The following is a 144,179-nucleotide window of genomic DNA, read 5'->3' as shown; positions in this document are numbered from 1 at the left end:
ATCAGAGTTGGTCAAAGAAAAAAATAATTGAATTTGTTTTAGAGAAAATTTCTCCCGCCTCATTAAAAACAGGGGAGAGGAAAAGGGAAAAGAAAAGGAATAAGGGAAGGAAGGGGAAAGACTAAAGGGGGAGGGAAGGATTATAAAGAGGAAAGTACGGATACAAGAGGGGAATAAGTTTAAAAGGGGGAAAGAGGGTTGGGGAGGCAAGAATAAGTAAAGACAATTGGGGTTATTAGGATCAGGAAAACTTTAGTAATTGTAACCGTAAATGTAAATGGGATGAACTTCCCCCATAAAGAGGGAGGGATAGCAGACTGATCAAAAGTCAGAACCCTACAATATGTTGTTTACAAGAAACAATTTAAAGAGGGGGATGAAAGAGTAAAAAAAAGGCTGGAGCAAAATCTGTTATGCTTCAGGTGAAGTCAAAAAAAGGGAGCACCATCTCGATCAAGCAAAAGTAAAAATTGACAATTAAAAGAGATAAGGAAAAACTACATCCCGGGAGCATAAACAACAAAGCAATATCATTTAAACATATATGCACCAAGTGGTTGGCATAACTTCCTAAAGGAGAAGAAGAGAGGCAAGAAGAAATAGAAAAAAAACTGTAATAGTAGGAGATCTCAACCTTGCACCTCAGAATTAGACAAATCAAACCACAAAACAAATAAGAAAAAATTAAAGAAGTAAATAGAATATTAGAAAAATTAGGTATGTTGGATCTTAGAAAATTGAATGGAGATAGAAGGGGTATACTTTTCTTCTCAGCAGTTCATGGAACCTATTCAAAAATTGACCATATATTAGACAAAAGACCTAAATTAAAAAGAAAGCAGAAATAGTAAATGCTTTTTCAGATCATGATGCAATAAAAAACCATTCAAAAAAAGGGGGAAAAGACCAAAAAGTAATTGAAACTAAACAACTATCTTAAAAATATTGGTAAGAGAAATTATAGATACAATTAATAATTTACCAAGATAATGACAATGATGAGACATCATACCAAAATTTGGGATGACAAAGGGTAATAAGAGGGAATTTTTATATCCTTAGAGGCTTACTTGAATAAAACAGAGAAAGAAAAGATTAATGAATTGGGCTTAAAAAAAAAACTAAAAAGACCAAATTAAAAAACCCCCAATCAAATACAAATTGGAAATTTAAAATTAAAAGGAGAAATTAAAATATTGAAAGTAAAAAACTATTGAACTAATTAATAAAACTAAGAGTTGGTTCTTTGAAAAAAGCCAATAAAATAGATGCCTTGAAATCTGATTAGAAAAAGGAGGGAGGAAATTAAATTAGTAGTCTTAAAATGAAAAGGAGAACTTTCCACCAATGAAGAGGAAATTAGAGAAATAATAAAGAGTTATTTTCTCAATTTATGCCAATAAATTTGATAACCTAAGGAAATGGAATACCTCCAAAAAATAAGATTCCCCAGACAAAGAGGAAGAAGTAATTGTTTTGAATAGTCCCATTTCAGAAAAAGAAATAGAACAGGAATTAAAAATCCCAAGAAAAATCCCCAGGACCGGGATTTAATATGAATTTTTACCAAACATTTAAAGAACAATTGGCCAATGTATATAAATTATTTAAAAAAGGGAATGAAGGAGTCCTACCAAAGTCCTTCTATGCAAGACATGGTATTATCCAAACCAGGTAGGTTTGAAAACAGAGAAAGAAAATTATAGACCAATATCCCAATGAATATTGATGTTCTTAAAAAGATATTAGCAAAAGACACAGAAAATCATCTCCAAGATAATAATATGATCAAGTAGGATTTATACCAGGAATGGAGGGTGGTTCAATATTAGAAAACTATCAATTAAATTGGCCAGTTAAAACAAATTAACAAAACCATAGATCATCTCAATAGATGCAGAAAAAGCATTTGATAAACCAACATCCATTCCTATTAAAAACACTTAAATAGGAATAAATGGATTTTCCTTAAAAAATCAGCAGCATCTATTTAAAACCATCAGTAAGATCATATGTTGGAGACAAACCAAAACCATTCCAATAAGATCTGGAGTGAAACAAGGTTGCCCACTATCAGTTATATTTAATATTGTATTAGAAACGTAGCATAGAAAAGAGCTGAGAAAGAGATTAAAGGAATAAGAATAGGCAATGAGGGCCAAATTATCACTCTTGCGATGACATGATGGATACTTAGAGAACCCCAGAGTTCTTAAAAAGTTATTAGAAATAATGAAACTTTCAAAGTTGTGGTTATAAAATAAACCCCATGTCATCAATTTTATATATCACCAAAAAAATCCAAAGCGAGTTACAAAGAAACCCATTTAAAGTAACACGATAATATAAAATATTTTAGGAATCATTCAAGGGAAAATCAGAAACTTTATGAGTAAAATTTAAACCAATTTTCAAAAATTAAGTCTGATATAACCAATTGAAAAATATTAAATGCCTTTTAAGGGAGAGAAATAAAAAAGATGAAATATTACCTAAACTAATCTATTTATTTAGCCCATACCAATCAGATTTAAAAACTATTTTAAAGACCTAGAAAAAAAAAAAAAAGTTCATATGGAAAAACAAAAGGTCAAGAATTTCAAGGGAATTAATGAAAAAAAATCAAATGATGGTGGCTTATGTACCAGATCTAAATTATAATAGAGCAGCAGCCAAAAATTTTGGTATTGGTAAGGAAAGATTAGGATAGGAATAGATTAGGGTTCAAGGAAAAAAATCAAATATAAATATTTTGACAAACCCAAAGATCCTAGCTTTTGGGAAAGAACTTAATGTTTGAAAAAATTTGGAAAATTGGAAACAATATAGAAACTAGGCATTGATCCATACTTAACCCGAACCAAGATAAGGTCAAAATGGGTTCAGACCTAGGCATAAAGAATGAAATTATTAATAAATTAGAGGAACATAGGATAGTTTACCCCTCAGACCGGGGGGAAGGTCTTTATGACCAAAAAGAACTAGAGATATTATGATCACAAAATAGAAAATTTTTGATTTACCAAACTGAAAAAGTTTTTGACAAACAAACTAATGCAGACAAGATTAGAAGGGAAGCAAAAACTGGGAAAAATATTTTTACAGTCAAAGGTTCTGATAAAGGCCCATTTCCAAAAATATATAGAGAATTAACCTTAATTTATAAAAATCAAGCCCTCCAATTGAAAAATGGTCAAAGGATATGAAAACAATTTCAGATGAAGAAATTGAAATATTTCTGTCATATGAAAAGATGCTCCAAGTCATTATTAATCAGAGAAATGCAAATTAAGACAACTCTAAGATACACCACACCGTGACTAAGAAAGGAAAAATAAGATGATTGTTGAGGGGATTGGGAAAACTGGGACATTGATGCATTGTTGGTGGAGTTTGAACAATCCAACCATTTTGGAGAGAGTTTGGAACTATGCTCAAAAAGTTATCAAACGGATACCCTTTGATTAGAGTGTTATACTGGGATTTATATCCCAAAGAGATTTAAAAGAAGGGAAAGGACCTGTATTAGAATGTTTGTGGCAGCCCTTTTGTAGTGGTAGAAACTGGAAAACTGAATGGATGTCCACGTTGGAGAATGGCTGAATAAATTTGGTATATGAAAATTATGGAAATTACTGTTCGTAAGAAATGACCAACAGGAGATTTCAGAAAGGCCTGGAAGGACTTAATAACTGATGCTGAGGAAATGAGAGACCAGGAGATCATTATATACTTCCAATATAGATGATGACCAGTTCTGATGGATCAGGCCATCCTCAGCAAGAAGATCAACCAAATCATTTTAATGGGAAGTAATGAACTGAACTAGCTATACCCAAAAAAGAACTCTGGGAGATGACTAAAACCATTACATTGAATTTAACCCTATATTTTACATGCATTTTTTGATTTCCTTCAAAGCTAATAGTACAATTTAGAGTCTGATTCTTTTTGTACAGCAAAATAATGTTTTGGTCATGTATACTTATTGAGTACTGTTTATTTTAAATATTTAAATCATGGTCATCCTGCCATTTAGGGTGGAGATGGGGGGGGTAAAGAGGTGAAAATTGGAACAAGATGTTTGGCAATTGTTAATGCTGTAAAGTTACCCATGTATATATCCTGTAAATAAAAGGCTATTAAATAAAAAAAAAATAAAACTAACGGGACCTATCTACTGAGTCTGACAGCATGTGCAATGTTCTACACCCACAGTGATTTACTTTCCAATGAATGAGATGTTTCCCATAAATAGGATGAATGCATACTAATTACTGTGATGGGCTTGTCCATCTATATTTATCCTTCTTATTATTCTTTTCCTATTCTACCTTCCTTTCTCCATAACAAGGATTGTGTTGTTTCAAACATGTAAAGCTCTTCAGGACCCTTTTTTGGGGTTTTCTTTGCAGAGACACTGGAGTGTTTTGCCATTTGCTTTTCCAGATCATTTTACAGATGAGGAAACTAAGGAAAACTGGGTTAAGTGACTTGTCCAAAGTCACATAATTAATAAGTGTCTGAGATTAGATTTGAACTTGGGTCCTCTTGATTCCAAACCTGGTGTTCTATGCATTGTGCCACTTAGCTATCCCAGAAAGGATTATAACACCTCACAAAAGCTTCTGAGAAGCCACAAGCCTTTTCATCTAATGGGAAGTGTCTTTGATCTGGGAGACAGATGGCTGCCCCACCCTCGATCCCATAACTATAAGATTAGGAGCTTTTTTTTTTTTTTTTTTTTTTTGTCAAAGCAAATCCCTTCATCAGTGTGAATACCAAAGCACATGATGTGACCAAAAACATACATAATTCTTATCACCAACCTGCAGCTTGGTTTAGTTTTCTAAACTTTCTGCAAATTGTTATAATGACCATTAATTATTTTCTTTAAGGATATATAAATTATGGATTTAATACAATCTGATCATTCAAAGGAGGTAGACCAATCTATCTCATGCTGAAATTTTACTGAGTCAAATCCACCCCTTTGCAGGTGGAACTTTAAACTTAGAACTGAAATATTCAATCGAAGAATAATGTTCAGAATTGACAAGGAATTGAAAAACTTGGATATTCTACATGGATATTTTTCACTTCCCTACTTACATTTTTAAGGCAAAAAATAATCTACTACACAGTGGCTGACTTAAAAGAATAGTTGGGGAAAGTTTCTATGATTTAGGTCTAGGAGACCAAACTTCTGTTTATAGTATAAACAGAACCCACTCTGCCAGTTTCTTATTCTGTGGGGCAGGGAAACTGTTGTTCTTGTACTCCTTCATTAGAGTTTAGGATAACCCAGCTCATGAAGGAAAATGCCAAACAGGATCTGGGTGGAAATGGATTTCTCTGTCCAGATTGCTGGAGGTGGTTGAGTCTCATGACCAAGCCATTTTCTCAACTGAAGGTGGTAAAGACTTCTAGTCCACCTCCTCGTTAAACATCCACCAATCAAGTTTGACATTCACTTGACAGGTGCATTCTTTTTACCAAAGTTTTTAAGCCTTTTAGACTCTCCAAGAAACCACTATCAATTTATTGATTGCTGGCCAGTCTAATTAACAAATTGATTATTAATTACCTAGAAACTGTCTCTCAGGGTTTTGCATTTGACACACCTCAGTGAATCCATAGAGATCATCAAGCCCATCCTCTTCATCTCACAAATGAGGAAACTGAAGCACAAAAAAGAAATGAACTTGCCTCAGGATGAGGGTAATAGCTAATAAGTGTCTGAGAAAGGATATTATTCTTGGTCTTTCCAATTGCAAGCCCAATGTCCTATGCTTTAAAGGCAGCTGTGGGATTCACTTGCTGCATAGCCAAGGCTTTAAATCATTAACATTCGGTGAACCTAAATTTCCTCATTAAAATATACACATTGGGTATACTAGAGGTTCTCTTGGACTCATTAAATATTCCTTCACACAGTGGATATTCATGCCTTGTTGGTCTGATGATCTGTTATATTTAGAGATTCCTTTAAATCTAGTTTGGTTTAATTTTTAGAGTAATTTCCAAATTAAAAAAAAAAAAGACTTTGATCCTGAAAAACTTTCATCTAACTGTTACTGGCTATATTCTCTTCAAGTTACAAAATTTCAAGATTTCAGTAGATATTTAGCCCAATATACACTCCTCCACTATTTTGAACTGAGTTTAAATCCAATCTTGTAAAGTAACTGGCCATGTAGGCCTACTATGCTTAAACTGACTCACCTGTTCCCTAATCTGTAGAATGTGAAGCTTGGGTTCTTTGGTCTATGAAGTCCTTTCCAGCTCTAAGTATGTGCTCTACAATTTTAAATGTGACCCAGAAGAAGCATGCACTTTATATCTTATTCTACAGACTCAATTCACTTTTCCAGCAAAGCCCTCATACTGGCTTCTAAAAACCATTTTACTTATTTAGGAAACTTAAACTTGGGTTGTTATTATAATTGATCATTTGAAGTGAATTCTAATTTAATATCTTCTTTCCTTTCTTGGTTTTCTCATGTGAATCTACCAATGGATAAAGCTAAATGGCTCCAATATCCTTCTTAGGTGTCAATTGTTTAATTTCTGTAACACAACTCTAACATATTGATGTCATTTTGGTCCTCTTCAAAAAAGGAGAACAACCAATTCTCAAGATCAGAGAACTACTTATCCCACCTTTCAAACACCTACCTTCAGTTTTAAACTAAAGGAAAATGAGTTCATTTGTCAAAAGAGTCAGGCCAGAGAAGGAAAAAGCTATAGATACATAAAGATGTAGAAATACAAAACTTCAATCTGCTATATTTTAGACGAGATGGAGAATTCAGAGTAGTAGAATTTTTCCATTCACAAAAGGCAAAAATTTTCTTTTATTTCAAAATTTTTTGGAAAAACTCTCAAAATGAAGGATTTCTATTTCTAAAAGAAAGCTTCCACTTTTTTGTCTCTGTAAGTATAGTATGTTGAATATAAATGACTCTCATTAAACATTCATTTATTTAGTCAACAAATTTTTGAGTCTTCATTCTTCCTCTGTGAAATAGAAGATAACACCTAAGATTCTTTCTAGTTCTAATGCTTCAGAATTTAGAAAATACCCACTGTGAACAAGGTACATAGTTCCTGTAATTACTGGGAGGTGGGGGTCAGTGCCTGACTTGCAGATAAAAATAAAGATAAGGAGAAGGTAATATAGGAAAAGGGGGTAGGAGATAGTAGAGTTGTCCATTTGAAATGAACCTCCATTTCTAACATCTAGCTAGTGGATTGATTCTGACTGTAGAGTTTATTTGCTATCATGCTTTATGTGTGATAGAGTAGAAGGTATTCTATGATATGAGGCACAAAAATTAACAAGCTATAGACTCAAGAAACATGAACTGTAGTAGGAAAAATAAAATTATGATATGCACATATAACTATAGTATTAAGATGTAAAAGAGTGAGAAAAGGGGCTCTCAACTGATACTATTTGAGGTTCTCAGGAGAGAGATTAATCTTTGTTAAATCAGATTCTTGAAGGCTTCAGGGCAGAGCTAGAAGTAGTACAAAAAGTATTACTTTTTGTACCTGAGGAAACATCAGTGAAAATATTCTTGAATCAACCAGAGAGAGAAAGACCCTGAGATGATGACCCAAAGGAGTAGAAACCCTCAAACAAGAGCAGAGTTATACTGCAGAGAGGGAAAGAGCAAGTCAGAATCAGGGAGAAAGTCATCTAACATGTGGATGTTGGGACAGAAAACTGTCATCTTATTTTAATTATTCTGTTATCTTATTTTAATTATTCTTGTTAACTAGCCTCTATCCTGGTGAAGGAGTAAAAGTACTGTCAAAATATTTTTTTAAAAAGCTAAATTTTAAATTGTTTAATTAAAAAATAATTTTTTTAAATGTCCACACCCTCTAAATATTGGTTCCTTCATAAAAAGCTTTGGTTAGCCTGGCCTAGTTATGTCAGTGACTCAGGGTTATCATTCCTAGTATCAGTCCCAGTTGTACAGGTCTGAAAATAAATATGTAAAAGATGTGGAAATACATAGAGGCTGCATCATACCTTTAGAATATTTTTCTCAGTTCTTAATATAAATGTGCTTACTCATTATTTTCTTCTTTTTTCTAAGAGCAAAATATAGTAAAAAAATTCAGTTAATCAGAGTTTCTGGATAAATAAGCTTTTTAATTTATTTAATTTAATTTGGGTCATCTCAATGTGTCTTACACAGGCGCTTCTGATGACTGCAAATGTTACAAATGAAACCATGAGAAGAATAGCTCTGGAGTCTCACTCTGACTGTCATATCTCACTTGTTCCCTATTTCACGTGTTTACAGAGTCATTTTTATTTTATTTTATCTAAATTTGCTTTATATTTATAAAGCTTTCTTTCTACAGGCCTTATTAATATCCCTCAGCAGGGCCCTTACACAACCAGGAGAGATTAGCCCCGGTGAAATCTAGAAAATCAGACTATCAATCATACCACAAGCCCCAAAAGCCTAAGCCTCAGAAATGGAACTAGATTATTCTATTCACTATAAATCAGTCACCCTGAGGCACTGCCTTTGTTAGGAATGAAAGCCAACTGTGTTGCTGGAACTGTATCACCAAGAGAAAGTAGCACCCAGAGACCAATCTTAATAATATTGAAAGGGATAAATAATTTGTTGCCCAGGATCATGATTGCGTCTCAATGTATTGCTTTGTCTGTATCATAAGCTTTGTACAGTTATTGGAGTCATTTTACAGAATCATTCTTTAAGTATCTGCTTAAGTATAAGTTCAATAAAGATATGAGGAGGGGGACGTGGGAAGGAGAGTTTATGACAAATGAACCTTCATTTTTAAAATGTCTCATTCTTATTGCAGAGTCTTGGGAGGCAGTGTGGTACAATAGAAAGGATTCTGGATTTAGTGTCTGAAGACCTGAATTTCAATCCCACCTTTGCCTTTTACTACTTGTGTGACCTTAGGCAAGTTACTCAGCTTCAGTTTCCTCACTGGTAAAATTAAAGGTATGAACTAGTCTCTGTGTACTGGTCCTGGAGTCAAGAGATCCCAAGTTCAAATCCAAATTCAGGCACTTGATGCTTGCCAGCTATATGAGCCTGGGAAAATCACATAACCCCAATTACTTAGCACACATGTACACACACACACACACACACACGTTAATATGATTAAAAAGGAAGAAAACAAAATTACCAATAACAAAAATAAAAAAGGTAAATTCTTTCTAGTTCTAAATTTATAATTCTATAATTCCACTACCCACTGTGCTAGGCTGCAGAAAAAATACAAAGTTTAGATAAGATGTAGCCCATGTTCTCATGATAGCTAAAGTCAAGATGGTGGAATGAGAAACAACATTTTTGCCTAGTTATTCCAACACACCTGTTCTATGACATCCTAGAACATGTGCCAGATCAAATTCTGATTTGGAAAACCTAGAAAATATCACAATAGGTCATTTTCCCAGTCCTAGACAATTTAGAAAGACAAAGAGGTCTGTGCACATTTCAGTAGAGGTTGTTACAGCAAATAATCAACAATAACAATCAGAAAGGAAACCAAGATAAGAGTATCAAGGCAAAAAACAAAGGGGTAGAAAGAGATATTAAGGGACCCATGAACTAGATCTCGATTAAGAACAGGTGTTATCTAGCAGCTTCGGGGCAGAGACCTTAGCCTTAGTCAAATATTAAGTACAAAACAAGCTCCAGAAACTTAGCTTTGTGGCTCTGAGTATAGGAGCAGAGTAGTCGCTGAGTTTTAACCTTCACCCTGGAACATAAAGCCTATAGTGGAAAAACCAGGACAGTAGACCAAGACCAAAGTGGAGTCAGCAGTTCAGTCACTCTAAATTTACAGAACCTCCCAGGAAGCTAACAAGAAACAGTCTACTGAAACTCAATTACATACAAACCCACAGACTCAAACGTGGGTCAGGGTTTGTAGATCAGACCAGGATGGCAATGAATAGATAACCTCTCCCAGCTGAAGCCACGTTGGAAGCACTAAAAACCTGCAAGTGCCCTGACTGAATTATGAAGCAGCAGCAATTCAGGCAAAACATCTCTCCCCCCACACCCAGAAATAAGCAGAGCACTGTACTAACAAGGTCCAAAGTCAGAATTAGACTGGAAGAATGAGCAAGCATGAAACAACCCAATTATGAAGAACTACTATGGCGATAGTAATTTTATGTTTCTACTAATGATAGTAGTTAACATAGGAAACTCAAGACAAAGACAAAAAAAAGACGATTGGAAAATAACTTTATAAAAAACCTCAAAGAAAAATATAGCTTGGACAAACCCACGAATTCCTAAAAGATTTAAAGCTAAAATTAAAGAGAGATAAAAAAGAGCAAAAATGATTTTTAAAAATTATTGGTTAGGAGCAGCTAATTGGTACAATGGATAGAGCATTGGCTCCAGAATCAGGAGGACCTGCATTCAAATCTGACATTCAACACAAATGTATGATCCTGGACAAGTCATTTAACTCCAATTACGTTGACAAAAACATACATATGCATGCTGGCTAATATTATTAAAAGAGAAGAAAACAAAATTACCAATATAAAAAAAGATGAATTCATAATCAAATAGGATGAACTAAAAGCAATTATTAGGAGTTTTTTTTGCCTAACTATGCAAAAAAAAATGACATTTTTTAATGAAACTGATGAATGTTTACAAAAATATAAATTGCCTAGAGTCATAGAGCAGGAAATACAATGTATTAAAAACCTTATCTTAGAAAAATAAATTGAACAAACCATAAGTGAATTCCTTAAGGAAAAAAAAAACCCAAACCAGATGGATTTACAAATGCATTCAACAAAACATTAAAAAAACAATTAATTTTAATATAACATAATGTATGTGTGGAAAAATAGGTAAACAAAGAATACTTTCAAATTCCTTCTATAACAAATAAGAACATTTATAGAGAAATAAATATAAAAAAGAAACTATAGAGCAATTTTGCCAATGAATACTGCAGCAATTTTTAATAATAAAATACTACCAAGGAGATTAAAGCAATATAGTACCAAGTTCATATGCTATGACCAGATTGAATTAAAGGAAGGATAAAAGATTGGTTCAATATTAGGAAAATTGTGAATATAAATGACCATATTAACAACTGAAAAACAACAAAAATAATATGAATATTTCAATATATGTAAAGCATTTTTAAAAACAAAATATGACACCCATCTCTGTTAATAACATTAGAAAGTACAGGAATAAATGGAGATGTCCTTAAAATTATATGTAATATATATCTAAAACCAAGAGCAAACGTTATTTGTAATGGAGATAAATTAGAAATTTTTCCAATGAAATCTGTGATGAACCAATAATGTTCATTCTCACTATTACTATTCAGCAATGCACTAGAAATTTAACTATAACGATAAAATAGGAAAAAATATTGAAAAATAAGCATAGATAATCAGGAAACAAAATTGTCATTTTTTGCAGATATGGAACAGATGATTTAGAAAAATTTAGAGAAGTCAATAAAAAATAATCAAAACAATGTACAACTTCAGCAAAGTTGCAGGATATAGAACAAATCACACAAATCATTGAAGTCTCTGTATATTAAAAACAAAACCCAAGCAGAAGAACTAAAAAGACGAATTCCTTTTAGAACCACTACAACATTACAAAATATTTGAGAATTTACCTGCCAACATACACACCTTGGGACTATGTGAATACAATTACAAGAATGCTCCACATAAAAGGATGTGTGTAAATAATTAGAGAAAGATTAATTACTCATTAATAGGCTGAACAATATAATAAAAATGGCAATATTACCTAAATTAATTTACTAATTCATTGACATACCAAAAATATTACCAAAGTGTAATTTGCAAAACTAGAAAAATCTCAATGAAATTTATTTGGAGGGAGAAAAGTTCAAGAAGATCAAAGGAATTGATTTTTTTTTTAAAGAAAAGAAAGAGATTAACATTATATTACAATACAACACTGCCAAAACAATTTGGTACTGGATAAGAAACAATGAACTTTACAAGTGGAACAGATTAGGTACAGGATATACAGAAGCAGATATAACCTTACTATTTAATAAAACCAAAGATTCCAGTATTGAGGCAAGTATTCACTATTTGACAAAAAGCTATTAGGGAAATTAGAAATCAGTCTGGTAGAAAGTAGGCACAGATAAACATTTTATATCCATATACCAAAATAAGGTCAAAATGGGTATGCAATTTAGACATAAAGGATAATATAAGTAAATTAGTGAAATACAGAAGAAGAAATTATCTGTTAGATATATGGAGAAGAGAAGAGTTTATGATCACATCAAATAGAAGAGTTGATGGAAGGTAAAATGGATAATTTTGATTATATATATATATATATATATATATATATATACACATATAAAAACTTCTACATAAACAAAACTAATGCCATTAAAGTTAGAAGAAAAGCAGAAAACTGCAGAGGGTAGATCTTTGAGACAAGTTTCTCTGATGAAAGTGAGTCAAATTTACAAGAATAAAAGTCATTCCCCAAAGATATGAATAGTTTTCAGAGCAAGAAATAAAACCTAACTATAACTGTATAAAAATGCTCCAAATTACTAAGAATGAGAAAAATTCAAATTAAAACAATTCTTAGATGCCACCTCAGGGATATCATATTGACTAAGATGACAAGAATTTATAAATGCTGGAGGACATATGAAAATTAGTTGTATTAATGCTCTCTTGGTGGAGCTGTTGTCTAGTCTAATCATTCTGGAAAAATAATTTGGTACTATGCCCCCAAAGTTGTTAAATAATTCTTTGATAGTAGGTCTATACCTCAAAGAAGTCAAAGAAAGAGAAAAAGAGTCCATATATAAACACACACACACACACACAGAATATTGATGTGTGTATATCTATATATACATGTAAAGATAGATATGTGTATATATATATATATATATACATATATGTATATATGCTTGTATATGTGTGTATTCTTTTTGTATAACAAAGAATTGGAAACTATGGGGATGCTCATCAATTAAAGAATGAACTGAACAAATTATGGTATATGAATAGGATTAGGAAACTATTGTGTTGAATGAAATGATGAGGGCCAAAGTTTCAGAAAATCTAAAAAGACTTGTATGAGTTGATGTAAAATGAGGTAAACAGAACCAGGAAAACAATTTATGTAGTAACAGCAATATTACAGAAATAATTAACTTAAAAAGATGTAATAATTCTCTACAATCCAGTGATGAAATACAATTCCCAAAGGAATCATGATGAATTATGTTATCAATCTCTAGAAAGAGAACTGATGGATGCAGAATAAAGACTTCAGCACATTTTCTTGTTTCTTTATTTTTTTGGGGGGAAGGACTCAATAGGAGGGGAAGGAAAGGGGGGAAGAAAAGAATTTGGAATTAGAAAAAAAAAATTGAATTTAAAAAATAATATATTCTAGTAGGTGATACTGTACAAACACAAAATTTTATATATGGAATATCATGTGACTATGGGCAGATCAGTATGGTAAAGAACAAAGATGACTTCATTACTATTACTTTCTCTCACAGAGTTTTTCTCTGTGTCTGGGAAGGATTAAAGAGGGTTTAGATTAAAATTAAAGGGTTAATTAGATTAAAGGAGAGATTTTAGGCAGATTTAAAGGAAGGGCATCTTGAATAGAAGAGTAAGAAGTTATTGGTAGGGGCTTGTAAGGAAAGTTTTTGTAGTTCTTTAGGAAGAGAAGAGACAATAATTATTCCTAGGTGGTTTAGACAATTGTTGTTTTTTTGTCCTTGATTCTAGAATAGGACCATGACATCAGAAAGGATGCCATGACATGTAAACGATCTGCACTTAAGTGAGGGAGAACTGTGCAAGGTCACCTGCCTCACTTTTCCCTCCAAAGCCATCTGATTCCAATGACAAGATAATAAATCAAAATGACTGGAAGTGGCCCTGGATTATTGGGAGACTTTGACTTTTTTAAATTTAGATATTCAACAGGTCTCAGTTTGACTGAGGCAGCACCCATTCAGAGATTAAGGCTAAGTAGAATCTCCTCTTTAGCCTAGTACAAAAAAAAATCTAAACTAAATAAATAAATCACCTGGGTAAGAACTCAAAGCCAAGTGTTCTTTTCAAGTCACCATCTCCTCTAAAATGCTAAAATTCTGTGAAGAAGAAAAAAAGGGGAAAGGGCTAAGCATTTATTTATCACCTATTATGTGCCAGGTACTATGATAAACACTTTATAAATATTACCTCATTTGATCCTCACAAGAGCCCTGCAAAGTGGGCTTTTTATTATTCCTCATTTTACATTTGGGATTTTGCATTTCACAGTTGAGAAAATTAAAACAGAACAGAACAAGATTAGTGACACATCTAATAAGTATCTGAGGTCAGATTTGAATTTAGGATTTCCTGACTACAGGCCTAAAGTCAGGCCTATGGCAACACATAGCTATATTCCTGGCCCATAATTTTTCAATTTTTCAATTGCTTCTGACTCTTCAAAGATCCTGAATTTGCTTGCTATCTTCTTCTTTAATATATTAAAGCAAACAGAAATTAAGTCATTTGCTCAGTGAATTTACTTATTAAAGGTAAGGCCACATTTCAATTCAGGTCTTTCTGACTACTTTCTGACTACTCAGCCTTCTAACTCCTTCAGGAACACTTAATAAATGCTTGTTGTCTTGCCTTGCTTTACTAGCCTGGGTGAGGTTGCATTTCTATGACAACTATTTAATCCAAGTTCATAGGTCAGAATCCAGTTTGGTCTAATAACGTCTCCTTGAGGCATAATAAAACTTAGCAATGACATTCCAGGCCCTATTCAATCTCATTATATCTTACTTATCTAGCTTTATCACATAATGAAGCCCATTTAGCTCTAAATATGTGATTTGGGCTTAATTATGTGGAAAAGAATATATTTTTATTTGAAGGAATAATTCCTATTTACATAATTCATGTTTCTACCAAGCTGGAATACTTGCAATTCTTTAAATCAATTCCTTTCACTATTTGGCCTTTGCTCATGCTCCTCCCTATGCTTGGATTATTGTGTCATTCCTTCATTATTTCATTTATTGAATTCTTAGAATCGAATCCAAACAAAAGTCACATCCCCTATGAAGCTTGTTCTGATTCCCCTATTTTCTCCACTCCCACCCTCACATGCTATATCTTCAAGAATAGATATATTTTAAACAGATATGTGTAAACTATTCATGAATTTATGATCCTGATCATTTATTTTATAACTACAATATAGGTAAGACAGGTCAAGCTCTGAGCAAGTGGGTAGTGGAAAGGAAAGAAGATGACAGATGCTCAATACTCAATGTGTTCTGTAAAAACAAAGCAATAGATCTAGTTATTTTTTTGAGTTTCATTTTTGGCTTTGATTAGCCATTTCATCAGTTGCTAGCTTGTAGCTATGCTATTACCCGGGTACACTGGGGTGATATGGCAAGTGATTTACTGTAAGCTTTTGTAATGTCAAATTAATCAAATGCACTTCCAAAAATCAAATAGCGTGTGGAATAGCAATATTGATCTAATGCATTCTGATGGGGAAACTGTAATTAAAATACATGTCATATAATTTAACCAAAAACATCACTAGTAGAATATAAAATAGCTTTGAAAAATACCCAATTCAATTAAAATGATTAAAATACATCCAGTATTTATTAAATAACTATAAATTTCAGAGTGCTGTGCTAAGTATTGAGGTGTGTGGGGGGGGAGAATATGAAGTTTAGAAATGACATGGTCCTTGTCCTCATGAAGATTACAATCTAGTAATGGGATTTCATATATTAACACAGCTAACACAAAATTGTACATGAGAGGTCCAAGGGAGAGAATGGAAAGATTAAGAAAAGATTTCATGGATGGAGTGACAATAGAAAAGGGCTTTCAATGCATCTCTATAGAGGTAGTAACTGAAACTGTAAAAGTGAATGATATATATTCCAGTAAGAGAGTGTGGAAAAATAAATGAAAAAGGTTGGGTAGAAAAAACTTATGGAACATGCACCACCTTAACTGGTTAGACAAATGACAAGGAGTTAATAATAATAATAGCAACAACAACAATAATAATAATAATGGTAATGATAAAAAGCATTTTAGAGAAAAAAATTAAGATTTGCAAATAAATATAGATATTTAAATATTAATTTTATTTAAAATTAAATTAATATTACATCATCAACCCTGGCATTGGGAAATATCAAATAACTAGAAAAACGGATGCATATACACTTTTAGGTTTAATATGTATTTTTAACACTTTTTGATTCCAGAAATCAATCAAACAGTATTTATTAATCACTCACTATGTGCAAGCACAATACTAATTACCAAATAGTGAATCAAAACCTAGATTGTTGATCTCTGAAGTAAAAATATTTACACTGGAAATTTAGAACTCGCTCCAGCACACCCTTGATTAAGGTTCTCCAACTTAATGAAATGAATATTAGTAAGGAGAAAAGCAGGAACCAGATGCTCATGCTCTAGAGGTCAGAAAGCAAGAAAAAGGAGAAGATAATAAATTTAAATTTCAAATTGTCCAAAAGAGAGTAAAGTCATTATTTTTCCCTTCATACCAGCCCCATTTCCTAACTACTCTATTTCTGCTAAGAATACCAGTGTCCTTTCTGTAATCTGGGCTCAGAATCTTGAAGTTCCATCAACTGGGGAATTGTTGAATAAGTTATGGTATGTTCAGGTAATGGAATATTACTTTCCTATAAGAAAAGATGAACAAATGTTTAAGAAAAGCACGGAAAGACTTACATCAACTGATATTGAATGAAGTGAGCAGAATCAGGTGAATATTATACATAATAATAGCAACATTATATGATGATTTACTATGATAGACTTAGCTTTTCTCAGCAATACAGTGATCCAAGACAATTCCAATAGACTTTTGATGGAAAGAGCCATCTATATCTAGAGGGAGAACTATGGAGACTAAATGCAGATCAAAAAATACTATTTGCACTTCCCCCTCCTTTTATACTTTTTTTCTCATTTTTTCCTTTGTTCTGATTTTTCTTTCACAAAATGATTAACATGGAAATATGTTTAAAATAATTGTATGTTTGTAACCTATATCAGATTACTATCCTGGGGAAGGAGGAGATAAGGAAAAGAAGTAGAAAAAAATTGGAACTCAAAATATTACAAAAATTAATGTTAAAAACTATCTTTAGATGTAATCATAAAAATAAAATACTATTGAAATAAAAATATATATTTTGCATCCATTTTTGATACCTCAATTTCCCTTGCTCCAGATTTGCAATCGTTTGACAAATCTTGACAATTATATTCACCCAAATTCTTTTGCTGTCTATCCAGAGAGAACTGTCCTCAATTAATGTATCATTGCCTCTTGCATTGACTGTTGTAATAATTTCCTGATGGGTCTCCCCACCTCAAGTTTGTTCCACTCTCTAGTTCATCCTACACAGCAGATAAAATAATAAATGTAAAGAATATGTCTAACTCTACCACTCATTTACTCAAAAAACTCTTGTTCCTTTCTTGGAGAGGAATAAGAATTGTATATTAAGACAGTAATGAACTGGAAATTAAGGTCTTACTATGTGCTGGGTATTGTGCTTGACATTTAACCCCTTCAAACTTGGGCTCATGGTTCACTTTATAGACTTATTGAACATGATTCATTCTTATGCATTTTATTACCAGCCAAAGTGGCCTATTTGTCTTGTATGTTATAGTCTATCTCCCACCTCTTTGCTTTTGCAATTGTTTAGTACCCAAGATTTTTTTCACACTTGTCCTCATCTTCAGCCTTTAGAATCTTTAGTTTTCTTTAAGCAAAGTGCTGCCTTGTAAGTGAATTATTTTGCTTTCTTAGATACTAATCCCTATCTCCATCTCTCTACTTTTACCCGCCACATACACAATTTCATTGTGTACATTAAGTTTCCAACCCATGGAATGCAGGCTCCTTAAAAGCAGGGACTTTTTTTGTTCCTATCTCACTAATATCTAGAATAATGCCTGGTACATAGAAGGTACTTGATAAATGCTTACAGATTGACTGGTTATTGAAGAATACTGTCAGAGTAACATTAAAAGATGACAGTATTCTGTCAGAATAATATTAGAAGATCTAACTGGGTCTCATCCATTCCTCTCAAATTTACTGAATGAACTAAATAGTTTTTTAAGTCATAATAAATACACTTTTTTGTTGTCCAGCCATATCAGTCATGTCTGACTTGCCGTGACCCCATTTGGCATTTTCTGAAGTAAATTGCCATTTTTTTCTATAGCTCATTTTCCAGAAGAGAAACTGAGGCAAACCGAGTTAATTGACTTGTTTGGGATCACATATCTAGTGTATAAGATTGTGGCACCTACTCGACCAATAAATTTACTGAGCTCAATTTATAAATGCCTATAGATGGGAAGAACCCCTAAAGTGTTTGTTGAGATTAATTTCACTCTAATAACCACTGATTCATTTTACAAAGCAATTATTCTAAGTTCCCTGAAGAAAGAATGGTATTAAAGTTAAGATTCTATGGATTGTTTGTAAAAAGAATAAATCAAGGACACTTGGACTTGATTTCTATTTCTGCTATTTTTCTAGCTAGATGATATTCAGCAAAACTCTTATTTATCTGAGCCTCCATGAAAGTCTCCCTTATCAGGCTTAAAGAGTTGTTGCCAGGATCAAATTCAATAGCGCATATGAAAATACTTTGTAATAATCTTATCTCAATGTTTCTTTGCAGCTCAGATGGAATTCCTCTGTTCTCTTAGACTACAGAGTGTAGGATATGTGCTTTGCTAGATTCAAACAAGTTTTAAGAAGAATTTAGAGGATCATTTGGTGATGGGCTTCATTTATTACTTAGCAGTCTAGCTAAATTCTTAGAAGTTCATCATTGAAAGTTAACCTTATTCTCAAAACTCATTTATTAACTGAGGCATGTAAGAGATGCTATTGAGTAGAGAAAGAGCATGGAATTTGGAGAAAGAGGACCTGAAGGTAGTAAGGTAAAATGGCAAGAACACTGAATTTTGGAGTTAGAAGTCCCAGGATTCCGTGATACACTGAACAAGTCCCCAAACCACTCTGGGCTCCTGTTTCCTAATTTATAAACTATTGCAGTTGAATTAGATCAAAGGTCCTCTACTTTTTTTCTCATGTACCCCTTTGTCAGACTGAAGAAACCTCAGGACCTCTTTTCTGAATAACATTTAAATGTAAAATAAAATAAATAAAATTATAAAGGAAAAAAATCATAGCTATCAAATCCAACCTCAGACACTCACTACTTGTGAGATCCTGGGCAAATCACTTAGTCCTATTTGCCTCAGTTTCCTCATCTATAAAATGAGCTGATGAGGGAAATGGCAAGCCACTCCAGTATCTCTGCCAAGAAAACCCCAATTGGGGACATGAAGAGTTGGACATGCCCAAAATGACTGAACAACAATAAAGAAAATTTTAAACAAATTTATAGATAAGAACCTTTTGATTAGATGATCTTTAAGAGACCTATGATTTGTGATCCATGAGTCTAAGTCATCTCACCTTCCTTAGGCTTAGGTTCCTCAAATGTAAGATGGGGATAATAATACATACACCACAAATCTTACAAAATTGTTATAAGAATTATTTGAGATAATAGCTCTGTAAACCATAAAATGCTATATAAATATGAGCTATTATTATGTGATTGTCATGTGTATTGGTAGATGGAGTACCTACAGTGATTAAATCATAGATTTTTTTCTTAAGTCCAAAAGTAATCATTACGATAATCTGAATTCAGTCCAAGTACAAACTGCCATCAAGCAAGCTTTATTGGGGAGAAGAAAGCAGCATGAGGAGAATGGGGATTGTTACTAGGATCAAATGCAATGTTGTACATGAAAACACTTTGTAATTATAAAGTACTATATAATGTAATAACCCCACCCCCCCACCATATCTCTTCTCAACAAATGAAGGAAATGTTGGGAAGAATGTGGACTGCCAGGTGAGCCTGCAGCTAAGCAGATGACTTGGTGACCTTAGAGTGGTAAGGAAATGTGGAGTTAGGGTGTTTCCTCCTGAGAAAAGAAATCTAAGATGTTTCTCTAGAGACTTCTTTGGATTTGTTTTATAAAATAAAATCTAATAATTTCTGTGATTCAAATCCTAGTTTGAATGTAGAAAATGACATAGAAAACATACTTGGTATACATTTTAATATTGTATTTTAAAAATATCTCATGCAACCTATTTTTTCGTGATTCCATCATTTTTTGAATAATAATATCATGCCATTTGATAAATTCCTTAGTACAGTGCCTGCTATGCATTAGGTACTATATAAATATTTATTCCCTTCTTTTCCTTTCCCTTTTCCATGTGATGGTGTGTAACAGGGCTATTGGGATCATTGTCTCCTAGAATGCTCTGAGAAAATACCAATCTCATGTTTAATAAGATTAGAGAAAGAGTGATTTTGTATAATACTTATTTGTATTTGTATGATACATGTCCACAGTGAATCTGTTCTAAGAAGTATATAAGACAGGACCTTCAGATCAAGCATGGGTATTTGAAAAAGTTTCCCATGTACTTGCAAGTTCAGTTGATTTTTGGACAGAAATGTCCCTTGTAGGGAAGGACTTTTTAATAGCCTAAATCACCTTTGTGGAAATGTCTTTTAAGAACATTCAACTCTAAATGGTCATATGAACAGACAATTTTCAGATGAAGAAATTGAAGCCATTTCTAGCCATATGAAAAGGTGCTCTAAAATCACTATTCCTCAGAGAAATGCAAATTAAGACAACTCTGAGATACCACTACATACCTTTAAGATTGACTGACAGGAAAAGATAATGACAAATGTTGGAGGGGATGTGGGAAAACTGGGACACTGATACATTGTTGGTGGAACTGTGAACAAATCCAACCATTCTGGAGAGCAATTTGGAACTATGCACAAAGTTTTATCAAAATGTGCATACCTTTTGATCCAACAATGCTTCTACTGGACTATATCCCAAAGAGATATTAAAGAAGGGAAAGGGTCTCAAACATGCAAAAATGTTTGCAGCGGCCCTTTTTGTAGTAGCAAGAAATTGGAAACTGAGTGGATGCCCATCAGTTACAGAATGGCTGAATAAATTATGGTATATGAATGTTATGGAATATTATTGTTCTATGAGGAATGATCAGCAGGATGATTTCAGAGAGACCTAGAGAGATTTATATGAACAGATGCTAAGTGAAATGAGCAGAATCAGGAGATCATTGTATACGGCTATTAACAAGATCATACCATGTTCAGTTCTGATGGATGTGGCTCTTTTCAACAATGAGATAATTGAGGCCAGTTCCAATGATCTTGATAAAGAAAGTTATCTATACCCAGAGAGAGAGGACTGTGGGAACTGAGAGTGAATCACAAAATAGTATTTTCACTCTTTTTGTTATTGTTTGCTTGCGTTTTGTTTTCTTTCTCATTTTTTTCCTTTTTGATCTGATTTTTCTTGTGCAGCAAGATAATTATTTAAATATGTATGCATATATTGGATTTAACATATATTTTAACATGTTTAACATATAATGGATTGCTTGCCATCTGGGGGAGGGAATGGGGAGAAGGGGGGAATTCATACACAAAGTTTTGCAAGGGTCAGTATTGAAAAATTGTTCATACATGTGTTTTGAAAATAAAAAGCTTTAATTAAAAAAAAAAAAGAACATTCAAAAAATCCCTTTTCCCAGATGCTATATTCCTTGTATTAATATGGCCTCATGAAAAGATCTGTCCCTCATAAAAGAATACTCTGTGCAAATAAGGAAGATTTGTTATTTTGTCACATATGTGTCACCTAAGAAATTAATAAATTGGCATTTTGATTTGTTATATACCATTTCTCATGAGTTGGAATAAGCTAAGATCTTCTGGAGTCTGGAAACCTCAAGAAGTCTTAAAAAATTTAGGTTGTGATCCTGCAGATATGAAGTTCAGATATTGGGGTCCCACAAAGATGTTCAATCCTTTTTTCATTATTCAATGCTCTCTATGATTGAGATTATAGATGAAAAGTTAGAAGGAAATTTAGACATCTAATCTACTTTCTTACTTCACAGAGGGAGATAAAAAGTAAATAGCCCACAGTTATATATGCAAAAAGTAATTTATCTCCAAATCCTTAAATCCCAGTACCACCATTTTTCTCTCTGTATTTCTTATTGTCTGTCTTCCAGAGTCAGCTGGCTTCTTCTTTTCTTCTCTCTCTTTTTTTAAACTTCAGTAACTAGTTTCACAGAGCTTGAGGGCTGATGAAAGAATATAAAGCATCTTTTCTTCAATGGCTCTAATTATTAGAATCCACAATTCTTTCTGGAGGCAAAATCTTTGGAAGACCCTGGTTAAAATGTAAATACATTCTTAAACTGGATGTCACCAGTTAGTACCTATTGTCATAAATTTAGTGCAACTGATTCAGTGATTATTTGTATTAATAAGAGTTATCAGAGGAGAAAGAGGACTAACAATAGCTAATATTTATATAGCACTTACTATGTAGCTGTCTGTAGTGTTCTTTAAAATATAATTTTCTTGGGGAGCAAGTTTCTTGGGGGCTTCTGGAGGCAGCCTTCCTTTCAGTTCAATATAATCACCCCGAATGTAGCCAGGAGTTAAAGGTCCAAATCCTTTATTGTCTCTTCCAAAATCTTACTTCCTTCACTTGGGGTTTGGCTAGTTTTCTGGAGGCCTTCCGCATCTTGGTTTCAGTGTTCTTCACAGGACAGCCTTCCACCACTTCTCTGTCTTCCTTCATTCTGCCAGATTGCATTTGTGAATCTCCTCGACTGAATCCTGCCTTGTTAATCTCCTGAAGTGCATCCTGGTTGAGGCTCCTAGCTTATATATGCTCTCTTAAAGGTGTGAACTCTAATAAGTACTAAGTCTATCTAGAGAACTGTTAAGCACCCTGCTAAACAACCATTGTCTCTATCAATTCCACTGTAAGAATTCTAACACCTGACTAATTCTGTCACCACACAAATGTTTTATATTATAATTATTATGATAATTTGCTAAATTATTATAGCAGTTCTTTTTTCCAGGGGAAAAGAACTTAAAACTAAGGAGATATCCATAAGTTATGGAATGGCTGAATAGTTTATGGTCTACGAACAAAATGGAATAACATTAGTGGCAAGAAATTAGAAAGCTCATGGTTTCACTAAAGCCTAGGAAGATTTATATGAACAGACATGAATTAAATGATTAAGAATCAGAAAAATGTTTGTATAGTAATCCCAATGATAGAAAATATCATTTTCAAATAGCCATTGGACTCATGAGAAAATACATTAGCAATCTCCTGAGAGAACAATGATAAACTTATGGTGAAGAATAAGATATAATTTTGGACATGATCAATATGGCAGTTTATTTTGATTGACTGTGAATATGTTACAAGTATTTTTCTTTTATTTTCTTTCAATCTGGGGGAAATGGAAGGAAAAATTATTAATTGAAAACATTTTTTTAAAATAAGAAAGCTTGACTGGGAGAAGCAGAATGTGTAATCAAGTCAGCCTTGAAAGATGATGCAGCACTAGAGAAGGAATAGATTTGAATGAAATACTACCAATAATTCACTAAGAAAGCCAATGAGATCATGGGGGAAAGATAAATAAGAAGTGGGGAAATGGAGAAGCTTTATTAAGGATAAATTTCCTCTATTTGATTATTTCAATTTCTTGATCACTAAGACTTGGAAGGTCCTTCTCTGCCAATCCTACATCTAATAAATGTGGAGAAGACTTTGAGATCTGCCATCTTCCTCATCCTAGCCAACCCAGGAATTTAGGAAACTATGCTTGCAGCTAATAAACACCATGATTTAGAAAGGAGGCAGGGAAAAATCATTTGAATAAAAATGGAAAAAAAATGAAGAGTTTTTCTTAGGTTAGCATTGCGAATAACCCCAAGAATCCATTAGCTCCAGTCTTGCTGAACATCTGAATGCATTTTACAAGCTATAATAATATCTCTCTAGTTAGCAAATGTTTACATCTCACTATAATTTTCTTTTCCATATGAAAATAGACTTGTCATACTAATGCAGTGGGCCAGCCAACTTGGTAATGCTACTAATAAGCATGGGGCAATATTATATCCTACAAACTAATGTTCTTGGTACAAAATATTATTTCAGGAATGGGTTGGTACAAGGTGAGACTGCATACCTTTAAACTGTGGTGCCTCTCCTACTCTTGATTTAGGAAATAATATGGAGAAAACTAAGAATTGGGGAAGAAAAGCATGTGATGAGACAGTGGTTGCCTCCTTCTGGCATGAAAACATTGACAATACTGATTAGAGGTTTGTGGTGATTGGATTTAATCATGTGTTGAGCACAAACCTCTAATCCTTTTCCATCCTTGTATCATGCTGGGCTTCATTTACATGTGACTATTAAGTAATGAGAGTGATTTCCACACCGCACTCCAAATAAAGGTCATTATTTTAGATCATACTCTGTACCTACCCCAAAAATCCCTCATGCCACAAGCACCATTCTCAGTTCATTTCCCTCCCCGCCACTCTGGTCTCCCTTTCTGTTCTTCATGAACAACTAATTGCTTTGGCCCAAACTCTGAGGTTAGAGTAACCTAGAATTTACTAGATATGGTGTGGGTATCTACCTCTGTCTTCAAAGACAAAGTGCCCTCAGGGGGCTTCCACAGGTCAGGGACTACCTCCTGAAGGAGGCCTTCCTGGATTCTCCCAGTTGTTAGGTTTTATTTTCTTTTGAACTTGCTTTCCCCCTCCATTCTTCATGTATTTTTTTATTTCCTTTTACCAATATGTATTCCTGTAGAATATATTCTCATCTAAGGCAGATAAGTGATTTATCTCTGTATCCTCTGGTCTCAAGCACAGTGCTTTGCACATTTAACTAACAGATATAGAATTGTCATTTCCTAAGTTCGGGGAAAACTTATGGAAACTACCTTCATACATGTAGACACTCAGTTCACCTGCATCTTCTAATCCCAAAGTTTCTTAGAGCATGTGACTGACAAGTTTGTTATTATCATTATCATTGCTATTATTTAGCTACTGTATAGTGCTTTAAGATTTGCAAATCACTATATTTATTTATTTAATTTCCTCATTTGATCCTCATAATCAGCCTGTGAGGAAGATGTCATTATTATCCTCATTGCCAGATAGGCAAATTGAGTCTAAGAGATTAAAAAAAAAAAACACAAAAAAACCCCAAACTTGTCCAGTCAAAAAGTGTCAGAGGCAGGATTTGAACTCAGGTATTCTTGACTTCAAGACTCAGTCCTCTATACCTTGTGTCAAGCTGTCTCAAATTTCATGTACTTCAATGTTGTTTATTCAGTCCAGTAAAAAAAAGACAAACTTTTCCTAATCCTGTGTAATTGTGATTAATTAAGGTACTAATTACCTTAATTGCTTATTAAGTTTTAAACACTCTATTTTCTTTTCTTTTCTTTAATTTTTAATAGCTTTTTATTTACAAGTTATATGCATGGGTCATTTTACAGCATTGACAATTGCCAACCTTTTGTTCCAATTTTTTTCCCTCCTCCCTACCCCCTCCCTTAGATGATAGGATGACCAATACATATTAAATATATTAAAGCATAAATTAAATACAAAATAAGTATACATGTCCAAACCATTATTTTGCTGTATAAAAAGAATCGGACTTTAAAATATTGTACAATTAGCCTGTGAAGGAAATCAAAAAAATGCTGGCGGGCAAAAATATAGGGATTGATATTTCAGTGTAATGGTCTTGGTCATCTCCCAGAGTTCTTTTGCTGGGCATAGCTGGTTTAATTCATTATTGCTCCATTAGAACTGAGTTGGTTCATCTCATAACTAAAGATGGCCATGTCCATCAAAATTGATCATCATATAGTATTGTTATTGAAGTATATGATGATCTCCTGGTCCTGCTCATTTCACTCAGCATCAGTTTGTGTAAGTCTCTCCAGGCCTTTCTGAAATCATCCTGTTGGTCATTTCTTACCAAACAATAATATTCCATAATATTCATATACCACAATTTATTCAGCCATTCTACAATTAATGGGCATCCACTCAGTTTCCAGTTTCTGGCCACTACAAAGAGGGCTGCCACAAACATTCTTGCACATACAGGTCCTTTCCCTTCAAGATCTCTTTGGGATATAAGTAAACACTCTATTTTGACATTGTTTCTACAAAAGGGAAAATGAAAACATTTCCTATCTTCACATAGTAAGACCAGCTAAGTGGCAAAATGGATCGAATGCTGAACTGAAACCTGCTTCAGTCACTTGTCAGTTGTTTGATCTTGGCCAAGTAACTTACCTTTCTAGGTCTCAGTTTTTCTGTGTAAAATGAGGTTGTTGGACTAGGTGGCTTCTAAAGACATTTCCAGCTTTGAAAAAATGTTATTAAATGTAACTCATCTTCTCTTGGATTCAGTTTTCTCTTTTATAAGGAAAAAAAATTTATACTAGGCGATTACCCAGTTTTTCCAGCTCTAATACATTACAATAATAAGATGATAGGGAGTGTGGTAATATCCTCAAAATATCAGGAATGGCTGAGTTTTTCCAGTGCTTCTCTACAATAATCTCAAAGGAGATGCTTCTATCTAATAACACTGGGACAAACCAGTCTCCTCCCTGTTGCAAAGATGACTGTGATAGAAGACATCTACTGAATCCGAGAAAATTTCCATTTCCTTCACCTGTATTGAGAACTATATATATAGTTCTCTAGCTTCACTTACTTTATCAGGACTTCTGCAGAGAAAGAGAAGCAGCTTCTCCAACTCCCTCTGCAGCTCCCTTCTTCCATCCTTAGCTTCCCAACCTTGAGACTCTTTGTGCAGGTGGTCAGTGTAACATTGCCAATGGACTAAATCCCAGTAACTCACACACAGATTTCTTTGATAGCCAAAGGCTATTTTTAAATATCACAGAACTATACCAAATATGGAATCTGGAGGAAACTTTCCAATCAATAGCAGCATGTTAATTTTTTCCTTTAAAAATAACTTTTATTAGTTGAAGCTATATTTAAATACACATACATACATATATACATACATATACACGCAAACCCATACCCTGAATGGAGGAGGATAAAAATGGATTTTAACTTATCAGAATACCAATGCCTAGGAAATCTGAGTCATAAGGGGTGGAAATTCCACACCCGTTTGCTTATATACTCCCATTTGCATTAAAAGATTTCAATGTTAGAGATATATGGACTTTGAGTCATATGACTCTTGGCATTTGATTGCCTCTAGAGAAGCAGAGGACCAAGAGATTTTGATTCCTTCCATCTCTGGGCAGTAACAAAGGAATGTCTTCAGTCTAGGAATAATGTCCTGCATATCTATCCTGACTTGACAGTGTTATCCAGGCTCCAAAACTAACAATGATGTGGTTGCAAAATGCAAATCAGTTAATAATACTAACATTTATATAACACCCAATATATTCCAGGCACTCTTCTGAGCACTTTACTATTATGATCTTGTTTGACCTTCACAATGACATTGGGTATGCTATTTTTATTTCTGTAACATGGTTAAGTCAACAAAGGCTAAGTGACTTGTCCAGGTCATACAGCAGTAAGTGATTGAAACCAGATTTTAACTCAGATTTTCCTAATTCCAGGCCCATTGCTCCATTCATTGTGCCTCTTAACTGCCTTATAAGAGTCAATAAGCATTAGTTAAGCAGTATGTGCCAAATATTGAAGAAAGGGAAAAATGGATTCCCTGCCTGAAAGCTTACATTCTAATAGCTAAGAAAACTTGCAAATGACTATATACATACAGTGGGAAAAAAGGATATATAAATAAGTATACACACAGACACACACACACATACATACACACACACACACTGTAAAAGGAAGGTAGTTCAGAGAGATGTGGCTTGGGATGGATATGAGAGAAGATCAGGAGGGGGTTGCTGAAGAAAAAAGGGGATTTGAGTTAAGTTTGGTGATATAAGAAGTAGGAGAGGAGGAAGAAGATAGGAAACAGGAGGATAGCCAGTGCAGATACAGTCAGAAGCTAGACTATTATTTGTATGAGGTACAGTAATTAAATCAGTCTAATTGGATCATAGAATATGTATAGAAAAAGGGGTATTTCTGAGGCAGGAAGTGTTGAAATTTATTAAGCTACTTAACACCTAACTTTGATAGGAGTGACCTCCTGCCAAAATCTTCTCCTTTTACCTTCTAGTACCAGGTGCTGAATTTCAGGCCTGGGGCTCAGCAAAGCTCATTTCCAATGGGAAGAAAAGCTTCCTGTTTCCTTCAGCTATTGAAATGGTACCTAAACTCAGGCTATTGAAGGCTTGTTGACCATCACTTAGAGAAGGCATTGGCAAGTTGCCTGTGTTACTTTGTCCTTGAAGTCACTATGAAAAATGATCATCCACTTACTGTTCACATTGTGGGAACTCTAATTAAATTAGTCATTTCCCTTAACTGAGACACATCCCAAGAAAACCATCCCAGGTTAAGAGGAGTTGGTTATAGAGAGATCCTTTCTCCTTGCCAAAGGGTCATGCTGTGAAGTAGGTCCATGTTATGTATTTTTAATCAACTCTGATGGCCTGAACTGCTGACAGGAACCCTTTTTATGATGGAGCCAGGTTATTTGATTACCTGTGATTTTCACTTTTGATATTGCCATCCTGTAGAGAGGATAGAGCTAGAGCTTATTCTTACAGAGGTGGGTTATGGTAGCAAATGCTAAAGTGACGGAAGAAAGTTATAGCCCACAATTCTTTGCTTCTCTCTTAGAGGACAGAAAACACATTGACTTATGTTTGGCCAGTTTTCCATTTAGATAGCAGTAGAAACCAGTAGCTATATCTGTAGCTTGTCATCAGATCCTCAGATACAGAGAGAGGAGTGGGAATAAAATAGAATGTATAAATAACAACTAATGTTTATATAGTACATTAATATTCACAAAGGGTTTTACCTAAATTTATAGTCTTTTAGAAAAATTAAACTTTTTACTGATGCTACTTTTTTTTCCCATTGATGTAACCTCCTTATTATTCCCCCTCCTTTGTAACAAAGAATTACAGTTAAGCAAAACCAATCAATAGATTGGAAATTTTTAATACAATATGATTCATTCTGCCTATAGAGTTGATTCCCTCTGTGTCAGAATAGAGAAATAGAATTCACATCCAACATGTTATATAGATAAGAGTACTAATGAATTTAGATATTGCTTTTGCTTTCAATATTGTGGTTATTGAGAAATGAATGTCATTGTTCTATATTTATTTTGCATATATTTACTAATTTACTAATGATATATTTATGTTGCATATATATTTATATGTACCTGTTGTCTTCCCCATCTAAATGTAGGGATTGATTCTTTTTGGTACTTCTATTCCCAATACCTAACACAGTGCCTAAAAACAGAGTAAATGCTTAATATTTTTTGTTTGACTGGTCACTTTACTTTAAATTAGTACACCAGTTTCTCTGATTCTGATATTTTTTAAAACACAATTATATTCCATTATAATGATATACAAAATTTTAATGAACTATGACTAGCCATCCACTAGTTATTTCCTAGTAAAAAAAAGTATACCTATAAATATTTTAGGTAACTTGGTACAGTGGGTAGAGTTCTGACTAGATAGAGCCAGAGAACCTGACTTGAAATTCTGCCTCTGATATTTATTTCTTGTGTAATCTTGGGTAAGTCTTTTAACCTGGAACTCAGATTCTCCATCTACAGAAATTAGGGGGTTGGACTGGAGCTTTGATCCTTTCCTGCTCTATACTGTTATTCTTCTGTCTTTTACTTCCTTAGAACATATATTTAGTACTAGATATCTCTGGATCAAAGTGGTATAATTGGAACAATCCTATAATAATAGTTTAAAGAGGACTAAAGGTCAGAATAAGCTCAAATTGGTGAAAAAACTAAAGGGGTTTTAGAAAAAATTTGGACAAGGTTATTTCTTTTCTGTTTTTATTTTATCTATGTTCAAGAAAAGAATAAAGCTGCTGCCTGCTATGGATGGGACAATGAAAAAAAGACAACACACAGATAGGGTAGTCTCTCAATTCATTTTTTTTCCTACCAAGGATTATGAGTTTTGCATTGGGAAGGAAAAAAATGAATATAGCTAATAAAGAGTATCCAAAGTAAATGAAGAGATAGCAATCAACGAATAAGAATGTATTAAGTACCTGCAAAGTTCTAAACACTATGCTAAATGGTGGTGAAGCAAAAGTTTGAGTTCTTGCCTTGTAATGTTCTGCTCTAAAGTGTAATCTTCTCTGGGAGCAGGTTTCTTGGGGGGGGAGGGGCTTCTGGAAGCAGCCTTTGTTTCAGTGCAGTGTAATCACCCCAAATGCAGCCAGGAGTTAGAGTCCAAATCCTTTATTTTCTCCTTCAAAGTCTTGAATTTTTTCCTGGGGCCTGGTTAGCTTTAATGGAGGCCTATCTCTCTCCTTGGTTCCAAGAGCTTAAGCTGCCTTATCTGGCTTGTGAATGTCCTCGACTAAATCCTGGCTGAGGCTCCCAGAGCTTCTAGTGGGCTTGTGTTCTAGTGGCCTTATCCTTCTGGCCCTGACAGCTCCTCCTTATATACCCCACACTGAGTATATCCCAATCATTATATCACTAGGAAACCATTATTTGTTGTAGGATTAAATCAAGGCTAACCTAGATTTAAACATTGTCTCCTCAATTCCACTTAGTACCTTTTTCAAGTTCTGGCCCATAACATCACCTTGTAGGATCAGATCAATCATACTGAACCATGCTAAATTAGATAATTATTGTCTCTATCAATTCCAGTGACTTATGCACTGTGCATACCCTTTGATCCAGCAGTGTTACTACTGGGATTATATCCCAAAGAGATTATAAAGAAGGGAAAGGGACCTGTATGTGCGCGAATGTTTGTGGCAGCCCTTTTTGTAGTGGCTAAAAACTGGAAACTGAATGGATATCCATCAGTTGGAGAATGGCTGAATAAATTTTGGTATATGAATATTATGGAATATTACTGTTCTGTAAGAAATGACCAACAGGATGATTTCAGAAAGGCCTGGAGAGACTTACATGAACTGATGCTGAGTGAAATGAGCAGGACCAGGAGATCATTATATACTTCAACAACAATACTATATGATGACCAGTTCTGATGAACCTGGCCATCCTCGGCAACGAGATCAACCAAATCATTTCCAATGGAGCAGTAATGAACTGAACCAACTATGCCCAGAGAAAGAACTTTGGGAGATAACTAAAAACCATTATATTGAATTCCCAATCCTTATATTTATGCCCACCTGCATTTTTGATTTCCTTCACAAGCTAATTGTACAATATTTCAGAGTCTGATTCTTTTTATACAGCAAAATAATGTTTTGGTCATGTATACTTATTATGTATCTAATTTATATTTTAATGTATTTAACATCTACTGGTCATCCTGCCATCTAGGGGAGGGGATGGGGGGTAAGAGGTGAAAAATTGGAACAAGAGGTTTGGCAATTGTTAACGCTATAAAGTTATCCATGCATATAACCTGTAAATAAAAGGCTATTAAATTAAAAAAAAAAAAAGAATCCTAGCACTTTCCTTCAAGGAGTTTAGCCTTTAGTGGGAGAAAAAATATGTACATGTAGAGAAGAAATATAAAATCAATGTAAGATAGTTTTACTAAGGTATATACTAGACTTTTTGGAGATGGCGTTAGGAAAAACTTCAAGCAGAATATTTAAATAGAAATTTGAGATGAGTTTTGAACTAAATTAGAAATCAAAAAAGGCATAGGTAAGACAAAGCACTGAAACAGGAGTAAGAAACCACAAGCAAGATTGTATGACTGAACAATACAATTGTGGGGTTGGGGGAGAAATCAATTAATTAATAAATATATATTAAACATATTCATAAGAAGACCATAAAAGTGAAAAGGGACATGGTTGTGAAGATGCCACTTGATCCTAGAAGTAATGAAGAACGAATGGAGTTTTTACTGAGTAGGGAGTTGATCAGACCTGTGCTTTAGAAAAATCACTTGGGCAGAATGGATAGTAGTGGATGGATTACAGTGAAGAGAAACCTGAGTGAATAAAAATAGCAATATTCCATAGGTGAAATGATAAGGGATAAAATTTATATTGTTTTCTGTGTGATTGATTAGAGAGAAGGGGACATATAATTGATCTGTGAAATTATGTAAATATACCTATAAAAATGTAAAATATCTCATGCTATTTTTATGGAAAATATGTAGATAAGTGCGTTAGACTAGACTATAACAAAAATTAGTAGGATTTTGAACTTCTAGAAAGTCTGGATCTAATAAGTAGTCATTAATTATTTTAAGTCAGCTTGGAAGGTGGTTTCCAGTGGAGTGTTGTAGGAATGTAGCCTTGATGCCATGTTGTTTAATATTTTTATCAATAATTTAAATAAAGATAAAAATGGCATGTTTATTCATTTCATATTTAACACAAAGCTGGGAGTGATGGTTGAGAAACTGAAAAACTGAAATGTTACCTTTTGCAAGTTTTGCCCACTTCCCTCCAGCTGTGAGAAACTTCTGCTATAAGATCACTTTTTATCTACTTGTCTATATCTTGTCAATATCTATTTATTTATGTGCTGATCCTCCGTATTGGAACATGATCTTCTTAAACAGTTACTGATTTTATCTTTTATGTATCTATAAACAAATACATATATACACATATACATATATATATATATACATTCATATATGTGGGCATATAAATATGTATATATGTTTGTATAAACACTATCTATCTATCTATCTATCTTCTCTCCCCTAAAGCCCCAATATTTACCATAAAAGCTAACATACAAATGCTTGTTGACTGACTGAAGAAAATTAAAATTAAAATCTCTAAGGCTTCTTCCAGATCTAATAATTTTTGATTCTGTGGGTCCTTCTAGCCTCTCAATATTGTAATATATTTTCAGGATAAAGAGAATCAATTTTTTCCCACTGCAAATTTTACCTATTTCTTCATCAGAGGATCCAGAGGCAGGGGATATGAGAGAGCCATGCCAGAGGATTGCTTCTACTTGTAGGATAAAATCAGAAATAGGCATAATGGAAAGTTAAGTTGTGTGGAGCAATTAACATTGTCCTGAAACAAAATTCTTTATGATTTTTATACTTAATAATTGATAATAGAGTTATATTTCTGCCAAGTTAAACTGCTTTTAAAAGTCAAAAGAGATTCATGAATTTAAATGATTTTTATATAATATATTGAATGTATATTACATAGTGGTGAGAAATAGGGATGTTCAATTATGATGTTTCATAAAGCAAAGGAGAAAATGGGAAATCAAATGGAGCACAGGAGCTTCTGCTCATGCCCCATGGTACTAATTAAAGAGTAAACCAATAGCTCTAGGATTCACTTTTATCCAAAATAGCAAATATACGCATTTCCTTATTTAGAATTGACTGTTGAATAGGGAAGCTTTAAAGGGATCTCCTGGGAAAGTTCCCTGGTTACTTCAAAGGATACTTTATAAAGTTTATAAAGATAATGGTAGGTATCTACACACATATATCCAAGACTGACAACTTTAAAACAAATAAATACATACAACAAATAAACCTATATGTCCTTTTTCCCCCCAAAAAACTATAAAAACCTTTTGTGGACCTATGCCAAAATTGAAAGAAATAAATTTTTATCATTGTCCTCTTCCCATAGCCTACCTGGAGACTGGGAGCAGGTGCTTGGAAATGAAATTGAAATTGAAATAAGGTGAGGAAGAAGGTAATGGGAGAGCACAGTTCAGAGAGCAATAACTAAAAATGATGAAGCAAAATGCAAGAAGCATTAGAATTGGTTAGAAATGTGTTCAGGCAAAGTCATTAGAATGCATGACATCTAAAGCAACAAGAAAGGCATTGTGTTAAAGTTGAGCATGCACTGACCCTAAAAGTAAAAGATTTGAGTTCAAGTTCTACCAGTAATATTTAGTAACTCTATAATCTTGAGTCAGTCATAACCATTTAATTAGTTCACACTAAAAGGCTCAAAAGACTTATAAAGGGAGGAAAGGAAGGGCATGATCATTATCTGAAGCTTGATCTCACCAGTTTGGGCTTTAAGAGGTAATAATTTAATCATTCATTTGAGTATAGAAATTTATTTAACCCTATAAAGAAGTGGGAGAAGAAAGAGGAAAAGAAAATGGAGGATCAGGATAAAAAGGAGTATAGAAACACTAGGGGAAAAGGTAAGAGAAGCAATGAGAGGAGATAAAAGATAAAATAGTGGGTGGGGTGGTTTTAAAAAAACACTAGTAAAAGAAGGGGGAAAGATGATAGGAAAAAAGGTAGTGGGTGGGTGAGTAAAAAAAACAAAACAAAACAAAACCACTGAGGACAGGGTGGAAAGAGAGAACAAAAATTTATGCAGGGAAGAAAATAAGATGGAGGGGAATACAGAGCTGGTAATCATAATTGTGAATGTCAATGGGTTGAACTTTCCATGAAAAGGAAGTGAATAGCAGAGTGTATTAAAAAACAGACTCCTACAATATATTTTTTTACAGGAAATACATTTGACATAGAGAGACACATATAGAGTAAAGGTAAAAGGCTGAAACAGAATTTTTTATGCTTCAGCTGAAGTTAAAAAAAAAAAAGCAGGGAGTAGCATTTCTGATCTCAGATAAAACACAAGTAAAAGTAGATCTTATTAAAAGAAATAAGGAGGAAAATTACATCTTGATAAAGGGTACAGTAAATAATGAAGTAGTGATGATACTAAATATGTAGCACCAAGTAGAGAGCAACAAATAGAATTCTAGAAAACCTAGATATGATAGACTTTGGAGAAAATTGAATAAGGACAAAAAGGAACACACCTTTTTCTTGGCAGTACATGGCACCTATATGAAAATTGACCATGCATTAGGGCACAAAGACCTAACAATCAAATGCAAAAAGGCAGAAATAGTAAATACTTCTTTTTTCAGACTACAATGCAATCAAAGTTATATTCAATAAAAGGCCTGGGAAAGAGACTAAAAACCAACTGGAAATTAAATAATCTAGTTCTAAAAGATGAGTAGGTCAAACAACAAATCACAGAAATAATTCATAATTCCATCCAAGAGAATGACAATAATGAGGCAACATACCACAACCTATGGGGTACATTGTTGGTGGAATTATGAAATTATCTGAGCAATCTGGAACTGTGCCTAAAAAGCTATAAAATTGAGCATAAACTTTGACCCAGCAGTGCCATTAGTGGCTCTGTATCATTCCTACTTTGCCTTGGCAGTCAGACTCCAAAATATTTTATATTGTCAACAGTTATTTTGAATGCAATTTCTCTTTGTATCTCTTGCTACTGGACTTTGTTGGTAATACATAAAAATCCTGATGATTTATATGGGTTTATTTTGAAACCTGTAACTTTGCTGAAGTTGTGGATTGTTTCTGGTAGTTTTTTAGTTGATTCTTTAGGGTTCTCTAAGTATACCATTATATCATCTGCAAAGAATGATAATTTGGTTTCCTCATTATTTGCTCTAATTCCTTTCATTTATTTTTCTTCTATTATTGGCAAAGCTGACATTTTTCATATAATATTGAATAGTTATGATGATAATGTGCAACCTTGTTTCACCCCTGATCTTTTTGGGAATGGTTCCAGTTTTTCCCCATTACATATGATGTTTCCTAATGGTTTTAAATAGATGCTACTGATCCTTTTAGGAATCTATTTATTCCTATACTCTTTTGTGGTTTTAATGGGAATGGGTGTTGGATTTTATCAAATGCTTTTTCTAAATCTATTGAGATAATCATATGGTTTTGTTAGTTTGGTTATTGATATAGTTTATTATGCTAATAGTTTCCCTAATATTGAACCAGCCCTGCATGCATTCCTGATATAAATCCTACTTGGCCATGTTATATGATCCTGTAGATATCTAGTCTCCCTCTTAAATTCATCTTGAGTCTCCAACTGCCTGTTGGACATTTCAAACTGCTTGTTAAGTAGAAATCTCAAACTTACTTACAAAGGAACTAACAACAACAACAATAACAACAACAACAAAAAAAAAAAAAACAACAAGAAATCCAAGTATATTAATTCCTCCAATCACCTAGGCTCAAAACCTCAACTACTCATTCTCATTTACCCCACATATAACACTTACACCACCACATATAATAAATTTGCAAATAGTATAACTTATTTCTTAATGTCTTTTTCCTACATCTTTTTCTCATTCCCACAATTATCCCCTTACTTCATGTCTTTATTACCTCTGCCTTGACTCTCAAAATACCCTCTTTAAGACATAAATATCTTATCCTTATAATCCATCTGGGCATACCTGCTAAAGTGATTTTCAGAAACACTATTTCTGATTACGTCACTTTCCAGTTCCATAAAATTGCAAAGTTTCCCTCTCATCTCTAATAAACTGCAAACTTTTCATTAAAATCAACATTTCAAAACAATCTGATTCCTTCTTTTCTTTCAATTGCTGCTACTTTTTATTCCGCATTATAAATACATGAAAGTGTAGCCATAGATTTCAGCCATGCAGATTAACTTACTATTCTTCACACATGGCATTCCATCTCACATATCTGTGCCTTTGTACTTGTTATCTTTTGAGTTCATAATGGTATTCTTCATAATCTCCACCTTTTGGAATCCCTGCATTCCTTTGGAATTCAATTCAATTACCATATCTTACATAAAGCCTGTCTCAATCTACTCCCCCAACCTCACCTTCTAGTGTCTTCCCCTCAAAAGTTTCTTTCAATCTACTCTGTAAGTATCTTCTTGTATTTGTAAATATATATATATACACATACACACATACATGCATACATACATAGACATGTATAAACACACACTTTTGTATGTTTATCCTATTTCCACTTACTATTATGTGAATTTCTTGATGGTAGGGATTTCTTGCTTTTTATTTGTATTCTAAACATGAGGCACAGGATCACTGTTTAATACAGTATTGTCAAACTTACATACACTAGATATATTTAAGTATTTTGCACCCTTCCCTTTTCTAGCTATTAGATTCTTGAAGAAATGTTACATATGCATTATTTTTGTTACTGCTGCTTTTGAAATTTGAGCATGATGATAACTGTGGAAACATGTATAGAAGAATTATACAAGTTTAACATATATTGAATTACTTGCTGTTTAGGGGAGGGTGTAGAGGAAAGAAAGGAAGAAAAAGAAATTTGGAACACACGGTTTTGAAGGGGTGAATGTTGACTATGCATGTTTTTCTATTATTAGAGTTTTTTATTTACAAGATATATGCATGGATAATTTTTCAGCATTGACCCTTGCTTTTCCCCTCCTTCCCTCCACCCCTCCCCCAAATGGCAGATAGACCAATACATGTTAAATATGTTAACGTATATGTTAAATATATATATGTATACATATCCATACAATTATTTTGCTGCACAAGAAGAATCAGACTTTGAAATAAGGTAAAATTAACCTGAGAAGGAAATCAAAAATGCAAGTGCACAAAAACAGAGGGATTGAAATGCTTTGTAGTAGTTCACACTTATTTCCCAGAGTTCTTTTGCTGGGTGTAGCTGGTTCTATTCATTACTGAACAAATGGATCTGATTTGGTTCATCTCATTGCTGAAGAGGGCCACATCCACCAGAATTGATCATCATAATATTGTTGTTGAAGTATATAATGATCACCTGGTCCTGCTCATTTCACTCAGGATCAGTCTCCAGGCCTTTCTGAAATCTTCCTGCTGGTAATTTCTTAAAGAACAATAATGTTCCATAACATTCATATATCACAATTTATTCAGCTATTCTCTAATTGATGGGCATCCACTTAATTTCCAGTTTCTGGCCACTACAAAGAGGACTGCCACAAACATTTTTGCACATACAGGTACCTTTCCCTTCTTTAAGATCTCTTTGGGATATAAGCCCAGTAGTAACATTGCTGGATCAAAGGGTATGCACAGTTTGATAACTTTTTGAGCATAGTTCCAAATTGCTCTCCAGAATGACTGAATATATTCACAATTCCACCAAAAATGTATCAGTGTCCCAGTTTTCCCACATCCCCTCCAACATTCAGTATTATCTTTTCTTGTCATCCTAGCCAATCTGAGAGGTGTGTAGTAGTACCTCAGAGATGTCTTAATTTGCATTTCTCTGATTAATAATGACTTGGAGCATCTTTTGATATGGCTAGAAATAGTTTCAATTTCTTCATCTGAGAGCTGTCTGTTCATATCCTTTGACTATTTATCAGTTGGAGAATGGCTTGATTTCTTATAAATTAGAGTCAATTCTCTATATATTTTGGAAATGAGGCCTTTATCAGAAGCTTTGACTATGAAAATGTTTTCCCAGTTTATTGCTTCCCTTCTAATCTTGTCTGCATCAGTTTTGTTTGTACAAAAACTTTTCAATTTGATATAACCAACATTTTCTACTTTGTGATCAGTAATGATTTCTAGTTCTTCTTTGGTCATACATTCCTTCCCCTTCCACAGTCTGAGAGGTGAACTATCCTATGTTCTTCTAATTTATTTATAATCTCATTCTTTATGCCTAGGTCATGAACTCATTTTGACCTTATCTTGGTGTACATTGTTAAGTGTGGGTTAATGCCTATTTTCTGCAATACTAATTTCCAATTTTCTCAGCAGTTTTTGTCAAACAGTGAATTCTTATACTGAAAGCTGGGGTCTTTGAGTTTGTCAAACACTAGATTGCTATAGTTATTGACTATTTTGTCCCCTGAACCTACTTATTCCACTGATCAACTAGTCTATTTCTTAGCGAATACCAAATAGTTTTGGTGACCTCTGCTTTATAATATATTTTTAGATCAGGTACTGCTAGACCACCTTAATTTGTTTTGTTTTGTTTTGTTTTTTTCATTAGTTCCCTTGAAAATCTTGACCTTTTGTTCTTCCAGATGAATTTTGTTGTTATTTTTTCTAGGTCATTAAAATAGTTTTTTGGGAGTCTGATTGGTATAGCACTAATAAATAGATTAGTTTAGGTAGTATTGTCATCTTTAATTATATTCACTCAACCTATCAAAGAGCACTTAATGTATTTCCAACTGGTTAGATCTGACTTTATTTGTGTGAAAAGTGTTTTGTAGTTTTGCTCATAGAGTTCCTGACTTTCCCTTGGCAGATAGATTTCCAAATATTTTATACTATTTTGTTAGTGATATATAAGAATGCTGATGAATTTATGTGGGTTTATTTTGTATCCTGCAACTTTGCCAAAATTGTGAATTATTTCTAATATCTTTTTAGTAGAATCTTTGGGGTTCTCTAAGTATACCATCATATCATCTGCAAAGAGTGATAATTTGGTTTCTTCATTACCTACTCTTATTCCTTTAATCTCTTTCTCAACTCTTATTATCAAAGTCAGCATTTCTAATACAATATTGAATAGTAATGGTGATAGTGGGCAACCTTGTTACACTCCTGATCTTATTGGGAATAGTTCTAGTGTATCCCCATTACATATGATGCTTATTGATGATTTTAAATAGATGCTCCTGACTATTTTAAGGAAAAGTCCACTTATTCCTATACTTTCAAGTGTTTTTTAATAGGAATGAATGTTAGATTTTATCAAATTATACATGTGTTTTAAAAATAAAAAGCTTTATAAAAAAAGAAATAAATTTGAACATATGTACTCCTCATAGGAAAAGTTCACAACCATTCCTTTTGCCTTTCCTCCCTATTTTAGATGTGTTATTTGAACAAATGGCAAGATGACTTATAGTGTGACATTTTGTGTATGGTTTTATGTATGTGTATATGTGTGTGTTTTATTAATGTCTTTCTTTTTTACAACACACTTTTTTCTAGAAATACAGATATGTTCACCCTCTCATGCCTAGTGAGCCTTTCTTTATAACCAAAAAAATAAAACCCAAAACAACAAAACAATAACCCAATTCATTCATGCTAACCATTACACCATTTAGTTACTATAACATGTAAAATACTAAACATCAAAATCCCACTTTCCATAGTTACTGAATTCTTTCTTAACCATTATCTTAATTGAGCCTTATAATGAAGGTGGGAGATCAACAGATCAATTATCCTCACTTCACCAATAGGGAAAGTGAAGTACAAACTGAAAGAGTGACATTCAAAAGCACAGAGTTAGTAAATTTCAAAGCCTGGACTAAGGTAAAAGTCTCCTAGGTGAGAGCTCACTGAGCTTTTTGAGAATGGCATTTTGTTGCCCTGTTCTAATATATATATATGTCCAAATGACCATAATAAGGCTATTTCTATTCCTGAAAGGCAACCCATATGCACAGCTTTGCTAATGTACAGATACCACATCAGTTTGAATAAAAAAGCCAATAAAAGATAGGCTTTAATTGATCCCTCTTCATAGAGTAGACATATTAAGGAGTAGATATGCTGCCCTGGTAAGAGGCATTGTTAACTGTTTTGTAAGAGAATTTTAAAAAATAACACCATTTTAATGAGATTCTCAAAATCTCAAAATTTCTGCTTTTTTTATTCACATTTTCAAATAGAAGCCAATGAATATAATAGATACTTTCCTATTCATTGTTGTTTGTTTACATATAGCAGATTTTTATTTTTCAACAGATTGAATACTTATTATGGGCAAGACACTGAGCCAGGTGCTATGGATGTTTATTTACAAGCAGAAAATGAGGGAAGAAACAAAAGAGAGAGAATGTGGAAGGGGGTCTTAGACTGTTACTACATTTTAAAAAAAGAATGGTTTTTTTGTGTGTGTGATTTTGCTATACTGATGCTACTTGAAAGAATAAATATTTTGTTACCTTTCTGTATTAGCTTTATTCTAATTCACAAAGGGAAAGTAGAGAAATTTGAATCCGGTTATGGACCTCATTTATTTTGATAAAAGTCCTTCCTTCAGAAATGATTAGGCTTATTGATAGCTTATTTACAAATATAGCTTCCATGACTTTACATTGCTAAAAGTGCAGACCAATACTATAAAAGAAACAGAAATCATAGCCAAGAGGTATAGCTAGGTGGTACAGTTCATAGAGTGTTGGACTTGGGGTCAAGAAGAATTGAATTCAAATCCTACATCATATATTTACTTAACTGTGTGACTCTGGGTAGGTCTCTTAACCTATTTCTGCCTCAGTTTCTTCATCTATTAAAATTAGAAATAAAAATAGCACCTACTTTTACAGAGTTGAGACTTCTGTAAGGTAATGTATATAGAAAGCTCAGTAAGACATAAAAGAGTATATAAATACTAGATATTTTTATTTTCATTATTATCACCTCACGTGATGAGGAGAGTTTTGAAATAGGGTTGAGGGTGGTGGTGTATGTTTTCTTGTGGTGTTGTTTGCTAATGCATAAATATAATAGGGAAAGACCATGAAAGACTCAGTAAAAAGTACATATAAGTAGGCACCATTTTAACAGTTTCTCTACCTTAGCAAACACCTTCTCAGTTTAGATTTCCTCCCCTTAAATTTCTTGTATTTGCTACCTAAATATTTTAGTATATTCTGCAATTTGGGAAGGAAAGGAGGAGAGAAACCGGAAGGCGAGACATAGAAGGGTAGAAATATCAAGGTGTTGTGGAAATATTGTTGTACGAGAAGTCATTTAGAGCCACAACTAGGGCAATGCAACAACTCTTTGAAATTTAAGGAATACAGCAGATAGACATAACTGACAGTTTAGTTGGGTAATGCCCAGCAAATGCAGTCTTATGCTTCTCCACGAGCATCACACCATGAAATCCTGCATTACTGCCCTGAATTCTCCCATACTCCCCTGCCCCCTGATATTGGTCCCATCCTTGTTGCTCCCATTTCTTCAAGCCTGTTCAAAATATCTGCTACTTCCCCCTTGCCTGCCATATATAGCATTCTTCTGGGATTAGAAAGTGGAGACATCTGGGATTAGTTGGCTAAACTGTAGGGGATTAGACTAGAGTATCTGGTGGATGGATTATCCCTCATGTAAAACAATTGCACTGAACTAAGGCAGACTATCTTCCCTATATATCAACTGAAAAAAAATCACTGTATATGGGAACCTCAGCTATTCCTTCACTATCAGTGGATAGGTCAGTTACCTAATCAACACATCTTGAAACATGAATCAAATATTCAGAAGCTTATATGCATGTTATATATAGTGTAATGAACTACTAAAGAGTAATTCCAATACTTTCTAATATTCAGGTCCCTTGGTCCAGTTCTGCCTTTTTTCCAACAATAGCTTCCCGACTACAGCACCACAAAAATGCTCCCATATAATGATGTTTTAAAATTAAAAATCTTGATTTTATGTTATTGTGATCAGCAAGAAATTTGATCTCTGAACATAGTCTCATGATTTATGCTATCTTTCCCAATTAGAATATGAATTCTTTGAGAGCAAGGACGATCTTGTTTTATTTTTTGTGTCCTCAGATACAAACTTGGAATAGTGCTTAGCAATTAGAAAGAGATTGAAGTCAAAGAAAGAGCAACACCTTCGAACAGTGAGTTTTTATGATTTACTTAAGGTCTCTTACCCAGTATGTATCAAAAGTGGAATTTGGTCTTCTTGGTCTTCTTGGCTCTGAGGCCAGCTCTCTTTTCACCAAATCATGCTGCCCCATGTTTTAAAAGTCATAACTTTCTTATTCATTCATATATCAAAGAGGGAATAATAATCACTTTGTCTACTTCATTGAACTGTTGCAAAAACAAAATGAGACCACAGTGTCCTCGAATAAATTGTGAAATAAATGTGAGATATTAGCATTGAAATAATATAAGCATATTGATATGAAAATTACAAAGCTGCTCTACTAACACCTTCCAATTTTTCTTTATTAAGGTGTGTAGATGACTCATGGTCTCTGGAAACAATGCAATCAAAATGGAAGGTCCTTCCAAGTCAGAAAGGCTTTGGATTCAGAACAAGCAAAGGATAAATCACATGGGGACCAGATTAAATAATCTGGGGGAAGCTCCCCCACCAGCTACAACAAATCATTGGACTTTGAGTGAAGAAGATTCCATTTTGAATCTTACCTCAGCCACTAACTACTCATCCCTGGACAAGTCATCTAATCTTTCCCAGCTTTAGTGTCATCATCTGTAAAATGGGAATAAAAATAGCTTCTACTCAAAGGGATTTTCTGAGAACAAAATTAGATAGTATATGTAAAGTGTTTTATAAGCCCTAAATTGTTCTATAAATATTGGAAATTGCTGGCATCATCATTATGATCATCATCAGACTGACCACAGGGTGATAGATATTCAGGATAGAGAAACTGCTAAATTTGGAGTCTGGAAATTGAATTTCAATTTCTGTCACTGATACTTATTTAGCCAGGTTATCATGGATAATACTTTTCTTTGAGACTCAGTTTCTTCATCTATTATTAAAAACACTTTCATCAGTGCAGTGGTGCAGTGAATAGAGTGCCAGGTCTGAAGTTAAGAGGATTTGTCTACATGAATTCGAATTCTAGTAATACTTACTAGATGTATCATCCTGGGCAACTCAATTAACTCTGCCTAAGTTTCTCACTTATAAAATGAATTCAAGGAAATTGCAAGCCATTCCAGCATCTTTGCCAAGTAAACCTCAAATGGGGTTATGATTAGTTGGACATAACTGAAAAATGTCTGAATAACTGTCCCTTCATCACAGATATTAATGATTCAAATTATGAATGTATATAAATGTTTTTAAATCTTAAAGATTTATATGATACAAATGACTGATATTGTTTTTATCCTCTCTGTGTGTCTGTCTCTGTTTCTGTCTCTCTCCCTGTGTTTGTCTCTATCTCTGTATGTCTGTCTGTCTTTCTGTCTATCTCTGTCTCTGTCTCCCTGTCTCTGTTTCTGTCTTTCTTTCTGTATGTCTCTCTTTTTCTTTCTCTCTCTCTGTCTTTCTCTCCCTCTTACTCTTTTCTTCCTTCCCCCTCCCTTTCCCTTTCCTCCTTCTCCTCCCTCCCCCCTCTTACTGTCCTTCTCTCTCCCATCAATAGGAGCTAGATTTGTTTTGGGATGGCACAGAGTAGTCACTTCACAAAGCAATTAATTTATTAATTACTTATATTGGTGAGACCAAGATCTTTGAAGTATTTAGGACTTAAATTAATGGTTCTCAAAATGTGATCCACAGAATTCTGGGGTTCTTTGAAACTATTTCAGAGGATCTACAAAGTCAAATTTTGTTTTTATTTCTAATATGGTAAATATTTATAAATATAATTCCCAAAAACAAAAACTCCGGAGAGATTTTCAATAATTTTAATAGTATAAACATACTGAGAAGAAAAGTTTGAGGACCACTGCCTTATATAATTATATTTTTAAAGCAAAATCTTACATATTCTATGTTACATGTTACATGGGACAGATCTCATTCCATCATCCTATGAAATAGGGCAGAAAGCAAGTTGTCTATGAGTTAGGATATGTGTCCTTAGGAATGACCACAAACACAGAGAGGCTTCCCTATCATCCCAAAGAAAGTATGTTTCAGGCTTAGAATTGGAACTCATTCTTGTTGAGATAAACTCCAGCACCCCATCAACTATCTCCTTGTTCCCTCTCTATATATTTTACATTCCTGATATATAGACAAAATTTTCAAAAGGTTTTTGCTTGTTGTACCAATTTATGCTTCATCAAACTTTGTTTATATAATTATTTATTGTAGTAGTATGTTTCAGCTGCTAATGAAGAGCTAAAAGCTTCTATGGAAATTTTGGAGGAGAACCAAGTACCGATTACAAGTGTCTCATTGATTCATTTCCTCACACTCTCTGACCCATTCACTCATCAATAAACACTGTACACGATGAAATGTTTCACAAAGAAATAAATGAAATAGTCTGTCAAAGGCAGAAAGATCATCATTAGGACCCTTGCTATTTTGATACAGTACAGGGAATGTCTATAAGTAGAAGATTCTTTGTCTTAATGGAAAATCAAGCATGGTGCCCCAGATGAGACAGATAATCCTCAGTGTTGAGGAGCTGAATAAACCATTAATCCTGGAGGCCCATGATATGCCTTCACTGAGAGTAGCTAGGGTTTCTGGCCAAATCAGCTAGTTACTCATTAATCCAAAACATCAAGGCATAAATAAGAAGACAAGTACTCTGTTTATTTCCAATTATTTCATTTATGTTTAAGGAGAAAAGAGTTTTCAGGAACCCAGTTTTGGGAATTCAGACTTCAATGAATTCCACTGTCTGACTCTTGGACTACAATGACAGAATGAGTGGCCATTTGGTGCCAATTTGGACTGAGACTCAGCTGTCATCTGTGAAACTCCCTTTCCTTAAATGACCTTCATTGTGACTGTTCTCAGCCATCTTGCAAGGATTCTATGGACTTGGGAAGCAAACAGGAACTTTGACAAAGTTCAACCAAGAGGGAGAATTTTAATAAAAATTAAGTAAAGGAAAATTATTTTTTCTACAAGTGGGTGTCATCCCATCTGTAACTATTGAACAATGTCTTCAAATTTAAATAATCCAAAACTTTTATTTCAGATTGGTCTAGAAACTAGGCCAGTTATGAACTTTTAAAATTGCCATACTGACTCATTATGCTCAATATCTGACCTGTCAGTAAACAGCTAGTATGATTAAAGGCACTGAGGTTAGGTAGGCATAGGGGGTATAAAGAGTTCATACTTTCATTTATTAAAAAATGCACACACACACACACACACATTTCTTGAATAACTTTTACAAGGGAGCTGGATCATTATGTTTTCTTCTTTATTTTTCACCTTCTTTCTTTTATATAACTAAAGTCAATGATGTGACTCCCAACCCATGGGTACTATTAAATTTTGCTTGCAAAATCCTGCTTGTTCTCTTTTCCTACCTTCATCACAATGCTCTTGATGTAGATGTAGATTATCTTCATTAAAAGATTCTGTGGAGATTGGAAAGTAGGCATATGGGTCAGACAATATTAATATTCACATTAATATTCATTCAGTGATCTTTTTTGTAATCATTACATCTGAGAGTTATTTTCCAAGCTTTTGGTATTTTTCTTCTTTTTCAAATACCTTTCCAATGCCTAAAAGACACCATGAGTTTTATATAGAGGACTGAAGTTGGAATCATGAACATATGGGTGTGAATCCTGCCCCTGATACAAATTAGTTCTGCAATCTTTGGCAAATCACTTAATCTCTTGGAGCCTTGTCTGTAAAATAGGAATAATTTTAGCCCCTACACCTGATATCTGCAAGCATTTTGCAAACCACCACATAAATGCTAGCAATTGTAATACTTTCAAAATTGATCTCCCAACATTCTCAAAATTGTGTTATCTCCACCTCAGACTTCAAAGTATACTTAGTTGGGATGAATCCATTTATTTATTTTCTTTACTGATATTTTTACTAACATAAAGCACACAGTGTTCTGTGATATTAGAATCTAAGTGTGGTATCTGATCATTGTCAAGAATCATAGGGAGATCTCCAGTATGTTTGATTAAAACAAGGCAGAGGATTTATGAAGGTATATGGATGACTCACACAGGAAGAAGAAGCCTGAATACTTTTTAATCTGTATTATTGGATACAGTACCCACATGGATGACCTCAGAATTCCATTTTAAAAATTTTTGTAAGATCACTGATTGTTCTAATTAGAGCAACATCTTAATGGAATGTAGAGATGCTTACATTTTAAAAATATAACACGGTATGATTTTTGAATAGATGGAAATTAACATTAGTAATTTTCATATGCATAACTCATTTGGGTTCTACTATTTAAAATATGGTTCTGCTGGTACCCAGGAATTCAAAATCATATCACCTTAGAATTTGATTATTCTCTGGCAAAACTCTTCTGAGATCAAATCAAAGACCCTGAAGTATCCACTCTATAGATTTCCTCAATTAATTCACTATGCAGCTTAACTGACAGAATAATGGACTTTTATCCTCTAAAGGTACCTCAGTGTTGTCAGGGCTCATCCCTTGCCTTTAAAAGGAAAGATAAGAGAGTTCATATTTTATTGATAATGTCTTGAGAAACAAAATGGTATAACACTGCTATGCTATGGGACTCTGCCAAGAGGGAGTACAGAGGCCACCTCAACCTTTGGTGCACAATAAGTTTTCTGTCACATTGCAGAAATGCCCTTGTTGAGCAAGGAGCAGTGATGTGTGCCATGGGAAAAGGTTTGGTCGGAGAATCACAGCACAGTTGCTCGTAAGCAGGGCTGCAGTGACAGGGCCCCTTGCCTGTGAACAGGTTGCTGGAGTAGCTGGATTGTCTCTCCTTCTCTTGGCAGATACCATGCCTACGTAAAGCCCACAAGCTGCTTCTCTGAATGATGACTGGGGATTGTCTACTGTTCATGAGTTGATCATGCTTGCAAAAATATATATCAATAAGGCTGTTCGGCATAATAAACTGGAGCTCTTTTCACACTCTATGAGTCTCTTGCCTCATTCATCTCACCTCTGAGATCAAAGGGTTCATATACTTAGAGTTCTCAATTGAGACAGGCACAACATAACTTTTTTCTTCTCTTTCATTTCAGCTGTACAAAAGAATAGTGATACACTTGATTTGGCCGTTATTAAACTGTTCTAATTTCATGTTCAAAATCTATAAAAAAGAAAAAAAATTCTTAATTTGATCATTCCGTCACTGTTTATGGCTTACTACTTACTCTGTGTCATTGAATAGAGCTAGGGAAAAAAAAATCACAAAGCTCTACTGACTGAGTTCACTACAAATTTACATTATCTGATTTTAATTGTGCTCTTCTTTGTAGCAAATCAATTCTCCTCCTCCTCTATAATTGATTGTAATTTTTGCAAACCTTTTCTTCTTTCCCAAAGCCCATGCTATTTCTTCCCTCACTTTGAGGGAATGATCATCTCTGTTGAGGATCTCATCTCATACTTCACCAAAATAATTAAAGTCATTTACTGAGAGCGCTTTTTTCCCTACCTTTTTTCATCTCACATCTACTATCACATCTTTCTTCTCTCCCCTCTCTGATGAAGAGGTAGCCCTTCTTATTGCCAAGGTCAGCTAGTGAGAAAATGTCATGCCTGAAGTTAGGAAGAATCCTCTTTCTGAGTTTCAATCTGGTCTCAGACAGTACCTGTATGACCCTTGGGCAAATTACTTAACTCTCAGTTTCCTCTCCTGTAAAATGAGCTGGAGAAGGAAGTGGCAAACAGTCCAGTACCTTTGTCAAGAAAACCCTAGATTGGTCATAAAGAGCCAGACATGACTGAAATAATTGAACAAGCACTCTTGGTTTAATCCCTAATTTTCATTCTTTCCCAGTCCACTAGTTACTTCCATGCTTCCTTCAGATATGTCTTTGTTTTTTTCTCACTAAATCTTAACATGTCCACTTTTCCACTAAATTCCTTGGCAAGGTCATCTGTACCGAGGACCTACTCTACTCCTCTCAATATCATCTAATGTTTCTTCCAACCTCATCATTCAAATGATGTCATCCTAAAAGTTACTGTTGATCTCTTTATTGTCAAATCTAATGGTCTTTTCTCAATCATCTTTCTTGACTTCCTTGTCAATTTTCTCTCTTTGGATGCTCTCCCTTATGCTCCTTCTGTGAATATTCTCTCCCTCCAGAAATCTGTATAAATACTTTTGTTTTTAATATCTTCTATGTTTATTTGAATCCTAAAGAAAATTGCCCTTTCTTTTGTCTTTTTTCTCCAAAATCTGGAGCAAGGTAGATAATTACTAATCATTTTTTAAATGAATTAACTTGAAAACAAAGCACCTAGGGAAAAGTTCTGAGCCAGAAAGAAAATGGATGTTGGCATGAAGAAATAAGTTATTGATGCTTAAAACTTTCCTCCTATTTTAGATAAAGTTGGGTAACATACCTGTTATGTTAATGCCTTTTAAAATTGCCTATATATGTAAATTAGATATAAATATAGGTATAGATATATGGCATTCTGTAAAATCATAATTCCTGTTCTATGATTTCTTAGGCAGTGTGTATCTGCTGATGACTTAAATATGAGGAGAGGGTACACTGGTTTTGAGATCCCCAAGACAAGAAAGATCCCCAAGTCCTCTCCTTTTTGGTGGGGACTTAATGTTTTATCACACACTAACTAAACTGCCAGCCTTGGGGCCTTGAAGACAAAATGAAATGAAGCATTCCAATCAGGTCCAGGACTACCTTTGACCAAGACAGCTGCAGACCGATTATAATGAAAAAGAAAAAAGGAGGTAACAGACTGACAAAAGGCTATTTATTTGCTACTGGATTTTCCAGTGAAATTTCTTATGAGATTTCTTTCAGGGGATTAAGTAGTTTAACCTCCACATACAGGAAACTGTATGTAGGATAATTCTACTTTATAATCCTTTCTCCTGGCTTTTGAAAAATGAAAAATATATAAAGTGACATTAAAGCTAAAAACACTTATAGACAAATCTGTAATATAGGTAAATCAGGTTATGCTGAGTATTAAATTGGATAGTCAGTAATTGAATGAATGAATGAAATTTAGGTTTATATTTTTGCCAAATAATGTGCTAACAAGTGGAGATAAAAATACAAAAGAGAGATAGTTTCTGTTCTTCAGAATCTGAGATTTGATAAGGGAAAACAGCAAATATGAGAAAGCGATGACAAGAGATGGACATTTTGGTCTAGGGAGAAATAATGAGTTGATTCATAAGGCATCTAAGTATCATGTTCTTTCCTGAAGTAATTATAGTATTGAGTTGATTACTTTACCTGGATCCAGAGGAGGAAAATGGAAGGTGAGGTAGGAGTGGTACATGTAGAGTGACATGTCAGGCAAAAAATATTAGATGGCTGGAGCTAGCAAACTCTGGTTACCAAAGGGGCTTTACCTGTAGGCACGTTTAACATGAGTGAGTACTTAAAAAAAATGGTATTACCCATAGATAAGAAGCTAGATCACAGATAGTGATCTAAGTAGCACATGGACTCAGCTCTGGGCAAGAAGCAAGTATAGCTTTGAAGAAAGTTATTCACATTGATAAGTAACTGAAATGAATGTAATCCTATATCAGGAAATGGCTCCAATTTATCCCAACAGCCTTAATATAACTGCAGATTCTACTCTGTCTTAATAAACGACAGTCTATAAAAACAACAATTCCTTGGTGCTATATTCTATGTCTCTATCCATGACGATTCTACAAATGCTTCTTCCTCTGGGCACATCTGAGTATCCTTTGTTGTCTTTTCCCCCCAACCCCAATTAACTTTAGTGAAGACTGCCTCTTCAAAGTAATCAAGTCCCCTTTTATAGCAGGTTTTTTTTTTCCTTCAATGTCCTCTGTCTACCACTTTTAATCCTCTGGATTTGGGACTATTCTGATAGAATAGTTATGAGTCAGGCTTTGACATCTGTTTCTTTGAGAAGTCTAAATGATCTTCAGAGGTTCTTAATTTTTTGGCATGTTTTGTAAAACTAATGAAATCCTTCTTATAATAATATATTCACATGAATAAAATAAAATATTCAAAATTTCAAAGAAAACCAATTATATTGAAACACAGATGCAATTTTTGAAAGTTCTCAGACCCTAGGGTAATTGGTCCTGCCATATTGTTTCTCTGTTCTAACTAAACTTTTTCTGAGGATATTCTAAGTTTTGTTAAGTTCCAAATTATTATTCTCACTATCATCCCAGAAAGAATTAACCTTTGATTGTCCAAAAATTATAAAAAATGAAGAAGCCATAATAACTGACACATTTGGCAGGCTATGAACTATTTTGTGTTAGGAAAATGTCTGGCATCTACTTGATTGGATATGAGGAATAATTTCAAAGCTTCTTCTCAATGTAGAAATGTAGATACATTGTCATAGACCTGGATTTATCTAGGCAGATTTAGGAACTAGAAATTTTGAACCTAGGCAAGTATCAAAAAAAAATGATTCTTATATAAAGTGTTAATACAAAGTCTCTATATAAAGTGGTACTCACCAAAACAATCTCAATAAGAACTATGAGAAAAGAAGTAGATACTAGATAAACAATAGCAGTGGAAAAAAAATAACAGTGGAATAGATGTGTACACCATACCCAGAAGTAAATGACCATAGTAATCTTGCATTTCTTAAACCCAAAGATCCAAGCTTTTGGAGAAAGACTACTTTTGGACAAAAAACTTGGGAAAACAAGAAAGCAACCAGGCAAAAACTAGGTATATACCAATATAACAAAATGTATAATAAGATAAATTCAAAATGGGTAAATAATTTATATATACAAGGTAATGCCATAAGCAATTTAGGGAGCAGAGGGAAATTATCTGTCATATCTATGGATGAGGGAAGAGTTTATGTACACATGCACATATCATGTATGCATACATATATGTGTGCATATGTGTATGTGCATATGCATGTATATTATATATATATATACAAATTACATGTATGTATATATAGTGTGTGTGTATGTGTTTGTGTATGTGCAAGTTATGTGTACGACATGTGGGAGGGATAGAAACAAAATGCAGAAAAAAAGTAGGGACTCAATTGAGCTCTCCCAAAGTCCCCTCCAAACAACAAGAAAATAATGTTTCAAAATGAATTCTAAAGTGGCAGTATCCACAAAAAGATGGAGCAAACAATTTTCCAGTTTAAAAAAATGAAGTGAGCAGGAAAGAATGGGTACACCGGGTGGAGCAGAGTTCAGTTTAGTATATTTCTCTGACAAGAACACATCAGTCCTTGATGGAAATCGAATTGGCAGTAGCAACTTCTGGAGCTCTCAAACCACTGACAGTAAGAAGAACAGAGGGTCAGAAAATTGTTCAGAAGAAGATTACAGAGGATCTTTTGCTGGCATGGCTGCATTGCCTATACATGGATTTAAAGTGATGTTCTGGACTACAGACCAAGAGTAAAGAGAAGTGTTATTATACCAGAGCTTGAGGCTTCAAAAGAGTGGAGACCTTAGTCACAGTACAAGGAAAGAAAAAGTGTTTATAGCCTCTTGCAGGTCACAGTATAAACTAAGAGAACAGTAAACACATCACTTCTTAGATCATACTACCTTTGAAGGACTGAAAAGATATAGATCCCCTAGCACTAGCTCTGAAAACAGCTTCACCAAAAAAACAAATCAAATCAAAAAACCTCAGACCAGAAACTGAAGCTCCGAACAATATTCCTTCTATTCCAGGAGTAGAGCCCAATTTAACATAAAATTAAAAGTCAAAAAATAGTCTAGAAAAATTAACAAATAAACAAACAAACAACAACAACAACAAAACCCTAACCGTAGAAAATTACTGTCGTGAAAGGGAAGATAAAAATACAAAATGAGTAGAAGTCAACAGTCAAAACTGCTATATCCAAAGCCTAAAATAAAACCTACTCTAACAACAAAGAAAAGAAAGAAAGAAAGTCCTGGTAGAGCTAAAAGGAAAAAAAAGTTTTTTTTTGTTTGTTTTTTGTTTTTGCTGAGGCACTTGGGGTTAAGTGACTTGCCCAGCATCACATAGCTAGTGTGACATAGTTAAGTGTCTGAGGTCAGATTTGAACTCGGGTCCTCCTGACTTCAGGGATGGTACTCTATCCACTGCACTAACTAGCTGCCCCTAAAAATATTAAAAAAAGAAATGGGAATAATGCAAGAAAATCATTAAAAAAGAGTTAACAACTTGGTTAAGGAGACACAAAAAATACTGAAGGAAAAATACCTTAAAAAACAGCCTGGGCCAAGTAGTAAAAATCTACTGCAGAGAACACCTTTAAAAGTGTAATTGACCCCATGGAAAAGGAGGTACAAATGCTACCTAAAGAAAATAATTCCTTAAAAATTAGAATTATGTAATTGGAAGCTAATGATTCTATAAGAAAGAATAAAACACCTTCCTTCTTTTTTATTTTATATTTTGATTATTTTAATTGCAAGCCATTCATATTGTTATTTTTTCATCTTGTAACCACACCTTTACTGTCTGAAATAGAAATTTTTCTTTGACTAATAATAGCTGCTGTCAAGAATGGCATATCTATTCTGTGTCCCAATTGACTGTGATACTTTGAACAATTCACCTTACCCCTCTGTGATGATTTCTTCAGCCATGAAATGTGAGATCTGAATTATATAAACTCAGTATTGAGCATAATACCATAGGAAAAGCACTGGTTCTGATTTCTAATCCCTTCTCTGACATTTATTAATTGTGTGATCAGTCTTTAATTTCTTCATTTTTAGAATGAGGAGATTGGATTAGATAGCTATGGTTGTCTTTTGCATCCTTAGTCTAAAATTTCCTATCTAATGTTATAACAACTAATAAAATCTATGTTAGTCTTTTAAAAAATATCTATTAATTATTGTCTCTGCTCTATAGATGCCACCTGCTTCTGCCTAGGACCCTTCTGACATTTTCCTAGAGTCTCTATACATAGACTCTCCCCAAAATGAAAATTTTCAATTTACTGGATAACAGATCTATTCTTACATATGATATAAGACAAGGGGGGGGAACTAAATAACTGAGCAAGAACCACCCCTCTAAACAAAACACTTAATTCTTTTATAAATTAACAATAAGTCCTATTGAGTGGATAAAGTGAATACAAACTGACAAGAGTCTGGCATACTCTGGGCATCAGACTTAAGATAATCCCCATCTTTCTCTTAGTATTACATAATACCTTAAAATAATTTCATCCAAGATCTGGCCTCCTCCCCTTCCCCAGATATACCTTGCCCCTTCAGAAACCTAATTTTATCTTTATGGCTGATATTGATTCTGGTATATCCTTGTCCACTCTTTGCTTGTCCTCATCCTGGATTAAATCTAAGTACTATATTTTCCATGTGCCTATAATAAAAAAAAATCTATTTTTTTTTTGGTAATTGATATTGACTAACTTGTTTCTGTAGATATTTTTAGACCCAAATGGCAGCTACAGTAGACTGAAATGGGGATGAAAAATGAGAAGTAGGATTCAAATCCAGATTTCCTGATTCAAAGCATAATGCCCCTTTTTGCTTTCCTATCATTGTACCATGTAAGAAGACCAAACTTTTTTGCTCAAGGTCATTCCATGAATAGAGTATTCAAATGGAAATTACCCAAAAATCCAAGTTATAGGTGCAATGTGTCCAACATTTTAGCCTAGACTGTCTCCTATTTACTACTTTTAAATTATTACCAGGAAAATTAAACAGTGTTTTTTTTTTTCTTCCCACTGGTCCTAAAATTTCAAACCTAACGGGTCTTGGACTGACTTAATTCTATTTAGTTGCATGGAGTATGTTTGATTTGGTTGCAAACTAACCAAAAATTGATTCATCTAGATGTACTCTGTATATCAATTAGCTATTTAATTCATGTCAGCATCTGGAAATTTCATTTAAAGGCAAATTTCCTCCTTTTTTCCACAAATGGAAGAGTTGTTGACATTTGGACCAGGATAACCTCCATTGAGGCTAAATGAAACTTAAAAGTGTCTGAGAGGAATTTTTCAGAACTAACCAGCTAAGGAACAAAATTGAGAGAATGGTGATATTCATTAGCAGAAAAGCAGATTTTCTGAAAGGACTGTTCTTGTTGGCACTGACTGCTTCTTGAGATTTAGTGAAAGCTCAGGTTATAAAAGTCAAAGTATATATAACCAGGGAATCCAATAAAGGAAAACAACCTGAGGAAATGATATTTAAGAATACAAGGATATCTAAAAGCATGCCACAGGGAGGGTATGAACAGCAGCTGATCTTAGGAAAAATGGTGAAATTTGTCTTTGTATAACATTTCTTCTTTAAACAACAGACCATCCATTTTACTACAAATTTACAAGCACATTGATATAAACATATGCATATATATAATAACACATTTATTATTTTCCAGTTGTAATTGATTCTTCATGACCTCATTTGGGGTTTTCTTGGCAAAGATATTGAAGTGATTTGGCATTTCTTTCTCCAGCTCATTTTATAGAAAAAGAAACTGAGTTAAATGATTTACCTAGGGTCACACAGCTTGCATCTGAGCCCAGATTTGAACTCAGGTTTTTCTGACTCCAAACTCTAGTACTCTCTCTACTGCACTTAGCTGCATATGTGTGGGTATACATATGTGTGTGTGTGTGTGTGTGTGTGTTTACTTTAAAAATACAAGGTAGCTTATGAGGAGTCACTAGCTGCTGTGAAAATCATGGAAAGTCTTCATGAAAATAGTGTATGGTATGTGTGTGTATGTGTGTGTGTATGTGAAAGACAGATAAACAATTAGAAATGGACACACACATACACTATTCACTCAGACATACCATTGTAGATGCCTATTCTTACCTTCATAGCTCATGAGGGCTTTTCATCAGTTGTTCTTTCCTTAGCAAAGATATCAAAATGGTACAGGGAATAGAGTCTTGAACTTGTAGTCTGGAAGCCATGAGTATGAATCATTTCTTGACTATTTACTACTATATGATTCTGGGCAAATCACACAATTTTGATCTGCTTCAATTTCCTCATCTATAAAATGAGGATAATAATACTACCTACTTTATGGTATTATTATATGCATCATATGAAATATTTGTATTTTTTTTTTGCTAACCTTGCAGCATTATATAAATTCTAGTGGCTATTGTTATTATTAGCAAAGCCATTTATTTAAGATAGCATCATAAAAAACACTTGCCATCAAGTAACCCTGAATTCTCCCCCTCCAAAATAATAATAACAATAATAAACAATGCCTAAGGGTTAAGTGTACAATGATACTAAGGTGAACACATAGGATCCATGAGTGTCAAAGAATAATTCCAAATGCTAGCAAGCATAATCTGCATTTCTTAAGAGCTCTGTTCTCCTGATGCTGAGTGAAATGAGCAGGACCAGGAGATCATTATATACTTCAACAACAATGCTATATGATGACCAGTTCTGATGGACCTGGCCATCCTCAGCAATGAGATCAACCAAATCATTTCCAATGGAGCAGTAATGAACTGAACCAGCTACGCCCAGAGAGAACTCTGGGAGATGACTAAAAACCATTACATTGAATTCCCAATCCCTATATTTATGCCCACCTGCATTTTTGATTTCCTTCACAAGCTAATTGTACAATATTTCAGAGTCTGATTCTTTTTGTACAGCAAAATAACGTTTTGGTCATGTATACTTATTGTGTATCTAATTTATATTTTAATGTACTTAATATCTACTGGTCATCCTGCCATCTGGGGGAGGGGGTGGGGGGTAAGAGGTGAAAAATTGGAACAAGAGGTTTGGCAATTGTTAATGCTGTAAAGTTACCCATACATATAACCTGTAAATAAAAGGCTATTAAATTTAAAAAAAAAAAAAGAGCTCTGTTCTCACTTCATGAAGTCATACTTCTAGAAGCTGATTTACATCTGACTCTACTTATTCATTTCAGTTCTTGGATATGACAAGATTCTGATCCTTGTGGCCTGATCTAGTAGCTCCAAAGACATGGTCTATAGAGAGGAGGGAGGAGGTAGCAGAGTCAATTTAAACAAAAAGCACTTCTTGGGGCAGAATGTTACTGATAATATATAATAAGATTAATGCTTTTGTTCAAATAGAAGATGTTTCCTGCATTATGTCAATAGCCTTAGCTCAGTGCTCAATATTCTCCTTAGTTGATTAAAAAATTATTCATACAATGGTTGTGAAATTATAGGAACATTCTTTGCCATCTAATTTGTGCTTTGAGATTTTGCATTTTATTATTTGTGCATATTTATATTTCCTCCATTCCACACTGTTCCCAATCAAATGCAAACTTATTGAGGGCAGGAACTGGTTTTTTTTTTTTTTTTTGGTCTCTGTATATCTAGTACTATGAAGATTATCTGGCATAGAGTGGGTGCTTAATAAATGTGTTAACTAAATGAATCAACTATATCAAAGCCTAGGAGGAAATAATTTAAATTGGAAGTATGTATGTATTTGTGTGTGTGTGTGTGTGTGTGTGTGTGTGTGTGCATGTGTATGGTGGGAAGGAGAGGGAAGTTGAAATCTCTCAAATCCCCCTCAATAGTTAGGTGACTTACTTTATATGTGAAGTTAATACCATGTTGATTCATTTGCCCCTCCCCAAGAGTCAATATCTGATATCCATCACAACTATAATATGGCTAAATAAATTTACAAACATTCCTATCCTAGGAACAACAAGGAGGAAAAGAAAATTCTCCAGTTCCTAGTCATTTCTCTATCTCCTTTAGGTTTTATAAACAACACATTCATATAGAATTAAAAAAGCATCCTGACAGAAAAGTACTTTCTTCTGTGTATAGCCATTCACTCAGGGTTAATTATTATTGCCCTTGTAGAAGAATTTGATTCAAAATGTTCTTGTGAGTGCCTTGGACACAGTTGGTAGAATCAGAGACTAAGTTGAAAATAAGAAAACTGAAAAAGGGTGGAAGTCAACATTTGAAACCAGTCACATAAACACTCATTCATGCAGAGGTAAGAACTGCATCAGTCATGATTTCTTTCCTCTCAGTACCTACCTAGAAGAGCAGTTGTCCCCTAGAACTTTCCACACCCACTCTCTCAGCATGCTGGTAAACATTCACAGAAGTTTCTGAATAAACCATTTATCTCTTCCCTTCCAGCTGTCATCTGTCTACACCCCCCAAGGACTTCAGAAGCAACAGTAACCAGAGATTATATTTCTATTGTTTTTCAGGGCACCTGGCATGTATAATTCTGCTGAAGGGGAAGAAACCTTTGCTTTCCTGGACCGTTGTTCTCAATTTTTTTCTTTCTTTTACAAGATGAAACATATAGGCGTTGGGGATAGAGGTACAATAATGATGATAGTAATAAAGTAATTAAGTGATATTTATTACTTTAAGGCTTGCAAAGCACATTACACACATCATTTCATTTGATCTTTACAAAAACTGTTAGCTGTTAGGTATTGAGTTAGCTGTAGGTATTATCCCTCTCTTTACAGATTAAAAACCTGGTTCTCAGAGAGGCTTTGTGATTTGCCTAAACTTGCAGAGACAGTATCTGAATGAGTATTGGAACTTAGTTCTTTCTTACTTCAAGTGTAGTACCATATGCACTGTTATTCTCCCTTTGAATTCTAACTTGATACATGGGAGACTCTTCTATTGAGGAATTGAGGAAAATTAACAGTATATAAAGATTCAGCCATTTTTTCAGGGTCTGAGGTCACTCATACATGTGAGAAAGGGAAGTAAACTGGTTCAAAAGGTTTAATCACTCATCTATGCCTATATGTTAAAATCCTCACCTTGCAGGATCTAAGACCTTCTATAATCTGATCCTACCCATTTCTACCGCATTAGACTAATATGTTTCAAAAGTTCCTCCTACAAAGTCTACATTTACTCTTCCTGCAGTTTTGAGGATCAAATGGAGGGTTATAAAAGCAATCATCTTTCAGTTTGAAGGACTACTCAAAGCAATGATTTGATAGAAAATAAAGAGATTAATTTCCTAACATGAGTGAGAAAAAATGAAGACAGAAATTATGGGAAGATTTTCGTTCTTTTGTGAATGTGTGTCTTTTGTTTTTGTTTGTTTTGCAAGGCAATTGGGGTTAAATGACTTGCCCAAGGACATACAGCTAAGTAGGATTAGGCCTCTGAGGCCATATTTGAACTTAAGTCCTTCCGACTCCAGGACCTAAGCTGGAATGCTCTATCCAATTAGCCATCTACCTTCCCTAAAGTTTTCCTTCTTGATTCCTATTATAACTTTTATCTTAAAAAGAATCCTTGTTTGCTATCCTGAATGAATTGAATCATAGAACTGAGAAGTCATCCCTTTCTCTCAACTAAGATATTACAAATACTTATGCCTTTGTATTACTGTTGATTACAAGGTTAACAAAGTATATAATGTTGAATCATTCAATGAGAGAGTGACTGAAATTTTATTATTTAAAAATAGGCTGATGAAAATGCATATAAACTAAGTGGCAGATTAATGATTGAACTATAAGTGAATATGTTCCTAACTCTGGACCTATTAAACCTGATAGGTTTCTACTTCTACTTCCTAACTCAAATCCTTTATTACAAAAATATTTGTATGTCTTCATGTGTTTCATGTCTTTTCTTACCTCATTCTGTTAGCAGTAATCATAGTTCCTTTTATATTACTTTTACTATTTAACCCTTATTATTTACTATTCTTACTATTACTATTAAACCTAATTATAGTTTTATAATAAAATAATATGATACATCAAATAGAATTGCATCTCTGACATACATTTTAGCTATGTGATTTTGGGAAAGTTATTCCAGATTATTCCCCAAGATTATATGTTATAGAGCAAAATCTAATAGCATTTAAACTACATTAGTAAAATGTTTCCTTACTGGGAGTTTCCAGTGAAATCAGAGACCTAAAAAGTTTTGTGTGTTGTTGGTTTTTTTTTTTTGTCATTAAAATTCTAGATTCTTTGAGTTCAGGGGACATTTAGGGGGTGTATTTCCTGTATTATATTTGGTGTCTCTCATAGAATTGATATAGAATAGATACTCAGTAGTAATTAATTAAAATGGTCAGAATTAAAATAGACTACTCATCTTTAACAAGTAAAGGTGAACAACCATGCTATCATGGACAAACAATGAATTAAACAACAAATTTTATTAACTACTTAATATGTACAAATTACTGTGCCAAGTGCTGGGGATACAAATAGAAAAGCAAGACAGTCCCTTCTCTCAAGCATCTCGTAAGTGACATATACATGAAGTTTTACCTGTAAACCAAATGGGAAGGCACAGTAATCCTCTGGGTTCAGCAGCAAATTTTCTTCAATGTAATTTCTAATGATAAAACCATATGGGTTTTTTTGTTTTGTTTTGTTTTGTTTTTTAATGTGGAATTATTTAACAGTGCCAAGGACTTTGGTGTCAAGAAATTTCTTTTCCTACTCTTCAATAGAAAAGGCTTCAATAAGTCTATAAAAGTAGAGACTGCAACACCTGCAGATTAAATTTTCTGTTCATATATCCACAGGAGCTGAGTGGACTAGCTTAGAGCCTTGGAGAACACTGTTCTTGGGTTCAGTTGCTTGAAATTGGCTGTGGTGGTAGTAATGGCATAAGTGCTGCTGGATCCTTTTCCAAAAGGTTGATCTGTCTCAAAGATGGCTGCAATAGTCTGGGAATAGGGCTGGTGGTCTTATGTAATTATATTACAGTCTTATACACAGGTGCCTGTGCTGAATCCATCTGGATTTAAGGGGAAGAGGTATATGACCTGCCTGGACATATGCCACTGACATGACTTTCATCTCATGATGCCTTTCTATTCCAGCCAAGTTGCAAGTCACACTGATGGAAGTTGGTTGGCAGATAGCAACATCATTTTAAGTCATCAGATGAAAGGAGTTGATATTACATTCAGATTAAGTCATAGTTGAAAAAGATTTTTTTTTTTCAGAAAAATGGCGAGGGGCTTAGAATCTTTGCCTTCCTCTTTCACATGCCTTCATTTCTTCACTATGACCAATTACTCACCAATTTTTTGACTTGTTTTTTTTCTGACTGAATTATCTTGGGAGGAAGCAGGAGAATCCAGTTTTCACTTGTGACTTTTCATTGACTATACCACCAAGGGTACTGGTTAAATGCAGGCAGACTCATGGTCAGATCCCAAACTGGAAATATGCTACATTTCAAATCCAAATGTGTTGACACAAATTTCCTCTGCCCAATCTTGGCTCAAGATTCAATGAATGCAATGGATTATATTCTAATAGAGACTTAATTTATGGGTTTTTTATTTTATTTTTCCTCCAATTATATGTAAACACAATTTTAACATTTGACTTTTTTAAAATTTTGAATTTTAAATTCTCTCTTATTCATGCCCTTTCTTCTTTCCCCAATGAGAAGCAAACAATTTCACACAATTATACATTTACAGTCAAGCAAAAACAAATCCACATTAGTCATGTTGGGAAAGAAAATCCCTAACCATGGCCCCAAAAATATAGTAGAAAAATTTATGCTTCTATCTGCATTCAGACTCTATCAGTTCTGTCTCTGGAGATGGATAGCATTTTTTCATTATACATCCTTTGGAATAATCTTTGATAATTGTGTTGTTGAGAATAGCTAAATTATTCACAGATGATCATTCCACAATACTGTCATTACTGTGTACAATATTGTCCTGGTTCTGCTTATTTCATTTTGTATCAGTTCTTTTTTTTTTTTTTTTTTTTTAATTTAATAGCCTTTTATTTACAGGATATATACATGGGTAACTTTACAGCATTAACAATTGCCAAACCTCTTGTTCCAATTTTTCACCTCTTACCCCCCCACCCCCTCCCCTAAATGGCAGGATGACCAGTAGATGTTAAATATATTAAAATATAACTTAGATACACAATAAGTATACATGACCCAAAAATTATTTTGCTGTACAAAAAGAATCAGACTCTGAATTATTGTACAATTAGCTTGTGAAGGAAATCAAAAATGCAGGTGTGCATAAATATAGGGATTGGGAATTCAATGTAATGGTTTTTAGTCATCTCCCAGAGTTCTTTTTCTGGGCATAGCTAGTTCAGTTCATTACTGCTCCATTAGAAATGATTTGGTTGATCTCGTTGCTGAGGATGGCCTGATCCATCAGAACTGGTCATCATCTAGTATTGTTGTTGAAGTATATAATGATCTCCTGGTCCTGCTCATTTCACTCAGCATCAGTTCGTGTAAGTCTCTCCAGGCCTTTCTGAAATCATCCTGTTGGTCATTTCTTACAGAACAGTAATATTCCATAATTTTCATATACCACAATTTATTCAGCCATTCTCCAACTGATGGACATCCATTCAGTTTCCAGTTTCTAGCCACTACAAAAAGGGCTGCCACAAACATTCGTGCACATACAGGTCCCTTTCCCTTCTTTATAATCTCTTTGGGATATAATCCCAGTAGTAACACTGCTGGATCAAAGGGTATGCACAGTTTGATAACTTTTTGAGCATAGTTCCAAACTACTCTCAAAATGGTTGGATTCGTTCACAACTCCACCAACAATGAATCAATGTCCCAGTTTTTCCCACATCCCTCTCAACAATCATCATTATTTTTCCTGTCATCTTAGCCAATCTGCAGGTGTGTGGTGGTATCTTAGAGTTGTCTTAATTTGCATTTCTCTGATTAATAATGACTTGGAGCATCTTTTCATATGACTAGAAATAGTTTCAATTTCTTCATCTGAGAATTGTCTGTTCATATCCTTTGACCATTTTTCAATTGGAGAATGGTTTGATTTTTTATAAATTAGAGTTAATTCTCTATATATTTTGGAAATGAGGCCTTTATCAGAACCTTTGACTGTAAAAATATTTTCCCAGTTTATTGCTTCCTTCTAATCTTGTCTGCATTAGTTTTGTTTGTACAAAACTTTTCAGTTTGGTATAATCAAAATTTTCTATTTTGTGATCAGTAATGATCTCTAGTTCTGCTTTGGTCATAAAGACCTTCCCTTCCACAGGTCTGGAGATGTAAACTATCCTATGTTCCTCTAATTTATTAATGATTTCTATTCTTTATGCCTAGGTCATGAACCCATTTTGACCTTATCTTGGTGTACGAGTTAAGTATGGATCAATGCCTAGTTTCTGCCATATTAGTTTCCAATTTTCAGCAATTTTTATCAAACAGTAAGTTCTTATCCAAGCTGGGATCTTTGGGTTTTCAAAGACTAGGTTGCTATTTGTTGACTGTTTTATCCTTGAACTTACTCTATTCCACTGATCAACTAATCTATTCCTTAGCCAATACAAATAGTTTTGGTAACTGCTGCTCTATAATATAATTTTAGATCTGGTACAGCTAAGCCACCATCATTTGATTTTTTTTTCATTAATTCCTTGAAATTCTTGACCTTTTGTTTTTCCATATGAACTTTTTGTTATTTTTCTAGGTCATTAAAATAGTTTTTGGGAGTCTGATTGGTATGAGTGCTAAATAAATAGATTAGTTTAGGTAATATTGTCATCTTTATTATATTTGCTCGCCCTATCCAAGAGCATTTAATATTTTTCCAATTGGTTAGATCAGACTTAATTTGTGTGAAAAGTGGTCTGTAATTTTGCTCATAAAGTTTCTGATTTTCCCTTGGCAGATAGATTCCTAAATATTTTATATTATCAGTAGTTACTTTAAATGGAATTTCTCTTTGTAACTCTGACTGTTGGATTTTGTTAGTGATATATAAGAATGCTGATGACTTATGTGAGTTTATTTTATAACCAGCAACTTTGCTAAAGTTGTGGATTATTTCTAATAACTTTTTAGCAGAATCTCTGGGGTTCTCTAAGTATACCATCATGTCATCGTCAAAGAGTGATAATTTGGCTTCCTCATTGCCTATTCTTATTCCTTTAATCTCTTTCTCAGCTCTTATTGCTATAGCTATGCGTTTCTAATACAATGATTAAATGTAACGGTGATAGTGGGCAACCTTGTTTCACTCAGATCTTTTGGGAATGGTTGCAGTGTTTGTCTCATTACATATGATGCTTATGATGGTTTTAAATAGATGCTGCTGATTATTTTAGGAAAGTCCATTTATTCCTATACTCTCAAGTGTTTTTAATAGGAATGGAGTTTGGATTTTATCAAATGCTTTTTCTGCATCTATTGAGATGATCATATGGTTTTGTATGTTGGTTATTAACATGGCCAATTATATTGATAGTTTTCCTAATATTGAACCAGTCCTGCATTCCTGGTATAAATCCTACTTGATCATGTGTATTATCTTGGAGATGATTTTTCTGAGTCTTTTTGCTAATATCTTATTTAAGTTTTGCATCAATATTCATTAGGGAGATTGGTCTTAAATTTTCTTTCTCTGTTTTCAGCCTACCTGGTTTGGTATCAGTACCATGTCTGTGTCATAGAAGGAATTTGGTAGACTCTTCTTCCCTATTTTATCAAATAATTTATATAGCATTGGGGCCAATTGTTCTTTAAATGTTTGGAAAATTCAATGTAAATTCCATCTGGTCCTGGGATTTTTCTTAGGGAGTTGTTTTAATTGCCTTTTCTATTTCTTTTCTGAAATGGGGACTATTCAAAATTTACTTCCTCCTCTTGTAATCTGGGAAGTCTATATTTTGGGTGAGTCATCCATTTCACTTAGGTTATCAAATTGTATTGGCATAAAGTTGAGCAAATAACTCTATTATTTCTCTAATTTCCTCTTCTGGTGGAAAGTTCTCCTTTTCATTTTTAAGACTACTAATTTCTTTTCCTCCCTCCTTTTCTAATCAGATTTACCAAAGGCTATTATTTTTTTGGCTTTTTTCATAGAACCAACTCTTAGTTTTATTAATTAGTTCTAATGGATTTTTTTACTTTCAATATTTTTAATTTCTCGCTTTTAATTTTAGGATTTTCAATTTAGTATTTGATTAGGTGTTTAATTTGGTCTTTTTTGTTTTTTTTAGTTGCAAGCAAATTATTAATCTATTTCTTTCTCTGTTTATTCAAGTAGCTTGGCAATGGATAAGTAATGTCCTCTTATTCTCTTTGGCTTGCATGGCCACAGTGTTTTGTGTATGGTTCTCATGCATGTGTCTATTTATGGCTTTTGAGTGAAATTATTAATTGTATGCTATAATTTGCTGTATCTTTCACAATGCATTCTTTGAAGATTAGAGATTGTTTTAGTTTCAATTACTTTTTGGTTATTTCTAACTTTTCTGATGAATTGGTAGTGTTTTTGTATTGCTTTGATCTTGTAGAAAGCATTTATATTTTTGTTTTCTTGTTTTAATTTTAGGTCTTTATGTCTAATATATGTTACATTTTTGAATATGGTTCATGAAGTGCTGGTTGAATTTGAAGTATAGTTTTCTATCTTTCAGATTTTCTCAAATACTCTTATACATACTATATGTTTTGCGCTAATATTCTGTTGTACTTCTATTTCTTTCAATATTTGTTTTGTGAGTTTGGATTTAGTCTAATTTGAGAGTTTGCAAGTTGCTTGAGATTCTCTACTATTTACGTTTTTTGTATTATTTTGCATGTTTTGAAACCAATCTTTAATCTTTCTCTTTGGATTTGGAAGTCTGAGTTTGCTCTACTTTGGTGGCATTTATTTTATATTGATTTGCTTTCTTGTTTTAGTATTTACCACTTTTAGATTGTAGTTTCTTCTTATTCTTTTAATTTCATTTTAACATTTGTATTGTCTTGAGATAAGGATGGCTACTCTTTTTTGACTTTCTTTCTCTGAAGTATTTTCTTTCATCTTTTTATCTTCTTTACTTATATTTTTCTTCCTCTGCTTTAAAGTGGTGTTTTCTTGTACTTAACATAATAGGTTCTGACTTTTGATCAGTCTGCTATTTGCCTCCTTTCTTATGTAGGAGTTTCATCTATTCACATTTGGCTTTTTAGAATACTAAATCTGTTTTCCTGCATCTATAACCTGATTGTCTTTACTTATTCTTGTTTCTGCACTGCTTTTCTTTTTAGGCTTTGAGTGTACGCCTTCTTTATCAATGATACTTATTCTCTTTTAATTCTGCTGCCGGCCTTTTGAGTGTCTTTCCTTCCTTCTTATCTCTTTTCTATTTCTTTCTCTCGTTTTTGGAGCAAGGATGTTTCTTCTAAAACAGAATTTGTTTTCAATGTTATTTTTCTCTTTGAGCAATGTAGTGTGTTGTGATTCCAAGTTGTTTGCGCATCGTTTAGAAGTTTCTTCAGATAGTGGTAAGTATTCTTGAGCCTCTTTGTGGGATTTGTGGTTTCCTCTTTTATCCCTCCTTTCACCTAGTATTCTGCCATCAGTCCCTTTTCCTGGGTCTACTTCCCTTGGGTTTTTATGTGTATATGCAGTGCTATCAAATTTTACATGTATGTTTTTGCTTATCCAACGAATCATTTGCAAGGTGTTTTTACTTGTTGTGCATCCATCTTCTTTGAAGTTTCTATTCTTGGGATCTTTTTTAGATTCTGGTTTAGTTCTTCAGAACTAAAGTGGAGATTATGTTGTTTCATTAAATGTCGCATCTTCTTCTCCTGGATAGAATTCAAGTCTCAGCTTAGCTGGTGTTCTATTCTTAGGTGCATCCCTAAGTTCTTGTGCCTTCGGAATATCATATTCAGGCCACTTCTTTCCTTTTAATGTTACGAGGTGATGATTTCTTGAGTGATTCCTTATTTGGCACCTCGTATTTAAATTGTTTTGGCTTTGTAAGAATTTTTCCTTAATTCTGATGTTTGGAAGGATTTTGCACATATTTCTTGGGTGTTTATGTTTAGTTGTTTCTTGTGAAGGTGTTCTGATGAATTTCTTTCAATGCCTTATTTTACCTTCTGATTCTATTAATTTGGGCAGTTCTTTTTGATGATTTATCTTGTAAAAGTGGAGATTCTAGGCTTTTTTAGTATATGTTTTCAGAAGTCATAATTGATTATTCTCCTAATTCTATTTTCCAAGTCTATCATTTAGTAGATATTCATGTTTTTATTTGTCATTTTATGGTTTGTTGATGATTCTTGCTATTCAATGCATCATTAGTTTCATGTTGCTTCAGTTCTAATATTTTAAAGATTTATTATTTTCTTCATTAGTCTTTTTAGAGTTTTCTTCTAGTGATATGATTCAATTGAGTTTATAAGGTGTATTAGTTTTTAGGTCTGTGGAATTTTTTTCCATTTCCTGAATTTTTTTTTTAGTGATTATTTCTTTTCAAGTTCACTAGATCCTACTTTCTAGTGAGATTGCTTGTATTTTTCCAATTCCGAAATTGCTTATGTTCCTGGATTTTTATTTTATCTTCAGCCAATTTCACTTCCTGAGAATTTTTTAACTTCTTCATTCTGTATATTCAAGGAAGCTTAGTTGCTTGCTCCTTGTAGCTTCTCTTTTATTCCCATTTTCTTCTAACTCTCTTTGAGACTCTTATATTGGTCTCTTCTTGAGAAGCATTATGTCATAAAGAATCATTGTCTTGATAGTCATTTTTGCTGTTTGAAGTCTCTTGCAGGTTTCTGACTTCTCTTTTTCTGCATAGAAGCAGTCAATACTTCTTTTATGCTTTATTCATGTTTTAAAAGTTTAGAGTGAGAGTCTCTAGGCAAAGGTGTGTTTCTCAGCTATTTGCTCTGCCATTGACAGTGAAGATTTAAGCGATTTCTGCTCAAGTAAATGTTCAGTAGAGAGTTTTCCTTCACCAATAGTAGTGATTTAGCATGTCATGCTATCCAAAGGGTTAGTAGGTTCTAGTGGATTCAATCGTTGCCCTAGGACTAGAGCTACTAATGGTGAAAATGTGTCACTGTCCTCCAGGCTCGAGCCTATTCTTTTGGAGTACGTTAGTAGTGTTTGCAGTCTAGGTGCAAGCAACGCCCTGGTATATGCCCCAGTGTTCTGACCCATATTCACAAATTGGCTCTCTGGAAATTGTCTCTTATTTATAGAGCTTCTGAAGCCAGGATTCCCCACTGCAGATTGGCTAACCCGGTAGTCCTTTTTTCTTGCAGGATCACAATCTGCCCCAAGTTGAAGAAGCCCTTATGCGGTTGGGGCTGGCATGCTGAGTATCTTGCTATTCACCCTCGGTTAATGGGACTCTCCTCAGAACCCTAATTTCTCTCCCTGTATCTTGGTATCTCTCCCTGAGCCCCTGACCAACTTTGTTGGATGACTAGTAGTTTTCTTGACGATGAGTTATTCTTTTCTTATCTTTACAATTGTAGCATCAAGACTATTTTTGAGAAGCTCATTAATATTGATAAAGGGGTAAGAAAGCTTAGAGTCTGTTGTCTCTCCCATCCTTGGCTCCATCCCTTATGTATCAGTTCTTGTAAGCCCACTTCAGCTATTTCTGCAAGCAACATTTCTAATAGCATAATAGTATTCCATCACAATTATATATAACAATTTTATTCATGCTAATTCCCAACTTTGATGGACTTCCTCATTATATTTCCACAATCTTTGTTCCACTTGAGTATTAAAGAGTTACTATAATAGTTTTGTCATCAGATCCATCCCTCTCCCAAATTTTCTTTTCAGGATATTCATTCTGAAGTAATGGTATTCACTTTTGTCATAAAGCTTGGTTTTATACCTCTTTGGACATAATTCCAAATTGCTCTACTGAATGATTGAATCTTTAACTTTAACAAAAATGCATTACTGTTACAATTTTCCCACATCCATTCCAATATTTGTCTTTTTTCTTTTCTGTCACATTAGCCAGTTTGATAGGTGTGGAGTGATAGCTCAGTTATTTTAATTAGCATCCTTTAATAAATGGTGATTTAAAGAATTTTTCCATGTGATTATAGATAGTTTTAATTACTTTCCCTGAAAATTACTTACTCATATCTTTTGTCCATGTATCAATCAAGGAATAGCTCTTAATTTTATATGATTTATTTTGTTCTCCATATTTCTAGCAATAAGTTCTTTACTGGAGAAACTTGTCATTTTTTTTACAATTATGATTACTTTCTGTTTCCCTCCATCCTCTTCCCCCCATCCCAGGTTATCCTATTTTTTTTTTCTTGTTCCTTTAGTTCTATCATCCTCAAAAATATTTTGCTTCTATCTTTTGCCTTAGGAATTCTAAGTAACATTTTCCATTTAGGATTGTAAATAGCCCAACCTTATTAGACCCTTATGATTTCTCTTTCCTACTTATCTTTTTTTGTGTTTCTCTTGAGTTTTATATTTGAATGTTAAGATTTAACTTCAGTTATAGTTTTTTCATCAGGAATATTTAAAATTCTTCTATTTCACTGATTATTCATTTTCCCTCAAAGAATTTTACTCAGTTTTGTTGGATAGATCATTCTTGGTTGCAATCTGACCTCTTTTGCCTTAAAAAATATCATATTCCAAGCCCTCTAATACCTTAATGTAAAAACTGCTATATCTTGTATTATTCATATTGTGGCTTCATGCTACTATATGTCTTTCTAGATACTTAGCATATTTTCTCTATACCCTAGAAGTCCTGGAATTTGGCTATATCATTCCTGGGAACTTTCATATCCCTTTCAGGAGGGTTTCTTTTGCTTTCTATTTTATTCTCCAGCTCTAGTATCATGATAGTTTTCCTTGATAATCTTTTGAAATATGATGTCTAGACTTGTTTTTGATCATCGCTTTCAGAGTCCAATAATTCTAAAATTATTTCTCCTTTATTTTCCAATCAGATGTTTTTCTAATGAAATGTTTCACATTTTCTTCTATTCTTTTCATTCTTTAAATTTTGTTTTTTTTCTTTATGTTTTATAAAATCATTAGCTTGCAATTGACTAATTCTAATTTTTAAGGAATTATTTTCTTCAGAGAATTTTTATATCTCCTTTTCTATTTGATCAGTTAAACTTTTTCTTTTCTTAGTTTTAATGAGAGGTGGAATCAAGATGACGGAGAGCAGACAAGACTTTCTGTGACCTCCTCTGACCTTCTCTCAAACTAACAGCAGATTAATTCTCTAAACTGGTTATGAAGTCCAAGAATCCATAAATATTAGGAATACAATGCATTCCCAGAAGAAGATACCTTGGAAGAACTACAGAACAGGTTTGTTTCAAACGGGTAGAGAGACAGTCTGCTGAGGCAAGATAGCAGTGGGGAGAACCCAGGGTAAAGGACTGGGGCAGGAATCAGAGCTGTCAGAGTCCAAGCACCTGAGAATCTTCTGTGAGCTTCTTAGGCAACTCTGTCCTGGTTGCAAGCAGGTATGAGCAGATTTGCTATAAAAGGCAAATTGTAAACCACTGAGCCCCCCAGAAAAACACCAAACCTAGTTATCATTATGCAATACTGGAAATCAATAATCAGAATTGCCCCAGAGAAAATTAAAGCAGCTAAATCTCCTTTGCATTGAACAGACCTCAAGCCATTAAAAAATTAATTAAAAAATACTCTCAACATAGCTTTTATGGAGAGAGAGAGAGAGAGAGAGAGAAGAATGGACCTCAAATCCTTAGGTTTCTAAAGGCAAAGCAACTCCAGGTGAAGCCCCAAAGGGAGACATGAGCTGGTCCCCATTTCACAAGGCTTATTGGAAGATTGTACAAAGAATCTTAAAAAAGCATTAGAAAAAAATGGGGAAGTGAAATAAGATCATTGCAAAAAGAAATGGAAAAAGCATATAATGCTCTACAAAAGAGATATGAAAAAGATACCAGTTCAATGAAAAAGAAAATTGGTGAAATGGAAAAAGAATGCAATGAACAAAAAATTCAATTAACCAATTATAAAAGGAATTTTAAAAAGTAACTGAAGAAAATATGTTAAAAATTAGAATTGAACAAATGGAAGTGAATGACTCAATAAGACTTCAAGAATCAGTCAAACAAAAAAAAAGAAAAAAAATAGAAGACAATATGAAATATCAGAAAAAACAACTAACCTGGAAAATAAATCTAGGAGAGACAATCTAAGGATTATTGGACTTCCTGAAAACCATGATGAAAAAAAGAACCTAGGCATCATCTAACAAAAAATCATAAAAGAAAATAGCCCTGATATTTTAGAATCAGAAGATAAAATAGCCATCAAAAGAATTCACAGATCACCTCCTGAAAGAGACCCCAAAATTAAATCCCCAAGGAATATCATTACTAAATTTCAAAAATATCACACCAAGAAAAAGACATTGCAAGCATCCAGAAAGAAACAATTTAAATATCCAGGAGCCACAGTAAGGATTACCCAGAACCTAGCAGCTTCAATCTGAAAGGATCAAAGGGCCTAGAATCTGATATTCTGAAAGGCATTGGATTACAGCCAAGAATAAGCTATCCTGCTAAAATGAGCATTATTTTTCAGGGAAGAAGATGGACATTCAATGATGTACATGAATTTCATCTATTTCTAATGTTCAGTTTACCAGAACTGAACAAAAAATTTGATCTTCAAATACAGAACTCAAGAGAAGCATAAAAAGGTAAAAGGAAAGAACTCTTAAAAACTATATTTCTGTTATGAGAAATATATTCTGTTAGCAAATACAGGTATAATTTGATTTTATTAGGATAATATGAAAAAGAAACTAGAGGGGAAAGGGGGATCTTACTGGAAAAAGAGGGAAAAGGAGGTAAAATAAGGGAAATTATATCTCAAGAAGAGGCAAAAAAAACCTTATTATAATTGGGGGGAAAAGGAAGGGGATGAGCATTGTGTGGATCTTAATATCATCAGATTTTGCTCTAAGAGAGAATATCAGACATATTTGTTTTCACAAAGAAATTTGTTTTACCTTAAAGAAAGTGGGAGGGGAAGGGGGAAAAGAAAGGGAAAGACTAATAGAAGGAAATACAGAAGTATTAAGGGAAAGATGTAAAAAAGAGGGAGGGGCTGTAAAGGGAGAAGACTGTTTGAGGAAGATGGTCATCAAAACCAAAAATACTGGGGAGACAGGAAGGGAGAAAGGAAAGATAAAGGCATAACTTAGGGTAAATAAGATGGCAGGAAATACCAAATTAGTTATTTTAACTGTGAATGGGATGAACTCTCTCATAAATGGAAGTGGATAGCAGACTGGATTAAAAGCCAATGTTGTTTACAAGAAATGCATTTAAAGCATAGTGATACATAGAGAGTAAAGGCAAAATTCTGGAGCAGAATTTATTATGTTTTAAGTGAAGTAAAAAAAAAAGCAGAGATAACAATTCTGATCTCAGATCAAGTAAAAGCAAAGATAGATCTAATTTAGGGAGATAATAAAGGAAATATATTTTACTAATGGGTACCATAGATAATGAAGCAATATCAATACTAAACATATATGCACCAACTGGCATAGCATCCAAATTCCTAGAGAACAAGTTAAGGAAGATGCAAGAAGAAATAGACAGCAAAACTATACTAGTAGGGGATCTCAACTTTGCTCTCTCAGAACTATATAATCAAACCACAAAATAAATAGGAAAGAATTTAAGGAGGTAAACAAAATGTTAGAAAAATTAGGTATGATGGATCTTTGGAGAAAATTGAATGGAAAAACAAAGGAGTTTACTTTTTTTTCTCAAGGATTCATGGAACTCGTACAAAAGCTGACCATATGTTAGAACATATAAAGTTCAAAATCAAATGTAGAAAGGCAGAAATTGTAAATGCATTTTTTTTAGATCATGATGTAATAAAAATCACATGCAATATAAGATCAGGAAAAAAATAAACTAAAAGTTAATTGGAAATTAAATAATCTAATCTTAAAGAATGAATGGATGAAACCACAAATCATACACACAATTAATAATTTCATCTAAGAGAATGGCAAAATTGAGACATCATACCAAAATTTGTGTGATATAGTCAAAGTGGTTATAATGAGAAATATTTGCTTGTATAAAATAGGAAAATAGGGGAAAAAATAGGAAAAGAGAAGATCAATGAATTAGGCTTACAACTAAAAAATCTATAAAAAAGAACAAATTAAAAATCCTCAATTAAATACCAAATTTGAAATTCTGAAAATAAAAAGGGAGATTAATAAAACTGAAAATAAGAAAATTATTGAATTAATAAATAAAACTAAGAGTTGATTTTATAAACAAAATAAATAAACTTTTAGTAAACAACTGAAAGAGCCCTAAGAAATTGTTTATTCCTAATAAAGTAAAGAAGGGGCAAAATAACAAGACCAAATCTCCAGCAGTAACTATTCTGGAAAAGAATCCAGCACATATATTTTCCCAACATTTCTGAGTTTCCCTATCCTGACTTTGTGTATATTATTAATATGGCCCAAACTCTTTTTGTAAACAAAAGTATGGTAGCCTAACCATAGGCTTTATTTAAACAAAGCCTCAGCCAATGACTAACATCACAATCTGACAAAAGATTTTTTTTGAAGGAGCTGAATCTATATGCCAAGAGAAATGCAGCTCTAATAATTTTCTCCTTTTATTTAGGCTAATTTTTCATCATTGGCAAATAATAGGCTTTTATTTTAATTTTTACATTTTGTTTCTCTTTAGCTAAAATTTAATGAAATTAGGGGTAGGAGGAGAAAAGGAGGGAAAATCCATCAAACATCAAGGATAGCTTTGATTTGGGGCCACTGTCTTAATGCTGCCCTGACAATTTCTTCATCTGCCTTCTGAAAAAAATCTATCACTCACATTATCCATTCATGGCTTTTTCCCCCCACCTATCTCCCTGAGCTAACAAAAAAAGGATAAAAATATCAGCAGGATCCTTCATGCAACAATTATCTCTATCTGAGACAGGTTTCTTCTGGAAATTGTCTTGGTAGGCCTATACCTGATAGTCACACAATCACTGCTGGTGAATCATTAGAGATCAAAGCATGGCACCACAGCAGGGCTGTTGGCACCCCCAAAAGAAATTGGTTTCTCCTTTCCTTTTTCTTTCATCAGCAGAAACCTTTAATCAGGACTAATGTGACACAGTTCAATCACATCTGAGCTAACAAAGTCTCCCCATATCAACATCAAATTGAAAGAGGGCTTTGATTGTGTTGCTTATTAGTTCAGCTGCTCCCAGCCTCAGAACCCATGAGTTAGTTAACTAAATGACAGTTGCCAATTTATTAAGGCAAATATAAACCTACACAGATAGATACACACAGGTTGTTTTCAATATCTTTTGTAAACAAAATATCAAAAAGTAATGCTGCCAGAATTTGGATCAAATCTGTTTGTTTTTTTTCTTAAAGTCTCAATTTTCTATTTGCTATTAATATTTACTATTCCTATTATTTCCTTTTCTCTCATTCTCTCAACAAATATCACACATGTTCACTGTTTATTCAATGCAAAGCACCATGTTAGACATTATAGAAAGGACTACACCTTTAATTTACTTGATTCAGAAACTCTTGATCCAAGTTAGCACTTTTTTGCAACTTTATCTTTCTTTTTTTCTTTTTATTAATATTATTATAGCTTTTTTTATTGACAGAACATATGCATGGGTAATTTTTCAACATTACCCTTGCAAACACTTCTGTTCCAACTTTTTCCTTCCTTCCCTCCACCCCCCTCCCCTAGATGGCAGGCAGTCTCGTACATGTTAAACATATTAAAGTATAGCTTAAATACAATATATATTTACATATTTATAAAGTTCTCTTGTGCAACAAGAGAAATTGAATTTAGAAAGGTAAAAATAATCTGGGAAGAAAAAATGTAAGCAGCCCACATTCATTTCCCAGTGTTCTTTCGCTGCATATAGCTGGTTCTGTTCATCACTGATCAATTGGAACTGAATTGGATCCTCTCACTGCTGAAGATAGACACTTCCATCAGAATTGTTCCTCATGTAGTATTGTTGTTGATGTGTATAATGATCTCCTAGTTCTGCTCATTTCACTCAGCATCAGTTCATGTAAGTCTCTCCAAGCCTCTCTGTATTCATCCTGCTGGTCATTTCTTACAGAACAATAATATTCCATAACATTCATATACCATAATTTACTTACCTTTCTCCAATTGATGGGCATCTATTCAATTTTCAGTTTTTAACCACTATGAAAAGGGCTGCCACAAACATTTTTTTGGCAACTTTTGAAAGAAAGTTACCTATATGGAGCACTGGTGATATCTGTGGATGGAGTGATGTGCTCAGTCAGAACTAGTATGTGTTAGAAGTAGAATTAGGTTTTGAAACCAGGTCTTCCTAACTTCCTAATTCTAGTTTCTATGTTATGTTGCCACTGAATAAAAATATTTTCCCCAACAGGAAGGAAATCAGGAAAGTAGGTTGGCAAGAAGGAAGGAAGGAAGGATGAAGGAATAAAGGAGGAAGAAAGGAAGACTAGAAAGAGAAGGAAAAAAAGGAGAGGAGTAAAAATAACTGTTTTCAGGGTTCTTACATTCTGTTAGAGGATAAAACATGTAAATAATTGAATAAAGAGTGGCATTTCTGCAAATTAAGACAACTCGGAGATACCATTATACACCTTTCAGATTGGCTAATATCACAGAAAAAAATAATGATAAATGTTGAAGGGTATGTGGGAAAAACTGGAATATTAATACCTGGTTGATGGAGTTGTGGACTGATCCAACCATTCTGGAAAGCAATTTGAAACTATGACCAAAGGGCTATAAAACTGTACGTATCTTTTGTTCCAGCAGTGTCTGTATTGGGCCTGTATCCCAAAGAAATCACAAAAAAGTGAAGAGGACCCACATGTGCAAAAATGTTGGCAGCCCTTTTTGTAGTGGCAGGGAACTAGAAACTGAGTGGATGCCCAGCAGTTGGAGAATGATTGAATATATTATGTATGTGAATATTATGAAATATTATTATTCTATGAGAAACCATTAGCAGGATGATTTCAGAAAGGCCTGAATAAACTTGCATGAACTGATGCTAAATAAGATGAGTAGAACCAAAAGAACATTATACACAGCAACAACAACAACATTATGTGATGATCAATTCTGATGAGCATGGCACTTTTCAACAATGACTTGATTCAGGCCAATTCAAATAGACTTGTGATGGAGAGAGCCATCTGCATTAAGTAAGAGAGCTTTGGGGACTGAATTGGATCACAACTAAGTATTTTCACCTTTTTTGTTGTTTGCTTTTTGTTTTCTTTCTCATTTTTTCCCTTTTTGATCTGATTTTTCTTGTGCAGCATGATAATTGTGGAAATATGCATAGAACAATTGCATATGTTTAACATAAATGGATTATTTGCCCTCTAGAGGAAGGGATATGGAAAGGGAAGAGGAAAAAAGCAGAACCCAAGATTGTGCAAAGTTGAATGATGAAAACTATCTTTGCATATATTTCAAAAATAAAAATATATTATTAAAAAAAGAAAATAAGTTTGTTATACCCAGGAGAGAGACATGAAGAAAAGGGTGTACCTTTTAAATAAATACATGTATATTGTATTTGTCAAAGGAAAAATTCTAGGTCAAATATAGTCATCATCATCATGTCTCCAATTGTAACATTTTCTGATTACAAATACCTTCTATTACATAAATTATTTTCATTCAATCAAAAATCCTTGAACTCTTGGCAGAGCAAAAATTATCATTCTCTTTTTACATGGTTATAGATTGTTAGCTCTAGAAAACTCTACAAATCTCTGCCTTCCTAATTTTACATTTTAGAAGGCTCTATCCTTCATCGCTTTTATACTCTTTTTACTTTTTATACTCTCTCTAATGGTAATCTCCTGCATTTTTTATCATCTCTAGAAAGCTAATTCTTCCTCTCAAATGTATATATCTAACTTTAAACTCTGCTCTCATTTTATCATTGTACTGTTAAACCTTTCCATTTGTATATTCCTTTAAGTATAACATGCTATGTACAAAATGGAATTTAAATTACATTTTCCACACAAATCATTCATTATTTTTATGAGTAATAACATCATCATTACAATCAGCCAAGTTTATTATTTTGAAGACATCTGATTCCTCTCTCTCTTGACCTTTATAACCAACCAGTTGCCAAGTCTAACTTAGCATCCTTCCACAACATCTTTTACTTCTTCATCTCACAAGGCTCTCTTCACAGAATTCAAAAAAGATCTTAAAAGAAAGTTAAAAGATAAATGGGGAAACATATTTGAAAATGAATATACAGAAATTGTATGAAGAAAATCACTCTTTAAAAATTAGTTTTAGCAACATAGAAAAAGAAAATTCCATGAAAATCAGAATTTGTGAAATGGAAAAAAAAATTCCAATGAACAAAAGACCTCATTTAAAAGTTCAATTGCTCAAATGCAAAAGAAGTTTAAAAAGCTAACCAAAAAAAAATTCACTAAAAATTAGAACTGAACAAATGAAAGGGAATGATTCAATGAGACAACAATAATCAGTCAAACAAAACCAAAAAAAAAAAAATTGAATAGAAGAAAATGCAAAATATCTCATCAGAAAAACAACTGACCTGGAAAATAGATCCAGGATAAACAATTTAAGAATTATTGGACTACCTGAATGAAAAGAAAAGCCTAAACAACATTTTTCATGAAATAATCAAGAAAACTGTTCTAGAACCACAGGGTATAATAGCCATTGAAAGAATCCTCCTGGAATCATCTCCTGAAAAAGACCCTAAAATGAAACCTCCAAGGAATGTTGTAGCTAAATTTCAGAATTATCAGATAGAGGAAAAAATACTGCAAGTAGCCAAAAAGAAACAATTCAAATATTTAGGAGCCACAATCAGGCTTACCCAGGACCTGGAAGTTTACAATTGATAGGATCAAAGGGCCTGGAATATAATATTCTGGAGGACAAAGGAACTTGGACTGTAACCAAGAATCAACTATCCAGTAAAATTAAGCATGATCTTTCAGGGGAAAAAAGATGGACATTCAATGAAATAGATTTTCATTTATTTTTGATGAAACAAACAGTAAAATTTGATCAAATATAAAACTCAAGAGAAACATAACAAAGTAAAAAGGGAAGAAAAAAATACTATGTTTTTAAAGATTAAAAAGTTTATATCCTTGTAAGAGAAAATGATATGTTTAACTCTTGAGAACTGTATATTTGTTAGGTGTATACTTAGAGTATATAGGGATAATTTGACTTAACTGTGATGATAGAAAAAAGAAAGTAGGAGTAGAAAAGGAATTGTACTGGGAGAAGGGGGAAGAGGAGGTAAATTACATCATGTGAAGAGGCAAAAAAGATCTATTACAAGTGAGGGAAATATGGGAGAGGGAGGAGCATTATGTTAATCTTAATCTCATCTGATTTCAGTCACAGAGAGAATATCAGACACTTTTAGTTTAATATAGAAATTTGTCTAATCCTATAGGTCAGTAGGAGCAGAAAGGGGAAAAGGGGAGATAATAGAAGAGAGAACATAAATAGAAGGAGAAAGGGATAAAAAGGAGGAAGGGCTGTGAAAGGAGAGTTCAGATTGAGGGAGATGGGATCAGAAACAAAACACTGGTAAGGAAGGAAAGGGGGAAAGGAAAGAGAAAAATATAACGAGGAAAATAAGATGGCAGAAAATATAGAGTTGATGATTTTAACTGTGAATGTGAATGGAATGAACTCTCCTTAAAAACAGAAGTGGGTAACCAATAGACTAAAAGCCAGAATTCTACCGTATGCTGCTTACAAGAAACACATTTAAAGCAGAATTATACATATAGAATTTACATAAAGGTAAAAGGCTAGAACAGAATCTATTATGCTTTAGCTGAAGTAAAAAAAAAAAAAAAAAAACAGAGCTGGTGATAAAGCAAAAGCAAAAATAGATCCAATTAAAAAACATAAGAAAAGGAAACTACATCTTGCTAAAAGGTACTGTAAATAATGAAGTAACATCAATACTAAACATATATGCACCAAGTAATATAGCATCCAAGTTCCCAGAGAAATTAAGAGAGCTGCAAGAAGAAATAGACAGCAAAACTATACTAGTGGGGATCTCAACCTTGCTCTCTCAAAACTAGATAAACTGAACTATGAATAAATAAGAAAGAAGTTCATGAAATAAATAATTCTAAAAAAGTTAGTTATGATAGACCTTTGGAGAAAATTGGAGACAGAAAGAAATACACTTTTTTTTCTCGGCATTACATGAAACCTACACCAAAATTGACTATATATTAGGACATAAAAACCTCAAAAATCAAATGTAGAAAGACAGAAATAATATATTTTTTTCAGATCATGATGCAATAAAAATTACATGTAATAAAAAGCCAGGGAAAAATAGACCAAATATTAATTGGCAACTAAATAACCCAATTCTAAAGAATGAATGGGGAAAACAACAAATCATGGAAACAATAGAAAATTTCACCCAAGAGAATAACAACAATTTACATCCAAAATTTATAAGATGCAACCAAAGCCATTTTTAGGGGAAATTTTATATCTGTAGATGCTTACTTGCATAAAATAGAAAAAGAGAAGATGAATGAATTGGGCATACAAATGAAAAAGATAAAAAAAAAGAATAGATTAGCCCCCTCCCAGTTAAATACCAAATTTGAAATTCTAAAAATAAGACATTAATAACATTGAAAGAAAATGATTCTACTAAAAAACAAAATTAAAAGTTGGTTTTATGAAAAAAAATAGATAAACCTTTAGATAATTTGATTAGAAAAGGGAAAGAAGAAAATCAAATTGCTAGTATCAAAAATGAAAAGGATGAACTTTTCACCAATGAAGAAGAAATTAAAATAACAATTTGGAGCTATTTTGCTTAAACACATGCCAAAAAACTGCTAATCTAAGTGAAATGGATGAATACTTACAAATATATCATTTGCTCATATTAACAAAGGAGGAATAGTTCCATTTTAGAAAAAGAAATTGAACAATCTATTAATCAACTCCCTAAAAATAAATCTCCAGGGCCAGATAGATTTACATATGAATTCGACCAAACATTTAAAGAACAATTGATTTCAAAACTATATAAGCTATTTGGAAAGAAAAAGAAGAAAAGTCCTACCAAATTCCTTTTATGACACAGATACTGTTCTGGTTTCTAAACCACAGTCAAAACAAAGAACGAAAGCTATAGACTAATTTCCCTTATGAATATTGTTGCAAAAATCTTAAATAAAGTATTAGCAAGGAGATTGCAGCAAATTATTACCACAATAATATTCCATGTCCAAGTAGGATTTATACCAGGAATGCAAGGCTGGTTCATTATTAGGAAAACTATGAGCACAATTGACTATATCAATATCCAAACTGATAGAAATCATATGATTATCTCAGTAGATACAAAGAAAATATTGGACAAAATCCAACACCCGTTCTTATTAAAATGCTAGGGAGCACAAAAATAAATGCAGTTTTTCCTGAAATGATCAGTAGGATCCATTTAAAACTGTCAGCCTGAAATAATGTGAAGATAGCGGAGAGTAGACACAAGTTTCTGTGACCTCCTCTGACCTTCTCTCAAATCAATAGCAGATTAAATCTCTAAATTAGTTTTGGAGTCAAAAATTCACAACTATTTGGACTACCACACATTTTCAGAAGAAGATACCTTGGAAGAACTTAAAAACAAGTCTGTTTCAAATGAGCAGAGGGACAACCTGCTGAGCCCAAACTGCAGCATAGGGAGACCAGGGCAAAAAACTGGGGCAGGGAGTCAGAGTGTTGCAGCTACCATGCAACTGGGAATTTTCTATGAACCTCGTAGGCTACTCTGTCTTGGTTGCAAGCAGGTAGTTTGGCAGATTTGCTACAAAAAGCAAATTATACCACTGAGCCCTGGAAGAACTCCAGACATAGCTGTCATTACTCAGCCCCAGAAATCAATCAGCAGAACTACTTCAGGGAAAAGTAAAGCAGCTACAGCTATCACTCCTTTGAATTGAACAGACTTCAAGGCATTAAAAAAAAAAGAATTAAAAAAAAATCAAAAAGTACTCTCACCATGGACAGCTTTTATGGAGAGAGAAAAGAACAGGTCCCTAAAGACAAAGAAAATCCAGATGAAACCCCAAAGGGAGACATGAGCTGGTCCCCATTTCACAAGGCTTTCTTGGAAGATTGCATAAAGGATCTTAAAAGAGAGTTGGAAGAAAATGGTGAAATGAAATGAGATTATTGCAAGAAGAAATGGAAAAAGCACAAAATGCCCTACAAAAGAGATATGAAAAAGACACCAATTCACTGAAAAAGAAAACTGGTGAAATGGAAAAAGAATGCAATGAACAAAAAAATTCAATTGGCCAATTACAAAAGGAACGAAAAAGATAACTGAAGAAAATAATACACTAAAAATTAGAATTGAACAAATGGAAGTGAATGATGATAAGACTTCAAGAATCAGTCAAACAAATACAAAAAAATTGAAAAAATAGAAGACAATATGAAATATTAGAAAAAAAAACCAACTGAACTGGAAAATAGATCTAGGAGAGACAATCTAAGGATTATTGTACTCCCTGAAAGCCATGATGAAAAAAAGGAATCTAAACATTATTTTACAGGAAATCATAAAAGAAAACTGTCCTGATATTTTAGAATCACAAGGTAAACTAGCCATCAAAAGAATTCACAGATCACCTCCTGAAAGAGACCCCAAAATTAAATCCCCAGGGAATAAGATCGCTAAATTTCAAAACTATCACACCAAGGAAAAGATATCACAAGAAGCCAGAAAGAAACAATTTAAATACCAAGAAGCCACAGTTAGAATTACCTAGTACCTAGCAGCTTCCACCTTAAAGGATTGAAGGACCTAGAATCTGATATTCTGAAAGGCAAAGGAATGGATCACAACCAAGAATAAGCGATCCAGCTAAAATGAGCATTACCTTTCAGGGAAGAAGATGGACATTCAATGATATATGTGAATTTCACCTATTTCTAATGTTTGATCTCCAAATACAGAACTCAAAAGAATCATAAAAAGGTAAAAGGAAAGAACTCTTGAGAACTACATTTCTGTTATGTTATATACTTAGAGAATACAGGTATAATTTGATTTTATTAGGATAATATGAAAAAGAAACTAGAGGTGGAAAGGGGATCAGAGTGGAAAAAGAGGAAAAAAGAGGTAAAATAAGAAAAATTACATCTCACAAAGAGGCATAGAAAACCTATTATAATTGAGAGAAAGAAGGGAGAGGGATGAGCATTGTGTGAATGTTACTCTCATCAGATTGGGCTCTAAGAGAGAATATCAGACATATTTGGTATCACAAAGAAATTCTTCTCACCTTATAGGGAAGTAGGAAAGAAAGGGGGGAAAGATAGGGAAAGACTAATAGAAGGGAAAACAGAAGTATTAAAGAAAAGGTGTAAAAAGGGGTGAGGCGCTCTAAAGGGAAAGTACTGTTTGAGAAAATCAAAGTACTGCAGAGGAGGGAAGGAGGAAAGAAAAGAGAAAATCGTAACTTAGGGTAAGATGGCAGGAAATACCAAATTAGTTATTTTAACTGTGAATGTGAATGGGATGAACTGTCCCATAAAACAGAAGTGAACAGCAGATTGGATTAAAAGCCAGAATCCTACAATGCATTGTTTACAAGAAAGACATTTAAACCATAGTGATACATAGAGAATAAAGGGCTGGAGCAGAATCTATTATGCTTCAGATGAAGTAAAAAAAGCAAGGGTAGCAATCCTGATTTCAGGTCAAGTAAAAGCAGAGATAGATCTAATTAAAAGAGATACAGAAGGAAACTATATTTTACCAAAGGTTACTATAGATAATGAAGCAATATAAATACTAAATATATGTCCCAAGGGGTATAGCATCCAAATTCCTAGAGGAAAAGTTGAGAGATGTAAGAAGAAATAGACAGCAAAACTATATTAGTGGAGGATCTCAACGTTGCTCTCTCACAACTAGATAAATCAAACCACAAAATAAATAAGAAAGAAGTTAAGGAAGTAAATAAAACGTTAGAAAAAATTAGATATGATTGATCTTTGGAGAAAATTGAATAGAGACAGAAAGGAGCTTACTTTTTCTCAATGGTTCATGGAACTCATACAAAAATTAACTGTGTGTTAGAACATAAAAATTTCAAAATCAAATGCACAAAGGAAGAAATTGAAAATGCATTTTTTTCAGATCATGATGCAATAAAAATCACATGCAATATAAAACCAGGAGAAAATAGAAAAAAAGTTAATTGGAAATTAAATAATCTAATCCTAAAGAATGAATGGATGAAACAACAAATTATACACACAATCAGTAATTTTATCCAAATGAATAAGAGAAAATACCGAAATTTGTGGAATACAGCCAAAGCAGTAATAAGGGGAAATTTTATATCTCTAAGTACTTACTTAAATAAAATAGGAAAGGATAAGATTAATGAATTGAGCTTACAACTAAAAAAGCTAGAAAAAGAACAATTAAAAACCCTCCATTAAATAGCAAATTTGAAATTCTGAAAATAAAAGTGGATATTAATAAAATTGAAAGTAAGAAAACTATTGAATTAATTAATAAACCTAAGAGTTGGTTTTATGAAAAAAAAACAACAAAATATATAAACCTTTAGTTAATTTGATTAGAAAAAGGAAAGAAAAAAATAAAATTGTTAGTCTGAAAAATGAAAAGAGAGAATTTTACCAATGAAGAGGGCAAAATAATTCCTAATTATTATTAGAACCATAATTAGTTGTTATTTTGCCCAATTAGGAGTTATATTGCCCATATAGCAATAAGTTTGATAATCTAAATGAAATGGAGGAATATCTACAAAAATATAGATTACCCAAGTTAACAGAAGAGGGAATAAATTATTTAAACAGCCCCATTTAGAAAAATAAATAGAACAAACAACTCCCTAAGAAAAAATCTCCATGGCCAGATGGATTTACATGTGAATTCTACCAAACATTCAAAGAACAATTAATTCCAATACTATATCAATTATTTGAAAAAATAGGGAAAAAAGGAGTCCTACCAAATTCCTTTTATTATGCAGATATGGTGCTAATAGCTAAACCAGACAGAGTGAAAACAGAGAAAGAAAATTATAGACCAATTTACCTAATGGATATTGATGTGAAAGTCTTGTTTTTATTTACCATGCTGATTTATTTGCTTACTTATTTAGTGTATTAAAAATTAAACATTATTATTATGAAAAGGGTATTGACTTTGAGGAACCTCTTAAAAGAGGTCATGGATCACACTTTGACAACCACTGGTCTTGAGAAAATAAAACTTTGAAAGACATGATACCTGACCTAAAGTATCAGAAAGTACAAAAATGAGGAAAGAGACTAAATTTGCATAATCAACTATATTAATAACCAAACTAACAAAAATTATATGATTATCTCAATAGATGCAGAAAAAGCATTTGATAAAATCCAATACCCATTCCTATTTTTTAAAAAAAAAACAATAGTGTATAGGAATAAATGGATTTTTCTTTAAAATGATTAGTAGGGTCTATTTAAAACCATCAGCAAATATCATATGTAATGGAGACAAACTAGAACCATTCTCAATAAGTTCAGGAGTGAAACAAGAGTGCCTACTATCACCATTACTATTCATATTGTAGTAGAAATGTTAGCTTTGGCAGTAAGAGAAGAAAAATAGATTAAAGGAATTAGAGTAGGTCATAAGGAAAGCAATTTATCATTCTTTGCAGATGATATGATTATATACTTAGAAAATCCTTTAGAATCAACTAAAAAACCTATTAAAAACAAGTCATAGCTTTAGCAAAGTTGTAGGACACAAAATAAATCCACACAAACCATCAGCACTTTTATATAATACCAACAAAGTTCAGCAGAAGAGATACAAAAAGAAATTCCATTCAAAATAACTGTTGATAGTATAAAATATTTGGGAATCTATCTGCCAAGGAAAAGTCAGGATCCATACAAACACAACTACAAAACACTTTCCACACAAATCAAGTCAGACCTAATTGGAAAAATATCAAGTGGTCATGGGTTGGTTGAGCTAATATAACAAAACTGTTTGTGGCAATCCCTTTTGTAGTGGCAAGAAACTGGAAACTGAGTGGATACCCATCAGTTAGAGAATGGCTGAATAAGTTTTGGTGTGTGATGGAATAATATTGTTCTATGATCAGGAGGATGACTTTAGAGAGGCATGGAGAGACTTACGTGAACTGATGTTAAAGTCAAATGAACAGAGCCAGGAGATCATTGTACATGACAACATCAATAGTATATGAGGATCAATTCTGATGAACGTGACTCTTTCCAATAATGAGATGATATAAATGAGATTAATCTTGTAATAAAGAGCACCATCCCAGATAGAAGACTGTAGGAACTAAATGTGGATCATAATATAACATTCTCATTCTTTTTGTTGCTATTTACTTGCATTTTGTTTTCTTACTCATTTACTTTCTTTTTTTATCTGATTTCTCTTGTGCAAAAAGAAAAAATGTATAAATATGTTTATACGTATTGGGTTTAACATATATTTTAACATGTTTAACATATATTGAATCCTTGCCATCTAGGGGAGGGTCTAGAGGGAAAGAGGAGAAAATCTGAAACACAAGGCTATGCAAGGGTCAATGTTATTAAATTACCCATGCATATATTTTCAAAATAAAAAGCTTTATCTAAAAAAAACATCATCTAGCATCATATATAATGAGGATAACAATTCCCAATAAAATCAAGGTTGAAGCAAGGTTTCCACTATCACCATTATTATTCAATATTGCTTTAGAAATATTACATATACCTTAATAAAAAAAAATAAACTACAAAAAAAGCTTTAGCCTTGGCACATCCCTATACGATTCACACTAACAGTAAATTGAATCTAAAACTTAAAAAAAAAGAAATGTTAGCTTTAGCAATAAAAGAAAAAGAAAGGAATTAGAGTAAGTAATGAGGAAGGAAAATTATTATTCTTTGCAGATGATATGATGGTATACTTAGAGAATCCTAGAGAATTATCTTTAAAAACTACTAGAAACAATTCACAACTTTAGCAAAGTTGCAGTATACAAAATAAATCCACAGAAATCATCAGCATTTCTATATATTACCAACAAAGTCCTACATCAAGAGATACAAAGAGAAATGCCATTTAAAATTACTGTAGATAGTAAAATAATAAAAATATTACCTGCAAAGACAAAGTCAGGAACTATATAAACACAATTACAAAACACTTTCTACACAAATAAAGTCAGATCTAAGAATTGGAAAAATATCAACTGCTTATGGGTAGGGTAAACTAATATAACAAAAATTACAGTACTACCTAAGTAAATCTACTTATTAAGTTCCATACCAATCAAACTCCCAAGAAATTATTTTCACATCTAGAAAAAAATAATAATAAAGTTCATCTGGAAGAACAAAATGTCAAGAATTTCAGTGGAATTAATGAATAAAAATGCAAATGAAAGTGACCTAGCTGTCCCAGATCTTAAACTATATTATAAAGTAATGATCATCAAAACCATTTGGTACTGGCTAGAAAAAGAGAAGATGATCTGTGGAATAGACTAAGTTCACAAGACACAATAGTCAATGACTATATTAATCTAGTGTTTGATAAATCCAAAGACCCCAACTTCTGGGATAAGAAATCACTATTTCATAAAAATTTCTGGGAAAATTGGAAGAAAGTATGGCAGAAACTAGGCATTGACTAACACCTAGCATCCTATAACAAGATGAGGTCAAAATATGTTCATGATTTATACATAAATATGTATATAATATATAAATGATTGTATAAGCAAATTAGAAGCATAAAGAACAAACGTTATATCATTCAGGCTAGCTAATGTGACAAGAAAGAAAAATGACAAATGCTGGATGGGTATGTAGAAATAGACTCAATAATGCATTGCTGGTGGCATTGTAAACTTGTCCAATAATTCTGGAGACCAATTAGGAACTATATCTAAAGAGCTACAAAACTGCGCAAATCTTTTTTTTTTTTAAAGTTTATTCATTTATTTAAAATTTAAATAGACAGAGAAAAAAAAACCATAAAAAGGTGTGCAAAACCTTGGATCCGGCAAAACTACCACTTGGTCTATATTTCAAATGCATCTAGGAAAAAGGAAAAGGATCCAGTATATACACATATATACATACATGTGTGTGTGTGTGTGTGTGTGTGTGTGTGTGTCTGTGGAGAGAGAGAGAGAGAGAGAGAGAGAGAGAGAGAGGTTAACAGCTCTTTTATGATGGTGAAGAATTAAGGGGGAATTAGAAATCATTTGAGGAATGACAACAAACTATGGTATATAATTTTGATTAAATAGTATTGTGCTACAAAAAATGATGAAGTAGAAGATTTCAGAAAAAGTTTGAGAAGATTTTACATAAACCAATGTAAGTTGAAAAGAGCAGAACCAGGAGAATATTGTACATGGAAACAACATTATTAATTAGTTGTGAGAAACATGGCTACTTTAATCAATACAACAATCCCAGACAATTATATATATATATATATATATATATATATGTCATTATTTATCGAGCTAGCTATAATTTATATCATTAAATATTTCATAATTATATGTAGAAAATTAACACACATTTAAAATGTTTTGATTTTTATTTTTTAACTACCTTCCTCCCCTTTCTCTTTCAAGGCATACAATTGAAATTGATTATAGGTGTGAAGTCATACAAAACATATTTCTGTGATACTAAGTTGTGAAAAACACAGAAAAATAAAATAAACTAGAAAAAAATTTAAGCTATATATATTCAGATTTCACCAGTTCTCTATATGGAGATGAACAGTATTTTATGATGGATAGTTTGGATTATATCTATTTATTTGTTTTTAACATACATTGCTTTATGAATTCTGTTGGGAGAGAAAAAAATCAAAAGAATACGGAAAAACCATGGGAGAGAGAAAAAAAAACAGAAAAAAAGAAATGAACATAGTATGTGCTGATTTACATTCAATCTCCATAGTTCTTTTTCTGGATGCAGATAGCATTTTCTGTGCAAAGTCTATTGGGATTGCTTTGGATTGGATCATCTTAATCAAAATAGTAAAATTTTCCATCCTTAAATTTGTTTGATCATCCTTAAAATGTTGTTGTATAATGTTTTCTTGGTTCTGCTCCCTTTGCTTTTCATGAGTGCATAGACGTCTTCTCAGGTTGTTCTGAAACCATCCTGAGCATCATTTCTTTTTTTTTTTTTTTAATAGCCTTTTATTTACAGGATATATGCATGGGTAACTTTACAGCATTAACAATTTCCAAACCTCTTGTTCCAATTTTCCCTCCCCACCCCTCCCTAGATGGCGGATGAAGTGATGTTAAATATATTAAAATATAAATTACCAAACAATAAGTATCATGACCAAAATGTTATTTTGCTGTACAAAAAATCAGACTTGAAATAACAATTAAGCTGAAAATCAAAAATCGGTGTGCATAAATAAGGTTGGGAATTCAATGAATGGTTTTAGTCATCTCCAAGGTTCTTTTTCTGGGCATAGTTGCTCATTATTCTGCTCCTTTGGAAATGATTTGGTTGATCTGTTGCTGAGGATCCTGGTCCATCAGAACTGGTCATCATATAAATTGTTGGAAGTATATTGATCCCTGGTCCCTGCTCTTTCACTCAGCATCGTTCTGAAATCTCTCAGGCCTTTTAAATCATCCTGTTGGTTTTCTTCGAAATAATATTCCATTATTCTATACCTAATTTATTCAGCCATTCTCAACGTGGACATCGATTCAGTTTCCATTTTAGCCACCAAAAGGGCTGTCACAAACATTCGTGCACATATAATTTTCCCCTTCTTTATAATCTCTTTGGAATAATCCCAGTATAACACTGCTGGATCAAGGTATACAAGTTTGATAATTTTGAGCATAGTTCAAAACCTCTCTGGTTGGATTCGTTCAACTCCACCAACAATGCATCAATGTCCCAGTTTTCCCCATCCCTCAACAATCATCATTTTTTCCTGTCATCTTAGCCAATTGACAGGTGTGTAGTTCTTAGAGTTGTCTTAATTTGCATTTCTCTGATTAATAATGACTTGGGCATGTTTTTTATGACTAGAAATATTTAAATTTCTTCATCTGAAATTTTTTCATATTGACCATTTTAATTGGAGAATCTTGATTTTTAAATGAGAGGTTAATTCTCTATATATTTGGAAATGGGCCTATAGAACTTTGACTGTAAAATATTTTCCCAGTTTTTGCTTCCCTTCTAATCTTGTCTGCATTAGTTTTTTTGCAAAACTTTCATTTGGTATAAAAATTTTCTATTTGTGATCGTAATGATCTCTAGTTCTTTTGGTCATAAAGACCTTCCCCCACAGGTCGAGGCAAATTCCTTGTTCCTCTAATTTTTAATAATTTCATTCTTTTTGCCTAGGTCTAACCCATTTGCCTTGTCTTGGTTCGCTTAAGTATGGATCAATACCCGTTTCTGCCTTTGTTTTGCAATTTTTTATCAAACATAGTTCTTATCCCAAAAGCTGGGATCTTTGGGTTTGTAAAGACTAGGTTGCTTTTTTTCTTTTTATCCCTTGAACTAATCTATTCCACTGATCAACTAATTATTCCTTAGCCAATCCAAAATAGTTTTGGTAACTGCTGCTCTATAATTAATTTTAGTCTGGTACAGCTAACCCACCTTTTTGATTTTTTTTCATTAATTCCCTTGAAATTCTTGACCTTTTGTTTTCCATTGAACTTTGTTGTTATTTTTTCTAGGTCATTAAAATAGTTTTGGGACTCTGACGGTTACCTAAATAAATGATTGTTTGGTAATATTGCATCTTTTTATTTCTCCCCTATCCGAGCATTTAATATTTTCAATTGGTTGATCGACTTTTTGTGTGAAAAGTGGTCTGTAATTTTTATAAGTTCTGATTTTTTCAATGATTCTAAATATTTTATATTATCATAGTTACTAAATGGAATTTCTCTTTGTAACTCTGACTGTTGGTTTTTATTGATATTAAAAATGCTGATGACTTTGTGGTTTTTTATAACCAACAACTGCTAAAGTTGTGGATTTTCTTAACTTTTTAAGAATTCTGGGGTTCTCTAAATAATAATATGTCATCGTCAAAAGTGATAATTTGGTTTCCTCTGGCTCTTCTTTTCCTTTAATCTCTTTTCAATCTTATTTAAGGCGTTTTTTTTTTTTGTTTTTTTTGTTTTTTTTTAACGCCTTTTTTGGGGATTTAACATGGGTAACTTTAAACTTAAATTGCCAAACCTCTTGTTCCAATTTTTCCCTCTTCCCCCACCCCTCCCTAGATGGCAGGATGACCATGATTTAAATATATTAAAATATAACTTAGATACACAATAAGTATACGTGACCAAAACATTATTTTGCTGTCAAAAAGAATCAGACTCTAATTATTGCAATTATTTGGGAAATCAAAAATGCATGTGTGCATAAATATAGGGATTAGGGATTTAATGTAATGGTTTTTAGTCATCCCCAAGTTATTTTTCTGGGATTTTCCAATTCATTACTGCTCCATTAGAAATGATTTGGTTGATCTTGTTGCTGGATGGCCCTGTCCCAAGCTGGTACTCTATATTTTGTTGAAGTATAATGATCCCCTGGTCCGCTTTTCCTCAGCATCAGTTCGTTAAATTCTCAGGGCCTTTCAAATCATCCTTTTCATTTCTTACAGAACAGTAATTTTCCTTTTTATAACAATTTATTACCATTCTCCAACTGATGGACTCCATTCAGTTTCCAGTTTCTAGCCACTACAAAGGGCTGCCCAAAACATTCTGCAATAGGTCCCCCTTTTAATAATCTCTTTGGATATAATCCCAGTAGTAACACTTCTGGATCGGGGTATGCGTTTGTAACTTTTGAGCATAGTTCAAATACTTTCCAGAATGGTTGGACCGGTTCCAACTCCAAACAATCATAATGTCCCAGTTTTCCGCATCCCCTCCAACAATCATCATTATTTTCCTTCATTTGCCAATCAACGGTGTTAGTGGTATCTTAAGTTGTTTTTTGCATTTCTCTGATTAAAATGACGGAGTTCTTTTCATATAAAATGTTTCAATTTCTTCATTTGGTTGTCTTTCATTCCCTTTACCATTTTTCAATTGGAGAATGGCGTTTTTATAAATTAAGGGTTAATTCTTTATATTTTGGAAATGACCTTTATAGAACCTTTTGATTAAAAAATATTTTCCCATTTTTTTCCCTTCTTCTTGTCTGCATTAGTTTGTTTGTCAAAACTTTTCAGTTTGTATAATCAAATTTTCTATTTTGTGATCAGTAATGATCTCTAGTTTTTTGGTCAAAACCTTCCCCTTCCACAAGGTCTGAAATAAACTTCCTATTTCCTCTAATTTATTAAAATTTCATTCTTTATACCTGGTCTGAATCCATTTTATTATCTTGGTTCCGGGTTAAGTTGGATCAATGCTATTTCTATATTAGTTTCCAATTTTCCCCAATTTTTAAACGTAGTTCTTATCCCAAAAAGCTGGGATCTTTGGGTTTTCAAAACTAGGTTGCTATTTTGTTGACTGTTTTTCCCTTGAACCTAATTATTCACTGATAACTAATCTATTCCCTTTTAAAATTTTTGGTAATTGCTCTATAATATAATTTTAATTTCAGCTAACCACCATCATTTGTTTTTTTCATTAATTTTGTTCTTATTTTTTTTCCCAAAAACTTTTTTTTTTTTTCTAGGTCATTAAAATAGTTTTTTGAGTCTAATTGGTATAGCACTAAATAAATGATTGAGTTTGTCCTTCATTATATTTTCTCCCCCTATCCAAACATTTTTTTTTCAATTGGTTAATCAGACTTAATTTGTGGAAAAGTGGTCTGTTTTGCTATAAAAATTTCTGATTTTCCCTTGGCGATAGATTCTAAATTTTTATATTATCGTATTACAAAGGAATTTCTCTTTGTAACTCTATTTTTGGTTTTGTTATGATATATAAGAATGCTGATGACTTATGTGGGTTTATTTTATAACCAGCTTTGTAAATTTGGATTATTTCTAAAACTTTTTGCAGAATCTCTGGGGTTCTCTAAGTATACCATTAATCGCAAAAGAGTGATAATTTGGCTTCCTCATTCCTATTCTTATTCCTTTAATCTTTTCTCAGCTCTTATTTATAGCTGTGTTTCTAATACAATATTAAATATTAAGGTGATAGTGGGGCAACTTGTTTCTCCAGATCTTATTGGGAATGATTGGTTTGTCTCCTTAATAGTCTTCGTTTTTTTTGTCTGCTGTAATTTTGGAAAAGTCATTTTTCCTATACTCTCAAGTGTTTTAATAGGAATGGATTTGGATTTTATCAAATCTTTTTCTGCATCTTTAAAGTATAGGTTTTTTAATTTGGTTATTAACATAATTATATTGATAGCAATATTAACCAGCCCTGCATTCCTGGAAAATTACTTGATCTAGTTATTATCTTGATTATTTTCTTATCTTTTCAATATCTTTTTGTTTAGCATCAATTTTTAAAGGAGGTGGTCTATAATTTTCTTTCTCTGTTTTTCACCTACTTGGTTTTGGTATCAATCCATGTCTTGTCTAGAAGGAATTTGGTGGACTCCTTTTCCTATTTTATCAAATAATTTTATAGCATTGGGGCCAATTGATCTTTAAATGTTTGGTAAAATTCACATTAAATCCATCTGGTTGGGTTTTCTTGATTTTTTAATTCCCTGTTCTATTTTTTTCTAAAATGGGACTATTCCGCAATTTACTTCCTCCTCTGTTAGTCTAAAGTCTTATTTTTGGGTATCATCCATTTCCTTGGGTTATCAAATTTTTCAAAGTTGGAAAAATAACTCTTTATTTTTCCTTTTCCTCTTCATTGGTGGAATTTCCCCTTTCATTTTAAACAAAAATTTCATTTTCCTCCCTCCTTTTCTAATCAGTTTACAAAACTTATCTATTTTATTGGCTTTTTCATAGAACCAACTCTTGTTTTTTAATTGCAATGATTTTTTACTTTCAATATTTTTTTTTCTCCTTTTAATTTTAAAATTTTAATTTGTATTTGATTGGGGTTTTAATTTGGTCTTTTTTAGTTTTTTTTGTTGCAAGCCCAATTCATTTCTTTTCTTTCTCTGTTTTATTCAAGTAAGCCTCGGGTATAAAATTCCCTCTTATTACTCTTTGGTATCCCAAAATTTTGGTTATTCTCATCTTGTCATTATCTTGGGGAAAATTAATTGTATCTATAATTTGCTCTTCACTAATCATTCTTTAAATGAGATTGTTTGTTTAATTCTTTTTGGTCTTTTCCCCAAACTTTATTTGAATGGTTTTATTGCATCATGATCTGAAAAAAAGCATTTACTATTTTCTTTCTTGCTTTTTAATTAGGGTCTTTATGTCTAATATGGTCAATTTTTGAATGGTTCCAGAACTGCTGGGAAGAAAGTATATTCCCTTCTATCTCCATTCAATTTTCCAAGTAAATACCTAATTTTTCTAATATTCTATTTACTTCTTTAATTTCTTTCTTATTTGTTTTTGGTTTGATTTGTCTAATTCTGAGGTGCAAGGTTGAGATCTCCCTACTACTACAGTTTGTTGTCTTTTCTTCTTCCAACCCTCTTCTTCTCCTTTGGGAAGTTGGATGCCCCCCTTGGTGCATCTATTTTTTTTGATATTCTTCTTGTTTATTCCCTTTGGGATAGTTTCCCTTTTATCTCTTTTAATTAGATCAATTTTTTTTGGTTGAATGGATGGCTACCCTGCTTTTGACTTCACCTGAAGCCTAATAGATTTTTCCAGCCTTTACCTTTACTCTATATGTTCCCCCTGCTTTAAAGTTTTCTTTAAACAACATATTGTAGGGTTCGACTTTTGATCAGTCTGCTATCTCCTCCTTTTAGGGGCTTATCCCATTCCATTTTGGTTAAATTACTAAATCTGTCTTTCCCCATCCTAAAACCCCAGATTTGCTTTACTTGCCTCCCCAGCCCTCTTTCCCCTTTTAAACTTATTCCCCTCTTTTATCACGATGCATCCCTCTTTATATCCCTCCCTCCCCCGGTCTTTCCCCCTTCCTTCCCTTATTACTCTTTCTTTTCCCCTTTTCCTCTCCCCTATTTTTTTAATGGGCGAGAAAATTTTCTCAAAAAAATGTCAATTATTTTTCTTTGGAACTCTGATGGGTAAAGATTCACACAATGTTCCTCCCCTCTCTAAATTCCCTCAGATATGATGTTTCCTTTGCCTCTTTGTGGGATGTGGTTTCCCTCTTTTTATCCCTCCTTCCCGATTCTGCCTCATCCCCTTTTTATCTACTTCCCTTTTTTTGTTATATCAGTAAATCAAATTAACATTATTCTTTTTATTCCCCAAAACAATTCTCAAGAGTTATTTTACCTTTTCATTCTTGGTTCTAAAGGGAATCCAATTTTTGTTTAGTTCTGTTTTTCTTCAGAAACAAATGGAATTCATTTGTTTCATTAAATTCCATCTTCTTCCCTGGAAGAAAATGCTCAACAGCTGGGTATTTATTCTTGGATGAATCCCAAGTTCTTGTGCCTTTCGATATCATATTTCAGGTTTTTTTCCTTTGATGTAGAGGCAGCCAGATCTTGGGTGTCTTATTTACATGGTATTTAAATGTTTTTTTTTTTTTTGCTGCTTGTAAATTTTTTTCCTTAATCTGATAGTTCTGATTTGGCCCAAATTTCCTTGGGGTTTTATTTTGGGTTTCTTTCAGAATTTCGATAATTCTTTCAATCCTATTTTCCTTTGTTCTTTAATCTGGGCAGTTCTCTTTGATGATTTCTTGTAAAATAGTATCAGGCTCTTTTTTTCATCTAGTTTTAAATCAATAATCCTCAAATTTCTCCTAAATCTATTTTCCAAGTCTTTCGTTTTTCAAGTGAAATTCTGGTTTTCAGTTTGTCATTTTTTTGTTTTCTTGACTGATTCTTCTGTCTCAATGAATCTTTAGTTTCTTTGTTCAGTTCTAATTTTTAAAAAATTATTTTCTTCATTACTTTTTTACTTCTTTCTGTAAATGTCCAATTAATTTTTAAATTTGTGTTTTGCTCTGTAATTTTTTTCCATTTCATAATTTTTTTTTTTTTAATTTTTTCTTTCCATTTCGAATCTACTTTCTTGAGTTCTTTGTCTTTTCCAATTTGCATATCCTACTTTCTTGCGAGTTCTTTGTCTTTTCCAATTCAGAAATCCTACTTTCTAGTGAATTCTTTATTTTTTTCCAATTTACAATTATAACTTTCCTGAGATTTGTTTATTTTTTCCAATTCACCAATTTTGTTTCCGTGCACTTCCTGGGAATTTTTTAACTTTTCCAATTCATATTTCAGGAAGTTGTTGCTCTCTTGTAAGGCTTCTCTTTCCTTTCCTCATTTATCTTCTAACTCTCTTTTGAAGGACTTTTAATGGTCTCTTCTATGAGGAGCATCATGTAAGGAAGGACAATCTGATGCATTTTGCTGTTTGAGGTCTCTTCGGTTTGCTGACCTGCTCTTTTTCTGCATAGAAGCTGTCAATCGTTCTTTTCATCTTTTTATTCATGTTTTAAAACCTTTAGGGTATGTCTCCTAGGCAGGGGTTCCAGCTTCCTCTGCAGAACAGGAGAGATGTAAAAGGATTTCAGGCTCCGGGGGGGTGCTCTGGGGAGGTTTTCCCTTCCCCCAACAGGAATGGATTCTGCACTGGCCAGCTATTGAAGTGCCAATTGGGGCTGTTGGGTTAGCGATTGCCCTTGGCTAGAGACTAAGGGTGAAAGTGTCACTGCCCAGGCCGGAGCCTCTTGTGGGACTGTGGTTTGGCAGCTGAACGCAGACTGCCGATTCCACAAATTCTGCTCCAGAGTCTCGGTCAAATCGGCCCTGGGAAAGCTCTATGGCTAAGCCGAGGCCCCCAATGCGCAGATTGGAGGCTAACCCGCTGTGTCCTCCTGCTGTGCAGGATCACAACTCCCCAAGGAAAAGCCCTGTCACAGGTTGGGGCTTTGTGCTTATGCTGAGATCTGTGCTTTCATTTTCGGTTTGAGGCTCTCTGTGAACCTAATTTCTCTCCCAGTCTGCGCTGATCTCCCTAGCCCGGAACCAACCTTTTTTTTTGGCGAGACTGCAGATTTTCTTGGCTGGTGAGGTTGTTCTACTTCTTATCTTTACGAATTGTAGCAGTCAAGACTGTTTTTGAGGCTCGATATAATATTGATAAAGAGGGTAAGAGAAGAGCTTAGAAAGTCGTGTGTGCCTTCTCCGCCATCTTGGCTCTGCCCCCTGAGCATCATTTCATATAGTATAGTAGTATTCTATCACAATTATATATCATAGTTGGTTCAGCCATTCCCCAATTGATGGGAATCTCCTCAACTTCCAATTCTTTGCACAATGAAAACAGCTGCCATAATTATTTTTTATATACAATGGTTCTTTCCCCTTTTCTTTGATCTCATTGGAATACAGACTTAGAAGTATTTCTGAGTCAAAGAGTACACATAGTTTTACAGCAATTTGAGCATAAGTCTAAATTGTTCTCTAAAATGGTTGTACTAAAATCACAAATCTAGTTGTTATTTTTTTCCACATCGCCTTTGGCATTTGTCTTTTTTTCTGTAATGTTGGCCAGTTTGAGCAGTGTGGGGAGGTATTTCAGATTTGTTCTAATATGCATTTCTCTAATCAGCTAGATGACACAGTGGATAGAGAATCAGGCCTGAAGTCTAAAAGACTGATGTTCATGAGTTCCAATCTGAGTTTGCATGTCTGTTATATTGATTCTTCCCTCCCTACAGTTAGAGTTGGTAGAATCTAAGCTTTCTTCATTAAGGTTACCTTCAGAGTGTGTTTGTGTGAGTGTGTATGTGTGTGTGTGTGTGTGTGTGTGTGTGTGTGTGTGTGCATGCCTGTTCTTTCACATAATATAATAAATGTTCCTTGATATTTATGTTCATTTTCACCTTTTTTTCTCTGTCTTTGAAAGATACTTGTCACAGAGCAGGTGTATAGTAAATGCTTGTTGATAGAATGCTTATTTTGGATTTTCAGTGCCTGGCATCATGTTTTGTACATTGTAGGTGTGTAATAAATGTTTCTTTAATTGAATATATGGTGACATGAAAAAATGAGCAATCTAGAAGTGAAGTATCTTGCCCCAAATCCTAAACCTGCATCCAAATTGGGACTTAAACCTAAGGCTTTTGATACCTATATCTTGGACTCCTTCCACTTCCAATGCTTCCAAAACACACAGCACATTGGCATATGAATATGTCATCATGCTTACTGTTTCTCAGACTTCTTTGGATCAAGCTGAGGCAGGATACAGTTAGCTTAAATCAAATAATACTGTTGAAATTTAACCTTGGAAAACTGATACTTAGCATTTCTGTCATGACTTTCACAAGTCTACTTGGCCCTGAATGAACCTTTCACCAGCCAGAAGAATATCTCACAAGTCCCAGCAGTTTCAAATGAATTGTATGTTCTATTAAAAGTGTCCTTCTTTTCAGGTCCTGAAAAAAACCTAGCATCAAAAGACTTGGTTTTTAGTTCCTGACAACCTGCATGACCTTAGACAATGTAATTAACCTCTCTGGACCTCAGTTTCCTCCTCTTAAAAATTAGGTGGTTAAACCAGATGATCTCTAAAGCCCCTTCTCACCCTAAAATTCTCTAATTCTGCAAGCTCATGGTTTTCTTTAAGAATGGACTAGGGAGAAATGAAAGCTTGCTTTGTATCCAGCTTCTATAGGATTCTAAAGAGAAGAGGATTGCTTCAGACTGCTCAAGGAAAATCAAAAAGAGAGAGTAATGCAGGAAAAAAAAGAGAGATTGCTAAGCTAGAACAGTCTCTTCTGAGAACCAAGACACAGATATCAACTGTGCTTCATTCTGGACTAAAAGAAACTGTGAGAGTTACCTATATGAAAGTTGTTACAGTTGATTTAAGAACAGACAGAATATATATTTTGGATGCTTAAAGGAAATGAGGCTTAGTGGACAGAGGACTGATCTCAAAATCAGAGGAATTGATTTTGGGCCCCAAATCAATGATTATTAGCAAGTCATTTACCTTTCCTAAATTACTTCTTCCTTTATTAAAATAGGAATAATAATAATTGTACTACCTCCCTCATTGGCAGATTAGGGAGAAAGATACTTTGTATACATTAAGATGTTATATAAGTGTGAATTATTCTATTTACTTTTTAAAAATATATTGTGTTTCTCTGTTATTTATTGTTGTTGGCAGTAGTAGTATTGGTTCTGGTATAGTTGTGGTTGTTGTTGTTGGTGAAGTTTGGTTGGTTGGCATTTCTAAGTGGTAGTTTGTTCTTTTGTTTTGTTAGTAGATTTTTTTTGTAGTTTGTGGTTTGGATTTGTTAATGTGGGCACAAAGGAAAAAGCAAAGAGGACCTAAATGCAAATCCTATCTCTTGGGAAAGTCATTGAATCTTCCTTGGCCTCAATGTCCTCCTCTATTAAATGGCATCCATTTATTTCTACCTCTATGAATTCATGATTTCAATAAATAATTTATGTGTAATTACTAATTAATGTTCCTCTTTTATGAAGAAATGAGAATGTTATTTCCTTATTTTTTTCCCTGTCCTAGTGCAAAAGCATCACATATGTAAATATCTAGTCAAATATAGCTCATGAGACTTCTGACTGTGGTCCAAACACGATTAAAATATAATTCTAAAATCTTTAACAAGATAACTGAAAGTGCAATAGAATATAGATACTATTACATTATAAAACTAAGTCAAGTGGCCCGCAAAAGTCTACAGGGATCTTTAGGTATGGATTAGTGGCTCTTATCTCTATTTGAATTCAACATCACTGTTTTCACCAAGGTCCTCCATACTAAGATAACACACTTAATTTTGCCTTCCAAACAGGAGGTACTACAAATAAATTGAGAGTAGGCAGAACTGCTAATAGGAATAATTCTTACCTGTGGTAAAAATCAGTTGAGGAAGAGAGCATAATAGAGAAGGGTAGTATAATAGTGGTTTCACAGAAGACACTCTGATCATATTTTCTGGAGTGACACTGAGAGAGAAGGATGACTCATCTCTCAGAGAATTGGACCCAAGTCTCCTTTGATGGTTAGGGAACAGAGAAGGTAGATCCCACGGGCTCAAGGGTGCAAGGACCCTGAAAGTTGTAGCCTGGGACCAAGTAAGGGTTTGTAGTCAGCAAAAATGGGTGAGGATCTATGAGGCTCAAGGAATTGGGATAATGGTCTCTGGATTGTCATTAAGAGGAAAGTTGACTTATCATTAATGTCAGTACTATCTCAGAAAAAATCTCAGGCCCCCAATCCTAGTTATGGATCTAGTGACAAGCATAGTTATGAGGTCAGATTCTGGTTTACAACAGGGCTAACAACAGAGCTCCTTAAACTTTTTCCACTCATGACCCCTTTTCCCTGGAGAAAATTTTACATGACCCCAGATATATAAATATCTAATATAGAAATACAAATCAAACATCTACTGATAAAAATTATAATTTTGCATCCCCTATATTCAGTTACACAATTCCATATTTGGTGTTACCCACAGTTTAAGAAACTTTGATTTGGAGGATCAAATAAAAGCATATTTTGGGATATTTTTCTGAGCATAAAATCAGAACAAAACACTTAGAACTTCTTTCTTCTTCTAAAGCCCAAATAATCCAGAATGGACTCTGGCTTCTTCAATAATGTTAATAATGAAGCTATGCAAAACTACTTAACTGGCAATAGTAACAGACAACATTGCTAGATATTTTCTGGTGATGAATGAGCAGGACTGAGATGAGGCTGCCCAAAAAGTGATCCCTATAGCAAATGTCATTTCAGAAACAAATCTCTTCCCTGTAAAGGCTGAACAAAACAGAGGTTTGCCTCATGTACAAAAAAAAAATAGAGAGAGAACTAATCTGAAGGGGATTTCATTGAATTTGGCATATTTGAAAACTCCAAAATTTATCAGTCTTGATTCTCTAGTTGTTCTGCTTTTCCCTTGTGGATTTTCACTGTTTAGTGGGACTGGGGAAGAAAAACAGAATGGATGCAATATCTTGTGAAATGTACCTATTTATTCCAAGTCATTTCAGGCTACTGTGTATCTTTGAAGTTGCATTAGAGTGAATCACTGTTTCTTCTATAAACAGAAGAAATTATAGCATCATAGAAAGAGAACTGTATTAAGAATTTAGTTACTTTCGATGAGAACAAAAGGAGAGAGCAATTTGGTGGCGAGCCTTGTGGAGTTTTGTCCATCTCCTTTACTTCTCCCCCTAAAGACCAAGAACCTTTGCTGATCCTAACTCTGGCTGATCCTGAGATCAATAGGGAGCTGACCTGGACTTCACAGGTATTATTACTAAAAAGAAAAAAAAAAAAAAGAAAGATATTTATCTACTGAGATGAAGAAAACAAGTTAGAACATTTAACTAAAAGTGAATCCCTGGGACTGAAAGTATCCATTTCAAGAAATAGCCTAAAACAAAATAAAACAAAACCAACCACCCAAAGAAACAAACAAAAAACAACAACAAAAAACATGAAAACAAATAAGAAACAGTAATTAGCAATAACTAATGCCTGACTTTCTCAATGATGTGCCAAAGTTTCCTTTTATTGTCTTGCCTGTTTCCCTAATTGCCCTGCCTCAGTTTCTTTAAATTGTTCTGCCTCAGTTCCTTGAATTGTTCTACTTCAATCCTCCTGATTTGATTGAGATTTAAGATTCACAATACAGTGAATAACAAAATAACTCCATAAAACCCACACATGTCCAGCAGAGCTGACAAAATTTAAAGCCTAACTTATAATGTTTGCAAATTATCCAATATATTTCAGAAGATAACATAGTCTTCTGGAATGTTGTGCCACAGTTTCCCTAAATTTTTGTGCCTCAGTTTCCCTAAATTGTTCTGCCTCAATTCCTTGGATTGTTCTGCCTCAATCCCCCTGGTTGAAACACACACCCCCTTCCTGATTATTAGGACTGATATAACTTAGGGCTGGCTACTCTATGTTTATAAACTGTGAATGTTTAATCTCAGATGAGGGGAAGATCTTCTATTTTAGACATCATGACTCCAGACCTTCCCAACTTATCAAAATGTCCTGTGCTCACTCTGCCTTCCCCTTTCTGTCTTTGTTCTCCCTTATTATTAAACTCCCATAAAGAGTCTCTAGAATCTCACATTCAATGCTAATGCTGAATAATTTAAGACATCAGCCCTGGGACCAAAATGGATCCTATGGTACCAGAAAATCTCTCCCTCTCAGAAATCCAAATAAAATATTAAAAACCTTCTAATCTCTATCTTGCCTCAGTTTCTTAGGCATTACAATGATTAATGAAAACTTGGGTAAGTCATTTCATTTCCCTAGGCCTCAGTTTCTGTAAAATGAGAAAATTTGACTAGAATTCAGAGATGTCAAATAGCTTTAAAAGTCATATGATTTGAAAAACTCACCAGTGCTGTCTATATCAGATTTTTTAACAAGTGATTGGGAAATATTTTTTAAAAATAAATAAAAATATACTGTAATATAGATAATGTTAATTTGTGGTTTTCTAAATCAATATGAAACCCACAGGGCTACAATTGTATTTGTATATTTAAAAAAACTACAAGAGATGATTTCTAAAGAACCTTTTAGCTTTAAATTCTATAAATTGATTATTTTTAAAATGAGTTTTTATTGATATTTTATTTTTCTTATATCACCATAGTATCCTGTGTATTTTCCCCCAACTCCCTTTCAGAGAGTTGCCCTATATCACAGAGTATTTTTTGGAGAGGGAAAAATTAAGTCAGCACAACTGATCAATATATTGAAAATCCTAAAATTAGACAATGTGTAACATGTGCAGAGCTGTTGTTGTTTGTTGTTTTTCCTTCATTCTTAAAGAATACCATGAGATGGTGCCATGACATGCAAAGAAACTGGATTTAATTCAGGGAGAGCTGTGTAAGGTCACCTGCCTCACTTTCCCTTCTAGAGCCATCTGGGTCCAGAGCCAAGATATAGATCTCTAATTGCCTGAAGATGGCCCTGAAATGCAATGGAAGATGTGACCTTTTTAAGCTAAGATCTTCAGCACTCTTGGTGATTAATAGGTAGCAATTGAGGCAAAGAATTTCCTCTTTTATGTAGTCCAAAAATAATCTAGATAAACAAATAAATAACTCTGGGAAGGAAAAACCCTTCAGATTTCTGGTCAAAGCAGAAATGATTGTTCTTTACATTCAGCCTGAATTGATCAGTATTCAAACAATGAAGAAATGGCATTTGTCCTGGGACCTATTGATGGCCAATCAATGAGATTCATATTGGATTAGGTTTAAGGCATAGTAATTTTGCTAGTTTAAAGATGACAGGAAAAGATAATGATAAATGCTGAAGGGGATGTGGGTAAACATTTACACTAATACATTGTTGGTGAAGTTGTGAGGTGATCTAATCATTCTAGAGAGCAGTATGGAACTATGCTCAAAGGACTATCAAATTGTGCATATTTTTTGATCCAATAGTTGCCCATTACTGGGCCTATATCCCAAAGAGATCATAAAAAGGGGGAAAGCACTCACATCTACAAAAATGTTTATAGCAGTCCTTTTTATAGTATTAAGGAACTGGAAACAGTGTATGCCCATCAGTTAGGGAATGGCTGAATAAACTATCGTATATTAATGTAATGGAATATTATTGATCTATAAGAAACAATCATCAGGCTGATTTCAGAAAGTCCTGGAGAGACTTACAGCAATTGATTGTAAGTGAGGTGAGTAGAACCAAGAGAACATTGTACACAGCAATAACAAGATTATGTGATGGTCAACTGTGATGAATTCTTCAATTAGTGAGGTTATTCAGGCCAATTCCATAGATTTGTAATGGAGAGAGTCATCTGCATTCAGAGAGAGGATAACAACCTAATATTTTCACCTTTTGTTTCAGTTCAGTGTAATCACCCCGAATGCAGCCAGGAGTTAAAGTCCAAATCCTTTATTGTCTCCTTAAGTCTTGTTTCCTTCACTTGGGGCTCGGTTAGTTTTCTGGAGGCCTTAGGGATCTTGGTTTCAGTTTTCTCCACAGGACATCCTGCCACTTCTCTGTCTTCTCTGTCTCTCTGTCTCTCTTAGTTCTTCCCTACTGCCTTCTCTGGCTTCTGAATCTCCTCAACTTCCAAAGGTTTGAGCTCGAGAATGAATCTATCTCAGCCTCAGAAACTTTCTAGTGAGCTTTTCCTTTCTGGCCCTGACAGCTCCTTCTTATATGGTCCACACTGAGTATATACCAATCATTATGTCACTGGGAAACCATTATTTGTTGTAGGATTAAATGATTGCTAAAATAGATTTAACCACTATCTCCTCAATTCCATTTACTTAGCACTTTGTAAGAATCCTAACAAGGCAAGGGGGAGAATTAGAGATGGGAGAGAAATTGGAACACAAGGTTTTGCAAGGGTGAATGTTGAAAAGTATCTTTGTATGTATTTTGAAAAATAAAAAAGTTATTTTTTAAAAAAGTAAACCTATAAAGGATATTTGAGCGACTTAGTGAATCAGGAAAATTGCATGTACATAATTAGTATATCATTATGGATATGACATATAACACTTTATAGAATTAAAAATCAAATGACCCTAGTTTGAGAGACAGTGGGAATAACTTACATCTCTAGTTCACCTGATACTACCATTTTTGCATTCTTAAATTGCTAACACTGTCATCATTCTAATAAATAACAATTGTATAATCAGAAAGAAAAAAGTAATCCAGTCAGTAAACCTCAAGATATCTTGGGAGGGTTCAGAGGTGCAAAAGAAAAGGGGAAAAATGGAACAACCATTCATACACAAGTGTAGGTTTGTATTGTCTATGCTCTCTTTATCTGAGTTCTATTTGATCTTTATGATTTTGTTACATTCATTTATTTTTTGGTTTGTCATTGTTTTTTCTGTGTCCATTGTTATAATTACTATGTATATTGTTTTATTGACTCTGCATCAGATTCTATAGGTCTGTATATGCTTCACACATACTTTTTAAACAGTATAATATAATCCATTATATTCATGTAGCATAATTTGTCTAGCCATTTCCCAATTGAAGGACATCTGCTTTGTTTCCAGTTCTTAGCTGTCAAAAAAAAATACTGTTATGAATATTTTGAAGAATATGAGGTCTTTTTTCTTATCAATGATTTTCTTGGGATATAAATCCAATAGTGGAATCTTAGGCTCAGAGGGTAAGGAAGGACATTTCAGTTACATTATTTGACTAATTCCAAATTACTTTTTTAAATGGTTGTATCATTTCAAAGCTTCACTAACAATGAATTAGTGTACCTATCTTTACAGTATTCCTCTAACACTGACTGTTGCCAATTTTGTCATTTTGTGGGAAACAAGGTAAAGCCTCGAGGTTTTTTGATTTTCATTTTTATTAGTGATTTAATTTTTTTTTTCACATGGCTGTGCGTGTATGTATATTTATATTTGTTATGTGTGTTATTTCTATATCTAGGATACCAAACCCTTATCAAAGAAGTTTGATATTTTTTTTCCTTTGTTAAATCATGTCCTTTCTTATCTTAAATGCATTAATGTTGTTTGTGGATTTAATAAGTTTTTACTACTATGCTCATTTGGAATCCTAGATGAACTCATTTGTAAAGACTGAGTTAGCACCCTGTATGTCTTAAAATAAGCCAGAGTCGGGATAAGGAAAAGTTCTTGTTCTTTATTCTTAATCTTTAGGGATAGAAGTGAATTGGATGGATACAGGATCTCCAAGACCTTCTTTTTCCTCATCTACTACCAAAGTGACTCTGGCTTGTCTTACTGCACCCCCTAATCCTTCCCATAATTCTCTGTACATGCCAAAAGATTGAACCAGCACAGAACAGTGGGGAGGGCCATTTTCCAAGCATATGCTAATAGAGTATTGTCCAATTGGTAATTAGCCTTAAGTGCTCGGTTGTCCAACCTTAATGCATCAACTCACATTTTCAGCCCTTTACATCTCCTGCTTTCTTTTGTTTTAGAATACAGGTGGTCATGCCATCCCTGACTTCTCAGGGAGGTGAGAACCCCCAAAAGGAAGTGATCACACCCTCCCTGACTTTTCAGGAAAGGAGGTGAAAACACTAAAAAGGAGATGATCATGCTCTCCCTGACATCTCAGGAAGGGAGATGAAAAGCACCAAAGGAAAGTGGGGTTTGCTAGAGGGTTTCTGGGTTGAAGGATCTTATTAGAAACAAGTATGCACAAACTTGCATACTTCCCAACTCAGTGTGGTGTAACAAATGTGAATTGTACATGTAAGCAGTTGAATAACAAACAATATAAATTGGCATGATGTTGTAAAAGATTTCCAGAAGTCCTAGAAAGAGGGTATGTAAACAACAATCACACATCCAATGATCCCTACAAGTTTTTGAAGTCCTGCAACAGTCTTTTCATTTCTCAGAAAAATCCAATGATCCCTGAGGGTTTCCAAGTTCTACAAAAGTCTTATCATGTCTACAAAGAATCCAATGATTTATGAGGGTTTCCAAGTCCTACATTAATATTATCATATCTCAGAGAATCCAATGATTCCTGAGGGTTTTGAAATCCTACAACAATCTTTTCATGTCTCAGGGATTCCAATGATTCCTGAGGGTTTTAAAGTCCACAATTTTTGATATCCATGTGTAAAATGCTGTAACTACCATGCTCTTTCAGTGGTGGGCACAGTCAGAGATGGAACCACCCAATGTTTCTTGGGTCTTCTCCTTCATTTCAAGGGTCTGCTCCATCTCTCTCTAATGGACAGGGCAAATAGGGTTCATTGGCACACATCTGATTCCTTCTCCATCTGTAGAAATATAAGCAAACCATCTCCCCCAAGCAGTTAACTTATCTGGTCCCTTCCATTCACTACTATCTGGGTCTCTCCATATCACCTGGCAATTATCTAAAGATAGTGGAGCTGCTCATACTGGACGCTGCCTTTTTGGTGGGTTATAAAACCTGTCTGCTGGAGCCAATGAATCTGTCAAAAATCAAGAAGTTATTAGTATAAAAAGCTAGATTTAGAAGTCCTCTAGGATTAGCTGTGGCTCCCCCTTTCTTTTGTTTTTGGAGGAGCGTCTTAATGTCTCTGTTTCTCCTCTCCACTATTGCCTGTCCTTGAGGATTAAAGGATATGCCAGTGGTGTGTAAAATCTTATACTGTGCACAAAAGTGTGCAAAATGTTTAGACTTATATGCAGGTCCATTATCTGTTTGTATTGTTTGTGGCACACCCATAATTGCAAATGCTTGTATAAGGAATTCAGTGACCTCTCGTGCTGTCTCTTTTGCTGCTGGTATTGCAAAAGTGAATCCTGAAAAGATGTCTACCACAATATGGTTAAAAGACAGATGGCCAAAAGATTTATAATGGATCACATCCATTTGCCAAATTTCATTGGGTCTCAAACCATGAGGGTTTCTCCCCAGAGGCAGTGTAAAAGCATGGAAAAGAAGGCAAGCTGTACAGGCTTTTACTATGCTCCTAGCTTCCTCTCTTGTTATTCAAATTGTAAACGTAAAGCTTGAGCAGCCTGATGATATTTAAAGTGAGATTCTTGGGCTTCTTGAAATAAAGGAGTATTGGCCAGCATAGTTAGAAAGCTATCTGCCTTTGAAATACCATCAAAAATAAGACCTGGAAGTATACTATGAGAGTGGACATGCAAGATATAAATCTTACCTGGATGCTTTCTCACTTGTTCTTGAAGTTCCTTAAAGAATTGATATATATTAGAGGCTACAAATTTTATTTGGGTTGTGGCAATTTTTTGTACCACACCTACTGAATAGGCCAAATCAGATATTATATTTATATCTCTTGGATAATAAGTAAGAGCTAGAATTATTGCATAAAATTCATTTTGCTGAGTGGACTGAAAAGGAGTTCTGACTACTCTCTTTATAGTTAAGTCACGAGAGTATACAGCACAAATATGTTTTGATGCATCTGTAAAATAGTTGGTCCTTTAAGAGGAAATTTAGAAACTTTTTCTTCAAGAATCCATCACCAATTATGTAATAGTCTGGTTATCTTTAATAGAGACCCATGTGTAAAATTTGGAGCTGTGGCCAATAAAATTTGCTACTCTGGGATGGTTTCACAGCATACATTAATTTTTCTTGTCAGGTCTTATCCAAGATAATTGTACTGCTTGCTTAATGGCCTTTAATAAAATTCTAGCCACAAGCACTGGGTACGGAGTAAGGCTTTATTCTGATTGAGCTGGGAGATTCACCCACTCTATTACACTATCTCTTTGATGAAGGACTGTTGTAGATGCCTCTTGGGTAGCAAAAACGGATATTTCCAAAGATTTTTGAGTGATTCTTTCAACCACATTGGATAAAGCCAATTCAACTTCTCTCAAAGCCTCTTGAGCTTCTTTTGTAAGCTGGTGTGGTGAGTTTAAAGCACTATCTCCCCTTAAAATGTCATATAATGTTTGCAATTGATAGGTAGTCAAGCCTAACACTGGACACATGCATTGGATATCTCCTATCAATTTCTGAAAATCATTTAAGGCGTTTAGTTTCTCTGTTCTTAAGGAAAGTTTTTGTACTGTAAGCACCATAGGGTATACATCATATCCTAAATATTGAAAAGGAGCATGTCTTTGAATTTTTTCTGAAGCTATGTACAATTTGTAGTTTCTTAGTGTTTCTATAGTTTTTTGTAAACATGCTTCTAACATTTGTTCCTTAGGTGCACATCCCAATATATCATCCATGTAATATAATAACATTCCTTTTGGAAATGATTTTCTATTTGGAGTAAGAGCAGCAGCAACATACATTTGACACATAGTAGGGATGCTTTTCATTCCCTGTGGCAATACTGTCTATTCATATCTTTTATAAGGCTCAGCTAAGTTAACACTGGGCACTGAAAAGACAAATATTTTCATATCCTCTTTATCTAGAGGGATAGAATAGAAACAATCCTTAATGTCTATAACCCAATTCTCTAGGCAATTGAGTAGGAGATGGAAGTCCAGGCTGAAGAGTTCCGATAGTTTCCATCTGTTCACTCACCTTTCTTAAATCAGTCAACATCCTCCACTTTCCAGATTTCTTTTATACAACAAACACTGGGGAATTCCAAGGACTTAGAGAAGGTTGTAAGTGTCCTTGGTCAAGTTGCTCCTGTACTATATCTAATAAGGCCTAAATTTTATCTCTACCTAAGGGCCATTGTTCTATCCACACTGATAGATAGTTTTCCATTGGACAGGAACAGGTGAAAGTGTTGGCAGGCCTTCAACAGCAGGCTTGCTTAAAAAACTGAAATACTCGTTTGTAATCCTAATTGTTGTAAAATGTCTCTTCCCCACAGATTGATGGGGATTTTTTTCAACTATAAAAGGAGAAAAACCTCCCGTTTCACCTTGAAAAGTCCATCTCAAAGGGGTAGCACTAACTTTAGCTGCTATTGATCCTCCTAAGCCAGACATGTAGGTGTCTGCCTTAATCTTTGGCCAGTGACTGGGCCAGTTCCCACTTCTAATGACTGTACGATCTGCACCAGTGTCTACCAATCCTTCTAATGGTATGCCATTTATATAGATAGTGAGCATAGGTCGGTCAGCTGTCACAGCTGTTGTTCAGTATATTCCTGGATTTTGTTGCTTGGATTCAAAATCTGGGTGACTATCACCAGATTGCTTATTAGGAGTCTGTATCAGTAAACCTGATGCTACTATTTCTTTTGCTTGATAAGTCACACATTGTCTACCTGTATTAGTGACTGGGATGTTATCTACATATCCCCCAGTTTCCTGCATCAGTGTATGGATGGACACTGTTTTTTAAGTACTCTCAGGAGGTGAAATGGTCAAGCCTACTGTACCTGGAGGCAAGGGATCCATAGGCTGGAGAGGAATCAATTTCACTTCTCCAGGGAGTATCTCAGTTGTCCCAGCTGCATACAACTCTATTCTCCTTGATTGTAATCCCTTTCTCCCATCAGGTTGCTTCTTGGCTGATTGGTCATGTTTGGGTACTGAACTTATAGGCATTCTCTGGGTGTAACATCGGCTACCATCATGTCCTAAGTATTTTTTGCCTTGGGCCCTGGGGCTGGGCCCCTCATCCCGTTTCCCTGAATCAGTCTACATTCTGATGCCCAATGGAAGCCTCTGTTGCTTTTGGACATGGGATATTGGGTCTTGTTCTCCCACCCTGTTTTCTCACTCTTGTCTCTATGCCAACATTGAGCTTTCAGATGCCCTACTTTACCACATTGAAAGCATTGATGAGTCTCTCTGGAAGTCCCTTGGCAAAAGGGACCCAGTCTTCCTATGTTCAGATCTTGGGAAGTATGCATCATAGCCTGGCTATGTATTTGTGACCACTGTGGCACAGCATCTTATGATCTCCTCTAAAGGAGCATCCTTGTGTAGTCCTGGTATAATTATTCTACAAACCTCATTAGCATTTTCTTTAGCAAGTTGCCTTATCATAATTTCTGTTAATGCATTTTCACCATTAGTTCATAGGACAGCTATCTTCAATCATCCCACAAAATCAGCAAAGGGTTCATTTGGCTATTGTGCTGTTTTTTGTGAAGGCCTCTCCTTTGTTGATTTTACGGAGGAGAAAAGTCCGTGCTTTGACAGCAGCAGCAGCAATTTGCTCATATGCTGCTATGGGGCAATTAATCTGTACTGAAATTTCTGCATAAGAACCTACACCTGTTAGTTGGTCATAGGTGATTGGAGGATTAACTCCACTATGATTATTTTCTTGGACTTGTATCCTACAAAGCTCACTATATTCAGAAAGTCACAACAAGTTTTGTCCAGGTTCTGAGCATATCCTTGCTATTGATTTCCAGACCCCAGGGGTTAAGACTTCATAAGTCAAATTCTGTAATAACATCTTAACATAAGCTGATGTAGCTCCATAAAGAGTGCAAACCTTTTTCAGGTCTTTGAGGATTTCTATATCAAAAGGAGTGTATCTTCTACTTTCTTGATCTAAAGAGTTAAACTGTTGAATCACAGGATACATTCCCATTTTCAAATCAGCTAAATCCTGCCCTTTTTCTGTGGCTTTAAGTAGTATCTTTTGCAATCTAGTCATAAGAGGTGGTGATTTCTGGGGTGGGGGGAAGGGAAAAGGAGGTGCTGGTGGTATCACTGCCTTGCCCACTACTTCTCCTCCCTCTATCCCGGAAGGTGGAGTCAATGGGGACATGTCAATAATGTGCTCCATAGGTGGGGTTAAAGCTGCCTTGTGAGAGTGAGAATCACCACACCTTTGAACCTCACTTAACTCCTCATGCCCTCTGGTGATATTCCCATTAATCTGTTCTTTGTCTTCCTCTTTTTCCTCACACTCCCTCATCTGGCTGTCTTAAAACTTTTCTTTTTTCTATAACTTGCAGGATTCTTTAAGGCCAATTGTATTATGTTATACATATAGAATGTTTCCTTGGAAATTGAATGAGGACCTTTATCACTGTAGTATTCACATAGTTGATCTCCTACTAGTTTCCAATTATCTGGCCCTATTTTCTTCTTCCTTTAAGAACCAAAGGGACATGTGTTCTAATGTATCCAAGAGTCTAGTGATCTGCTCCCAAGTTACAATTAAGCCTTGTCCATGAATCAACTTAAGTATGCTTTCTATAGCTCCCCATTGGGGTGGGGGTGGGGGTGGGGCTGCGGATGGGGGAGAATCTTTTCCTAATAGCTGCCCTATTTCAGCTAAAAAAGGTTACTAGTTTAGTCCTTAACAAATTAAGTTCCCTGTTTGTCTATTAAAATACTCATCCTATTTCCTGGTCACCAGAGGCTTCTTCAGTGAAATTAGGGTCCTTGGTCCGCATGTTGGGTACCAAATGTGAAGACCAAGCTACCACCCTGGATACCTTAGAATCAGCCAGAGTCAGAATAAGCAAAAATCCTTGTTCTTTATTTTTGGTCTTTAGGGGTAGAAGTGAATTGGATGGATGCAGGATCTCCACGACTTCCTTTTTCTTCATCTACCATCAAAGTGACTCTGGCTTATTTTACTGCACCCTCTAATCCTTCCCACAATTCTCTGTGTACATCAAAAGATTGAACCAGCACAGAATAGTGGGGAGGGTCATTTTCAAGCATATGCTAATAGAGTATTGTCCAAATGGTAATTAGCCTTAAATGCTCTGTTGTCCAACTTCAGTGCATCGACTCAAATTTTCAGCGCTTTACACTAATTCAAAAATATTTGGACAAAAAGATGTACTACTCCAACTCAGGGATTATTTTTTTTTTAATCGAATGGTCCCTATGTAATCCCCACAAGTTTTCTCTCTTAATTTCATCTATCCTTTCCTTTCTTTAGGTTTTTAATTAAGTGAAATGAGAAGGACAGGCATGTCATGGGATATGCACAATTAAAAGTTGTGCTGTGCTTCTGTCATTAATATCTGAAGGAGACTTGGCTCCAGGGAAAAATGAGAAAAAGTACCTCTCATTTTCCCTCTATGAGTATAAATGGGTTAGGAATGTAAAATATTGCCTAAAATACCAAACTGTTGTTCTATTTGTTAGTTATGATTGAATTGATATCTATCGCCTCTCCCTCCACACACACTCTTTAAAAAAATAATTTTATAAGAAATTGCTAGAAAGGGGAGGTTGAAAGGATATATTCAGAAATTAATGTAAAATTTAAAATATTGATAAAAAAGTTTTGAAAAAGCTCAGCAGCAACAAAGATTTAATTGTTAATTCCAGTCACTTAGATAACTTTTAAGTAAAATTTAAAATTTATAAGATCTATTTTAAGATCTAAAGCAAATCCACTGTTTTGAGGAAGCCTTGATAAGTTTTTACAAGCTTTTCATTATTACTTGACGATCAGAGGTTATTAAACACTAGTTTTAGCAGAGACTTGGTTGTGCTCTCAAGATTTTGAAACTTTGGGGAATCTTCAAACTGCTTGTTGTGACCTAATACAAGAGACAATGTGAATAGTCCTTTCCTCCTACTTATAATTGGGAAGAGGTCAATTTCATGTTTTCCATATTTACCTTATGCCTTCTTTTCCACTACCTCTCATTAGGGGGTTGGAAATTTTGGTTCAATTGTTACTTTCTGCTAGCCAAAGTATGTGCAACTAAATCAGCTGTGGAATATATAACATTAATGAATCAAAGAGCCAGTGTGCATAATGAAACTGATCTAAAAATCTGGCCTGTGATAACACACTAGTCTGACTAAGTTACCTAGCCTACTAACCTGGATTGGTAGAGGAAAGTTCTCCAACTTTGAATTTATAATGATGACTTTTTAAGTCTAGTGCCTCTCTCTAACTTTAGTAAGATCTTGTTTCAGTGCTAGAAGGGACCCTAAAAATGATTTCTTCCAACCCCCTCATTTTGTAGACGAGAAAACTTAAACTCAGGGAAGATTCTCCCAAGGTTACCTAGGAAATATACCTAGGAATATTATTTAGAAGTAGGAATTCAATCCACGTATATTGATTCAGATACTCTTTCCATCTTACTATATAGTTTTAATGGTGCATTAAGCTCAGTCAAAACACTTTTCTAAGTACAATACAATAAATATTTACTAAGTGTCTATGTGAGGCAAAAGACAGTCCCTGCTCTCAAGTAATTCACAATCTAATGAAAGAAACAACAGGCAATAATTGTATAAACAAGCTAAATATAGGATCAATTGGAAATAATCTACAAAGAGAATTAAAGGGCTTACTAGCAGATACCCCAAAATTCTTAGCAAATGGATTGAACATGTGATGGTTAACATATGAGGTGTTAGGGAGAGATTCAACATTTTTCCAACCTCATCACTGTGCATGACTCCTGGAGCATGGCAGAAGGATGAGTATAACAAACAGCAATTACCTCCAGATAGAATCAGAAATTTAATAGAGGGAAGCATCAGTGTTCAGCTTTTCCCTAGTGCCCTTCTATTTGCTAAGAAAGGGGAAAAAAACATTCTTTAAAGATAAGAGAAAAAGAGATTGAGTATCATCTTCCCCTATGTTTCTGAAATACATTATAATATGGTAAACAGCATTTTATCACAAAGACCAGCTTTCTGACATGGAAAGCAGCTAGTTTGTCAGATGATGTGTCCAGATATGTAATATGTAATATTTCCATTACATAACTGGATCATCTATGCTTCAAGTTTCTTCTTCACATAAGCAGAATCTAAAATCACAATGGTAAAACGATCTTATTATTTCTTAGTTTGGTCCTAATGCCAGAGTTTCATGTTCAATCCCTTTATGTTAGATTGTAAACTCAGGTGCTGCTTTGTAGCTATTTTTAACCCTTGGCAAGCATTGTGCAATGAATGTGTCCTGAGGACAACAAGGTAAGTAGGAATTCAGGTCACCCCCAGTTTGAAAACCATATATCATTAAAGTGGTGAAATATAACAGCTCTCTAAGACTTACAATTAATGGAGAGAATTTTGACACTGGGAGTTCCCAATAATGAAATTGCAGTCATATATGCTTATATATGTACAAACACAGGTCAATATATTATACTTACACATATGTATATATACATAATAAACTCCTTATGGCATAAAGGATAGAATGCAGGGCTTAGATTCAAGATGAACTGAGCCTAAATCCTATCCTCAGTGATTACTAACTGTGAGTCTCTGGGCAAGTCAATTAACTTCTAATGTACTACAAGCATTTCTCTAGAGTTTATTTATATACTAAGTTATAGTTAGATTGGACAACTAGTTGGTGCAGGAGATAGAATGTGGGACCTGCAATCAGAAGCACCATCTTTCTGCATTCAAATTTGGTCTGACACTCTTACTAATTGTGCGATCCTTGGAAAGTCACTTAACTCGGTTTGCTTCAGTTTCTCATATATAAGATGGGCTGGAGAAGGAAATAGCAAACTGTTTTCATTACTTTGCTAAGAAAACCCCAAGTGATATCATCAAGAATTGCATGCTACTGAAACAACTGCAGAAGAAATGGAAAGGTTGTGATCTACAAATAGTTTTGTTGGAATTCCTCACAATGATCAAAGTAACTATCTATCTACCATATATGTGTATATCTATTTTTATAGCTCTTTCAGGTTTACAAAGTGTTTTACATATATTATCTCATTCTGTCCTCATATCCCTGAAAGTTTTATCTGTTTTCTCAAAGGAAACATTGGTTGAGAGAAGCTAAAAGATTTGCCAAGTTTTAAATAGTTTAGAAGTAACTAAAGCAGATATGGACCTCAACTCATCAAGACTCCAAGTCTAGCACACTATTTTGTCACATTATTATTATTATTTTTGCTGTTAGTCCTTTGTTCTTTAAGAGCACATGCCAGTAGAAAGGTGATGTCTTGGCTTGCAAGTGGATTGGATTTAAGTGAGACAGAACTGTACAAAGTCATCACTCTCACTCTCCCCTCCAGTATCTTTGAAGTCCAATAACAAGAGATATGTCAATACAACCAAAGATGGCCCCAGTACAGTGTCTTTTCCAGGTCTCAGTTTGTCTGAGGCAATGCTCATTCAGAAGGCTAAGTAAGAAATAAGGTTCCCCAAAATGATTTCTTTTACCTGGTCCAAAAAAAAATCTGAAAGGGGAATACCCTCAGAGTTTCTGACCAAAACAGAAACAACTGCTATTTACACTGATTGAGCTATCAAAAACTAAACAACCAAGTAAGGCTTGGCTGTTATCTTTTAAATCACCATCAAGTAGCTCCATTTGAATTTCAAATGTGTTTTATGAAAGCCTGGACTCCAATATTGTATTTCAAGAAGTCATAACTGAAACTACATGGTACAAAATAATCAATTGTTCCAGTTTTTTCTTTCTTCAAAAATGAAAGAATAAATAGGGAAAAAAAAAAAAAAAGAAATCAGCTGCAAATCACAGATATTCCATAAGGTTTCAGTTAATTCCATCTCAAAGACTATCACCTGAAAGGGAAATTACTGGCCATCTTATCCAATCCTCTTGTTTTCCAGATGAGGAAATTAAGACTCAAAGGGGTGCAATGATTCTAAGGATCTAGAAAAAGTATGTGAAAGAAGTAATCTTCTGACTCCAAATTCAGTATTCTTTTCATTGTAGTATACTGCCTTTTATATGCAAATACATAGTCACCAATAAGTGCCAGATGGCACAATAAATTGAATTCTAGGCCTGAAAACAGAACCACCTCTATTCAAATTTAACCTTTGACACTTAGCTTGCTGCACAATCCTGGGTAAGTCATTTACCCATTGTTTACCTCAGTTTTTTATCTGTAAAATGGGGATAATAACATCCATCTGTACCATCTTCTGTGTTGTAAGGATAAAATGAGATAATTTTGAAAATCTTTAAAGAATTACATAAATGTTAACTATTATTTTTAGTATTATTAAACATCTATACATATATACAATTTTTTTGTCACACACAGGTATGTGCATCTCCTTGTACATATTTATTATAAAGACAACATAACAATGGTTAAGTTAATGAACTAGTGATGTGATTGAAGTTGTGGGGTTTGACACCAAATGATGTGGTTTGAGGACCAAAATGACATAGACACCAGATGATGATAGGCGCCAAAAGTTGGGGCTTGGTCATGAAAAGATTTCACAATGGCCATTCGCTTTGGCAAAAGGTAGATTTACAGATAAAATAAAGGAATATGATAGATACCTGGAATAGTAAATATAAAATAGAGTGGGAGAGCATAAAAAAGAGGTCTCAATAATTAATGATCCTACTTCTCTAGTGAAATTTGCCATTTACCAGGACAAAGGAAACATTCCCATAAGGTTGTGATATTCCCTTAGTCCTAAAAGGGACATAGTAACCCAAAAGAGCTAGCTAGGTATAAGGAGTTGAGGAGTGAGCTTGAGAAGCATAATGGAGTTAGGAGAAAGACCAATGGCATGGTGCATAGAAGGGTAAAAACATCACCAGGCAGACTGTTGTGGCAGCAACCATGGGATGGCCCATAAGTAGATTTTATGGAGAAAATTTAACCTCAGGGAAATGACTGGTATTTTTGACAAGGCATAACAAGGTGACACTGTTCAAGACTTCTAGAGAAGGTGAGTCTCAGTGGTTTTGATGAGATTAGGAAACCAAATGATGTGGTTAATGGTGGTCAGAGAGTTGTGGGAACCCCTTTTTGGTCGGTGCAGGTCCAACATGAAAGAATTCATGAACCCAAAAAGTTTGACTGGCAAAAGGAAGTTTATTGTTGGATGAGAACTCAGCTTTTGCTAGGAGACTGACTTCTTCAACGGCAAGGTCCTAACAGAGAGATAAAGGTCCTTATAGAGAACCTTCTAGGAGGAAGAGAGATAAAATGTTTTCACAGCCAAAGAGAGGTCCTTTGGCATAGCATGAGTTCTCTTTTTAGGCCTCTGCAAAGAAATAAGCCCCATATTGCCCTTTAATAGGAAATCTCACACAAACAGCAGCAGGGCATCTAAGACATGTTGTGTGTCCCAATCAATCATCCCATGATCTCCAAGCTGGAGGAGCAGTTGAAAATTCGCAGCTTAAGACCTAGAGGAAAAAAATCTCAGAAGAGATTAAAAGTGGAGTGTCATCCAGGGTTGAGATAGTGACGTTTGGGAATGGGGCCTTTTGCAAAAAATGCATCAGGTCCCATCTTTGGACTGCCTTAAGGATGCTGATAGCCCACCTAACAGTAACAAATGCCCCCACTGCCCATAGAGTTCCCTAGCTGAAAGTAGTTAATGAGTTAAATTATGCTAATTGCTAGCAGAGGCATAGAATGCCAATCAAGAAAAGTAGGAGAGAAAATGCTAGAAACAAAAAAGTTCTCATCCTTAGTAAAAGTGTTAAGTAGCCTAGAGTCTAGGGGGTCACTGAGAGTCACCACAGAATAACCCGCCTTTCTTTCCCATTTTCAGGAAAGCTAATTTCTCCCAATTGGGTGGAATCAGGGAACATGGTGGCAGGATTAAGGGTGTGACACACCCAGAGAGTCAGGTCATGTAGGAGACCCTGATATCTATTAGGCCTCCCACCAAGCCACTGATACCCTTGGTTTTTAAAATGCTCTGAACCTTGTAGGTTAATGGCTATCACAAGGTTAGTTGTGAGGCTTTTTCAATTAAAAGGGCCTTGGCAGCCACTGCTCTAAGGCAGGATGACCATAAAGGGAAACCAAGTCCAGTTTTAAAATGTATGGAATAAGCATACTTTCTGAAAGAGCAAGCAGCCCCATTTCCCTTAAGAGATAGACGACCAGTCTGGGATAGACATGGCCCTGCCAGTCAGAGCTACAGATCAAGATAAGAATGCAGTTAAGCTTCTCCAAATCTCTTAACTATGTAACTAAAAGTTCATGCTTAAAAAATATCTCTGGAGATCTGAGAAGAAAGAGTTGGGTCTCCAATCTCACCATTAAATCATGCCAGCATTTAAATGACAAGTTGCCAAGCTGGTGAGGCAGAGAAGAGGTCTCCAGACAGCTCTTTGGGTTCCCCTGCATCCCTACTCTATGGGGGGAGAAGTAAGAGAGATCAGAGTTGCAGAGGGAGAGTGAAGGAGAAGCCCCTCCCATCTTACCAGCCACCAGGTGTTGGGCTATAGGGTGTTGGGTTGTCATGGTGGAGAGGTAGTCCCTCCTGTGCTCCTCCTACTCAAACTCAGTACAAGGACTGGGGAGTCTCCTTGGATGACTCCTAGAGCATGAACCTCTGGGGTTCTCAGCCTCAGTCTGGGAGGGATTTGACATTGAAAGAGGCATCTCTGTTCTGAGTGTTTTTCCCAGGAGGCAGAAGTTGCCCTGAGGAGAAGAAAAAGAGTTCAGAGTTCCAGGATTTAGTTCAGGTGAGAGAGATTAAAGAGAGTTAAAAAGATAAATTCCTGCTCTAAAAGGGATTTAGGAGCCTTCTGATAGGGAGGTTCCCTTGTACCTAGAGGGGATGGAAAGAGGGAGTTTGATTTCCTTTTAGCAAATTTAAGCAGCATTCTACAATGCTGTTTTAATTTAAGCTTTTTAGGTTTGAGATAGTTTACCTTAGAAACAGAGGTGCTTTGTCACATTTTGCCAGTGTCTTAGTTTCCCTGATTCTATAGCATCTTGTCCTTCTCTAGACATCTTTGGAGATGGACAGATAACAAAATGTTCCCTGAGTAAGGGGGCCTTTTTGCCAGAGAATGCAGGTATTCCCATACCAGATGTCCCTGAGAGAATACTACTTGAGTCTGGGGCTCCAACCACTCAAATCTTCCCAGGTATTTGAGTGTTCAGGTGTAGAATAAAACAAGAAAAGGTTTTACCTTGTCCAGATATTTGGGGATTCCGGTCATCAGGGAACCAAATGATGAGGTTAGTGGCAATGCAGAGAGTTATGGGAACCCCTCTTTGGTTGGTACATGCCCTTTGTGAAAGAATTCACGAACCCAAGAAGTTTGACTGGCAAAAGGAAATCTGTAGTGTTCTTCTTTTCTCAAATATAAGGATTCTCTGGGAGCAGATTTCTTGGGGGTCTTCTGGAGGCAGCCTTAGTTTCAGTTCAGATCAATAATTACCTCAAATACAGCCAGCTGTTAAAAGTTCATATCTTTATTGTCTCCTTCAAAATAGCCCACTTAGTTTTCTTAGAGGCCTATCTCCCTCCTTGGTTCCAAGTGCTCTTGCAGCTTGTCCTTTGTCTCTTCCAGCTTCAGCTTCAGCCTCCAGCTCCCTCTGAATCTCCAGTTCTGATTCTTCTCCTGACTGAATTCTGGCTCTGTCAATCTCCTCCACTGACTTGCTTCACTGACTCCTTGCTGAGGCTCCAAGAGCTTCTTTATATATGATCTCTTAAAAGTGTGAACCCAAAGATTGACTCCTCCTCTGAGAGTGGGATTGTGGGAGATGTAACTTGTGAATCTCCCTGACTTGTGAACTCTAATGTGTGAGCTCACAACTCTCAAAGGTGTAAACAACCACATAAGCATTTTTTCTATCAATTCCAGTGAGTTATCACTTTGTAAGGATTCTAACAGAAATCAGCTTTTGCTAGGAGCCTGATTTCTTCAATGGCAAGGTCCTAACAGAGAGATAAAGGTCCTAGCAGAGAAATCCTGGAAGAGAGATAAAGAGGGGTTAACACTGAGAAGAAAATGTTTTCACAGAGAGCAAGGGTCCTGGCAGGCCACTTTGCAGAGACGTTCCTTGGCATGGCATGATTCCTGCCCTTTAAACTAACAGATTCATATATTCTGCGTGTACTGGCATATTTATTTATAGATATATATTATATGACAATATAAAAGGATACCCTTTGTCTAGTTATAAGTAATCTTCGCACAACTTAGTTAGATTCTGGTCTTGATTCTTTACCAGCAAAATACTTTTTGCTTTAGGTGTAGGGAGAGGGAGGAGTTAACTTTGGGTTTTTTTTTGTTGGCTTTAATGCCTGAAAAGTTTTAGGCAGATAAGACTCTGACATCTGTTAGCCTTGCTTCTATTTGATAGGAAGTAATATGATAGCAAGAAAAACTGAAATCTTCTGAGAACTGATCTGATTAAGAGCACAGTGAGGGGCAGACCCATAAATCTCTATCAGCATATGCATGGGAAGGTATTCAGGGCAAAGATGCTTTGACAAATGACTAATCAAGAGCATAAAAGCACTTTACCATTTTAGGATCTCAAATCACTTCCTTTTATTGAATACACAGATGAATATTGTAACAAAACTGGGAAAAGGCTTTTACACTAGATTTATCCTTGCACTATATATTGTGATTTAGATAATGATCCTGCCATTTAATCAATAAACTAATATTTAGAAACAGAAATATGAATAGATTGTTGAAATTCTATGATATTTCTGATTTTGTTGTTTCTTTTCAAAATAAGACATTGCTCCTTGGAAAATTTGGGGGAATTTGGTGAAACAACTGGAAATACAAATCTGATAAGGTTTATCTTACATATACAGTCCTTTGAAATGCTATATTAAGGAAGAATTCAACTCTACCTCATTAGCATAATTGAGTTAAAAACATAGAATTGCAGAGGTAAAAGTAACTTGTACACTATCTATTTGGAAAAATTTTTAAGAAAGAATGTTCTCTAGAAGTTACTAATGGGTTTTTATTTAGCCTCTATGGAAAACCTTCAGGATTAAGAAATTTAGTACTACAGAGCAGGTTATTCAACATTTGGACAGTTATAATTCTTAGCATAGGTTTCTTTATATTTAATTTAAATTAATTTTTCTAACACTTCTACTTTTTTGGAAGAATCACCATGGCTTCATGGAAATTGGTTGGCCTCATGGTTAGAAGTCAAAAAGTTCAAATCCCAGTTCTGTTACTAACCATATGGCCATGTTACCCTAATTTTTATCCTAAGTTTCCTACTCTGCAAAATAGAGACAATAATAATTTTATTTTCTATTGTTGAGGTTCAAAGGACACTCCAAAAGATTGGGGTTTCAGACCATCATTGCAAGATATCTCAAAAGAATTTGCAGGCTTAAATCTATCTCCAATTCAAGGGGCAAAGTTTATTATAATGGTAACAGCAATTGAAGTGGGCTAAGTTCCAAAAGAATTTTAGCAAAGAACCAAGAACAAGAAGATCAATTTATAGAAAAAAGAGAGATCAGGAGCTTCATGTCACTGATATGCTAATTTTATGGCTTAGAGGTAGAACTGAGGAATAGTCTTAAAAGTCAGGTTGAAGAGTGGTCTGGTATACACCTTATTATTGTCTCAGAAACTTTGTTATTATTGGCCAACAGATTGTTATCTGATAAACAGCATTGTTTGTGGAACTATAGCACTCCCAAGACCAAGTGGTCACATAGATTTAGGGTTGCTGCCATATCTCCCCTAAAAGCTGCACCTCATCACTCTCTTATAGGACATTTGTAAGAAAAGCCCCAAAACATTGTTTACAAAAACTTCACATAGAGGAATTATTTTTACCTACTTTAGTTTTCAATGGACAAATAGGAAAAAACATATTTTTCCTCTTCTTTCTCACAATTCTTCAAATGCTTAAAGACTATTTATATCCCTCTCAAGCTTTTTTGTCTGCAGGCTAAACACCTTTTTTTTTTTTCTTCAACTTATTGATGTATAACATCCATAAACTTATATTTTTGAAGTTATTAGGAATATTGAAGACTCTAGTCCAACCCCTTCATTTTACAGTTGAAGAATTAGAGGCCCAGGGAATTTAAATGATTTCCCTGAGGTTAAACAAATATTAAGTATCCAAGGTTCTCTTGAATCAAATTCCAGAGCATTTTCCTGGGGACTATACTGGTTATCATAAAATGATCTCGGTAATTATCTTTTAATCTTCCTTTTAATTTTAGTGGCTTCCCTGTTGATTATTTCCTATTTATCTTGTATATAGTTAGGTAGGCATCTACATATGTATGTATACATATATGTATATGTGCATATGTGTATGTTTCCTTGAATGTTGTCTTCCCCATTAAACTGAATTCCAGGAGTAGAGACCTTTTTTTTTTTTTTTTTTTTTTTTTTTTTTTTGGCCTTTACTCAAAAACCTCAGTGCCTGGCACATAGTAGGTTCTTAATAAATATTTATTGATTGATATGAATTTTGATTCAAAAGAATCAAAGTATTGGGCCTAACTCTGATCCAATACTTGTAATGTGTGATTTTTTTTAAAGTTTCAACAGTATTTTATTTTTCCAAATACATATCAAGATAATTTTCAACATTCTTTTTTGTAAGACTTTCTATTTCAAATTTTTCTCTCTTCCTCATTTAACTCCCCCCTTTCCAAGACAGCAAGCAATCTAAAGTAGGTTAAATATGTGAGATTCTTTTAAACATATTTCCATATTTGTCATGTTGTACAAGAAAAATCAAACCAAAAGGGAAAAAAATTAGAAAGAAACAAACAAGCAAGGTGAATATATGATGCTTTGATCTATATTCAGTCTCCATACTTCTGAATGAGGATGGCATTTTCTATCCCAAATGTATTGAAATTGCCTTAAATCCCCGCATGGTTGAGAAGAGTCAAGTCCATCACAGTTAATCATCATATAATCTTCTTGTCATTGTATACAATCTTCTCTTGGTTCTGCTCACTTGACTCAGCATCAGTTCATGTAAGTCTTTCCAGACGTTTCTGAAATCAGCATGCTCATCATTTGTTATAGAACAGGAATATTCCATCATATTCCCATACCATAACTTATTCAGTCATTCCTCAGTTGATGGACATCCACTCAGTTTTCAGTTCCTTGCCACTACAAAAAAGGTTCCTACAAAAATTTTTGCACATGTGGATCCTTTTCTCTCCTTTGGGATACAGACCCAGAAATCTGCTTAACTTGAACAAATAACTTTTAAGTCTTTGAATCTTAATTTCAGCAGTTGTAAGATGAGGGCATTTTATTAAAGTTTTTCAGTTCTACATCTGTAAACATTTGAGTATGGTTCTTATTGTTGAGGTTCAAAAGGTGACCCCAAAAATTTGAGGTTACAGACCAGTGTTGTGAGATGTCTCAAAAAATTTGAAGGCTTGAACTCATCTGCAAGTCAAGAGGCAAAACATTATACTTGTAACACCAATTGAAGTGGTCTAAGTTCCAAAAGGATTTAGCAGAGAACCAGGAGCAAGAAGATAAATTTATAGCACAAAGTTAGAGAGACCCGAGTTTTATGTTACTTCTTTGCTAATTTTATAGCTTGCAAATAGTTTTGAGGGGTAGTCTGTTTACTAAAGAACTTGGTTGTCACTAACCAACAGATTATCTATTTCATAGTCAGCAATGTTTGTGGGACTACAGTATAGTACTCCTAAAGTCAGGAGACTTTAGAATCATTGATAATCAGATTGTTGGAATTATAGCCTTGTAAAATCAGGAGACCTCAGAATTACTATTACATTTCCCTTAGAAGCCACATTCCATGCACCCCAACATTCCCTCTCTCAAGCAGTTTGAAGAGAAGCCCAACTTCATTGAAGCCCAAATTCATTTGGGACAAAGAGACAAAGGGATTCTTCAGGCTCATAAGGAACATAGAGCTAGCCCTGTCTAGTGGGGTCCAGACTGAGAAGGTGAAACATGTCTTGGCAGTAGCATCAGCAGCATCCAGGCAGTGCTGAGTGTTAGATTCAGGTGCTACCTAAATTAAAAATGCAGGGGCTAGGGACAGAGTCAAGATAATGGAGAGTAGGCAGGTCTTTATCTGAGCTTTTCCTGAAAATCCTCAGATCAACACTAGATCAAATCTCTAAACTGTTTTTGGAATGACAGAACCCACAAATATTTAGAGTGAACAAATTTCTAGGAGAAGATATTTTGAAAAAAAAAAAACTTCAGAGAAGGTCTGTTTCAATCATGGAGGGAAGGAAGGAGGCAGATGCAGGGTAGGGACTCTGGGCGGTATGGCATCTGCACACCAGGAATCTACCGAAGGCTCTTAGCCAAAATATAGCAGCATTGACTACTTTCCTGTTCATAAGCCAGTGAATCCAACAGATTACCTGTGAGAAATCCAACACAAATACAAACGGCAAATAGTAAGCTCTGAACCTCAGAATAATGCAGGACTTGGCCACACCCACCTAGCACAGGAAGGAAGTCAGAAGGACTGACCGAGGGCAGTGAAAAGCCATTGTCAGCTGTAGAGGAAAAATCTCCCTTTACCCTAAGAGCAAACCTCAACCTTTAAAATATAACCAAAAAGGCAAAAAGAACTCTGATCATTGATAGCTTCTATGGGGACAAAGAAAAGACCTCAAACTCTGAAGACACTAAAGACAAATTGTCTCCAAATGAAGCCCCAAAGGATGATATTAATTGGTCCCATCTCACAAGGCTTTCTTGATAGAATTCACAAAAAGGATCTTAAAAGAAAGTTAGAATAAAAATAGGGAAAGGAAATGAAAGCTTTGCAGAAGAGTTTGGGAAAGATCATCTGAAGAAAACTCCTTCTCTGAGAGTGGGATTGTGGGATATCTCCCAGCGTGCTCTCTGGCCCTAAGAGCTTCAAGGGAGGTGTGCATTCAGATAAGAGTTCTCTAAAGGTGTGAACGCAAGCATTATTGTCTATTAATTGTACTTAGTTCCTTGTTTCAAGTTCTGGCCCATAACGTCTCTTCATAGGATCAGATCAATCATACTGAACCATCCTAAATTAGATAATTATTGTCTCTATCAACTCTAATGACTTAACAGTTTGTAAAGATTCCAACAGACAGGCAATCCTAGCAAAGACTACAGATGGGACAGTGATCAGAGAAAATCTATTCTATACAGGGAAGCTCTGGAAAACACACCACCACCCTGAATTGATCAGACCTGCTCTGGATTGATTACCTCAATCTTTATGTTATCTATTGGCCTATCTCTCTTAAACCTGGCAAAGATAAGATCCCAAGAAATGAAAATCAGAAAATTATCTCTGATTTTGTGGATTTGCATGATACTTGGGAGGCCATGGAGAAATGTCAGGATGCAGGCCTTGTGAAGTCCATTGGAGTCTCCAACTTCAACCACAGGCTGAGATCATCCTGAATAAAACTGGATTGAAATATAAACCTGTTCTGCAATAGGTGGAATGTCATTCTTACCTAAACCAGAGCAAAGTTCTTCAAATTAAATGACATCATATTAGTAGCATACAGAGCTTTGGGAAGACACAGAGTGGTTCCATAGATGAAAAATCTCCTGTTCTACTAGATGACCCAGTCCTGGGAACCACTGCCAAGAAACACAATCAAACATCAGGCAAAGTTGCTCTGTGATACAGGATTTAGCAAGGGTAGTATTCTTGGCAAATAGCCTCAGTGAAAATCAGATCAAAGAGAACTTTCAGGTGTTTGATTTCTAGTTAATTTTGGAAGACATGAAAGTCATTGATGGTCTTAACAGAAACTTGCACTACCTGACTCTTGATATATTCCAGGAAAATATCAACTATCCTTTTAATGATGATTATTAGTAAAATTCTGACTCAAAAGATTTGTGGCCCTGAGGCATTGCAGTCTCTCAAAGAAATAGCTTAGTTCATTTTCATGGAAATGAAATTCAGTATTATGATTAAATAATGCTTCTTTATCAAGGCTTAGTTTAAAGATAGTTATTCATTATAAGCTCTGCTTTTCCTGCCCCAATAAGACAGATATAATGTTGCACATTTATGTAGCATTTCAAAGTCTACCAGTCACTTTTCATGCAGTAGAGCAAGTATTATCTACTATTTCCCAAGAAAGGTAACCTTTACTCAGAGAAGTTGCATGGAGTAAGTCAATAGATTCCCAATCATCCTCTTTCCTTAGATCTTATCATTATAGTAAATATTTCAACATATATATTGATATCCCCTTCAACATTGTAACTATTCAATTCCTTAATCTCCTTAACTTTCATGGACTATTTTTTTTTACTTCCATCTATATAACACTGCAAATAAACTGTTCTAGGAATGGCAGTCCCTTTCATTTCTCTATAATTTCATCCCAGCTGTTTACATACTCAACATGAATGCACTCATTTCTACAACTTTTCTGGAATGTGTTGTGCTTTACCACTACTGAAGAATAGAAGAAAGTCATTCATTTGTAAATAATAATAATAATAATAATCATTTTTAGTTAAATTCTCTTAAAGCACAAATCAAGCATTAGAAATTAAGAAAGTGATATATATATACATATATATATTATATATATATATATATATATATATATATATATATATATAATATATATGAAAGTGAAATATTCTGTGATCATTCAAAACCCAGAAGAATACTAGCCACCTTAAGCCATAAGCCTTAAGATTGACAAATATTTATATCTGAGGTAAGCTCTAAAGCAAAAATAAAATCTTTAAATTGGGGATCTATTTAATAAAGAAGATATAATTTGAATACAAACTATTTCAGGTACACTTTGATAATTTTAATAATTAATGACCAAGCAATCTATCAAATAAAAATCTAACAAATCTATCAAAAAGTCATTCTTTATAAAATAAACTTTTAAGTCTAACAATAATATAATCAGTATTATGGATTTTGAAACTTATTGCTAGGCAATATCATCAATTGGCTTAATGCATAAATAAATCATCTTACATAAAAAAGGTTTTATTAATCATTTAAATTTTACTATATTTAAAAGTACAGTATGTATTTTTATATTTAAAAGAGCAGTATGAAATTGGATCACATTTATTCTTATTCATAAAAGTTTCTAAATGTCAAATATCAATTGTTTTTCATTAAGGTATGATTTACCTATTTAGGGTAAAATAAGCTACATTATAACTTAATTTGGATATACAATCACAAATAATCTCATTCAAAACTCAATTTCCCAAAAACCATTAGCTGTCAGCACCTCAAATTATATTACTAACTGCTTTAAATTAACCCTATTTCAAATATTTGCAGTGGCAATTTCACATTCTTATCTCCTTAAGATATTTCAGCATTTACAAAAACTTTTAAACTGTAATTTGGAAGTTTACAATAAAGTATACATTTCAGTTACAAGTTTATTTTCTAATTATTTTTTAATTTAACACATTTCTAAAAATCAGGAATTTTTTTTTAAAGATCTTTTTTGAATTCTTTTTAGAGAGTCTTATGAGATAGGGATCAACTCATATCATACTTTGGGGCTTCAGTTGGAGATGATTTCCTTTTAGTGTCTTCAGGGTTTGAGGTCTGTTCTCTGTCTCCATAAAAACTATCTATGGTTAGAGTTCTTTTTGCTCATTTTTTAAAGGTTGAGGTCTGCTGTTAGAGCAAAGAGGAGATTATCCCAAGCTTCCTCTACAAGCCACAGTGGCTTTACACTGCCCAGGGCTGGTGCTGCTGACTTTCTTCCTCTGTTGGGTAGGTGTAGCCAAGTCCTGAATTATTCCGGGGTTCAGAGGCACATTGTTTGCCTTCTGTATTTGCATTGAATGTCTCACAGATAATCTGCTGATCCACTAGCTTCTGAACCAGGACAGAGTAGCCAATGTTGCTATATTTTGGCTGAGTCTCCCAATAGATTCCTAGGTGTGCAGATGTCACATCTTTTTGGGTTCCTGCAATGCACCTGCACCCCAGTGCTTCTCCCTTTCTTCCTCCCCCCATTGAAAACACATTTTCTGAAGTTCTTCCAGAATATCTTCTGTTGAAAATTTGTTACACTCCAAATATTTGTGGGTTCTGTCACTCCAAAACCAGTTAGCTTGATCTGGTATTGTTCTAAGGGATATCAGGAAGAGCTCAGATAAAGGCTTATTTACTTTCTACCATGTTGGCTCTGCCTTATAATTCCATTTTAGAAAAAGAAATTGAACAAGCCATTAATGAATTCCCCAGGAAAAATTCTCCACGGCCTGGTGGATTTAAAAGTGAATTCTACCAAACATTACCAAGAACAATTAATTCCAATACTATGCAAATTATTTGACAAAATTGATCAAGAAGGAGTCCTGCCAAATTCTTCTAAGACATAAATATGGTACTGGTACCTAAATCAGGAAGATCCAAAACAGAGAAAAAATACAGACCAATCTGCCCAATCAATATTGATGCAAAAATTTTAAATAAAATATTAGCAAATAGATTAGAGCAACTTATCAGCATAATAATACACTATGACCAAATGAAATGTATATCAGGAATGCAGGCTGCTTCAATATTAAAAAACTATTGCCACAATCAACCATATCAATAATAAAAACAACAGAAAAAAATCTCAGATGCAGAAAAAGCAGTTGACAAAATACAGCAACCATTCCCATTTTTAAAAAGTACTAGAAAACATAGAGATAAAAGGAATTTTCCTTAAAACAATTAATTAGCTGCATCTATCTAAAACTATCAGCAAGCATTTTTTGTAATGTAGAGAAGCTAGATACATTCCTAGTAAGATCAAGATTGAAACAAGAATGCCCATTATTACCACTACTATTCAACATTATACTAGAAATGTAGGCATTAGCAATAAGAAAGGAAAAAGAAATCAAAGGAATTACAATGGGCAATGAGGAGATAAAACTATCACTCTTTGTAGATGGTATGATGATATATTTAATTAGAGTCCTAGGAAATCATCCAGAAACAATTAACTTTACCAACATTGTAGGGTATAAAATAAACCCACACAAGTCATTAGCATTTCTATATATTACTCACAAAGTCCAGCAGCAAGAGAAAAAAAGAGAAATTTCATTGAAAACAAGTGCAGACAAAATAAAGTGTCTACCTGCCAAGATAAATTCAGGAATTATAGGAACATAACTGCAAAACATTTCTCATGCAAATAAAGTTAGAGCTAGACAATTGGAAAAGTATCAGTTGCTTATGGGCAAGCTGAGCTAATGTAATAAAATTGACAGTGCTAACTAAAAAAAAAAAAAGGAGAACTTTGACAAAAATCTTGCTGGAAGTGATTAAGAGAAAGACACCCCTCACTCCTGTGATTGTCACAAGCAACCAAGTATTTTTTTTCCTTTAGAGAGATGGACAATTGAAGCATTCTTGAATGCTTATTTGCCATATAAACTAGAAAATTTTCATGAGCTTTTATGTGAACAGTAGACCCCTTGCTTTGTAAGTCTCAGCTGAAATAGGTTTTAATCCTTATTACCTCAGGGTGAATATAAATAGAAATCATTGCTGTTTGGGGCAGAAACCCTGTGGGTCTTCCCTCCCAGATTGATTGGCTTTTTTTTTTTTAATAGTTAATAAAGATCATCCTTTGCTTCTATTCTTTCTTATCTAACCTTAATCACTGATTCAATAGTTGCCTCAATCCAACTGAAACTTAGAAAAGAACTTGACTTAAAAAAACCAAGGTCTCCCCCTGCATCCGGAGTAATATTCAGTTGCCTGAACCATCTGGACGCAGATGGTTCCAGAAAAGAAGGGGAATCTGGTAACCTTGCACAGTCCTCTCTCATTAAAAATCCAATTCATTTGAGAGTCATAGCATCACTTCCTTGTTGTTATGGTCATCTTCAAGAATGAAAGACAAACACAGTGTAGAAATAGATTTAATATGATTGCACATGTATAATTTTAAAATATGATAAAGAAGAATGAAATAAAACTGTATATCCAGGTCTTAGTTCAATAAACTGGCCTTTATTTGCCAACCTTGTTTCACTCAGAGCTGCTATTTGGATATACCTGCAAAGTTGCCTCACAACAAGAGTTGCAGGTTTTTCAAGTCTACTGGATTTCTTGTACATAAGTGTGCACACATTCCATTTACCAATGTGAATGGAATCCTTTTTACAAAAGGTTTTATACATCTTTGTGTTCTGAGCACAAGTGAAATTTCTACCTATTGTGGTAAACAGGCCACTGTTAGGTAAAACAAAATTTTAGGGCAAATTTTCCAGCCCCTTCCTCAGTCTAGGAAGTGAGCAGTGCAATTTTCTTAAAGAAGGTTCCTCAGACACCCAGAACACTGCTGTATCGAAATGCAGTTCAATAAAAAGACAATAATATGGCCTACCCTGTCTCTGTATAGAGTTGTAGCTATAGTTTTTAGTGTATTTTCATCAGCTATTTCATCACTAGCCTGTTTTCACAAAATTTTGAGCTAGGTAAAATAAGATAGTGATAGTAAAAACAAATAGCAAAATAGTTGAACTAAAAGAATAAAATTATAAGATTATTGCAATTAAAATTGTAAAACTATTGAATGATAAAATAGTAAAAATGGAATGGATGACCCCCTTTGACTCACATATAAATTGGATTTAAGTGAAGCAGAATTGCAAAAAGTCATTAGTCTCATTCACTATTTCTTAGTAAATGAAGTCCATTGGCAAAATAAAAGTCCAGATGACTGGCAATGATTGTATATGCAGTGTATAACCCTGGTGTCTTTGTCGTCTGACAAAGCTCTAAGCTTTTCACAGAACTTGCTTTCATTTACTTTATTACCCAATAAAACAAAATCTTCATATCTGCCTATTCTGCCAGGGAAGTTTTCATATGCTTAGGGTAGACATCCTTCTAGCTCACCAATGGGACCCCTAAGTTAGCCTTAATCTGATCTGCCCTGTTTGCACAGATGTTTTTACCCAAGTGTGGTCACTATTCATACTACAGTTTCATGGAGACACAATTGAAAGCTGAGTGACATGTGAACATCAAAAGTGAATGACCAGCCCAGAAGGGGTCAGAGCAGTCCTAATATTATTTTTTTCTATCTAATATCAGTATCTTTTCTAAACACCCCAGAACCCCAAGATAAGTGAGGTAGTAATAGGAGAGTATCCTGAGGCTGTCATTAAATCCAAGGAAAGTCAAGATAAACTATATTCTACTTTGTTATTTATTATTTAGGGCATTTTTTCATATGATTAGAAATGGTTTTAATTTCTTCATCTGAAAAGTGTCTGTTCATATCCTTTGACCATTTATCAATTGGAGAATGTCTTGTGTGTGTATATATATATATATATATATATATATATATATATATATATATTAGAAATGAGGCCTTTATCATTTAGATGTAAAAAATTCCTACTTTGCTGCTTTCTTTCTAATCTTTACTGTAATGGTTTGTACAAAATCTTTTTAATTTAATATAATCAAAATTATCATTTTGCATTCCATAATGTACTGTAGTTCTTCTTTGGCCACAAATTCCTTCTTTCTCCATATATCTAAGAGGTTGATTATACTTTGTTCTTGTAGTTTGCTTATAGTATTACTCTTATGTCAAACTCAAGATCCCATTTCAACCTTATCTTTGTATAGGGCATTAAATATATAACCTACCATTTTTCATAATGTTTTGGGGAAATCATGTACTGGTAATGGCTCAGCAATTAAATTTGTGAGCATTTTTTGAATCCTTAAGATGCTGTACATCTGGACCTCAGGAATTTAACCCCTGAAGACTTCATTTTCTCTGGACTCTAGTCTACATTGACTCTGGTATACAGAGATATGTAGTCAATGGAAGGATATATTTCCTAGATACTATTGTATTACGAGTGAAGACAACTGAGAGAAGAAAAGAGACAATTCTCCAAGGAGCATGTACATAAAAAAGAGAATAGAAAGAACAGTGAATTAGGAATTGCTACAAGGAAATACAAAGATGTTTCTCTCCAATTCTGGTGTTCATTCTAAGTGAGAATAAATTACATTTGTACTAGCTTGTTTGGTGTTGGCAAAAAATATCAGTCCCTTAGGAAAAGATCTGTGGAAAACAGAAATATTGATGATTCTCTAAACTTATAAAAGAGTTTTTCAGTTCTTCAATTTCCTTATACTTTGCTTTATTTAAATTATCTTTTTATCATGAATTTAGCAGTCATGAATACTGAAATATAAAGAGAACCAAAAAGAGGATTGTACATGAATTTCTAGTTATGTGGGTTTTTTAAAGTATATTAAATTTAATAAATGAAAGCATTTCTCTGTTCGCATCCTTTCTAAAATTCTTTTTATCATGCCCTTTGTATTTTAAGTGTTTTATCGATGTTCATGTCTTCTCCTCCTTTTTGTCTATTTGTTCCTTTTCATTGCTCTGCCCATCCTTCTGATAGAATGCCTCCCTTATAATAAATAAGTACAATCAAGTAAAATAAATCAACATGTTGGTCATATCTGAAAATTCATGTTTCATCCAAGACTATGGCTGCAGGAATTTTTACTGACTGTTTCTCAATGCCTGAAATACTTTTACTTTTCAAGGTCACCTTTTGTCTTACTTCAGTTTCAAGCTAAAATCCCACCTTCCATATGAAGTCTTTCCTAATTCCTCATAGTTGCAGTATTTTCCCTCTGCTATGTATTTCTTATTTATTCTGTGTACAATTTATTTATATCATTTATGTATATATATAATATACATATATAATGTAGTTTATTTATAATATAGTTTATAATCTATAATATAGATTATGAACCTTCTGCCTTTCCTTCGATCACCTCCACTTAGTTCATTGTCTGAGAGAAAATAGACCCTTGATAAATGCATGTTAATTGACATACCTTTAGTTCATCACTTTTTTATCTAAACATGAGAGACTTCATCATCACTTTTCTGAAGTCATTATTGTTCACTTATCGGATGTTCTGAAATGTTTAAAAGTTGTTTTATTTGTATTATTATTATTTTAGGAAATTGTTCTCCTTCTTCTGGTTATTTTAATTTTAATCAATTTATACAAATCTTCCCAAAGTTCTCTGACTTTATCCCATGTGTCATTTCTTCCAATGAAGTAGTATCTTATTAAGTTCATGCACTATAATTTGTTCAACCATTCTCCTCTTGTCATATATCCATTATCTTTCCAGTTTTTTGCCTCATTAAAATTTCTGTCATAAGTTGTTTTTATGTACAAAGTCTACAATATTGATTGCCTCCTGTTTTCTAATTCTTTGAGTTATATGTTTGGTAGTAGTATTTCTGGGCAAAAGCAAATGTATATTTTAGCAATTTATTTTCCAGAAAGTTTAGGCTAGTTCACTATGCACTACTATGCTTGTAGTATACACCTTCATACTGTAAAGCTCTCTGTGTTATGATTCCAGTAGGATTTAAATAAATGCAATAGCTTAAAATAAATAGCAATCATTACACTTGCTGCCAATTAGCACAAAATGATGTTTACCTTACAAGGATGAAAATTATTCCTTCAAAATAATCTAAAGAAAAGTTAGTCCTAGATTCCAGAGGCAAGGATGTGGCACGATAGAACACTGGGCCTGTAGTCACAAAGACCTTAAATTTAAATCTAGCCTCAAACACTTACTGTGTGATCCTGGGCAAGTCACTTACCTTCTTTCTGCCTATTTCTTCTCTTATAAAATGGGGATAATAGTAGAACCTGGTTTCACAAGGTTGTTTTGTAAGTCAAAAGATTAACTGCTTAGCACTGTGTCTGGCATATATAGTAAACACTTAATAAAAATGTTTATTCCTTTCTTCTCCCTCCTCCCCTTTGCAGGACTAACCTGAAAGCAATCAGCACGCACAGTAGCCAGTTAGCATGTTGCTTTCCAAAGGGAACAGAAATTGGTAACCAAATCATTTCAGTATTTTTAAATAAAATAGATAAAACTTATTTATATGTATCCCAGGTAGCCTAACTTTGTTTAATTTATATTTATCTTTAGTTTTTACTCAAAATTCCTTTTCATTGGCCTGAACAGCCTACAAAAAAGGGAAAAGAAATAGGCTAATAAAATTAGGCTAATTTTAGATAGAGAAGTAAGCTGGGTGAAGACACTTCAATTTGGAGAATAAATATTAACTGATTGAAAAACTCCTATTCTGATTAAAAATAGCTCAATTTCAAAGAAAACCTTAAAACTAGGAAGTCTAGGGTCCAGAAGCATCCACACCAATAAAACTCAAACCCTTCGTAGCTAACCTCAAGAAGACAACCATTAGAGAACTTGTTTAGATTATAGGAGAAAATATCATTGTAACTCCTCTTGAGTTAAAAAGTATTTAATTCTTTAAAATATATTATTCTTCAATTACATAATTAGGAAGAATAATGATAAAGTCATGTGCTACATTGATAAATGTTTGTTTTTTGAAAAAAAAATTGTACATTTCCTGAATCATCATCTTCTTATTCCTCATTATCTTTTTCCTCCTCTTCCTTCTCCTCCTCCTCCTCCTCCTCTTTTTGTTCTTCTTATTATTCTTTCCCTCTATCTTTTTCTTCTTCTTCTATTTCTTCTTTTCCTTCTTCTTCTTCTTCTTCAAAAAAAAGGTGTCCTTTTCTATCATGCCTATAATCTAGGTCACTTTGGTCACTTTGATCAGCATTAAAGGGATAAACCTACTCTTGCTGAATCTTCTGTAAAAAAATTTCTGGAAGGGATATCTACACGGATCAGTGGATAGTGCACCAGCCCTAATGTCAGGAAGACCTGAATTCAAATCTGGCCTCAGACATTTAATACTTCTTAGTTGTGCAACCTTGGACAAGTCACTTAACCCCAATTGCCTCAGCCAAAAAAACAAAAACAAAAACAACAACAACAACAACAAAAAATACTTTCTGGAGAAATGAAGAGAAGCATTAAACTTGTGTTTGAGTTCTTCCTCTGGGACAAAGTATTTGTATAGTCTTTGGCTAGGGACTTAATGTCTCAGAACCTTAGTTTTTCATATTGGTAAAATTTCGATAATAATTTTTATACTACTTCCCTCACTGGACTTCTGTGAAGTTCAGGTGAGATAATGTATATAGAGTGATTTGTAATGATAGAGTATTTCCTTGTATGAATAATTATTTCTTTTTGTTGTTTTGCTTTTATACATATCATTTCTGAGGAGCAATACTACTTGGTTAACAGATCACTAGGAGAGGGATTTCTTAAAAAATGAGCAAATTTCAGCTTTTAGTCTTTTATAGTATATTTCATAAAGAAGTTATGTGCTAAAACTAATGCAGACAAGATTAGAAGGGAAGCAATAAACTGGGAAAACATTTTTACAGTCAAAGGTTCTGATAAAGGCCTCATTTCCAAAATATATAGAGAATTGACTCTAATTTATAAAAAATCAAGCCATTCTCCAATTGATAAATGGTCAAAGGATATGAACAGAAAATTCTCAGATGAAGAAATTGAAACTATTTCTAACCATATGAAAAGATGCTCCAAGTAATTATTAATTAGAGAAATGCAAATTAAGACAACTCTTAGATACCACTACACACCTTTCAGATTGGCTAGAATGACGGGGAAAGATAATGCGGAATGTTAGAGGGGATGTGGGAAAACAGGGACTCTGATACATTGTGGGTGGAACTGTGAATACATCTAACCATTCTGGAGAGCAATTTGGAACTATGTTCAAAAAGTTATCAAACTGTGCATACCCTTTGATCCAGCAGTGTTACTACTGGACTTATATCCCAAAGAGATCATAAAGAAGGGAAAGGGACCTGTATGTGCACGAATGTTTGTGGCAGCCCTTTTTGTAGTGGCTAGAAACTGGAAACTGAGTGGATGCCCATCAGTTGGAAAATGGCTGAATAAATTGTGGTATATGAATATTATGGGATATTATTGTTCTGTTAGAAATGACCAACAGGATGATTTCAGAAAGGCCTGGAGAGACTTACATGAACTGATGCTGAGTGAAACAAGCAGGGCCAAGAGATCATTATATACTAGATGATGACCAGATGATGAGGACCTGGCCATCCTCAGCAATGAAATCAACCAAATCATTTCCAATGGAGCAGTAATGAACTGAACCACCTACGCCCAGTGAAAGAACTCTGGAAGATGACTAAAAACCATTACATTGAATTCCCAATCCCTATATTTTTGCCCACCTGCATTTTTGATTTCCTTCACAAGCTAATTGTACAATATTTCAGAGTCTGATTCTATTTGTACAGCAAAATAACGGTTTGGTCATGAATACTTATTGTGTATCTAATTTATATTTTAATATATTTAACATCTACTGGTCATCCTGCCATCTGGGAGAGGAGGTGGAGGGTAAGAGGGGAAAAATTGGAACAAGAGGTTTGGCAATTGTCAATGCTGTAAAGTTACTCATACATATAACCTGTAAATAAAAGGATATTAAATTTAAAAAAAAGAAGTTATGTGCTAAGGTTCTTCCCATCAAAGTAGACATAAACTCTGCCTGAATGATGCTTATGTTGAGACAAGAATAAGCATAATTATTGCTTTTACAGGTTTTCAGATATTAAGGAGTCTTTCTAAATGGATGCCTCAGATAGGTGTAATGCTAGCATTTAATTGTTCTTGAAAGAAAACATCTTACATGTCAGAATAATTATTTTTGTCTTCCTTTCTCCTTTTGTGGTCCCAGAATCAGTTCCTTACCCAGTGTTGTTCCATATCACAGCCATCTGAAGTAATACATCTGATCAGGTGCAGGATTCCTTTTTTGATATTTTAGTTGTCATGCTGAATTATGTTGCTGAAGCCTCATTACGCCATGTTGCCTTGTACCATGTTGCTACGTATTATCCAATGAATCACCCAATCCTGCTAGATTCAATTTGTGTTCAGCTTCAAGCCTGTCTTCTCCCATGTTATGTCTTGTTCAATATATTCTTATTGACTGATGGAGATGGTGAATTAGTTCATGGCTTTAACCCTCCTCTCAACCCCTATATGTTGTACCATCAAACAACCTGATAAAAATAAATGGCCTGCCCCACCCCTTTTCACCTTGAGTACTCATTCCTGTTTCATTCTCAGCTTCTCTTGAGAACTCTGGCTACCTTGAACAAGTTTACTTTACATATTAACCTTTGTTTTCAATCTTCTCTCCAGCTAGGAAATATCTCCTAGAACATGTGTCAATTCTGTACTCTGGATCTTGCTTAAATATTGCTCTTAGCATAGTTCCAGAATAATCTTGGATTTCATGTCATCTTAAATAAATTTATCTATGCAGGTTTATCTCTCTCCCCTCCCTGCTTACTGTTACCCTAGGCTTTTACAAGTCCATTTAGTTTTCTAGGGTCCCTTAGTACTGAAATTAACAGGAAACTAATTCCCATATTCCTGCTACAAAACAGGCATGTTAATCATGTTTGCATTTTTAGAAGTGAAATTTGGAGACCTAAAGTCATTTTTCTTCCTTCCTGTGATTTTTCTAGAATAACAGTCCTTCACAATCTTGTTTGCTGTATCAACTCTGGTACTCACTATCCCTAGCATCCATTAGCATCCATTATGCCCCAAGCCCAATTCAATTTTGCAGTGAATTCCACTTCCCATAGTGCTTAGTTGGGAAGTTACTTTAAAGTGCAGTATATTATGGAACATCGATTGATCTTTATATTAAGTGAAGCTATAAGAACTGTCACCTGGACCCTGAACATCTCCAGCCTAGCAACTGAATATAAAAATGCTAATCAAAAGGCCATCTCTTTTACAGGATGCTTACCATTGAATATCTGCTGAAATGACTATCAGTAACAAATGAAATTTTCTCAGGTGGAGATGGAAAGTCTACTGATTTCAGAAAATTTGCAGAGCAGAATCATTGAAGAATTTGAAAATAATCAGGTTTAGCCTTTTGGTCATAACATTAAGTCTTTTCCTTCTCCCTTTTAATATTTTTCACTTCTGAGTACCATCATGATGTCCTTGGACTGTCCAGAGTCTCCATTTTTAGGTACTGTCCTGCCTTCCCATCCCCACTTCCTGCTGTTTCACAACAGTGTTTCATGTTCTAAATCTTTCCCTTCACATTGAAGCTTCTCTTTTCTGCAATCTCTCTTCTAATGATTCTGCCTGCTTATTGTTGTTGTTGTTCAATTCTTTTAGTTGTATCTGACTCTTTTTTGACCCCATTTGGGTTTTTCTTAGCAAAAATACTGGAATACTCATTTTACTCATCTCATTTTACAGATGAGGAATTAAGGCAGACAAGATTAAGTGATTTGTTTAAAAGTCACACAGCTGATTGCTTTATGATGTTCTATATTATAACTAATGTTTTAACTAAAAGCCCTTCAATGGCTTACCATTGCTTATCAAATAAATTCCAGACTTCTTTTCTACAAACTAATTCCCATTCCCTTTTATAGCCCCATTTTATGTTTTTTTGTCTTTGCTTTTGCCAATGCCATTCCTATGTCAAGAATACCCCTATCATTTACACTACATTAGTCAACTAAAACCTATAATTTATTTTTAAAAGCTTATTATTCTTTTTTTACATTACAAACATTTCTAATCCATGAGAAGACTCTTATTACAAAATAAAACAATTCAATAAAACTAATAATGCAGTGATCAACTGAAAATGAATGCAATATTGTGCACCTGTAGCCCTCCCTAATGTCTTTATTTTAGAGAACTTTTTTTTAATCAACAAAAATATGTTTTTCCTTTCCTTCCCATGCTCTTTTCTATTAAAGGAGAAAGGAAAAGTAAATTTCTTGCATAGTCAAACAAAACAAATACCTTCATTCACTGTATTCAAAAATAAAATATCACATTTTGTATCCTAAATCTGTCATAGCCTGTCAGAAGATGAAAAACATGCATCATCAGTCCTCTAGAATCATTGATTGTAATGATACTGATCATAGTTCTTATAACTTTCAAAGTTGTCTTTTCAGTGATGTTATTGTATAAATTGTTTTGCTTCATTTCATTTGTCATCAGTTGATAAAAGTAAATTGACTTTATAATATTGTTGTTTAAATTGTTAAATTTCTGCTTACTTCATTTTTCATCAGTTCATACAAGTCTTTCTATATCTCTTTGAAATGATCTATTTCTTTCTTATAATATTGTAGTGTTCTATCATTTTCTTATACCAACATTTGTTCAGTCATTCCTTAATTGATGATTACCTAGCTATGAATATTTTTGCATGTATAGGACTTTCCCCCTGCTTTTTAAAAATATATTTTGCACATAGGACTAATAGTGGTAATAGTGAGTCAAAGTGCATGGAAATTTAACAAGCTTTACTGTGTATTTTTGAAATTTTAAAATTGTTTCCCAGAATGTTTGTACTCATTCACAGATCCACAGAATGTAAATGTCCCTCTTTTCCCACAGATCCTCCAATTGTTATAATTTTCCTTTTTTGTCTTGTTTTGTAAATCTAATAGATGTGAAATAGAAATTCGTTTAATTTGAACTTATCTAATTACTATCTAAAGCATTTTTATATAACAAAAAGTCTTGATTTCTTCCCTTTAGATTTTTCTATTCATAGTTTTAGACTATTTATCTATTAGAGAATGGCTCTAATTTTTAATAAATTTGAATCAGTTCCTTTTGTCTTGGAAATGTGACCTTTTATCAGAGAAACTTGCTAAAATCTGTTGCTAGCAAATTATTTTCCTTTTACTATTAACTTTATTTGATTATTCAAAAACTTGAAATTTTTCATATAATGAAAATATCCACTTTGTCTTCCATGACCCTCTCCATTCTTTGATTAGGAAATGTTCTTGTATCCATAGCATAAATATTCTTATATCCATATGTTGGTAACACAATATGTAACTTTGCTTTACCTCTGGTAAACCTTTTCTTCTCTTCTTGTGAGAGGCAGTTACTGTTCTCTGACCTCCCCACTGAAAGGCCATTGCATTGTCTAACCTCTTTCCTCTTCCCTCTACTTCCAATTTATTTTTCCAGTCCACAAACAACACCTATGTCAGTAAAGGCTGCTTTAGAACTCCTTCAGATGTTCACAGCTGTTGGAGAATTGACCTGCCCCTTACAGAACACTTAGGCACGGTCCTTAACAATTCTCTGGTTTGGTTTGATTTGGTTTGGTTTTGAATGGGATTATCCCTCCCCGCTCCCCCTCACCCCCCCCAAAAAAAAAAGCATGATCAGTAAATTTCCGTATGCTAGGGCGTGAAAATATCACTATAGCAGGTGTTGAATCTTGTGAAATGTCATGAAGGCAAACTTTCAAACATAGAAGAGGACTCTAGTCAGAACAGGCATTTAAATCTCTGATCAGTCTCCTGGCTCAGCCCTTTGATGTACTGGCCCATTTAATTACCCCTAATGCTGGGCTTCTTCTCCCTTTCCTTCCCCAAGAGGTACCAAAAGAATTCTGGGAGGATCCTACTCATGAAAAACTCTCAAATGCTGCTGGTTCTTCTTGTCCCATGTTGGGTGCCATATGTTGGGAACACAGTATGTAACTTTGCTTTACCTCTGGTGGATCTCTTCTCTTCTTGTGAGAAAACGATGGTGATTCAAGGAGACTGAGAGGCAGTTGCTGTTCTCTGAGCTGAGAGCTGTTACATTGTCTGACCTATCTCCTCTTCCCTCTGCCTCCAATTTATTTAATTCCCAGTCCACAAACAACCCCAGTGTCAGTAAAGGCTGCCTCACAACTACCTCGAATGTTAAAATCCATAGCTGCAGAGGCTCTTGGAGCATTGACCTGCCCTTTCACCCAAGCATGGTCTTTAACATACATAGATATTTACTTCTGTCAACCAATATTTTTAATTTGTTTTTAAAGTGACCTTTTATATTTAGGCCATTTATCCTTGTGAAATTAATTCATCAATTTCCCTTGAAAATTTTTTTTTGTTTTTAAATCAAACTGTGAATCCCTGTCCTAGTAGCTAGGATCTTTGTATTTGTCATACTATAATCTCTTCTGTATCTTGTATATCTAATATATTTTATTGATTGAAGTCTCTATTTCTATCCAATAATAAATTATTTTGAGAATTACTCTTTTTTAAATATATTTTGAGATTTGGGCTTTTCTGGTTCTACTTTTTTCATTTTATTCCTTGAGATTCTTACCTTTTTTGTCCTACAAATGAATTTCACTAATATTTTTCAAGCTCCAAAAAGTGACCTTTTGATAATTTGGCATGTCATTGCATAAATAAAACAGTTTCATTGGCATCATCATTTTTATTATATTAACTGCTCTACCCATGAGCAAATAATACTTTTACAATTATTTAGACTTGGTTTTATTTCTTTAAACATTGGCCTGCAGTTGCAATTACAAGTTGATATCTTGGTAGGTAGATGCTCGAGTATTTTATACATTCTATGGTGATTTAAATTTAATAACTTATTTTCTTCCAGCAAGGTTTTATGTAAATACAAATGACATATGTATTTGTTTTACATCCTGAAAATCTGATCAAATTATTAATTTCAAGGTATAGTCTGTGTAAAAGCCTCTCTATGAAGCTTTTACTGATATCCCTAGCTGAAAATGATCTCTGCTTTCTTTGAACTCTAGCAGGATTGCTTGTATCTAATTATTACACTTGTATCTGTATATAAATGTCCCTCTGCCTTATCTCCTCCGTTAAAATTTTACAAGTACATTTGCATAAGTAAATTGCTCAATGTCATATAGGTAGTAAATTGCAGAATCAGGATTAAAATTCAAGTTCCCTTGCTAATAATATTGCTTTCTCACTAAATACATTCAAATGATAAAGGCTAAAAATCCCCAAAACATATGTTTCTATTCATAGTACTCTGCATTTATATGGTACAATTTTTATGGCTTATAAATCATTTCCCCTCACAGCTATCAAGTAGGCAATGTATTATTAACCTTTTTTCAGCTTCAGAATAGCTAAATGATTTAGCCAAGACCCCACAGCTATTAAGTTCCAGAGTTAGGAATGAAATTCAGTTATCCTAAGTATATTGTCCCACATCAAACTGATTTTGTTGAAACACGGCAACCATAATGGCAAGCAGTGAAAGAAAACATTCTGAGGCTTTGAAATCTTTCAGAATCCATTAAATCACATTTCTTAGATGATATTCTATTTTTTTTTTCTTATCAGGGCTGACCCTGTTCATTAGAAATGCCATCCTCTCTTTGGGATAGATGGATAGATGGATGGATGGATGGATGGATAGATAGATGGCTAGATAGATAGATATAGATATAGATATTTACCCTGATGTTTTAGTACACCATCTGACCTTTAATCCCTTACATTTATATGGTCTCATGAAAAGATAAGGAAATGCTAGTTTAGCCAGCAAGGTGGAATGGGGAATTTATGAACTTTGATGCCTTTCCTTCAGCTCTGGCTCTAGTCAATAGGAATTTGGGTTTTGTGTAATTAAAGCCCACCATTTAGACTGAGGTGTTAGAAATGGAAAGCCCATGAACATTTGATTTATGGTAAAAAGTCTAATGTTCTCCTCTGACTTGCCTGCCAAAAAACAGGAGACAAAAGAAATATTTGAGTAACTGCTTCATGCCAGCCAGTTTAATGTAATTTGAGGTTTATTGAGTAGAACCAAGGACAGCAACCAGTTACCCATCACTGTCTTAGACTCAAATCACTTGTCTTGAACAGTAACCAACTTACCATCATAGGAAAGCTGTATACTGCCTACCCAGATACTTGTTCAGACAATTAACTACAGAGAAGACCACATTTTCCTACCATCTGGCCATGGGAAGAGTGAAGATAGCATAAGCATCCAGAATCAGTCAGTTGCCTCATGCTCCTTCAATCCTTGGTATACCTATAAAACTGATGTGGAATTATTCAGGCTTAAATGATCCAGTTGAAACATTAACCATGTCTCTTTTGTCCCAAATCAGCCAAACTAATACCAACTTGATTTTTGTCCATTAACACTTCTCCTATAAAGCATAAGGGAAAACATTCTACCAAGCATAAAAAAAAAAAAAAAAAACTTAGGTCCATCAAGGGCTTTAAAAAGCTAACCTTTCAGTACCTCAAGAGATTATTCTCCTCAAATTAAGCAGTTCATCTGGAATCAGCCAACTCCTCAGAAGCTTGTCTGGTTCAGTCTCCTAGTCAGGCAGGCAATTATCTTAACCAGCAGAAGTGAAGAGATGTTATTTTTCTTCTTGCAGAGCTTTTTCTGCTTGATAACTATCTGAATCTTTATATCCCACCCTGTTCTTTTCTATATCTCCTTATAAAATATAATAATGTAGTCCAGATGTGGAAGCAGTCCCAGAGTTCAGTTCTTAGAAGGTTGTTTGTTCTCAACCATAGAGAGGCTATACAACAAATTGAATAGTGTGTTTGATTTGCATGTTAGATTTAAGAGGGACATTGGAAGTCATCTAGTCTAAATCCATCATTTTACAAAGGAAGAAACCAAGGCTGAGAAGTTAAGTGACTTGCCCATTGTCATACAGGGAGTATAGGAACAAAGCCAAGATTTGAACTCATGTTATCTAAGTAAATCCAGCATATTTTCCACTGTCCCAACACCTAGGTTTGAAATCTGCCTCTGATACTTGCCATCTTGGTGACCTTGGACAAATTATTTAACTTTTCTCAGCCTCAGTTTCTTCATCTACATAAAATGTATAATAATATCTATAGCACATTCCTAACAGGGTTGCTGTGAGGATCAAATGAGATAATATGTGTATGGTACTCTATTAATCTTGTTACATAAGTAGAAGCTATCATCTTAAGCAGACTTCTTAAACAATTCTAGATGCTTAGAATCCTTGCTGAAATCTTCTGTATATAGTTGGGAAATTAATTCCCTCCCCCACAGACATTCTCACTTTATTGCAATTCAGAAACTGGATTTAGCATAGCCTGTGTTCCTGGAGGCTGTTTGAGGATAGCCACTTTGAGTCATACCAACACATCCTGCTTTGGCTGAAGAGCTTTAAGCAATAGCTCTGACACTGGAAAGGCTAGTGCTTCTGGCACCAATAAAAAGTTTCTGGATCATTTTTTATCATGGCTCCAGTCCCACTGGCATGCTTGAACTGCTCAGTTCGAACACAGTTAATAACACAAGGATCATTAGGAAACAGCTGCCTTCTACCTCCTCTTCAGACTTCTGCAACTTCAGCTCATCCTTGGTCACTACTACCTCAGACAGAGATTAGATGATAATCAAAAAAAATGTACAAGCTTATCAATAAGTATCCTTATGACCTGTAAGAAAAACTAAGACCATCTATATGGCCATGATCCATAAGCTAACCACCTGAGGATTACCAGCATGGTGTTTTTGAAAAGTCTGGAACTGTGAAATAAGAATTCTGTGTGCAATCTCCACTAGGAATCCTAAGGAAAGATTTTTTTTTTCCTCAGTGGACAGTTCCTAATGAGACATCAAATGTGCATCTTCAAGCATGAGAAAGAGTCTTCTGAAACTTAGCAATGAAACTGTAGTTTGCCAGTGGAAAAAAATTAAATTCAATTTTAAAAAATCTTCCTATCTTACCTAGACTAGAAATTCAGGAATAGTCATAGGCCAAATTCCTTTCTCATCAACATAGGATTTCTGACCTCCTCCATTGCTGACTTGAGTGACTTTATGCTGTTTTAGACAATTATATGATCCTATGCTCATAAGTATTCACTATATTAATCTCCCCACTAATTAATGGGGATGCAAGATCAGCTTAGCTCACAACAGCTCAGAATTCCCTACTTTAAGAGGTCAGTTAGCCTTAACCTCTCTAACAGTGAGGATTTCCAAAATATATTAACACTTCCAAAAGTGCATAGATTTTTAAATATGTACTTTACTGACACACTCAGATTTTTATAGACTAACTATAGTGATTTTTGATACACAATAAGCCTTCCCCAATGTCTAAGAGTTATACAGCAACCACAAGAAATAGAAAATAATATTTCATGCTCCTAGAGCACCACATTTTTGCTGAAATTTGAATTTGCTCAAAATTGGATTGTCTTTTACTGTTGCTTTCATTTGGGTGGTCATAATTTTTTATATTGTCTTTCTTTTTCTAGTTTCATTGCTTTGAATTAGTTCAGGTAAGTTTTCCCAGATGTCTGATTTCTTCTTATTCATCCTCTATGATGAAACAGAATTTCATTATATTCACACAAAGCAGTTTTTTCAGTCTTTTCCTACATAATTATTATTAGCTTGTTACTATTACAAGAATTGTTGCTGTGATTTGCATGGGATATTTCTTTCTGATTTTGACCTTATTGGGGCATACCTGGTCATGGAAATCATTAGGCTAAATTGTATGAACAGTTTAGTAACTCCTGCTACACAATATCAAAATGTTTTCCATGAGA

The 144,179-nt window shown here is 34.1% G+C and overlaps 1 pseudogene; it reads left to right on the top strand.

Annotated features, from left to right (window-relative positions):
* The first annotated feature begins 51,888 nt into the window (after positions 1-51,888).
* On the top strand, positions 51,889-124,629 carry LOC100925247 (annotated as a pseudogene).
* Positions 124,630-144,179: the final 19,550 nt, after the last annotated feature.

This window comes from Sarcophilus harrisii, chromosome 1 (genome assembly GCF_902635505.1).
Source record: "Sarcophilus harrisii chromosome 1, mSarHar1.11, whole genome shotgun sequence".
In the NCBI taxonomy this organism is placed as follows: Eukaryota; Metazoa; Chordata; class Mammalia; order Dasyuromorphia; family Dasyuridae; genus Sarcophilus; species Sarcophilus harrisii.
The sequence above is the reverse complement of the archived record's forward strand: the minus strand, read 5'-3'. Positions and strand labels throughout refer to the sequence as shown.